The sequence below is a fragment of the Lissotriton vulgaris genome, chromosome 8 (assembly GCF_964263255.1).
Source record: "Lissotriton vulgaris chromosome 8, aLisVul1.2, whole genome shotgun sequence".
Lineage (NCBI taxonomy): Eukaryota > Metazoa > Chordata > Amphibia > Caudata > Salamandridae > Lissotriton > Lissotriton vulgaris.
Window position 1 is genome coordinate 1,517,558,962 of NC_141696.1, and position 144,179 is coordinate 1,517,703,140.

Here is a 144,179-nt window from a genome sequence, read left to right on the forward strand (position 1 = left end):
CTTTCTACCATGCAGATTTTATTGTCGCAGGCACTCTACACAGACGCGTTTCGGTGTGCTGCCTTCGTCAGTGTGGGTAACAACAATACACATTTTTGGCGGATTAAATAAAACATTTTCTCTTTCCATTGACATTGAAATAGACAGAGGACAACCCCACCTATGTCGCTATGGGCGCCATCTTTGAATGTCAAAAGTACAACCTCAAGATGTTCACAGATTGTGCAATAGAGCCCATAGATGGGCAAATCTATACAGAAAGTGGGTATATACAGTAAATCAAATGTTTATGTTCTAAACAAATAAAATAAAGCCGTGGATCGGCTAAGGTCCTCTATCTAGTTATATCAAATAATAATCCGCCAATATCTGCAGGCATTCAACCTATCATAATACTGAATAAATCACCATGCTGTGCGACCCAAATGCTGAATATCAGTTCATCAACGTTGTTTTGTAAACAAGAATTTCAGGATCCCTTGAACACATTATTCAATTCCTTAGCATGTATAAAATTCTAAGCAATGGAAAATCTCAGGGAATTGATCAAAATCCATTCGACAAAGCATAGGGCCCTAATCTGGTGAGCGTACAGATTATTCGAAAATAGTAGACAAGAATATATACATTTGATAAGCAGTTATGCATACCGGTTTCCAAAAGAAACAAATACTTCAGCATACGTCAAGTTCTACATCACATTACAACGATAATAGGGATCCTATGCAGGCAGTCTGATCACCCAGAGTTCTTACTGTAATGCTTCCCTTTTGGTTCTTACAGGTGGGGGAATTTCTTGCAAACTGTATGGCCTTGATGGTACTATGTATTCCCTATTTACCCAAATGGAACGCCATTTCCTCCCCAGGGTTTAAACCCTTGGGATACTTTGTAGAGAGATCTATGATAAACCTAGATTCCAGTCTACGGAGTCGTCTTAGATGATCTCCGCCCCTCACGTTTGGGGGTATGGTGTCTAGACCGAAATATTGTAATAATTTCCGGTCTCGTCCATGAACCTCCGCGAAGTGGCGGGCCACTGGGTAGCTGGGGTCTGCTTTGTCTATGGCTCTCAAATGTTCCATAATCCTTAGTTTCAGTTCTTTAATTGTGCTGCCTATGTAGCGATGGCCACACGGGCAGAGCAAACAGTAAACCGCATATTGCGTGCTACAGGTAATGAACTTCCTAATAGGCATGCTTCTTCCTGTATCTGGTATAGTGTACGAGAGAACCCTCTTACTGCTCACGCAGGCTTTACACCTCCCACAGGGGAAAACCCCTTTTTGATCTTTTAAAGTATTTATCCTGGGGGGGGGGGGGGGTTTCCAGATGACTGTTAACGAGCATGTCTCCCACAGACCTGGCTTTACTGAATGTTACTAATGGATTAGGGGGAAGGTCATCCTTTAGTACAGTGTCCATTTGCAGAATGGGCCAGTTCTTTTTGAACATTCTTCTCAGATCATTCGCCCCGGTGGAGTAGGGGGTGAGCATCCTAAATTTATTGCAATTAGTGGTTTTGTTCTTATCACGGCCGGATCCATCTGATCTGGCAGTGAGTAGACTCCCTCTTGATATCTTTTTGACCCTTCTCAGCGTGTCATGCAATAACTCTTCGCCATATCCCCTTACCTTGAAGCGGGATATACATTCAGAGGCAGCCGCCTTGAAATCCGAATCTCTGGAACAATTCCTACGGAGTCTCAAGAGCTCTCCGTAGGGAATGCTGTTGATAAGTTGTGGTGGGTGGCTACTGCTGGCAAAGAGTGTTGAATTGCCAGCAGTTTCTTTCCTGAATAAGCTCGTGTGTAGCTGTCCATCCTCAACAAACACCTTCAGGTCTAAATACTCCGCTGCCACCGGACTAATAGAACCCGAAAAGTGTAGGTTGCGATTGTTATCATTGAGTGTCTTAATGTACTCAGTAGCTGTTGCAACATTACTGTTCCAGACGATGAAAAGATCATCGATGTAACGATGCCAACACACGATAGTGCCCACCTCCTGCCCAACCCTACAGCTCCTGGGTACCTGCTCCTCCCACCAGCCCACGAAAAGATTCGCGTAGCTGGGAGCGAAGCAGGTACCCATAGCCGTCCCTGACTTTTGTAAGTACAGTTGTTCTTCGAACAGGAATACATTATGGGTTAAGCAGAATTCAACAAATTCCAGTATCATCAGGTTATGTCTGGCGAATCGCATCTGGCGCTGTTCAAGAGCATGTCTTATTGCTTTCAGACCATGTTGGTGTTCAATAATTGTATATAAGCTTGTGATGTCCAGCACCACAAGCAAATATCCTGAATTCCACTGCAGGTCTTGTATTTTCATCAGGAAATCCTTTGTATCCCTGATGTACGATTTCAGGTTCAACACCAAAGGGAAGAGAATGTTGTCTACAAAGCGCGACATGTTCTCTGTCAAGCTGCCAATTGAAGAGATAATGGGGCGTCCAGGTGGACTGTCTTTACTTTTGTGCAGCTTAGGGAGATGGTAAAAGGTGGGAATCATTGGGCAGTTGTTGCGTAGGAATAAGTGTTCATCTTTGCCCAGCATCTGTAGATCGTACCATTTTTTGATGAGAATATCGTACTCTTTGATACTCTGTTGGTACGTGTTCATGGTACACTTGATGTAAAAGTTTTCATCAGAAAGCTGTCTCAATGCCTCGGCCTTATAATAATCCCTACTCATTAAAACAACGTTCCCACCTTTATCAGAAGGTTTCACCACAATGTTATTGTCTTTCTTTAGGTTAATTAATGCCTCATATTGCTGTTCAGTGATGTTGAAATTGTGACTGGTGTGGTGTGACTTGCGGTATTTCATGAGGTCGTTGATCATGGCTTCGCTAAACGCATCCACAGCATCCCACGGAGACTGGGGAACAAATACGGAAGGAGGTTTGAAATTGCTCTCCTCCCTCTCCTGGTCGATCCCTTGCAGGTCTGCCCTTTGTGCAGTATCCAAATATTCTACATCTAGTGTCTCTTCTCTTTCAAGGTCTTCCAGAGCTTCTACTGTTACTAGATCTCTGCTGCTTAGGGCATCCGTAGCTGTTATTCTTGCCCCCTTTTTATTAGAGTCTTGAGTATGGGGACGTAGTTTGAAATATTTGTGGAGTTTTAGTTTTCGTGTAAAGCGAAACAAGTCAATCCTTGTTTGGGTATACTCTAGTTCTTTGTTGGGGCAAAAGGTTAGTCCTAAACTGAGAACTTCAGTTTCTTGATCGGTCAGTTGTTTGGGTGTCAAGTTAACAACCGTTAAGTTGGTTTGTTCTTGTGAGCCAGTTGTATCATGGGTCGCTATTTCTTGGTGCGATTGGTCCAGCGGGAGTTCCTTGTTCCTCCTCTTCCTCCTTTTTCCGCCCCCTGACCTCCTCGTCCTCCTGGTACTCCTGTTCTTGGCTCCTCCGTGTCCGGGGGTTTGTTCTTTCCTCCCCGGAGCCACGTGCTCTTGATCACCTCGTACTCCTCTTGAAAAGGGGTTCTCTTGCTTTTGCCCGGCTGTGTTCCACGACTTTGCCCCCACTGTGATTGCTCAGCTTGTGGAACAAGGAACTCAGTGATGTCATCAGTGATGTCACTGACCATGTCATGAATGATGTAATATGTGACATCATCAGCAGTGGATTGCGGGTGCGCGATATATAGTTAGTGCAACTAACTATATATGGAATTTCAATGGTTTTGTGTGAGTAAAATAAGGTTTTGTAAATGCGAATTCCTAACTATATATGGTCTATAACCTATGGTTTTTTCAGTGAATTTTCAAGGTTTTGTAAATGCTAATTCCTAACTATATATGGTCTATAACCTATGGTTTTTTCAGTGAATTTTCAAGGTTTTGTAAATGCTAATTCCTAACTATATATGGTCTATAACCTATGGTTTTTTCAGTGAATATATATATATACATACATATATAAACATATATCATCTGTATATCTATATAAATACAAACATAAATGCATGCATACATATACTTATATGCATACAGATGCATGTTATTTACATGAAAGTTGAAAAAACACTAATAAAAGCAAAGCTAAAAAGCCACCTCATTACAAACAGAATGGCTTTAACTTAAACGAGGGCGAGATCTATTGCATTTTCAATGCTTGTTTACTTTGGTTCCATCAAGAAGGCATTCAGATGTGTCACACATTTGCCATAAATTCTGAATGTTAGCACTCTAGTTGCACATTAGATCACTGTAGTAAAGCTACTGCTCACCAGGGACGTCTGCTGCTGGTATTCAAAGTGCATGTTTCAGTCTGCATGTCAGAATTTTTTTAATGAAATAGAAGAGGATTTGAGAAGTCACTCAAAATGATCCCTAATTTTTCTTTCTGAAGCACTAATCATACTTTCTATGGCAAAATTAACCCCCTCATGTTGTTCCTTTTTAAATTGAGTGTTTTCAGACTTACCACTTCATTCCAATCAAGATAGCTTCTGGTGTGCCATACTTTTGTCATAAGTAAGACTGTTAGCGCTCTAGTTGTTCTTTAGAACACTCTGGGACATTCTGTCATTGGGCTATACTTGGGGTACATCTGGGTGATATTTGGGCTACATTTAGGCTCTTTTGTCTCTGGTGGCCATCTTGGGAGACTGTATGTCAGAATTTTTTAATGAAATTGAAGAGGGTTTGAGAAGTCACTCAAAATGTGCCCTAATTTTTCTTTCTGCGGCACTAATCATAATTCATATGGCAAAATATACCCCCTCATTTTGTTCCTTTTTAAATTAAATGTTTTAAGAGTTACCACTTTATTCCAATCAAGATGGCTTTCAGGTGTGCCATACCTTTGTAATAAGTAGGACTGTTAGCGCTCTAGTTGTTCTTTAGAACACTCTGGGACATTCTGTCATTGGGCTATACTTGGGCTACATCTGGGTGATATTTGGGCTACATTTGGGCTCTTTTGTCTCTGGTGGCCATTTTGGGAGACTGCATGTCAGAATGTTTTAATGAAATAGAAAAGGATTTGAGAAGTCACTCAAAATGTGCCCTAATTTTTCATTCTGCAGCACTAATCATACTTTGTATGGCAAAATATACCCCCTCATGTTGTTTCTTTTTAAATTAAATGTTTTAAGAGTTACCACTTTATTCCAATCAAGATGGCTTCAGGTGTGCCATACCTTTGTAATAAGTAGGACTGTTAGCGCTCTAGTTGTTCTTTAGAACACTCTAGGAGGCTGCAGTAGAACACAAAGGAATCAACTGACAGTCTCTGTCCTTGTTGGATGTACATGTTTTACTGAGAATGTCAGACTTAATTTTCACATGACTGAGAAAGATAATGTGAATTTACAGAAAATATGCTTTCAGTTTAGCTTATAGATCCCCTTCCAAACCACTGTGGGAAAATCATGAGATATTAGTTTTCTTTCAAACAATATTCATGATATCACAGCAGAAGGTTTTTTCACATGGTAAAATCACCTTAGAACCCACCACAATTCCTAAAACGAGTATGGTACCATCAACAAATGATTTATAATGTAACTAAAGTCCTAAAACCCTCTATTAACTACAATGCTTTTTAATGAGGTGCTATCATGTATATTGGTCCCAAGATGGCTGCCAACACTTCTTGGATGAAGTGCTGACAGCCAATCAGATCAGATGTGCGGTTAGGCTCCGCCCAGATATATATCTTTTTTTGAACCTAAATTACTCAAAATCCACTGGAGCACATATATTGAGACCTAGCAAAGGCACATCGGGCTAACAGTCCCTACAATTTTGCCAAGTTTCGTGCAAATCCATTCAGCCGTTTGAGCTAAAAGTGAGGCCAACCGCCCTATGGAAATTAACATGGGAAAAACGCGTTTTGGACCCCCCTTTTTCCTCGGCCCCCCCTTGATGAAACCCCCCCAAATTGTCAGGGGCTGCTCAGAAACAAAATGTTCCATTTTCCTGAAAATTTCAGCCAATTCCGTCCACAAACGCCAAAGTTATTAGACATAGAATTTTCAAAAATCCCATAGAGAAAAAATCCTAACTATATATACCTACTGGCGACCGCCAGTAGGTAATATATATATATATATATATGTATATTGTGAGAATAAGTGTACCCACTGTGGCATGCACGTTTCCATGCATAAATGGATCCATTTGATAGAGATGCCGTATTAGGAGCACATCGCATATGTTCTAATCCTGCAACAGCGGCAAGTATTATTATTTTAAAAAGTCATACATGCTAATTGCATGCCCACTAATACCACTAAAAACTACATGTTAGGCACGTCAATGGGGACTGACCTATTTTCTTACCCACCCTGACGAAAGCCCAGCACCTCATATAGGCCAGTAGAAAAGGGCTGAAACATGTTTGTGTCATACTGTCATACAGCCATCACATCCTTACACCCTCATAGTCTTTTAATTTTACCTTACAACCCACCCTACTAATCAAGGATTCCTTTGGTGTTGGTGGGGAGTTTTATCTTCAGAGTTACAGTCCCTTACAAAACGTTGTCATAAAAGCTCCCTGAAACAAGGTTGAGCCCACTCTGACCTTTAGGAGTCAGGGTGAACCCAACGATGAAGCATGCCACTACTAGAGTGGGTGAGGGTAATAAATAAAAGTGTTTCTTTTCCCTTTCCACCTCAATAGAGGTGGCATATCCCCATGTTGTATTCTTGATCCTACGCTATCGTTCAAGGAGACGTTAACCGCTGATGATTTAGTGTGGTACCAAAGATGTTCCAAACCTTTACACTGATCTTTACTGTCTCTCAAATTGTCAGTGTACCATTTGGTCGCTGGTGTTTTTCTGATTTGTCTGCTGATCTTGAAAGGGGTGATCATGTAAATGTAAATGTAAATGTAAGTTGATACTTGTATAGCGCACTACTCACCCGCAAGGGTCTCAAGGCGCTTGTACGAATACAGCTGTGGAACCCGTCCTGGCTTTCCCTGTGAGGCGTCCACTCCTGGGCACCCCCAGGGTGAAGGCCAGGCATCCTTAGCGTTGTGGGGGCCGTTGTGGAGATTAAGCAAGCTATTGCCCAGAGTTGCAGAGTGGGACTCCATGATTGGAATAGGCACAGAGGCGAGAATTATCAGGTCCGTGGAATTTTGAGCCCAAGACCCGCCGAGGCGGGGAATTGAACCCTGGTCCCGGGCTAGACCTCTGCATCAGGGTCTGCCGCTCTAACTAAGCTTCTGTGGTGTGTTAAATAGATGCTGTCAAATCTTTGGAATAATCTATGATGGGCAAGGACAATGCATTAAGTAAGCTTTCACTACCTACTTGCTTCCAAGATCAATGTCTAGAAATGGCTAAAGTGAATAAGATAGAAGAATTACTGATACTTGACCATGCCACCATGCCACCATGCCACTGGAGTCAAGCTATCCTGGATGATGAGGGGTGTTACCCCCAAACCGGTCCCAGGATACTTGTTTCTGGTCCAGGCAGGACCTGGCCTGGGAGTTCGGGCTGGACTGTACCTGTGTGGAGCAAGGTCAAGACTGATTTGCATATGGCTGGGTCCAAACTGGAATGGCAGTGGGCAAAAAAACGATGGATTTAGGCCCAGATCTCTGTACGGGGGGGAGGGGTTAATGTTTGACATTGATCAGCATTCCGTCCATTAATTGTTGTTTTTGCAGTTCTGGGTACAGACATTATGAGTACCTTGTCGTGCCCTTTGGCCTCTGTAATGCTCCATTTGCCTTCCAGCAATTTGTCAACAACATTTTTGTAATATACTAGTTGACTACATGATGGTGTATCTGGAAGATACACTCATTTACTCTGGTACCTTGGAGCAACATCAAAATAATTTTCGAGAGGAGCTCTCTCATCTTTTAAAACATCATTTGTATGCAAAGGCATAAAAATGTCTGTTCAAAGTACCCCACATAACCCTTTTAGGGTTTGAGATCTCCAAAGTAGGCATTCGTATGGATGCTTCTAATCTAACAACAGTCGTGGAATGGCCTTCCTCACCCTCAGTAAATGAGGTGCAAAGGTTTGTGGGACTTGCCATCTTCTACAGATATTTTCTACTGTAATCCTCAACAATTATCCAACCCATCATAAAACTGACCAAAAAGGGGGTAAGACAGCCCTCCGAAGAGCAGGGAGAGGCTTTCCAAAACTGAAAGATTAAATGTAACAGAGCAGCCATATTGAGACACACTAACCATGTGGCCATTTATAGCGGAGTCATATACATCCTCTTTTGTCATTGGAGCAGTATTTTCTCAATAAGATGTTAAAAACCAAGTCTCTAATACTGTAGTCAATTATTTCAGGCATCTTCTGGAAGCAGGGAAGGAGTGTAAAATATGTGACAGAAAACTACTGGCTATTGAAGAGGCATTTGCACATTGAAGACATCATTTGGAGGGTCCACATTACAGAATCACTGTATGGACAGATCATAAACTCTGATGTACCTCACCTCCATGAAATGTGCTAATGCAAGACATACTAGAGGGACATTAATCTTCTTATGGTTCAACTACTCAATCGCCTCTCTATCTGATGCCAGACATAGCAAGTCAGATCATCTCTCAAGACAGACAGTAGTTACAGAAGTTCCTGTTTCCTCTCTGACCATTCTTTCTGCTACCATACAGGAATGAAACCAAATCAAATCAGATTTATAGAGCATGGCTAATCACCTGCAAAGGTATCCAGGCACTGAGAGCAAGCTGGGAAGTTCAGTCAATCAGCCAGGTTTTGAGTCCTTTCCTGAATTCCAAAAGACAGGATGAAGTCCACAGATGAAGGGGGAGGTCATTCCAGGATTTCGCCAAGAGGTAGAAATAGGAGCGCCCTCAACTGTTGCTCTGGCTGGAGCGAGGGAGAAGGAGGCAGAGCCCAGAGCTCTGGAGGGTTGGTGGAAGTTCAGGCAGTGGTTGATGTATCCTAGTCCATGCTGGTCCATGAAATGAAGTGGCCACTTGTCTGATATCTGTCAAACGCGCACAACTAGCAGTTGATGGTGTGGCAGAGTTCAGGGGCGATGGTGGCACTGGCTCGATTGAAAATGTGGTGGGGGCAGGAGTCCATGGCTGCTCCAGAGTGGATGGTTTTTATGATACTTAGGGTGTCGCCAGTGGTGAGGGTGGTCCAGTTGAGCAGGGTCGGCTGGGATCTGGGGCATTTGGGTGCGGTGGTTGCATGTGGGGTGAGTGGTTCTAGTGTTGTGAAGCTATCATAGATATCGATGATCTTGCAGTGAAAGAAGGTGGCGAGGTTGTCAAAAAGGTCTTGGGAGAGGGGCTTGCTATAATGAAGTACCTACAGTGTTCATGAATTGTGATGGAGACTTCTGCCAATGATTCTGGTAAAAAAAATTGTTTTTAAAGTCCAAGATTGGCTGTTTCTGAATGAATAATATACTATGTAACAGTTTATGTATCATGCACGGATCTTGTGACCATGAGAAACCAATGTACTAGAATACTGAGAAAATCATTGAATGTATACAGTTGCAAATGCTTCCTTGTGCTTGTTTTCTATCTGTTGTGATGATCCTGTGAATCATGTCCTAATGTAGTGAATCTATGCTACATTTGTTTAGACTCCTACAAAAGAGTGTGATTTTATGTTGTGAAGAGGAGACCCTTCCCCAATTCTTAGAAGGCGAATGTCTGCCAGATTTATATTATGTACGTATAGACAGAACTCTCCCTCTTTGCTGTATTGGACATTGATTGACAATAATAATTAATTGCATTTCCAGCATTTTTGTACTTTGAATAATTCCGAAGTAAAGCCTTTGAACTGAAGGTCCTTTTCTGTTATTCGTATGATTGAAATGCTTCTAGATTGACTATTATGTATTAGTTAAATAGGGTCTGGTGGCGCCCATCTCAAGGGCTGTTTATAAATTCTTCCGGTGCTGACACCCACCCCACATAAAGCCCTGTGTCGGAAACATCACTGCAAATTGTCTCACTCTCTCTCTCTCTCTCTCTCTCTCTCTCTCTCTCTCTCTCTATCTCTCTCTCTCTTCTCTCCCTCTTTCTCTCCCTCTCTCTCTCTCTCTCTCTGAATGATTCACAGCCCATTAGAGTATTGTAACCAAGAGCATTACCAGACTTGAACAGTCAGAAAGAGTCCTGGTCCCTTAAAGTGATCGCTGGTATGACACACCGGCACCCACCGGCTCAAATTAACCACTGCTTGGTCTCAAACTTAGGGGAAGACAGCAGCTACCTAAACCCTATGAATAGCCAGGCTTCCTAGAGTTTCCTGAATTGAAGATGCTGTTTTCAGCTCACATTCAAGGGCTGATGGTAATCGAGAGTTTAAGGCCCTGTGTCCCAAAGACCATCTACCTACCTTTGGTCCCTTGAAGGAACGTGTTGATCAGCTTAGAAAAAGTCAAATGGAATAGAATCTGGACAGTGGCAGTACATGTAAAAAAGAAGAAAACGAGAAAGGTTAATGAGGTCACCTGAACATAACCCAGTGACTTAACTGAGCTGCACATTATACAGTTACTTGCCGAAGAGAAGTAGTTACATGAAAGCAGCAGTAGTGATAAGTGAATAAAAGTGTGTTGAGAGCATCGACCACAATGGATCTCTCTCCACACACAAACACGCACACACACACCACCACCACCACACCACACACATACACAAGCACCCCCTAAAATCCCCCTACATAGGCACAACACAGCTACAAAACACAGATCAGCAAGACGAGCTACCAATAAACATGCATGCCTTCTTAAAAGCCAACCTTCTATTGTTGATAATGCCTGAGGTATAGCGTGCAGACATAGGAGATGTAGAGCTGAAATTAACATAATGTGTTACAGGTTGCAATATAGAAATGCACCCCAAAGGGAATATTTCAGCCTCCTGCTGATTATGGGGAGGGTGCAAAAGGCAGGAAATCGAATGTATGATGTTACATCGCATACATTCACCATGCATGGCTTTACAACACAGTTGTTACAATGACTGCGTTGTTACAATGCGTGCCATTACATCGCAAGTCGTTTCAACGACTTGCTGTAGGTGGCGCGCTGGATTTAGGAATAGCATTAATTACTATTCCTACTCCAGTTTACGCGACAGCAGGGAAGGTGTTGGATTTAAAATCCAAAACATTCCCTGGTGTTGCACGCCCCCTATAGCAAGTCGTTGATACGACTTGTCATATAACAAACGTGTTGTAAAGTTACTGCGTTGTGTTTACAGCATTGTAAACGCTGGTTCCCCAAGAAATCATGTGTCTTTATAATTTAGGAACCGAGGGACTAACTTACAAAGCTCTATTGCAGTCACAAACCAATTGTCACAAAAATGGGCTTTGCGACGATAAAAGAGCTTTTTACAACGTACAAATCCCCTTTTACGAGTTGGAAAATGGTTTTGCAACTGTCTCCGAATACCAAATAGTCAGAGGCAGGAAGGGACACCTCCTTTACTACTTACGATTCAGAAAGGTATGGATGAAACAGGAACATCCTTCCCCAGTTCCTTAGATATTTTTGTAAGAAGCCCTTTTTTTAATTGATTGCTCATTATTTTTTACTCATCAATCAACCAATCACTCAATCAGGATTTATAAAGCGCAGCTAATCACCCAATAGCGTATCCGGGCGCTTGCAGGCCCCGGATTCTTAATCAACAGCCCAGTCTTGAGGGCCATATGGAATTCTGGCAGTGAGTTAATTGTCTGGAGGTGCGTGGGAAGCTGTTCCAGGTCTTTGCTGTGATGTGGGAGAAGGAGCGCCCTCCATTTTGCTTCGGTAGATGCGGGGAGTGTGGGCAAGTGAAAGGAAAACAGAGTGTAGATTTCTCGACAGTTGGTGGAAGTTCAGGCGGTGGTTAATATAGGCTGGTCCTGGGTTGTGTAGAGCCTTGTGTGCGTGGATCAGCAGTTTGAATTAGCATCTCCTCTGTATGGGGAGCCAGAGGTGTTGCCTGAGGTGGGCTGTGATGTGGGTTCGTCGTTGAAGGTCGAGGACAAGTCTGGCTGCAGCGTTCTGTACGGTCTTTTTAGCATATTGATGTAAAACCGTAATAAAAACGAATCAGGGCTGGAAGAGGACCATTGTAAAGCATGTACCCTCCAAACTGCTATTCTATTCAGCAGCATATACTGCACCACAGTTTTCCATAGCGCTGGATCTAAATTCAGCTGCCTGGCGCCAACGCAGGCCTGTGTTGAGGGAATGATTGCTTATGTGCAGGAAGGGACACCTTCCTGCACATAAATAATCATTCTTGCCGATTTGCTGTTTCTATGTGTGCTGCACAATGCAGCACACACAAAAACAGCAAAAACAAGGAGAAATGAATAGTTTCTCCTCGTTTCACCATGTTAAGACCAGGGCTTTTTTAGTCTTAATTTTGGCACTGCTATTTACTCCAACCTTGTAAATAGGGGTCAGCGTCAAAAAGCAATGGGCGTTGGGGCGTAGCGGCCACCACAACACCCATTGCCCGCCCCTTTCATTCTAAGTGGTGCATGAAAGGGGGTCTTATTCACAAGGCAGCGTTAAGGCACGTTAAGTGGCTTCACGCTGCCTTGTAAGTAAGGCCAAGTGTTTATCGCCATAGAACCATCATAAAAAGTGATGTTCCTGTAGCGATAAACTTGTAAATATGCCTTTATGTTCAATAGCCTGGCTTTAGGTATTACACTTTGTTTTGTTGGGTTTCTCTTTTTTTAATTTTTTTTATTTTTTTTTATTTTGAGAGTTCCTGAACACATGTTACACAACAAAATACAATTCATTCCAGATGCAAAATGCAAGATACGAAATCCAGCATAGATAGATAAATAATGGTCGCGGGTGCATCAGTAGCTACCAATAATATATAAAGAAAAAATAAAGAAGAGAAAGGCAAGACTCTAATTAATTAATTAAAAGATAACCATTCTTGATTTTCGTATCTCCACACTCATAGTTCTAGATAAGGGAGAACTATACAAAGTATTGGCCCAGAGGAGGTTTAGCATACAGTACAAAAAAGCCTAAGGCTAAACAGTTGACATCACACTCGACTGACCCCTCATTCTTGCCGCCCTCCAAACGGCCACTGGTGCCCAGAGCCGTAGCCCCATCTCTCTTGTTTTTAAGCCCTTAAGTTCATATAAGGCTCCCTCAATGTTATGGATACAGAGGAGCCTACATAGCTACATTTGAAATGTTGGGGCTTCTATATCTTTCCAGGCGGCTGATATTAATATTCGGAGTACAGCTACTGCTATAAAAACTAAAGCTTCCTCCTCGATCCTTAGATTTAATTTAATATCGCAGCCAATAATCAGTAATCTTGGGGATAGATTTATTTTAACATCTAGCAGCCCCTCTAAAGAGGCCACGATCTCAGTTTTGATTAGCTCCAATTTCTCGCACCCATAAAACATATGTACGATATCCGCTGGTCCTTTACCACATCTAGGGCAATCACTATCCACCCTCTTCCCCCAATCAAACAGCTTGGAGGGCGTGTAATATAAATTAAATAAAGTTTTAAAATGCTGGGCTCTAAGATTGGAGGAGCGCAGAAATCTTTTATCAAATGAAAGGGCTCTATCCAGGTCAGTCTCTAGTCTCTGGGTCCCCCAATTTCGTAACCCAGACTGCCTCAGTCTTAACCATATCATCTGGGGACCCTTCCATAAGTATTTTATAAAGTCCCTTAATTCTACGCCCCCCTCCCTTCAGATAGTCCAGAAGTGCACTCCTTTTTCCAAAATTATGCGGGGTTTTACTGATCTAATTGTATTAACCACCTGAAGATATTTATATTCTTGCCCTTCCTGTAATGAGTATCGCATCCTTAAATCCTCCAGTGTCCTACAAACACCCTTTACCATTATTTGCCCGAGTGTAACAATGCCTTGATGCTCCCAATGTCTCCAGAATCCATACTTACACAAGTTTGGAAAAAGTCCAGAATTCCAGAGAGGAGTATGATGATTATACCTGGGAACTCCCATTACTTTCTGCACTGACGCCCATACCCCCAGTGTGCCTTCGAGCAGTTTATATAGTGTTTTCTTGTAGTACCTTTTTTCCGTTCTCCCCAGGAGTACCCCAAATGCTTCATTACCCAATGCCAGCTGAAATATGGATGGGATATCATCTTGACCCATGCCCTGTCCCGCCCCCCCCCCTGATCAAAGAGTATTGCCATTTCTGTGAGGAGACAGGACCAGTGATAATTCTTGATATTTGGCATTCCTAACCCTCCCCTTTCCTGAGGTAGAGACATAAACTTATTTGATCTTCTGATCTTGCCGTATTGCCAAAGGAATTTCATAAAAATGGCTTTGATTTCCTTTATTAGTTTATCTTCTATTTTGAATGGGATGGATCTGAATTTATACAAAATCTTGGGAAACATAGTCATTTTAATGACATTAGCCCTACCTATTATCGATAAATGTAATGTATCCATCCTTTTTAGATCCTGTTTCATTGATTTCAGGAGCGGTGTAAAATTATCTCTGATTATATTCCCTGGTTGTGAATTAAGTGTTATACTGAGGTACACCACCGAATTAACATACCTAGCATCCAGTTTAGTTATATTCTTGGAGCACAGAACTTGGGTCTTAGCCTCATTTAGTCGGTATCCTGAATGTTTCCCAAACAGACTTGTAATAGTCACTATTTCCCTCATAGCAGACTCCGGATCAGTCGTAATGACGGCTAGGTCATCAGCATATGCGAGCAATTTTGTTTGAAAGCCTTTTGTGACTACAGGTTTTATCGCCGTATTGGTCATTATTTGAGTTATTAATGGGTCAATATACAACGCAAATAGAATAGGGGAACAAGGGCAGCCCTGCCGAGTCCCCCTCGTTATGCTAATTTTTTCTGAACTCCCCCCCATCAACTGAATCCTAGCTGTAGGAGTGGAATACATTGTCTGGATAGCCTGTCGGAACCTTGGTCCGAACCCCCTCTCCTCTAGCACCTTCCACAAAAATGACCACGTTACCCGGTCAAAGGCCTTTTCCGCATCAAGGAGGACCATCGCGGCCCCCTCCCCCCCGGCAGCACAGATATCAAACACGGTAATCGCTCTTCTAATGTGATCCGTCGTACCTCTCCCCGGGATGAACCCGTGCTGCCACGGCGAAACTGGGGCCCCGATGATCCTCCCGATGCGGGTGGCCAAGATCTTAGCATACAGCTTATTGTCAGCGTTTACTAGGGAAATAGGCCTATAGGAGCCTGGATTTTCTTTGGGTTTACCTTTTTTGTGAAACACAACGATGTTGGTACTCATCCATGACTCCGGTATTTTGCCAGTATTCATAATCCCATTAAACAGATCTAGAAGAAGTGGGGATATTTCCTCCCGTAAGCATTTATATATTTCAAGTGGTAGCCCATCCGGGCCCACCACCTTTCCTAATGCCAAACTTTGTAAATCTCCTATTACCTCATCCATGGTGATAACCTGTTCGAGAACGTCCCTCTCTACCTGACCCAGTCTTACACCCTTACTTCCCCAGTTTGTAATTGGTGCATCTGTCACCACCTCCTCCTGGTATAGATCTTGATAATACCTTCTAAAGACCTCCAGAATCTCGGATGGTTCCTCGTATACTCTCCCCTGTTCTTCTATTTGCGTGATTAAATTTTTTGACGTGACCTGTCTAATACGCAGCGCTAATGCCCTCCCAGCCTGTTCCCCTGTTTCGTATAGCCTGGTTCTCTGCGTATGATATTCTGCTGCTGATTTTTTGGCCAGTTGGTTCTGTAATCCCGCTTTAATAGTGTTGATCCTCTCGAGACTTTCCAGTCCTTGCCGCCCCTGACATATATCTCTTCGGTGTTGCCCTTCTGCCTCAGTCAATATATTCAGTAATTGCTCCCTTTCCAGATTAATCCTTTTCCACTGCCTGTTAGTATAGCTGATGGTCTCCCCCCTTAACCCTGCCTTACAACTGTCCCAAACTACACTATGAGAGGCACTGTATCTCTTGGCATCGAAAAAGGCCTGTGACCAGTTTTTAATACATTCTATGTAGACACTGTCGGTTAGTAGTTTTCTATCAAAAGTCCAGGGTCTAGGTCCCTTCGTAGGTCGATTGACATCCATTGTCATTACCAGCGGGTTATGATCGGACATTATCATTGGGAATTTGGAGATTTTAACCTTGTTCAATTCAGTAATTGATACGAAAAAGTAGTCTAGTTTAAAGTATTTGTTAAAGGGGTGTGAGAAGTAGGTGAACCCAGTATCCCCTGCTTCTTTATTACCCCAGACATCTCTCAACTCATGTGACTGCAGAAGCGAGGATATAGCTCTGTATACCCGGGGCTTGCGTCCAGTATATGGGGTGCCATTAGCGAAGTCGGCTGATATGTTGAGATCCCCACATACTACTATTGGGGCTGGCCAATCTATCAATTCCTTCTCTATAAGATCGAAGGTCTCAGGATCGTCCGTATTGGCTCCATATATTGAACATACAGTAAATCCCAGATTCATTTCACATACAGCCCACCTGCCAAGGGCATCTGCCTTACAGCGCTTAACGCCTCCCAAGCCCAACTTCCCGATGATAGCTACCCCCTTTGTGGTAGACGTTTGAGAAGAGCATGACAGAATCTCAAACCCTTTTAACTTAAGCCAGTGCTATTTCTTCCATGGCAAGTGAGTCTCTTGTAACCCAAGGATGTCTATACCTGTTGTTTTAAGATATTCCTCAAATCTACCCCTCTTCTTCCAGTCATTCAACCCATTAATATGTATAGAGCCAATCTTAAGCTTAGGCATACTCCTGGACCAAACATTGCCAACTTCTCAAACGACAGAAAAACATATTAGATACATAATTACAAAACCTCTTTTTTCGCAGATTTACAATTGAATTTGTGTGTGAATTAGTGACACGTGCTCTCTTTTCTTTTGCGTTTACTCCCCCATCCCAACCCTCCCCCCTCCCATTCCCCCCTTGCAGCCCCTACCCCCCCACCACCCTAGCCCCTCGACCGCTCACCCTCTTCTGTGAGGTGCTCAGACTAGGTCTGTGCATGTGATGGGTGCAGCGTCGCAGCGAGGACTCAAAATATACTGCTTACTGGCCTTAATGGCCTTAGCCTCAGAGTTCATGTTTACAATAACAAAACGAAAAATAACAGATGGTAAACACTTAGCAATTCCATTCATTGCCTTGACCTTAAAAACTCCCTTCCATTACCAACGCCTTACACTATGTACAACTTCTAGCATCATGTCCCTTCATGTGTAAATAACTTCAAGTACATCCTGATATCTAGCTATCCACGTACCCAGACCCACAGCGAAAGAAAACAATTCGAACTGAAGTTATATGGAGTCCAAGAATTCCTGCGCCTTGATTCCTGACAAGAAATACAATGTCTTCCCATGGTGGATTATTTTGAGCTGGGCCGGGTTTATAAGGTAGACTTGTGTTTTCTTGTCCTGGAAGGGCTTAATCAGTTGGCGTAACCTCCAACGTCTTTCTACCGTAACATGGCAGAAATCAGGTCTAACAAAAAATGATAGCCCCTCGCTTGTCCTCTTAGCGTCAGGTCTAGCCTTTTCCGCTATGGCCTGGCGCAAAATGAAGTTCCCCAAAAATATCAAAATTGCCCTGGGTTTGTCTCCTTCCCTTGGGTTTCGATTTATCCTGAACGGGGTTCTGTGTGCCCGCTGAATTTCTGACTCCCAGGGCCAGCTAGCCAATTCAGGGAATGCTTGTGCAAACAATTTAACAATAAAGGCTCTCACATACCCTCCCTCCGAGCCTTCCGGGATCCCCAAAACCCTTAGGTTATTTCTCCTGAGCCTATTTTCGAGGTCCTCCAGCTTCCACTGTATGTCCTGGGCTTGAGCTCCATACGATTCCACCTTACTGGTAGCAGCAGCAGATTCAGCCTCAGTGGAGACCACTCTTTCTTCAAGGTTCAACACTCTATCATCCACCGTCGCACAGGCCTTTGAAAGTTTCCTCACAACACTCTTTACCTTCCTCATGGCTGCTTGGGACTTACGATTGTCCTGCCTGTTTTCCTCCTGATGCGCGATTATTTCCTGGTGAATTGCCTCTAATATTGACCGTTGGGTGAACTCATGGTCCTGATCTTGATTAGGGGATCCTTGAAGCAAAGTAGTAGGTGAATGGTCCCAAGTCAACCCCTTCTGATCATTCTTTTTGAAGGAAGTCCCTGGTTTCACAGCCGTTGCGGGGAGGTCCTCCTCCGGGTCACTGTCTGACTCTAGGTTACTTCCATCTATGTCTGAGCTGTGCTCCACCTCATCTTCAGACCAGTCTGCTTCTTCGGCCACAGAGTGGAAGCATTCACTGGGGGTCCTCTCACTCTCAGTGTTGCTAGCTACCGCCGTCTCCTCAGTAGGGATAATGCCATTGGTTGATGTACTGATTAAAGCGGGATTGACCTTGGTTATATCACAGTCTTTAAGAACACTGCCTCCCGTACCCTCCAGGCGTTCCGTTAATGTTACATTTGCTGAGCCAGGGTTAGCAGCATCAATATCTACCTGAATGTCACTCTCATCTGGTGGTACATCTGAGGTTATATCAGAGGCACCCCCAACCGGAGCCATGGTTGAGTCTATGGCAGTGGGATCAGTGGGATCAGACCCACCGATACCTTTTTGGACTATAGGGCCAACTTCATTGCAACCAAGGTCGTTTTGAACCTCCAACATGATCTCACCCCCAGGTGCGCCAGCCTCTAATTCAGTCTCAATTTCAGGAGCTTTCCCCCCTTTCTCCTTACCGCCGCGGGTGAACATCTCTGCTATGCTGATATTTGCGGTATTAGCGGTGGTTTGGCGGGTCCTGACCGCTGGTAGCCTGGTTTCCTTCGCCGGGGGTTGAGATTGAACTGGAGTCAAAGCCTTCATTTTTCCCGCTGGCTCCACAATCCGACCGGAGTTGCCATCAGTTGTTGCAGGGGCGCTCACGATTTCGCCCGCATTCTTTTTCCTATTTGCAGCCTTCCCACCGGCATTAGCTTTTGGGGCCATCCTGCACACTCGCTGCATGGCCCTGGAACAGATCACTTTGCCCCGCTCGGTCCTCTCGGGTCGGCAGCGCCGCTTCTCTCCGCTGCAGAGGACGACCGTGAGCACGCCGGGTCCGCTCTGCCCGCTAACTCCGTGAACTCCGCGAACTGCTTCCGCGTTGCCCGACTCCGACTCCAGGCGAACCGAAACTCCAGCCGTCGCGATCCTCTGAAGCAAGAGAGATGGCAGCGTCAACTGGTAGGTAATCATTTGTTCTCACATAAATTACTGTATGTCCGCTCTGAGGCAGAATAGTTTATGGCTCCATGTCCCCGCTACAGATCGCTGCCGCACAGCCGCGCATCGCGACCGCCATCTTTCCTCCTCGTTTTGTTGGGTTTCTCAATTAAATAAACATGTTGTCTTGTCATGTTTTATTTCCAGACTTAAGGGGGCCATCCTGGCATGGATGAGGCTGAGGGAGTAGCGGAGGCAGCGAATGTTGTGAGCTGATGCCACCGGAGGCAGAACCGGGTGAGGCTGGAGGCTGATGGATTGTGACGTCCTCCTAAAGTGAGAGGTGTAAGGATGCAGTCTGGTGCACACAGTAAGAGACAAAGAGTGAGGGAGTCTGCTTTCAGCAAGCTGGGATGCCCATCAAGGCAGGAGGAGAGGGGTGGATGAATGCCCCCTGCATTGGGATTGCAGATTTTTCTAGGCAGCCTGTGATTTTTCTCCAGTGAACTGGGCAGTGATGGAAGCCCCTGGGAGTTCAGCTGTGTCTTTGGTTTGTTTGTACCTTTGCAGTGCTGTGAAGTGAGGCTTGCATATCAATGAACCCCTATTCTGGTGACAATGGCTGGCGCACCCTTAGTCTTGTCTATGCGTTGACTGGCGCTGGTGCAGCGAGGGTCTCACCCAGAGGCGTAGGCCTATTTACTTGTACCCCTTAACTCTCACATTAGTGCACCGTCAGTCTGCATGTTTCTTAGCCTTATTAGGGATGTGTGGCTCACAGCTGGACAAGAGCATGTGTGGTCTGGATAAGATTGGGGTCCTTCTTGTGATAAGCCAGCGATGCCCACTTTGGTCACAGTGGTGCCTACACTCTCGCTGAAGCCTGACAGCTGTTGGGTGCTGACAGACCCCGCCCATTCTATCTGACTCCTGTGGGATCCCTCCGCCTGGGTGAAACTTAACCTTTCGCTTCCATCTGTGTTGTTGCTGTAGGTCTCTGAGCAACAGGCATGAGCAGGGCCAGACCTTTAGAGACCCCAAGCACTTAAAAGATGTTGGTTTACCCATATATATTCAACTCAAAATATAAACAATAATAAACTGTCAAATAAAATTATATTCTTTTAAATTAAATAAAACATTCGCAGTTTTGCACCATATGGTCCATAGTAAATCCAGCAATGGAACATTTCTGTGGCGTCCCCTTCCCTTGATGCCCTAAGCACCTGTTTATTTTGCTTAATGGCAATCCATTTCACAGCTTGATAAGACAAACACTGTCTGAATGGAGACTTGGGACTCAGAAGCACATGGAATCTGGCTGGCAACAGGGAAAGGATGGACCGCCAGGACCCTCTAACAACCCCTGGTTTGCTCTGGAAAACCATTGTGAGTGAAACACGTCTAAATTTGTATTCTGATCCACCCTCAGTAACATGCATGACCTGTTTTTCTAGGTGAATTGTGCTTTAAATGTGAGTGGGGAGGAGGCTGGAGTGGGATGTGTGTTGAGTGCTGGGTTGGACTCCGGGCCATAATGGCCATAGCAGGGACTGGGCGTTTTCCCGGTGGGCCGGAAGGGTGGGGCCGGTTTTCGAATGGCGGGCAGCTTTTGTTACTGGGGGCTGGTTTTGCAGAAGTGCTGCAATATTGGCCCATTGTAACAAAAGATGCTGCAGTGCTTCTCATTAGCACCCCGCCCCAACCCCGGGTTGGTCCAGCTGATTTGCCAGTGCTGGTTTGTGTTCCCAGTCTGGCCCTGGTCGGACTGTGGTAGAAATTCGGCCCGGGAAGCAAAATAAAAGTGGACCCATTAGCGAACCTGATAGAAAAAGTGAGCCACATTTGAAAGTCAGGCCAGCTTTGAACTAGTAGTGATATGCTTATGGGTATTTTGCAGGGTATGGGCGACTGCATGCAATGTTTGTGGTAATATCAGGGAAATCAAAAGTGAATACATGTCCAACTGGCCATAAAACAGGACCACAAACTGCTGTCCAGGCCGACCCTCACGGGGTGGGGAGAGGGTTTCGTTGAGGTTGGGGAAGGGTAGCCCATTTATTGAACTCTCCCTCGCCCATGGAACCCTGCCAGTAGGATGTGCCAGGGAGCCAAGAAGCCGAACAAGTTAATAAATACGTTTTTATTCTTTACGGGAAAAACTCGATAGGAAGGACTGACCTTTTCCAGATCTCGAAATGACAATGTCAAAAACGTTCCATTCAAAAGTTTCAATCTCAATCAGTTCACGTTTCCACGTATGCTTAAGCATTATGGGGAATATTTACGAGTCCTGGCGCATCTCTGCATATCAGCAGAGATGCGCCAGGACAAATGCGTCACGCAAAACTACCCTTGCGTTACCGCAGATGCGCCGCATTTACAATGCGGTGCGCCGTTGCGCAAGGGTAGGCAGATGCGTGACGCATCTTGTGACGTTAGGGCGGCGCATCGCTGGAATTGACGTAGCATCGTTGCGGAAGTGCCTGCGTGAAATCTTGTAGATTTCACGCAGGCACTTTTGCGAGGCGCACAGGCGCCGGAACGCCCACCCTGCGTGGGAACACCCCCATTCTGGTGCTGGGCTTTATAACGTGACACTTCTCCCAAGATGCGTCACGTTGTAAATGCCTTGCAGGGATGCGCCACGTTTACGCCGCTGTTGCGTCACGCAAGGTGGCATAAACGTGGCGCAAGGGGCTTGTAAATATGCCCCTTTCTTTCTTTCTTTTATTTACTTCAACACTGCGGAATGGACTGACACAAAACTAAGCAACATCCCTGCCACTCTGTCTTCATGCCCAGTGTTTGTGTGATACTGTCCAGCAGTTGTTCCTGCACAGGAGAACAAAACTTCCTATGTGATTCTGAATATTCTGTTAGTCTCCTGTTAGTGTGCAGTGCATTGATAGTGCCCCCTGTAGGAAGCTTGCTCGGTTTATACTATACCAAAGTAAGGTATAGTGTGCACAGAGTCCAGGGAGTCCCCAGAGGTATAGCAGAGGCTAAATTAGGTAAGTACTAACAGCTCTCTTTGTGGTTGTGTGGGCAAGCAGTTAGGCTTATCCAGAGGGTATATCAAGCATTTATTGTATTCACACAATCAAGGACTGATTACACACACTCACAGACAGAATCCAGACCAATTAGGTATGTATAAAAATATATAATGTATATATTATGTATTATTTTAGAACCAAGCAGGACTCGGCACAGGTAGTTAAAATATACTTTCAAATGCATGACTGTTCAAGGAAATGCGGTTGTGGTTGATTGGCAATTGTTACAGGTTTGTATCAGTTTAAAATGCAGTTTGAATTACACAGTAATTACTTTCTGATAACTTTTTAGTTACTTTTAGATTAATTTGAGTACTGGGGTGGTATGCCTAGATATCACACCTTAGAGGATTATAATACAAGATAAGTATGACTTTTTATACTTTTCAATTGAGTTCTCTTTTCTCCATACAATAGTTCAACACTTAAAACATTTTTAGGCCCAAAATCTCATAACATGGGTTCCTATGGGCGAAAAATCGTTATGGGTTTTACAGGTAAGTGCACGACTTATGAGTGTGAGTTTTGGGGGGTTAGGACAAAGGTTCCCCAAGATCTAGATGGGCACTCGAGTTGCACCACCAGCAGCACTGGGGCGGCCGGGTGCTGAGTGAATGGGTCTAATGTTTTCCAATGTGGTTAACCGGGGCCTTTGGTTAGGGACTGCGAACGAGCAATGCGGGAGCATAGCTCTTAAGGTCAGTACTGCAGGGGCCACCGACCAGCACAGGAGCTGCAGCACCAACGACACTAGGACGACAGGGGGCAGAATGCAAAACGGATGTTGGGGACCCTGAGGTTGCTGCAGTGTCGGGCAGGGAGGCGTCCTGAAGGTGACCACTCACTGAAGAAGTAATATGGGTTCTTGGGGTATGCCTGGACACTGTCGGTTGGGCCACCACGGATCGTGGGGCGTCGGTGCAGTAGTGTCTTCTGCCATCAGGTTTTCTTACTAGCTCTGGTCGCAGTCGGGGGGACAATTCAGGATGAGGCTGCAGGGGTTGTCTTGAGGCTTGACGGAGGTTGGGGATCACCAGATCCCAGCTCAGGATTATTGAGGAGACCTCCTTGTTCAGTTGGGCCACTTGAACTTGGGCCGGGGGTGTCAGGTGCAGAGTGGTGGAGAATCGCGGAGTTGTCTGAATCCGGATTCTGGAGGTGAGTCTTTGCTTGAGCAAATCCAGCGCTTACGGTAGACAAAGTTTGTAGGATGGTCACAGGGCAGATCCTCTGGACTCGGGTGGTTGCTGGCTTCTTCACTCACAGAGGTTCGTGCTGTAGTCAGTTTGTAGATGAGACAGGCCGGTAGGGCTGGGGCCAAGGCAGTGGGTGTCCTCTTCTTCCTGGGTCAGTATGGCTCTTCAGTACTTCTTCTTTCTTCCTTGAATCTGAGAAGGCAAGGTTCAGGGTTGCTCCTAAATACTAAATTTAAGGGAGTTAAAGGGGTGTGCAGGTCGGGACCAATGGGTCCCTTCCTTTGGGTGGCTACACCCTCTATTATGCCACCCTCCAGTGGAAGGGGAGCATGAGCTACTCCCTAATTGGCTGAGTCTCCTCATCTCAAGTTGGAGGGGACTGAGATGTGTGCTTCACCTTGCCTCCCCCACCTGAGGGGTGGGGTTGGCAAAGGTGGGCACACCTCTCTTCCTAGCTTGGTTTTTCCACCCAAACTGGGGGCCAGAACCGGTGGGAGCCAATTGCTGGGGGCAACAAAAGGCAGGAACAGCTTCAAATGTGGCAATCCTTTGAACCTTCCCTTTCATACACACAGCCCATCCTGGGGGAGAGGGCATGACACCTCTGCCCAGGATGGGCTTTGTTTTGGGACCAAGAGAATGGAGGATCTCTATCCAGGGGGCCAGAAACCTTTCTAGTGGTGGAAAATGGCAGGCAGTCATTCAGGAACCACACCAGGGCTAGTCGATTTTCAGGGGGGATCACTAACATGTCTTCTGAGTGCATTTTACATTAAATCCCGCACTAAACATTAGGATACTATTTCGTTATTGCCTTGTAAACAAAGTATATAAAACATGTAAAAAAACTATGTTGAACAATAGTTGCATGCATCTCAGAGCTTGTGTGCGTGTTGTTATTATGACACCTTTGATAACCCCTAGACCCGTGAGGTTCCTAAATAAACTCATGGTTAAGTGTAAAACGTCGTATCGGTTACAAGGCTTTTGTCGTGGTTTGAAAACGAATCTGTGAAAACGAACGGAAAGGTTCAATGTGGGTCTGTCTGTACGTAAGTTTTCATGAATGAACGCACTAGGGTTGAGGGAAGTGGGTGGTTGACTGACCTTAAAGCGTAATCGTAGCGTTCTCCGGTGTTCTGGCTTCCTTCCAAACGCCGGCATAGAACGGATCTAGCCGTGTTTTTAAGATTCAAAAAAGAGTTACGGTCATGTGACCATGAATCTAGACGACAGACTACGTTTAGCGGTGAGATGCAAGGTTGTGCATTAGGTCGCGTGTTTATGGCTCGGTTGCACACCTTAATAATAGATTTGAATACATCCTGTTGTGATAAAGTAGAATGTAAAAAAATTGTGGGGAGTGAAAAATTAATAGTAAATTACGAAAGTGAATGGGCCACAGCACGCCCTATAGGGATACGAACTCGTGAGTCGTGTGTGGTCTTCTGTCTACCCTTAACTACTGAGCTATGGGTCTGCTTGGAAATGAGGGGGGTCCTCCTGTGTGTATGTTGGTGGTTTGAATATGGTTGGCTAGTATACATATCAACATACGGTGAAAGTAAACAAACAGTATCATATTATAGTGTATCTGTGCGAGCAGTCACAGTAATTACAATATAGTCCTCGGAGCAATGTTAAAGGTAACATGACAGTTCAATCCTATCATTTAAGCCAAAAGGCTTTTGAGTAGAACGTTTTTGTATCCAGAAGTTTTCTCTTCTTAATAGATATTTTGTGTTGTCTCTTCCTTCTAGTTTATGCACAGTTTCTAGGATGGTAAATTTGAGTTGGGAAATGTTGTGTTGTTCTTCCACAAAGTGGGCTGATAGGGATGACTTCGTGTTTTTTAAGCGAATGTTGGATTTATGTTCAGTTAGTCGTACTTTCATGCGTCGTTCTGTTTTGCCCACGTATAATTTTCCACATGGGCATTTTATTGCGTATATCAAGTTGCTCGTGTCACATGTAGCGTTAACTTTAAGCTTAATTTCATGTCCCTTCATGGGGTGGTTTATCTTGTTCCCCTTGATTACACTGTTGCAATTGCCACAATTTAAACATGCTTTGGTTCCTGAGAATTCGATTGTTGGTACAGGTTTATTTTGGAGGATTTCTCCCAGGTTTCGTGCTCTTGTGAATGCGAATATTGGCGGGAGGTTAAAGATTTGTTTGAAATCTGGTTCTATATTTAACAGTGACCAATGTTTCAGGATTATTTTTTTGTATTTTCTGCTGGAAGTTGAGAATTTCGAAACCACCACAGTACGGGTTTGTTCTGCCTTAGCTCTTGATGATAAGAGTTTAGTCCTTGTTAAATTTTCAATCCTTTCTTTGGATTCTTCTATCATGGATTGGGGGTACCCTCTATTGATGAATTTTTTTTGCTGTCTCCTTGATTCTTTGATCCAACATGTTCAAGTCTGAAGTAATTCTTTTTACCCTTGCCATCTGTGAGAATGGTAAGTTCCTTTTGAGATTTGGTTCGTGAAGGCTTGTGTAGTGCAACATATTATTTCTGTCTGTGGCTTTTACATACAGATCTGTAGAGAATCCTTCCGATGTTACAGAAACTTTGACGTCCAGAAAGTGAACTGAAGTTTCAGATATTTCCCGAGTTAACTGTATGCGTTCATCTGTTTGATTACATTTTATGAGCTCCTCTTGTAACGCCTCTTTCGAGTTTGTCCAAATGATAAATAGGTCATCGATATATCTGATGATCATTTTCAGATTGTCTGTCCGTTCTTTTTTGGCGAAGATGTGTTTATTTTCGTACCATTGCATAAAGATGTTGGCATATACCGGCGCCGCCGAATTGCCCATGGCCATTCCGGTTAGTTGTTGGTACCATTTGTCCTGGTATTTGAAATAACTCTGATACAATGTAAAGAGCATGAGTTCCATCAAGAAGGTCTTAAAGCAAGAATCTAGTTCTGTATTCATTAATGCCTCCTCCATAGCTTCTATCCCCAGCATGTGAGGTATGCTGGTGTATAATGAGCGGACGTCTGCTGTGCAGAGAATGATTTTTTCTTGAGGTTCAAATGTCACTTCTTGTAATTTGAGCAGGAATTGTGTGGTGTCCTTGACATATGTTTTCATGGCTTGCACTGTGGGTTGGAGATACTTATCTAAAAGTTGTCCGATGGGTTCATGTAGACTCCCTCGTGTGGAGAATATGGGTCTCATCGGTGGGTCCATTATATTCTTGTGTATCTTAGGTACCATTCGCAAAGTTGGGCTCCTCGGGTTGGATTTAAGTAGAAAGTTTTTTGTTCTGTCTGTGATGGTACCCTGTTGGTGGGCCCTTTCAATGATGACACGAAGATGTTTCATGAATTCTGCTGTTGGATTGTTCTCCAGTTTCATATATGTGTTGGTGTCTGTGATATGCTCCATCACTTTCGTTTCATACATGGAATTATTCATGATTACAAGTGCTCCACCTTTGTCAGCCTTTGTACAGATAATGTTTTCATTAGCTGCTAGTTTCCGTAATGTATCAAGGTCCTTTTGAGTTGCGTTCTTCTTTTTCGCTTTGAAATGTTTTATCTTTGTTAGATCCTGCTTGACAACATTTTCAAAGAGATCGAGAGTTTTATGACTTACGGGTGCTTGGAAACTACTGGATGCCCGTAGGCCTAATAGTTGGTCTTGTTCTTTCTTTGGTTGTTCTGGAAGCACATTATCGAAGAAGTGTCTTAACCTCAGTTTACGCATAAGCTTGAAGAAACTAACTTTTAGTTCCAAGTTGTCAGTGGTCGTCGTGGGTACGAAAGATGTTCCCTTCTGTAAGAGTCGTAGTTCATAAGGGTTGAGATGGTAATCGCTTATGTTGATCACAAGTTGTTCTATGTCTGATTTTTTTCGTTTTCTTCTCCTTCTCCTTCTCCTTCTCTTTGTTGGTTCCTGTCACGCTCCTCGTGATGGGTGGATCCCTGTCTTTTTCCCTTCCTTTGTCCTCTCCGGGGTCTCCTTTTTGTGATTGGCCCTGTTCTAAAAAAGGATTAGTTTCAGTTGGTGCGCTTGTGGTGGGTTTTTCCGCTGGGGTGGTGTCTTGTGTTTTTCTCGTGGGTTGTGTTTTACGTGGTCTTTGGTTGGTTTCGCTGTCCGTTGATGACGTGTCTGTATTAGAGTTATACGGGAGGTTCCTTCTTTTCTGTGCATATATGTCAGCCCATGTATAGACTTCTCCTAGTCTATAATCAAGGGTGTCCCTCTTGAATTTTCAAATTTTACGTTCGTTAATTTCCCTTGAGTGTTTTTGTATTTGAGTTTGTATGTCTTCTAAAGTTGTTTTTAGTTCATCTTCTGTCATCATTTTGGATAGCTCAGTTGAAACCTCTTCGATTTCTGTGGTTAAATCATCAAAGATTGTGGATAGTTCTTCGATGATTAGTAGGATAAGATCCAGCGAGCATTTGTTTAGTATTTCAAACCATCGTTCTTGGAACTTTTTTGAGTGTTTGCAGAGGGATGGTTTCAGGGCAATCCTTAGGCCTCGGGGTATACGCTGGTTGAGGTAATATTTAATGAGGGTGCTCGCATGGAGCTGTTGGTTGATTTTTCTTTTGGTGAGATATAATAGTTGTCTTATATTTTGCTCCTTAGACCTGCTTGTAGTTTCCTGTGCTAGTTCTTCCCTGATAAGTGAATATATACGGTCTGCTTCGTCTGCTTTAAATGCGAAAGTGGAGGCTCTAGCCTCTGTGCTTTTGGATATTTCTTCATAGTTGCTCATTATGGTTGATTAAGGTGATTTGAAGGCGTGCTATTTGTCCAGTGGACGCTGGAATGGGTAACAATGATAACAGATTTTAGGGCAAATGCACAGCTGTTTTTACATGTGTTTGTCAAACAGTTTGACTGCGTTTGTTGGTGCTCCAAAGGTGGCGTCGAGAGTCCCACGACGTCAGGAATACATGAATTAGATGTGAGGCTAGTGGACCACTAGCTTCATCCCTTTAGGCACACATTTTCCGTCTTTTTGCTAGAAAGAGACTTCCACACTGGTTTTTCAATTAGTTCATTATGTTGTTTTTATTCATTTATATATCACTTTCCTTTTTTGTTTTCAATCATAGGGATTTAGGTTTTGAACACATATTTCACTTCAGGCAATGTCATATGGAAAAATCCAATGCATTTTGGGCATTGCTGGATGCCCTTCATCAGGGAACAGACACTACAAGAATGTGTATAAACAAAACATTAGGATACTATTTCGTTATTGTCTTGTAAACAAAGTATATAAAACATGTAAAAAAAAACTATGTTGAACAATAGTTGCATGCATCTCAGAGCTAGTGTGCGTGTTGTTATTATGACACCTTTGATAACCCCTAGACCTGTGAAGTTCCTAAATAAACTCATGGTTAAGAGTAAAACGTCGTATCGCTTACAAGCCTTTTGTCGTGGTTTGAAAACGAATCTGTGAAAACGAACGGAAAGGTTCAATGTGGGTCTGTCTGTACGTACGTTTTCATGAATGAACGCGCTAGGGTTGAGGGAAGTGGGTGGTTGACTGACCTTAAAGCGTAATCGTAGCGTTCTCCGGTGTTCTGGCTTCCTTCCAAACGCCGGCATAGAACGGATCTAGCCGTGTTTTTAAGATTCAAAAAAGAGTTACGGTCATGTGACCATGAATCTAGACGACAGACTACGTTTAGCGGTGAGATGCAAGGTTGTGCATTAGGTCGCGTGTTTATGGCTCGGTTGCACACCTTAATAATAGATTTGAATACATCCTGTTGTGATAAAGTAGAATGTAAAAAAATTGTGGGGAGTGAAAAATTAATAGTAAATTACGAAAGTGAATGGGCCACAGCACGCCCTATAGGGATACGAACTCGTGAGTGGTCTTCTGTCTACCCTTAACTACTGAGCTATGGGTCTGCTTGGAAATGAGGGGGGTCCTCCTGTGTATATGCTGGTGGTTTGAATATGGTTGGCTAGGATACATATCAACATACGGTGAAAATAAACAAACAGTATCATATTATAGTGTATCTGTGCGAGCAGTCACAGTAATTACAAAATAGTCCTCGGAGCAATGTTAAAGGTAACATGACAGTTCAATCCTATCATTTAAGCCAAAAGGCTTTTGAGTAGAAAGTTTTTGTATCCAGAAGTTTTCTCTTCTTAATAGATATTTTGTGTTGTCTCTTCCTTCTAGTTTATGCACAGTTTCTAGGATGGTAAATTTGAGTTGGGAAACGTTGTGTTGTTCTTCCACAAAGTGGGCTGATAGGGATGACTTCGTATTTTTTAAGCGAATGTTGGATTTATGTTCAGTTAGTCGTACTTTCATGCGTCGTTCTGTTTTGCCCACGTATAATTTTCCACATGGGCATTTTATTGCGTATATCAAGTTGCTCGTGTCACATGTAGCGTTAACTTTAAGCTTAATTTCATGTCCCTTCATGGGGTGGTTTATCTTGTTCCCCTTGATTACACTGTTGCAATTGCCACAATTTAAACATGGTTTGGTTCCTGAGTATTCGATTGTTGGTACAGGTTTAATTTGGAGGATTTCTCCCAGGTTTCGTGCTCTTGTGAATGCGAATATTGGCGGGAGGTTAAAGATTTGTTTGAAATCTGGTTCTATATTTAACAGTGACCAACGTTTCAGGATTATTTTTTTGTATTTTCTGCTGGAAGTTGAGAATTTCGAAACCACCACAGTACGGGTTTGTTCTGCCTTAGCTCTTGATGATAAGAGTTTAGTCCTTGTTAAATTTTCAATCCTTTCTTTGGATTCTTCTATCATGGATTGGGGGTACCCTCTATTGATGAATTTTTTTTGCTGTCTCCTTGATTCTTTGATCCAACATGTTCAAGTCTGAAGTAATTCTTTTTACCCTTGCCATCTGTGAGAATGGTAAGTTCCTTTTGAGATTAGGTTCGTGAAGGCTTGTGTAGTGCAACATATTATTTCTGTCTGTGGCTTTTACATACAGATCTGTAGAGAATCCTTCCGATGTTACAGAAACTTTGACGTCCAGAAAGTTAACTGAAGTTTCAGATATTTCCCAAGTTAACTGTATGCGTTCATCTGTTTGATTACATTTAATGAGCTTCTCTTGTAACGCCTCTTTGGAGTTTGTCCAAATGATAAATAGGTCATCGATATATCTGATGATCATTTTCAGATTGTCTGTCCATTCTTTTTTGGCGAAGATGTGTTTATTTTCGTACCATTGCATAAAGATGTTGGCATATACCAGCGCTAGATCCGTTCTATGCCGGCGTTTGGAAGGAAGCCAGAACACCGGAGAACGCTACGATTACGCTTTAAGGTCAGTCAACCACCCACTTCCCTCAACCCTAGCGCGTTCATTCATGAAAACTTACGTACAGACAGACCCACATTGAACCTTTCCGTTCGTTTTCACAGATTCGTTTTCAAACCTCGACAAAAGGCTTGTAAGCGATACGACATTTTACACTTAACCATGAGTTTATTTAGGAACCTCACGGGTCTAGGGGTTATCAAAGGTGTCATAATAACAACACGCACACAAGCTCTGAGATGCATGCAACTATTGTTCAACATAGTTTTTTTACATGTTTTATATACTTTGTTTACAAGGCAATAACGAAATAGTATCCTAATGTTTTGTTTATACACATTCTTGTAGTGTCTGTTCCCTGACGAAGGGCATCCAGCAATGCCCGAAATGCATTGGATTTTTCCATATGACATTGCCTGAAGTAAAATATGTGTTCAAAACCTAAATCACTATGATTGAAAACAAAAAATGAAAGTAATATATAAATGAATAAAAACAACATAATGAACTAATTGAAAAACCAGTGTGGAAGTCTCTTTCTAGCAAAAAGACAGAAAATGTGTGCCTAAAGGGATGAAGCTAGTGGTCCACTAGCCTCACATCTAATTCATGTATTCCTGGCGTCGTGGGACTCTCGACGCCACCTTTGGAGCACCAACAAACTTAGTCAAACTGTTTGACAAACACATGTAAAAACAGCTGTGCATTTGCCCTAAAATCAGTTAAGAATGGACTTAGACACTGTAGGGGTACAGGGTTCATGCCACTGCACCCTCACCTTAGGGCTAGAGCACCCTGCTAGAGGTGTGACTTACCTAGGCCTCAGGCAATGGATTGCAGTCATGGCACACAGGGGTGTGTGCCATGTCGACTCTTCACTTTTCTCTGTTCCAAAACACACAGTCTGCAGTGGCAGTGTATGTGTGTTAAGGTGCAGGGCCTCTAAGGGTGGAAAAATAGCTGCTGCAGCCTTTAGAGGCCTTCCCTGGTCAAAGTGCCCATGGTACCTTTTACAAGGGGCTTACCTGTGGCCGGGGAGGTGCCAATTGTGGATACAAAGTTTAGGAGGGTGGCTTAGTATATGACGCTCACTCAGGTAAGTGTAGCACCCTGCACTAATCCAGACAACCCTTATGGTAATTTTAGTAGTAGTAGACAATCTTGGAAAACGCTCTAAGTGGTAGCTATGGAGAGCAGCCTTTAGGCTTAGTCCAGAAGGAGTGTAAAACAGCTTCTTTTACCAGCAATTAATCTTATGGCATAGGTTAAGTGAAAACAAAACACACAGTGTAGTTATAAAAAATATGTATTTATTATTAACACTCACTAACACGATACTGTATCTCCTACCCGGAGATATATGTACAATACACACAATATTTGTCAATAGAATAAGCAAGAAGCACAAATATACAGGGGTCCCCAGGGGGATCCCAAACCATATACTAAAATAGTGGATTGCAAACCATGACCAAAGACACTAGTGGACCCAGAGGACTTAGAAGAGTTGGGGACCAAGGAACCACCCAAAAGTGAGTATCTAGGAAACCCACGGAGGTCGTGTGAAGTGTGGGAACACGACTGCGTACTCAATTGAAGTCAATGGGTAAGTCGCGGTTGCAATTTTAAAGAAGAAAGACCCTTGAAGAGCCACCGCACCCGTGGACATTCCAGGAACCATGATACCTACAGCAGGGAAGCCGGGTGCACAGGTTGCAAAGTGGCATCAGAAACTGCAGTAGACCACAATGGAGGACTGCCGGAAGATGCAACTGATGAAGAAGGTGAGAAAATTCTGGTAGAACCCAAAGCTAGATTCAAGGTGAGAGGTACCTGCAAGCAGAGGGGACAAAGTCTATGCCACTCAGGAGTGACCAGGAGGCATGGAAGATGAATTCCCACCAATGTTGGAGATGCTGGAGACGGCGCCCTTGAAGTTGCAGCTGTACGTACCAGGTGACACAGAGGAAGACAAGGAGCCATTCAAGAGCTGTCCCATGTCGTATGTCAGGAACCGAGAGCTTAGTGTCCCGCACAGGCACCAACAAGCCTTGGTAGAGGCAAATAATGTAGTCGTCGAAAAAGTGTTGTGTCGGAACCAGCAAGGTCCAACTGACTCACCATGAGCAGGTAAGTCAGAGCAGGCCCCAAGCAAGCAGGGCGGCCCATTGGAGCCAAAGAAAACCCTCAAGAGGCCCCACAGGCCGGAGGCACAGGAGTGGCAAGAGGACATCAAGCAGCTCATCAAAGGATGAAGGCCCACAAGGCAAGGGATGTGGTGCAGGTGAAGATCTTAGTAGCAGGAGATGCTTGAGGTTGGACTTTCTTGGAGCTCGAAGATCTCTTAAGGATTGAGGAGAGAGTAAACAAGCTTTGGCAAAGGCAAGTTGATGCGGTTCTGAGAAGGGATTCTGGCCTCCAACTTGCTAGTAAGACAGTTCAGGCCTCGAGCGAGATGCAGAACCACCACCTGTATTGCTGAACCTTTCAGAGTCCGTAGGAGCTCAGCAACAGCAGACCGGTCAGCTTTGTTGTGGTGCCTGCAGATGCAGGGAAGTGACTCCTTCACTCCAAGGGAGATTCCTTTGGGTGTCTTGGATGTCCACAGGCCTGGTGAAGAACATGTATGGAACACAGGCACAGACGTTGCAGCAGACTTGCAGGGCGACGAGACCAGGAGCAGCAGAAGTCTTCCCAGTTGCAGTCTCAGTTCTCAAAAGCGAAATCCAGCGATATCCAGAGTGTTCAGACGGTTGAAGTTTAAGTGGTATTGGATTTGTATCTTGTCCCATGACGAATCTAGGGACCCAACCAAAGGTAAGCCCTTAAGTACCCTAAGGAAAGGGTTGGAATGATTCAGGGATCCCTCCCAGAGGAGGGGCTGAGTAGTGGGGAGGATAATCCCATGTCCTTCATCCGGTTTCGTGGTTTGAAAAGAGTATGCAAGGAGTGCACCAAATGTGGCCTTCAAGCTGTCTCATTGGCATTGGCAAGCGCCCCCACCCTGTCACAATACATCAAGTCCTGTCTGGGAGGTGGTCACACCTCCCTGTGACAGGTGACCTGTTATCTTGCCTTCCCCTGCACATGTTTGACTCCGCCGCAGGAGGTCAGAATCGTGTCTCTGGTTGGCAGCAGCCATAGTTTGCTGTCCGGGTCTAGAAGACTGGTACTGGGCGCACTGAGGGCCTCCTGGAGGAGCTTCACAGTGCATGGAATCATATGGTGTGGGGGGTATGATTTCACCATTTACCAAACATGACAGGGTTAGTAAGAGCCAGTTTAGAGATGATCATCGCGTAGTGACGCATGGCCACTCTATGTATCGTAAAGGCTGATGCACTTATAACTGGGGAAAATGGACTCCAAAGGTTGTAGTGGTGTCCTGCTCATGCAGGGGCACCCTCACACTTAGACCCGAGTACCCTGGCTTTAGGATTGAAAGGCCCTACCTTAGGGGTGACTTATAGTTTTTAAGTGCAGTGACCTCAGATGTAAGGAAACGTATATCTGCCGTAAGTGGTGCTAGCACCAGCTTACACAGGCTGCAAATGCAGGCCTGTAGTAACAATTTGAGTGGTCTCTCATGGGTGGCGTATTACATGCTATGGCTCATGGGAGACCTGTGGGATCCTGGCCAATGATGATTAATGGAATCATGGGCTGGAATCTTGTGATGGCCCGGATTCCGTTTTGAGTCAGTTGGCCCAGGCTTTTCTTGTTATAAGCTTCTTATTATACATGCTCTAATAAATATAGTAATTAATTAAATACCCTCGTCCTCATCATTACGAAGGAACGTTATACTGGTGACGATCAGGGCAAACCACCGAAGAGCCTGGAGCGCTGCCGATGAAAAGATATTGTGGCAGATCAAGAGATTTGAAATAAAAAATGTAAATTGATACTTGTATAGCGCACTACTCACCCGCAAGGGTCTCAAGGCGCTTGTACGAATACCGCTGTGAAACCAACCCTGGCTTTCCCTGTGAGGCGTCCATTCCTGGGCACCTCCAAGGTGGAGGCCAGGCATCCTTAGCGTTGTGGGGGCCGTTGTGGAGATGTTATGTTATGTTAAATTTTATTTCTACAGCGCACGTACGCCCGTAGGCTTCATGGCGCTACTGAAGTTTTTGAGAATACAGCGTAACACTTGGGTAGATTGGACAAAAGTATGTTCACCTCAATTTATATTAAAAATAAGCCTGTCTAAAAAGCCAGGTTTTAAAGGCCTGTCTGATGGAGAGAAGATCGTTGCTCTGTCTTAATGACATTGGTAAGGAGTTCCATAAGGAGGCAGCAAGAAAGTGAAAACTACTGCCGCCTAGTCGTTTTTTCTTATATGGAAGGACCATTAGCAGTTCTTGATGGGTCGAGCGAAGGTTCCGTGAAGGGATATATCTGCCAACCAAATTCCTTATGAATTTGGGTCCTTTACCTTGCAAAGCCTTAAAAATAATACAGCCGGCTTTAAATGCAACTCTCTGGGCCACTGGCAGCCAGTGAAGCTTCTCCAATCCTGGTCTGATGGATTGCCATTTCGGTTGTTTACAGATAAGCCTGGCTGCCTGATTCTGAACATATTGTAATCTCTTCAACTGGCCTGCTGGAAGACCAAGATACAGGCTATTTGAAAAATCAAGCCGAGATAGTACTAGCGCAATAGTTACCTGAATCAGAGCAGAATAAGTCAAGAGATGGGAGATTTTCTTTATTTTTCTTAGTTGAAAGAAGCTAGATGAGACTACAATCCCTATATGGCTTTTTAGCGAGAGATCCTCACTGAGGGTCACCCCTAGGCTCTTAACTGTGTGGGATTTAGTGGGTGGAGTTCCCATGTCCGATGGCCAGAAGTGAGGACCCCAACTAATTTCGCTTTTCCCGGGCAAGATGAGTACTGTCTTGCCCAGGTTAAGTTTGAGGTGATTCAGGTTCATCCATCTCTGGATATGGGACATAGTTTCCTGAAATTCCACAACAGCATCAGGGGAGTTCAGTGAGAATACAAGTTGCAAGTCGTCTGCATAGTTAAAAATTTTAACTTTATGATTTTTCAAAGAGTACAATAAAGGGCGTAAATATAAGTTAAAAAGCAATGGGGACAGGGATGATCCCTAGGGGACACCACAGGTAGAAGCAGTTTTTGGTGCTGTAAATGTCCCCAATCTAACAGACTGAGTACGTTCAGAGATAAAAGACTTCAGCCAGCTCAAAGCAGGGCCCCTGAGGCCGGCCTGCTCGACACGGTTGACAAGAATGGAATAGTCAACCGTGTCGAATGCAGCCGACAAATCTAGGAGCACCAATGCCTGGTGAGCGTCTTTATCTGCGTTAGATCTCAGGGTATTCTGGACCGCCAGTATCACTGTCTCGGTCGAATGGCATGGGCGAAAGCCTGCTTGATTCGGTTCTAAATATTCAGTTAATTCAATAAAATTCGAGAGACAGTTAGAGGCATGGGCTTCCAGAATTTTTGATAAATAGGGTAAGAGGGAGATCGGCCTATAATTCGTAAGGTCATGTGGATCAATGCCGGATTTTTTTGTTAAAGGGATTAGGAGGGCATGCTTAAATCTGCTAGGAACCTTACCCTGCGCAAGTGATTTATTTAATAGAGGGAGGATACTTTGAGGGAGGGCAAGTCCTATTTCTTTAAAAATGTGGGGGGGGGGGTGGCAAATATCATCAGGCAATCCGGATTTGACACGTACAAGAAGTTCTGAAAAAGTTTTAGGCTCAATGGGAGAGAAAGTGTCCAAAGTGCGGGAATTACAGAGTATGTCTATTAGTGGAGTTGAAGTAGGTAGGGGAACAGATTATGGTCTGTTTAATGGTGATGATTTTTTCCCTAAAGAAGTCATTTAAAGAGTCACATAATTTTTGGGTAGGGATTATAGTGGGGGCTGTCCTGTCGTCATTGCAAAGATCATTTACTATATCAAATATCTCCTTTGATTTATTCGAGGAGTTCATGATCTTTGCGGAAAAGTAGTCAGTCTTGTGTTGTAGAAGAGTTTTTTTATATGTTTTCTTAGCAGAGCGGTAAATCTCTCTCCATTTCCTTTCTTTTTGTCTGATCTTAAGTTTTAATTTCTTCAATTCTGGAGTGAACCATTTATGGGCATCCTTCCCTCGCGATCTGGGAAAGCTTACCAGGGGAGCATGGAGGTTAGCAGCTTGGCGCAGCCATTGTGAGAGTGCATTTTCGCTGGATTCTATATCCTCATGTTGAGGGGGAAGGGTAGTAGCCAAGGTATTTAGAAATGCGGGTAAGTCCAGGGACTTCCACTTCCGAATTTCTCTGCCTGCTTGTGGCCCAGGTTTAGTGGCCCCATTGATGGTAAATGAAAAATGTATGAAAAAATGGTCTGACCAGCTGCAAGGATGTATAGAAGGCGGGGGTAAAGGCAAGTTATATGACCAAATTTGATCCAGACTATGGCCTTTCTGATGAGTAGGAGAGTGGATGTGTTGTTTCAAGTTCATATCCAATAGTAAGTCCTTAAGTTCTGCCGCTTGGGGGTCCAATGTTACATTATCAAACCAGTAATTCAAATCCCCAAGCAAAAGAACTTTGGAATAGTTGACCACACATGAAGCTAATTGTTCTGCTAAGAGAGAAGGGAAAGTGGCCATATACTGCGGAGGGCGGTATAGTAGGACCAATATTAGCGCCCCACTATCAGTATCTAACTTAATAACAATATTCTCTGTTTCTGGAAGAGACAAAGGTGAAAGTTCTCTGAATTGATGGACTCTACGGATGATAGCAGCTACTCCCCCCCTGTTTTCCCTGGTGGGCGGTTGGCTGAAAGAATATAGTAATCAGAGGGAAGGGATGCAAGTATATCTGGTAATGAGTCAGGAGTAGCCCAAGTTTCTGTCAGAAAAAGCATGACTGGTTTTTCATCGGTCAATAAAAGAAAAATGTCTACCTGATGTTTAATCATCGACCTAGTATTGAGATAGATGCAACGAAGCTGTAATTTCAGTTTAGTAGTTGTACCGTGATCTATACTTAATGGGTTCCTAAGCGGGAAATCCACAGCAGCGGTGGCTTTCGAGATACCGAGCTGAGAGGTACGTTTCAATATGTGTGGAGATAGTGGTAGGCACAGTTTTCCGGTGGGTCTGAGTGCAAATAAATCCAAAGTGGAGTAAGTAAGATTTTGGCCAGGGTCTTTGGCCCCGGGTCCCGGACGCTCGCGGACGGGCGCAGAAGGGCTTACCTTAGGCGCACCTTCGGCGCGCCATCGTCGCGCCCGCTGCGCTCCCGAAGACACATTACGTTTTATGGGAGGGAGCCTCGGGCAACTGGACCGCTGACTCTGGTCCCAGTGTCCTTCAGGCTCCTCCCAATATGGCGCCCGCTCTCCACCGGACCGGCACGAGTAGCCGCGGTGAGAGAGCCACCCTCCACACAAACGGCAAGAGAGCCGCGATGGACCGGGGCGGAAGGGCTCAGCCTAACGGTAAGGACACACTGCGCGATAAATCAGCAATAGGTATTTAATTTAAAAGCTAAGCGCCTGCCTTTGCTCTGCAGAGCGCCGCGATGGTACAAGTATCACAGTGTTAAATTTTTAAAAAGCAAAGAGAAGTAAAATAAAGTAAATTGCATCGGCAAGTTTAAAATAAATTATCGTGCCGCACAGTTGCCACAATGTAACTCCTCATGCGCACTGCATCCCAATGGCACCAGGCTACTGCCACTGACCTGGGAACCACACACCTCAATCGTTTTATGGGAGATTAAGCAAGCTATTGCCCAGAGTTGCAGAGTGGGACTCCATGATTGGAATAGGCACCTGGGCGAGAATTATCAAGTCTGTAGAATTTTGAGCCCAAGACCAGCCGAGGCAGGGAATTGAACCCTGGTCTTGGGCTAGACCGCTGCATCAGGGTCTGCCGCTCTAACCATTGAGCCACACTTCTCCATACGCATTTCATTTATTGCCTACATGAAGAAATGGACCGCGGAGAAGAGGTAGACTTTTCAGATGGATTTTCGGTATATGTGTAGAAAAAAATCAACAATTGAAGTCATCCTTTCCATTAATGGGGTGTCAACCTGAACGTGACGGCTAATTTCGAGACAAACTGTCGTCATAGTCTGAAGGAAGAAGCATGTGTTCTGTTGTGAGTATTAGTCACTTTAATTGAATCAATTTCATCTATTTATCGTGACTTTGTGGTGGCGCTTTTGCCTGCTTTTTTATTTAATTGATGCCGCTGTATGTATATGAGCGCGTGCTGGCTCGAACGTCTACATACGCCAAACCTTATGCTTTGAACATTTCGATAAACGAGTTCTGTGTACACACGCTGAAGACTGTAGTATGGATCCGTTAAGTAAATTAGAGACAAAGTCCAAGTTGTGGTTTCACCATTAGGATTTAATGGTAAGAGTGAATCAACCCACGACCAGTGAAGTAGAACAACAGGTATGCAATGGTCATGACCAACACATAGCATTCTAAGAACATGGAATAGGAACCTAAGCATAACATTCCTTAAAGAGCAAGTATAACAAAACGATATAACACTATAAAGTACATACTACACATCCTTCCCCTAATAAATAAAAAGAATAGCAGATAAAAGAAAACACAGTAATATATCATAAATGCATACATTAAAAAAACAAGATTAATTCAAAACATAATCATGGAGTCTCACAGGAACAGATCTGATTCTGCGACTGAGATCCCTACCATCCCCAGCACCAATGGAATTGGAAACAGGCAGTAAATTGGGAGAGGGAATAAGATGGTTGGAATCTTTCTCCGGTTTGAATCAAACGGTGATATCAGGTTTGCTTTAAAGATGATTATCTTCAGGTAATTTGATAAATTGAAATAAATAACTTACAGTTTCTGAAGTCCCGTTAAAAGAGAACGCATTAATGTAGGCAAAAATATCCAAATTGCCAGGTTCGGTTGAGACGCGATGACTTGAAGGCTCAACAGTTTAACAGCTGATCGGCTTACGTCGGTGGGTTTGATCAAAACGAGGTCCAAAATATTTTCCAATCGTCGCCAATAAATGTAGTATGGATCCGTTAAGTAAATTAGAGACAAAGTCCAAGTTGTGGTTTCACCATTAGGATTTAATGGTAAGAGTGAATCAACCCACGACCAGTGAAGTAGAACAACAGGTATGCAATGGTCATGACCAACACATAGCATTCTAAGAACATGGAATAGGAACCTAAGCATAACATTCCTTAAAGAGCAAGTATAACAAAACGATATAACACTATAAAGTACATACTACAAAGACGCGCTGGCTCGAGGGTCTACACGAGCCAAAGCACTAGCGTTTCAACGTTTCATTTAACTCTATATCCACGCACTGAAGCTCGAGCGTTTCAACCTTTCATTTAACTCTATATACATGCGCTGAAGAGTTTCTATAAAATGGCGTGTGAGCACTTAAAATCAGCTTTTACCTGCGTTTTCAGTGATTCCTGTACAACTCCGCTTTGCTTCTGAATAAAAAAGGACTTGAATAAAAAGAGACTCATTCTGTGAAGGCACATGATTGGACACAGCAATTCATGATTTATTTTTTTGTGAAGGCATCTTATTGGATACAGCTTTTCCTGATCTTTTTACAAAATAAGGTTAAATCTTCACTGAAACAAGCCCTAAGGGCATTAAGATTAACAACATAGCCATCTGCTACAACTTTGCAGTGATCTGTACACCAACTTCAGTTCATTAATATATTTTTTTATTTTTTATTTTTATTTTTATTAGTTTGTACTGGAAGGCGCTTTCTGCACTTCGGGACTCTGTTGCTCGCCCTGTGAGGACCTGTGTTTCCCCGCATTTTCTGCCACCGTTCGCGACACCCGCTCCGCGGGTGCCGCTCACTGCTGCCTGCCCCGTCCTCCCTGGTGTGAGCGGCTCCACAGTCGGTGGTGTATCAACACGCTCCCAGGTAGAGGTTAACGCCTGTGATAGCGTTTGGAGCCTACCGGGGGACTGCGAGGTCCAGCAGCCTCAGCTGTACACAGCTGCTGCCTCTTCCCCCGGCGGCCACGCCCCCAGCCTCCGTGAATAACTTTCCCTGGATCTGGCTGAGTGGGCGCTTTCTGCACTTCGGGACTCTGTTGCTCGCCCTGTGAGGACCTGTGTTTCCCCGCATTTTCTGCCACCGTTCGCGACACCCGCTCCGCGGGTGCCGCTCACTGCTGCCTGCCCCGTCCTCCCTGGTGTGAGCGGCTCCACAGTCGGTGGTGTATCAACGCGCTCCCAGGTAGAGGTTAACGCCTGTGATAGCGTTTGGAGCCTACCGGGGGACTGCGAGGTCCAGCAGCCTCAGCTGTACACAGCTGCTGCCTCTTCCCCCGGCGGCCACGCCCCCAGCCTCCGTGAATAACTTTCCCTGGATCTGGCTGAGTGGGCGCTTTCTGCACTTCGGGACTCTGTTGCTCGCCCTGTGAGGACCTGTGTTTCCCCGCATTTTCTGCCACCGTTCGCGACACCCGCTCCGCGGGTGCCGCTCACTGCTGCCTGCCCCGTCCTCCCTGGTGTGAGCGGCTCCACAGTCGGTGGTGTATCAACGCGCTCCCAGGTAGAGGTTAACGCCTGTGATAGCGTTTGGAACCTACCGGGGGACTGCGAGGTCCAGCAGCCTCAGCTGTACACAGCTGCTGCCTCTTCCCCCGGCGGCCACGCCCCCAGCCTCCGTGAATAACTTTCCCTGGATCTGGCTGAGTGGGCGCTTTCTGCACTTCGGGACTCTGTTGCTCGCCCTGTGAGGACCTGTGTTTCCCCGCATTTTCTGCCACCGTTCGCGACACCCGCTCCGCGGGTGCCGCTCACTGCTGCCTGCCCCGTCCTCCCTGGTGTGAGCGGCTCCACAGTCGGTGGTGTATCAACGCGCTCCCAGGTAGAGGTTAACGCCTGTGATAGCGTTTGGAGCCTACCGGGGGACTGCGAGGTCCAGCAGCCTCAGCTGTACACAGCTGCTGCCTCTTCCCCCGGCGGCCACGCCCCCAGCCTCCGTGAATAACTTTCCCTGGATCTGGCTGAGTGGGCGCTTTCTGCACTTCGGGACTCTGTTGCTCGCCCTGTGAGGACCTGTGTTTCCCCGCATTTTCTGCCACCGTTCGCGACACCCGCTCCGCGGGTGCCGCTCACTGCTGCCTGCCCCGTCCTCCCTGGTGTGAGCGGCTCCACAGTCGGTGGTGTATCAACGCGCTCCCAGGTAGAGGTTAACGCCTGTGATAGCGTTTGGAGCCTACCGGGGGACTGCGAGGTCCAGCAGCCTCAGCTGTACACAGCTGCTGCCTCTTCCCCCGGCGGCCACGCCCCCAACCTCCTACTTCTTTACTGGATCCAGGTCACACCGCGACGCGGGACGCGCGCGGGGCGACTACCGGGGCGAAGACCGGGCAAAGAGCGGGCCGTTTGAGGCCGTTCGAGTACGAGAGAGTCCGGTCCGGCCCACCCCCCTAACTGCTCTATCACGGCGATCTTCATACAGGCACTTAGTACGCTCTGATCCTCTCAAACCCACCCATTGGAAAATGAACACGCGATCTAACAAACAGAAAAAAGCCAAAAAAAATGGGATAGGAGATAAATTGCTTGGTCCAATGGACGATTTTCTCGCCAAAGCAAATACATTTATCGATCAAAGCATAAGCTTAATAGAGGGAAGAGTTTCAACTGAACTCGCCATTGCTCGCCGATCCTCAATGGGACTATTAGCCACTGCAAGAACCCCAGATCCCCAGGCAACGCCAACTCCAACGATTATGTCTGCGAACAGACTCAGTCTGCCAAACAACGTAGATCTTTCTGCCACCCAACTCTCAGTAGCTTTCTCGGATAGTGACCTCGAAAAAACCCCAGACATCTTCCCCGACCCAACCCCTGAAGAAGTAAGGCAAACAAGAGGGAGGAGGGAGGGAGCTATCAAAAAAAGAAATGCTAGCAAAAAACCAGACCACACCGAAAATATTGAAACGGCTGACCTTATAGTCTTGGTAGGCGACACAAATCCTGCAGTATTTCCCCCTCATTCTGTTCCCCCGCCCAGTAATATAGCAATGATACATCAACTACCACACGATCTTCAAGATTTCCCAATTCCGGAACCAAAAAGCCCACGACTACTAGGAAAAGAAAGAGAATCAGCCAGATTAATTAAGGAGATAGCTTCCCTGCTGAACTCTTATATTCGCCCTTTAGAAGCTAGACTCAGCAACATCGAGAGTCTAATCTCAAAAATCTCCAGTCCTCCCAAAATCACACCCTCACATGTCCCTCAAAAGCCTCCTTCAGATTCCTCGATCATAACTCACCCAAACAAGAAATCGGTATTGTTGCCTCCTCCACAGAGCAAAAAACAACTTACAGTAAAAGTTTCAACAGTACCAAATCCTCCCACTGTTCAAAAAATCACTCCCAAGTCCTCGACCATCCCTCCACCACCTACCCCACTTCCGACACCAATAGTAAATACTCCAAGCGTAAATACCCCTTCTTCTAAAACCCCCGCGACGACAAACCCCCTTGCCTCCATAACTCCTGCTATAACAAATACAAAACAAACAAAAACAAAAGGTACCCCGAGAGAGATTACTGACCAAAGACCCTCTGTAAACCTGCCCCCCGCGGCATGTCCATACGTTGTGGTCATGACAGGGGTCCCTGAACTTACTGGGGAGGGGGCTGAACCCAACTGGTCACTGAAGAATAAAGTACAGTATTGGCTGAACACTAATCGCCCTGTTCCCCAACACTGGAAAAGCACAATAGCCTCAGTCTCCCGGACCTCGTGGGTGGGCCACAGAAAAAAAACTATCCGGGGCGACTGTATAGTAATCACCTTCGAGGATCCAACCATAGCAGAATACATCTGCTCCCGGGAGTTTAATACCTCTGGGGGAATTGCCACAAGACCCTTGTCATATTTCTACCCAACACGATATCACAACAATAATTATTCCCGTGATATCGATAGCATTTGGAGGAAACCAATACTGCAGCCATGGGAGATAGACATCGCAGGCCCAAAATTAATGCCGCGATATAATGAGCCCGACCACCCTTGGTGGCCATCAAACCAAATCCACCCGCAAAGAGAAGCACCATGGCAGATCATGGGCCCACATAACAGATCTAGAAATTGGGAGCAGTGGGAGAGACCACTGCAGAATCCATACGGCACCAGCTACAGAGAGCCCACTAATGGGCAAAACTGGCAAGGGATACCATTAATGAATCGTTTCAGCGGCCTGGAAATGGTCGATTGACAAAGAAGCAATCACACGGAGTCAACATTTACAACTAAGGACCCGATTAATCCCCCAATAGAACTTCCCCAAGTGGAAAAACCACCTTCAGACTATGCACCGTTATCCATTATCTTCTGGAATGTGGCAGGCCTCCGAAACAAAATAGAGGACGGCTCGGCCGCTGGTTTCCTGAAGGACTCACAAATCATTTGTCTACAAGAGACTTGGACAATGACACCCTCACATCTTGCAGGCTACAGGACATTTTTTTCCCCCGCCCTTCCCAGCAGCGCAGGTAGACCGAAAGGGGGTCTGGTAACATACCTGGCTAACACAATCTCTGAACTGAAGATTACTAAGGTAGACCTAACTCCACACTTCCAGATTCTCACAATTACAATTGGGAAAAAGCTTTGCTTCACAATAATAAACCTCTACAACAACTTAGAGGATGACCTCTTTCTGAATGTCCTTTCACTAATCCAATCAAAAATAACCGATCACTGGCATGCCAAACAGAAAAAGGAAATACCGCAGATAATCTGGGGAGGAGATTTTAACATACACCCCTGCCCCCTGATTGACACATGTGGGATAAAGGACGAAAATGACAACCCACTGGTACACTTTTCCCACTCAGGAGTGGGGACTGTCATGAACAGAACACTAGCCGATCTGGACCTACAAATTCTGAACCCTATACAACAGCGTCATAGCAAACTAGAACCAACCTATAGAGGAAGGGGTCATGCGACCACTGTAGACTTTGTACTTGTGACAGAAGGCTTAAAAGATCATACCAAAAATTTCAAAATTCTGGAAAATAATCTTAGTGATCATTCTGCCTTAAACCTGAGCTTCTATATCCATCAACCAAGGTCACTGATGGCATCGATAGCAAACACGCTGGCGCAGAACAGACTGGAGCTGGGGAAGAACAATGGTTACACCATAAAATGGGAAAAGGTGGACCCAAATACACTTACAAAACGGCTAGTAGAATCCTCCTACTACAGCTTCATGATCTGCCTTGACCCTTATGCAGAGCCAAAACAAATTTTGGAAAACTTCACCATAATAATAGAGCAAGTCAAAAAACAGCTGACTAAAACATCCAGACAAACCAAAATAAATTCCACAGGTTGGTTTAACCGAGACTGTAGAAAAGCACAAACTAATTTAAGGAAAGCTCTCGGAAAACCAAATAGAGATGCAACAGAGATCCAAGCTCTCCGACGAGTGTACATCTCCTCCAGAAAAGAGAGGAAAAAAGAACTGAAACAATCCCTCTGGAACGCCCTACATATGAGCGCACTCCTGAAAGACAGTAAGACCTTCTGGAAGATTGTTAAATCACCCGCGCTAGCTGACCCCGCCGGTCCAAAAATAGATGTGGCCATCGACGAGGATGCGTGGGTGAATCATTTTTCAGAAATCTTCAAACTGACATCAACCAGCGAAGAAAATCACTCCGATATTCCACCAGTCGCCTATCCAATAACCATGGACCTTGACATGCAGGACCTAGCACTGGCACTGTCTTCAAGTAAAAGCGGGAAAGCTCCTGGCCCTGACGGGGTTCCGGTTGACTTGTTCAAACACCTGCCGGACTTATGGGTGCCAATATTGACAAGAGTATGTCTAGCCACAATGGAACTCGGCCTGTTAGAGTCATGGTCCTCTTCAATAATGGTCCCAATCTTCAAGAAGGGGGACCGTCAGGACACAAAGTGCTATCGGCCGATATCGCTCCTAGATTCTCTGGGAAAAGTAGTTGGAAGAGTCCTCCTTGAAAAATTACAGCAATGGGTAGAAGATAAAACTATCCTCTCGGACTTACAGTTCGGGTTTAGGGAGGGCTTTGGGACAGTTGAACAGGCCCTAAACCTAAGTCTGTTAACATCAAAGTATACCCATGCTAAACCTGGCTCCATCTACATGGTCTATGTGGACTTGTCCTCCGCATTCGACTGCGTTTCGCATGCGAAGCTCTGGTCACTGCTGAACGTAATGGGGGTCGATCCTCCCCTTCTGAACTTTCTGAGGGAATTGTACAGTGAAGCCACGGCGAGAGTAAGATACGGAACAAACGGAGAACTGACAGCGCCATTCAGGGTAGAGCGGGGAGTAAGGCAAGGGTGCGTCCTTGCTCCCTTTCTCTTTTCATTGTATACAAACGGCCTAGAAGAGTCCATGCTGCGAGGGGCGAAGGATCTCCCCAGTGTAAAAGGTCGCTTGATCCCCGCGCTCCTATATGCGGACGACGCAGTCATCCTGGCTCGCACCCCTAACGAACTGCAAAAATCTCTAACCAAATACGCAGACTTCATGGGGGCCTTGGATCTGCGTATCAACATCAAAAAAACGTTCGTTATGGTAGCTGGTGGATCAAGAAAAGCAACCAAGTCGATCTTTCTGAATGGTGAAAAAATTGAAAAGACCCCACAATACCCGTACCTAGGCATCATGATTGACGATGCCTTAAACTGGAAAGCGGCTGTTGAGTCCAGGAGGCTTCTCTTCAAAAGAGCAATCATGGCGCTGATAAAATTCTCTAACAAACTGGGAAAAAGAGCACCAGTAGAACTGCTCCAGATCTACGCTGCAAAATGCCAATCTATTGCATTATATGGAGCTGGGACTTGGGGCCACGTTTCCTCCAGTTCAATACAAAAAGAAGAGAACATCTTCATCAGTTTCCTTCTCTCAATTCCTAGAGGTACCTCCACCTACGCCTCACATTTAGAGTTGGGAGTCGCTCATATTGAAGATTTAATAAAAATCCAACCTCTCCTGCTCTGGAGGCGAGCCTGGCTCTCGGTAAAAAACACTCTGACTAAAAGTATCCTACAGGACGTTGTGGATCTGGACCATGCTCACAAAATTGCATGGCTCTCGTACGTTAGACACTTTTTTACGGATCTGGGCCTATAAAAGTACTTTTATACCCCAGAAACCCTGAGAGAAACCTCCAAAAAAGAACTGAAACGACTTGCGTTGTGCCATTTGGAGTCACTGAGACTGACTACGCAGATCACAAAAAAATCTGTCACCCACGCAATTATGATCCAGCAGTCCTTGAGAATTCAGTTATATTTGACCATGGAGCTAACTGCCTACGAGAAAATGCTCTTAACAAGATTTAGAATGAACCTCTTTTTCAGGTTAGTGACTTTCCCTGATAAAAACAACTGGAATGTACAGATAGACCCATGTCCATGCGACGACCTTTCTCAACAGTCCACCATACACACGGTACTGTTCTGTAAGTTTTACCATCCCCATCGGAAGATATGGTTAATTCCTCTACTTAAAAAATGGGGCCATAGACAATGTCGCCCGGCCATGCTGGCACTCCAAACCTTGGACTCTGAGTGTACTGTCTACCATGTTTTAAACTTCCTAAAGTGTATCATGAGGCATTGCAACAACTTGTAAAACAGTGGATTAATTTTGTATCAATATTGGAAAACGTAACTTTTTTAAATGTCTATTTTAAATTGTACCTTTTAAATGACTCCAATTATTAATTCTGTATTTTGTGATATCTTTTATGGTTTTGCAAATGCTAAAAAACCGAATAAAGATTATTATTATTATTATTATTACTGGAAGACACCCAACATCATTCTCATTTGAAAAAGGTATATATTATATATAATATTGTGGTTTACACAATATGAATAACTTTATTGTATAAGTATTTAAAATGGATGGTATTATTGCACCGTTATCTTTCTTACCTAATCCAGGTGATCCTGTATTAGAATGGAAACAGTGGAAAGATGGTTTTGAGGCATACTTAGAGGCTATTGGAGGAGAAGATTATACTGATAAATGCAAACTTGCTATACTTAAACATTTTTAGGCGCAGAAGGAAGACATGTTTTAAGTCTTCTACCACCTGTTCTTCTTGATGAAGATGATGATGATGATGTAGATATGTATGACATGGCTATTTCTCAATTAGATACGTTATACATCAAAAAAGTTAATGAAGTAGTTGCTAGACATAAATTTGTAAGTAGAGCCCAATTACCCAATGAATCTGTTGATTCGTTGCTAAATGGTCTAAGAATTCTGGCTGCAAAATGTAAGTATGGAGATTTTCCTGCTCAAATGCTACGAGATCAATTAGTACACATGATTGGAGCCACTAAATTACAAGAAAAGTACTAGCTTCGAAAGATCTTACTTTAGAGAAAGCTACTGCCATTAGTCATAAATTTGAAGAGATGAAATTAGGAATTAAAGAATTAGCTGCAAAACCCACTTCTGAAGTACAAGTGGTAAAGAAAAAGATGAGTGATGTTAAACCAGAAGATAAATCATCAAAAGATGGTGATAGTAGTAAAGAGAAAACAAAGTTAGTATTCAAAATGTGAACAGAATCAACTACATTTGTTTCAAATGTAGAATACCTGGTCATTTAGCGAATGACAAATCTTGTACTGCTATTGGACAGATGTGTAGATATTGTAGACATAAAGGTCACTATTCCAGAATGTGTAGGAATAAAAACAAATTATACTACTATTATAAAGAGAGAACTGTGTCCTTTGAGCCAGGTAAACTCGAAAAGTACACCACTAATCACAACACCCAATACAGCGTTGGAAAGGGCAGTTGCAGCAGAAGGACATAGGCTATGCAGACGCCCACCATATACATTTAAAAAGTAAAAGAACCGTGCCAGCAAAGTAGTCCCTTGTGGGCGTGTCTGCGTTGTGCAGTGGGCTTGTGCTGGGGGGGGCGTGACATATGCTGGGGGCGTGTGGTAAGTTCCGCCCTTCGGGCTGGACTGTTCCCATGAGGCACAGGGTCAAGGCTGATTTGCATATGGCCATGTCTGAACTGGGGTGGTGTGGAGTGCAAAAAAACGATGGATTTAGGCTCAGATCTCTGTACTGGGGTGAATGTATGACATTGTTCTGCATTCTGTCCATCAACTGTTGTTTTTGCATTTGTCACCCCGAGTGGGATGGGTATGCTCAGACATGAGTCCCATGCTCTCCATACCTCTGGAGTCAAGCTATTCTGGCTGAAGACGGTTGATAGCCAGAAATCAGTTCTAGGATGCTTGAGTCATGTCCAGGAAAGACATGGCTTGGCAGTTAGGCTTGGAATGTTCCCATGAGGCACAGGGTCAAGGCTGAGGTGGTGTGGAGTGCAATAAAAATGATGGATTTAGCCCCAGATCTCTGTATTGGGGTGAATGTATGACATTGTTCTGCATTCTGTCCATCAACTGTTGTTTTTACATTCCGCCCTTCATGCCATGTCTCATATAGTGTGCTGGGGGTGTGTGCTGGGCGGGGCACGTGTTGTGTCAAATATTTCATTGTTTTTTCTTCCTAGGTTCTGTACATTCCAGCTCCGGGTGTCCACCCTGCTCCCTTTAAATACCCCTGCACCCCATAATCAAAACCCACCCTTACTCCTTAAAATACCCCAACACCCTTAAACACTAACCCATCTTAACCCTATAAATATGCCCTGTACCCCAAAACCCAAAACTATACCTAAATCCTAAAAATACCCCTGTACCCCAATGACCAAACCTACCCCTGAACCCTAAAATACCCCTGTACCTCAAAACCCAAACCTAGCCCTGAACACTTAAAATACCCCTGTACCCCAAAACCCAAACCTACCCCTGAACCCTAAAAATACCCCTGCACCCCAAAACCCAAACCTAGCCCGAACCATAAAAATAACCCTGTACCCCAAAACCCAAACCTACCCCTGAACCCTAAAATACCCCTGTACCCCAAAACCCAAACCTAGCCCTGAACCCTAAAAATACCCCTGTACCCCAAAACCCAAACCTAGCCCTGAACCCTTAAAATACCCCTGTACCCCAAAATCCAAAACTACCCCTGAACCCTAAAAATAGCCCTATACCCCAAAACCCACACCTAGCCCTGAACCCTAAAAATACGCCTGTACCCCAAAACCCATACCTATCCCTAAACGCTAAAACTACCCTTGTACCCCATAACCCAAAACTATATCTAAACCCTTAAAATACTCAAACACCCCAAAACATATACCTCATTACCCCAAAACATATACCCCTATACCCATGCTTACCTTATCCAAACATTTAAAAAAAAAACATGCTTTTACCATTCATGCATTTACAACGAATTTCGTTGTAAATGTATGCGTGGTAAAAGCATATAAAATGTAATGCCATGCGTTATAATGGCATTGCGGAGTCATGGTACTTTCATAATGATAGTATGCGGAGTGATGGTCTGCGGAAAGAAAGTTGCGGAATAATGGGTGTTTACCCTCCCCCGGTAAGTGCATTGGTGGCACGGCGGTTCACATCTCCAGCAACATACTCATATTTTTTCACCACCGATTTGAAAAATGCACAGGTCTCTCTCATTGATGGCCAGCACCGACATACACTTTTAGACACACCTCCCGCCACAAGTTCTAGAATTGCGAACTTTAGAGCTGGAGAGCTACGTTCGAATCTCGGCATCAGGTCAACATCCTGTGATTCCAGGCAAATTGCTTTGTCTCCCCGTGCCTACCACAAATTAATGTGTTCTTCTGTAATGTAAATTGTGCTCATGCCATGTTGTCGAGTTTGCGCTATATAATATTGCAAGGAAAAATAAAGTAGGGAAACTCGAGTTCACAGACTACTGAATGCGCACTCTTAAGTGCATCAGCAGTGCACTGTGAATCAGAGCGTTTCACAGGCCTGTCACAGATAAGAAATGTAATCAAAACGAAATCCTACAAAACAATATACTGCTGGCCGCCGCAGCAATTCATACCCGGACAACGTCGGGACGGGCTGCTAGTGTATAAATAAACCTGCTCATATCAAGGAAGGAATAGAAACAAATTAATAAATAAACCTGCTCATATCAAGGAAATATCTCAAGAACCAGATGAGTTAGACAAAGAACTTATGCTTTGCATTTATGAAGTCAACGATAAAAGAAAAGATTCTCCATTTTGTGTTATCAATATTGATGGCATAGATATAGAAGGGATGGTTGATTCTGTGCTCGCCATACTTTAATTGGTGATCAATATCTCAACAAATTTCCCAATACACAACTATTGCCATGTGACATAAGATTGGTTGGTTATGGTAACCGACCCATTAATGTTTTGGGATATTTTGTTGCAAAAATCAATTTTAAAGGTAAGACCATTTCAGCTAATGTGTATGTAGCTTTAGAAGGATCCTGTTTATTAGGATGGCCACAACAAAGAAATCTGCTCATCACTTTAAATCCAAATCATCCTCAACAAGTATTAGGATCCAGTGATTTTATAGCTCAGGTTGATGATGATAAAATGATTGAGTGTGAGAAATTATTTCCGAATGTCTTCTCATCAGAACTTGGTTTGTTGAAGAATTTTGTTCACAAAATAATTTTGAAACAGAATACTATACCCAAAGTTCACAAAGTTAGGAATGTTCCCTTAGCTATGAGACAAGCTCTAAAAGAAGAATAGGATAGATTATGTAAACAAGACATAATTGAAGAGATTGAATCATCTGAATGGTTATCTAATGTTGTAGTCGTTCACAAGCCTAATGGAAAAAATAGACTATGTGTTGATTTAAGAGATTTAAATGAGTGTGTGTGGATAGATCGGCACCCATTGCTGAATATAAATGAAATGTTTTCAACTTTAAATGGAGCCACAATATTTTCGACATTGGATTTATCCAATGCTTATCACCAAATTGCTTTGCATGAGGATAGCAAGCCTTACACCTCCTTTAAAACTCCTGAAGGAGCTTTTAGATATAAGAGGATGCCTTTTAGTCTGATATCTGCCTCTGCAGTATTTCAGAGAGTTATGCATAAATTGTTTAAAGATGGTAAAAATACTTTATATTTTCTGGATGATATATTGGTTTTTGGAAACAATGAGCAAGAACATGCTGAAACTTTGTGTAAGGTTCTTAATATTTTGCAAAACTTTGGAATGACTTTAACCAAAAAAAAAAGTACATTTGAAATGAACTCTGTAGACTATTTAGGGCATAATATAAGTGGTAAAGGAATATCACCTAAACAGAACTTGGTAAAGGCAATTGAAGAAGCTCCAGAACCTCAATCTAAAGATCAACTCAGATCTTTTCTGGGTTTGGCTGAATATTACTCCTAGTTCATTCCTTTATTTTCAGATAAGATCAAGGAGGATTATGACCTGTCTGTGACTGATGTGGACATGGAGAGAATTATTTCCATTTGTGTGTTATCAAATGGATGCATCAAACAAGACCAATGGAAGAATGCTTGTGTGACTGATTAGAAAATTCAAGAAGTCATCAAATATAACCGAACTCAATGGCCATTAAAAAAGGATTTGGATAAAGAATTATTATCATATTTTTATGTTGCCAATGAATTATCGGTCATAGATGATGTGTTCTTTTGTGATGTACAGTTGGTGGTATCCAAGGATTTGCAGGAACAAGTGCTAGTCATGGCTCATGTAGGACATCCTGACGTGTCTAGTATGAAAAACAGATTACGATCTGAATTTTGGTGGCCAGCCATTGACAGATGTATTGAGTCTAAAGTTAGATCTTGTGTTGAATGTGCCATCAGTGATAAATCACAAAAGGTTATCAAGTATGAGAAAGCTCCGGTTTCTAGACCAGAAAAAGTATGGCAGTTAATATGTCTTGACATTGCTGGCCCAATATGTTTATCCAAAAGTCACATTTATGTAATTGTTCTTATTGATCAATTATCCCAGTGGCCAGAAATTAAATTAGTTCATCACGTTGATTCTCACACAATAATTCAATTTTTAAATGAAGTGTTTGAAAAGGAAGGATTTCCTAAATGCTTGGTTACTGATAATGGTGTGCAGTTACGGTCAGCTGAGATGAAAGATTACTTGGATAAACATGGCATTAATCATTTACGAACATCAGTATATTATCCACAAAGTAATGGAATTGTAGAACGGTGGATAAGAGTTCTGAAGGAAGGTGCACAATTGCCTTTAGCTAATGGGAAGAATTGTTCTCAAGTACTCAAAGATCTAATGTGGAATTACAGAGTTACACCTAGAACATCAGGTGATATGTCTCCATTTGAGAAAATGAGGGTTAGGAAGGCTGTGTGTGATTTGAACCAGTCATGGATGATGGAGATGAGAAACAAAGTTGATCAATCTAAAGTGTCTAATAATTCCAATGGTAATTGTCGGTGGCCATCTAATGAAAAACAAATTTCATCCCAAATACATAAGAGTTCCATGCCTCAGTTTCATATTGGGGAATGGGTTCGAGTGAAGAAGGGAAGATTAATAAAATATGGAGAATCCAAGTTTTCTGCTTCTATGAAAATTGTCAGAGTTGGGCACCAAGTTGTAGAGTTGACGGATGGAAATGTGTGGAGCATGAGCAAGGTTATTAAAGTACCTAAGGTTTATGGCCTAGTTTAGGTACATCCTCTGGATCAAGAGATGTTTTGATTAAACGACAAAACAGTAATGAGTCGATTCACACATCTGCTTCGAGATTTAAATCCAAACCAGCTTGGTGTAAAGATTATGTCATGTCATAATCTATAAAGGTAAACCATGTGGTCATGTTCCATGTTGAACCCATTGTTCTTGATGGTATTACTTAAAATCTGATCTTATACTTATTATATAATTTGTATATCATTTTCATGTGCTATTCAATTGCTTTGCAAATTTGTTATATCTTCAATAACAGTATATTTTGTGTAATTTATTTTTATCAGTTTTGTTTATTTGTAAATGTGTTTACGATAGGGGATGTATGGCATCCTGGCCAATGATGATTAATGGAATCATGGGCTGGAATCTCGTGATGGCCCGGATTCTATTTTGAGTCAGTTGGCCTAGCCTTTTCTTGTTATAAGCTTCTTGTTATACATGCTTTAATAAAAATAGTAATTAATTAAATACCCTTGGCCTCATCATTACGAAGGAACGTTATAAGACCCCTGGTGTACCTATACCCTGGGTACCTTAGTACCGCATATTAGGGACTTACAAGTGTGCACCAGTAGTCAATCTGGAGTGTACCTATTTACTGGCCATGTCCAATTGAGGGTCGAAGTACAGAAATTGGGGTCTTGGTTAGCAGGATCCCAGTCAGACTAGTCAGAAAACATAACAATACCAGAAAAAGGTGGGGGTAACCATGCAGAAGGATCCTACCTTCCTACACAAAGGTACAATCTTGAGAAAGAACACAGGCCCTGGGAACCTGATTGGCAGGGACCCAGGGCACATCAAGTCAGGCTGCATCAGATGTCAGGCACAAAGTGGGGGGTAACAATGCAAAAAGGGGCACTTTCCGTCACCCCCTATCCCATGGACTGTGTCAGTGTCTCTCTGTCCCAGTTCACTCTCTTAGAAGCTCCTGTCAGTGTGAAGTGTCACTCCCAGTGCGTCGATAGTGTCCCCTTGTCCTAGTTTGCTGTGTCAGTTGCTCCCTGTCCCAGTGCACTGTGTCTGTATCTCCGGGTAGTGCACTGCCAGTGTCTCCTCTCTCAGTGCATTGACAGTGTCCCCCTGACCAGTGTGCATTTTATTTTCACACAAAAAATCCAGTTTCGGGATTTTCGTTTGGATAACAAAAAAGAAAACGGTTTGATGCAGGGCTGGTTCCTGCTGACTTTACAATGCACTGGCAGGAACCTCAGTGACGGCAGTTCCTGCCAATGCATTATAAATGACTGCCTGCTTGGCTGTCATTTATAAATATGGCAGGCGGTCACTCCACCATGCGGATGGAGTAATTTACCTTGTCACCCTAGCGGAAAAACGGTCTGTCTGCTTATTTATAAATCTGGGCCAAAGTCAGGCCCTTTGTTTGACAACCTCAACAGATATCTGAATACGTCTATTTTTTTCATTAATTATATAACTTGATAACTGCTGAACATATTTAGGCAAATCCACAAAAATGTTTTTTTATGATCAAAGATCTGTCTTCAGGTCAGGTTTGTTGCAAATTGTTCCAGCTGATTTTTTCCTCTATTTGTGATTAAAAAGGGTGCATTCCCTCTATAAATTTGTACTAGCCAGTTTGTAAATAAAAACAGTGTGGGTTGAATGATTCCAGACTCATGCTGATATTAGAATGACACACAAGGTTCCTGGAAGACAGAGTGGGTAACTAGGTACTAGAAATTGGTTGTCTGGTTGGCAGAGGTATGCACCCTGTCCAAGCAGGAACCACAATCCAGGTCAGGGTAAGTCAAAAAGGGAAAATCCAAAGTTCAGGCCGACCATGATGGAGCGTGAGTTGGATACAGGGACCGACTTTGGCCGGTGGAACAGTACCTTGGATACGTCAAAAGGAAAGAGTAGAGGTAGTAATGGAAGAGTTATTGTCATTAAAGTACTGGTGGAAGATAAACTGACACTGGAGTAGTGGTGGAGGATAAGTTGTCATTAAGGGCAGTGATGGAGGATAAGGTGTCATTTTGGGCAGTGGTGGAGGATAAGGTTTCATTGAGGGTGGTGGTGGAGAGTAAGCTGCCATTGAGGGTGGTGCTGCAGTATACGTTCTTATTGTGGGTGGCCGTAGAGGATTAGTAGACATGGAGGGTGGTGGAGGGTAAGTTGAGAAAAACCAAAGGTGATGATGGACGGAGCGTTGACAATACATACACTCACCCCCAGTCAACTGATCTGGGTTTAATCCATCACCGTTCTTTAGCTCACTCCGCCACCCCAGTTCAGACATGGCCATATGCAAATCAGTCTGACCCTGTGCCTCATGGGAACAGTCCAGCCCGAACAGCCTAGCCATGTCTTCCCTGGACCGGAATCAAGCCTCCCAGGACCGGTTTCTGGCATTACAGCCGTCTTCAGCCGGGCTTGCTTGACTCCAGTGGCAAAGTGAGCAAGGGACTCACGTCTGAGCACACCCTGCCAACTTAGGGCGAACAAAGAAAAACCAAAGGAGGGTAAGTTTTTATTGAGGACAGTGGTGGAGGATAAGGTGTCATTGAGGGCACTACTGGAGGAATAGTTAACATTGAGGGCAGTGATGGAAGATAAATTCTCATTGAGGACAGCGGTGGAGGATAAGTTGTCACTGATGGTAGTGGAGGAAATGAAGAAGAAGAGAGTCCCAGGGACGTGAGCGATAAGAGTTCGGAGAAACATGAGCTTGAGACGGAGTGATTTAAGTGGCAAGAAGGAGATCAATGTATTTATTTAATGCATTTATTTATAAAGATTTATATTGCGCGAACATGACCCAGATGGGTATCAGAGCGCTTCACACTTGGCGGGTAGGAAATAATAAAGTGAAAGACAGGCGTCAATTAAGTATACAAAACAAGAACAATTACAAAAGGGGTATCAAAGAACATCACATTAGCTAGTAAAAAATGGAACTGGGAGAGGAGCAGACAATTAATTATAGGAGTAAAACAACCAACTCTGGGCTTAAATGTGTAAGTCCAATACCTTAAAACAGACGATCCAAACCCATTTAAGGCAAGAATATTTTTACTTCCATTTTGTAAGCAACCGTGGAGGAGATTCCGCGGACTTGCGGTGGGAGAGAGTTCCAGATCTTCGGGGCAGAGCCTGAGAAAACTCTGTGACACGTTTTCTTTTTGCGAAAGATCTGTGGTTTCAAGAGGAAAGAGTTAGCACTTCTTGAAGGTCTACCGCCTCCAGATAGTTCTAGCTTTTGAGCCAGGTACCTGGGCGGGGCGTTTTGACATGGAGGGCTTTGTAATCCCTTGCTGTGGGCTTCTAGCATGACAGAAATCAACTGAAAAACATGGCAGACAAATCAAGGATGATGAGGAACAAGGACATGTGATAGTGATGAGCAGAAGTGACTGAAGGGCATATGTATCAAATACTGTTATTGCGATTCTCAAATAGCGATTTTTAGAGAATCGCTATTTGAGAATCGCAAAACGGAATGTAATAAATAATTCGCAAATATTTAGCGATTCCTTGGCAATCCTTAATTGCGATTAGCAAATTGTGAATCGCAATTAAGGAATACCTTCCCATTCATTCCTATGGGCTAGGAGTCCCGTAGGAATGAATGGGAAGACATTCTCAATTTGTGATTCACAATTAGAGAATTGCAAATTGAATATGCAATTTCAAGGGTGCCTGGGTGTCAAAAGGACATCCTGTTGCACCCCTGAAATATGTATGTGTGCACATGTGGCACACATACATGCCCTAATGGCACTTTGAAAAAAGCAAAAGAGTGCTTTTTTGAAAGAATTAGCAAATTACCACCATCTATCAGTTGGTGGTAATTTGCGATTTCTTATGTCAAATTCGCACAGCTTAGGTGCTTTCTACATCGTATTTAAGGAATCACAATTTGCAATTCCTTGAATGCAATCGCAATATTGAGAATCGCAAATTTTGCGATTCTCTAATTTGCGATGCCCTTTTGGGTTGATACATCCCAAAAGGCCTTCTCGCCATTCGCAAACGGACGATTCTGAGAATCGGCCCATTTGTGAATGGGAAAAGGGCTTAATACATATGCCCCTAAATGTGCAATGTATGAGGGTAGTCTCACTTCCCTGAAGGTGGCGGAACCAGTTTGCAGGGGATTACGTGGTTTGAAAGAGGAGAGGTGGAAAAGGAGTCTTTTGAATGTTTGAGTGTTGGAGACAAAACAAATTGAGATATAGGATGGTAATTGCATGGGTAGGAACACATTGAAGCTAATTTGCTTAGCAGTGCATGATGGTCTTAGATTTACAGCAAAACAGGTAAGAACCAAAGAGTAAGAGGCAGAAGGAGCAGGTGAGACCACAGGACAAGAGGTCTTGTGACATATTCATTTCGGGATTCAAAGACACACACAGCCCTGAGTATAGGGGTCGATTCTACAGGTGAGGGAGAGGAAAATGAGTTCAGTTGAGCAGAATGGGTGTTCATGGAAGGGGGTGCAAGAGGGTGGAGGATGAACATGCAGACAGTTGTTCAATGCTTAAGAGCGTTGGGGAGTCCTAGAAGTCCTGGGTAGCCCTGGGTCGGATGTATTTATTCACATCTCTTTACTCTTTATATTTCTCTGGAACTACTGAACAGATTTACAACAAACCGAGTAAAGAGGATATGTTGGGAAAGCTCACTCTTCAAGTCACTCTTCAAGTCAAACTTTTGTAATTCTGGCCATCACATTGTGTTTTAACAGAGAACAAATATTAATCCCTGTGTTAAATGGACATGCACTTTTAGGATACCCAGTTTTCCTCCCCTTCCTCTGTGCCTTGGAAAATGCACATACAATGTTTAAGGGTCACTCCAATGTACCAGTATATATGCCTGGGAAAGTTTTCTGCAGATTCAACAAATGTGAACAACGTTTTTATCACATCAGAATATGTTCTTTCCGATGGATTAATAAAATAAACCACAACTGCAGGTGGTAGGGTTATCTACTAAAATCAGGCACTAATCAAAGTATGAACCAATCTGCATGTCAAGAGACCTTATGGTTATGATACAAAAGTTACAATGCATAGAAATGTGCTGATTACGGTCTAAACGGGAAATATCATTACCCCACATGTGAAACAACGCATGCCCTTACAACGTGATCATTACAACGACTGCGTTGTCACATCGCATGCCATTACAACGCAAGCCTTTTACAACGACTTGCTGTCAGGGGGCAGAAGGTTTTGTATTTTAAATCCAACAACTTCCCTACTGTTGCCGAGACTAGAGTCGGAATAGTAAATTGTACTATTCCAACATACAGCGCCCCCTACATCATGCTGTTGTAATGGCTTGCCTTGTAATGCTATGCGATGTAACAACACAGTCGTTGTAATGACTGCGTTTTAATGGCATGAGTTCTAAACACATGTGTTATAATATGGCTTATTCGGTCAAAACAGAACTATAAGAAATTATGATTGCCCACGACATCACATATTAAAGGAGCAAGACGAAATATAGGGTGTGAAGATTCTCTGGTAGTTGGGCACGAGGTGTGGTTAATAGCCTACAATGGTGTCCAGGGAGTACTGGACACATGGAGCCTTGAACAACACTGTCTGACCATTCCCATCCTCACACTAGCCCATGGACACAAAATATGGCAATAGGAATCACAGGTTTTGTGATGTCACTTCCTGTGATTTGTTTGGTAATCAAAGAGCAAGTGATGTCCCTTCAGTTCCCCTCTGATTTTAGTTAAATGATGTCAGTGCTAAGCCAATAGGGTTTACAGGTCTTGTTATGTCACTTCCTGTGATTTGTTTGGGGATCAAAGTGCAAGTGATGTCCCTTCAGTTCCCCTCTGATTTTGGTGAGATGACCCACATTCCCTGCTCTAAACACAGCTGCTGTACAGAACATGATGTTCTCACTAATTGAACCTGCACTGCAGGACAATCACCACCGTAGAGGTGCATGGGATTGTGTAAACCCAGCTCACAAAAACACAACGAGACGCCAGTCAAAGCGAAAAATGCTTTTAATCACATTAATGTCTCATTCTCATATTTGATCATTTCTCCTTAAAATGAAGAGGGGAGACAGAGTACAACAGAAGCTGGAAACTGAGCTTTTTTTGCCACAGACCGGTCTGGGCTTCCGGCCCAGGGCGGGCTGTGTCTTTACTCCTAGCTCTTACTAACTGATACGATTCTGTGGCCAGCCTCCTCAAGAATTCAAGAAAGAGGATTGCAATGCAAGAACCGGGCATTCAAAAGACATTCTGGAGTTCTCTAGAGCTACAATCATACTTTCAGTAGCGCCTTAACACCCTCAGTGGTAGCGCTTTACAAGCACTGATTGATTGATACTTTAAAGAATGGGGTACGAAGGGAAACGCTGCTGACATTCATCATAGGTCACAGATTACCCCTACAGGAGCCTGCCAGGTAAAGATTGCTCTTTCTCGCACCCATAGTTAGAAAAGGACAGGATTGTTTCAAACACAGTGCGTGGGCAGCCTGCAGCTCGGGGCGGCTGGTGGCCGGAAGTCCCTGCAGGGCTCAGAACGCCTGTCCGTGCTGTGTGCTTGACACCGGACGTGGGGGTGCCAGGAACGAAGGCCTGGGCCCTGTGGGTTTCAGAGTGAGTCTGGTGCGTGGGACGCCACAGGATCCGGTAAACTCTGCACTAGTTTCGTCCAGCACGACTCTCATTCCGGTAATGCTTTCGAGGTGAAATCCATTGCACAATCATCAGCCAATCAATGCGCAGCTGGATTTGCAAAGGCTTTATTTGCCAAGTGTCCTTTCCAATGCAATATAAGTGTCATTATTTTTTGTAAGTGGCATTGATGAAGGAGCAGATTTAGGTATGGCGGACAGGGGGTACCCCATGATGGGCGAGGGCATTGCCCCCGCCAACCTCAGAGGCCTCTATGAACTGCATCTAGAGTTGTCCACCACGTCATGGAAAACGCAACTGAAACGGCTTATTTTGATCCAAAGTTACATACTGAGCGGCAGATTTACATTTCCTGCCGCGTCCCTGCAAATCAGCATTTACAATGCGGCGCATCATGGCGCAAGGATAAACAGATATGTGTCGCATCTGCTGGAGTTGGTTCGCGGCGACGCAACTCCAGCACTGCTCCAACCTTGCCTATGTCCAACATGGTGCGTCAAGCCTTACGCCTGTAGATTTCGCTCAGGCACTTTTCCTAGGCATTCCTGCAACGGAACGCCCTCCCCCCCAACGCCGGAATGCCCACATGAAACTTGACGCAGGTTTCATGTGGGGCTGGGTTTTACAACGTAACGCATCTCCCTAGCTGTGTCACGTTGTAAATAGGGCGCAACGTGGCGCATGGTTTACACCGCCGCTGTGTCACAGAAGTGACGCAACAGCGGCGCAAATGAGGTGCAAGGGGCTTGTAAATCTGCCCCTGAGATCGTGGCGTGGGGCGTGTTCCTTGCTCAACACAATGGACACTTGAGTGCACAGAGACACATTGTGGCCTACGCTAGGAGCGGTTTGTGTCAGACCGAACGTGCCCATTCTCAGCCTGAAAAAGAGAGTCTGGCTGTAGTGTGGGCTTGTGAAAATCTTCATGTGTTTCTGTACGGAAAGCATTTCACCCTTGTCACTGACCACTAGCATTCCTCAACATCATCGAAAATCCAAAAGCCAAGATGCCTCCTCGAGAGGTGGGGGTTGCGAGTGCAAGAGTATGATTATACTATTGTGCGTAAGACGGGGAAGGATCAAAACCTCACAGATTACTTTTCATGAGAGCCGTTACAGCATCACAGTGCAACGTCAAAAGCAGCTGGAGAGTATATCAATTTCAGGGTAAAGTCCAGCTCCCCTGCAGCTGTGTCAATTGAGAAGATCATTGCTGTAACCAACACAGACAGAGACATGCTCACACTTAAGGATATCATTGCAACGCAATCATGGCGAAAGCATACTCGACCTCTCACAGATTACATTAATTATCATAAATTCAGAAATGGGCAGGAAGAACTTTCGGTTACTCAGGAAGGTGTTAAACTATGAGGTTCAAGAATCTTCATACTTGAGAGGTAAGGCAACAAGTCATTGAAGTGGCACACGAAGGACATCGTAGCATTGTAGCCACCAACAGAGTCCGAGTGTCGTTTCATAGCTATGATGAACAAATCAAGAAGGAACTGAAAGCATATCACCTGTGTAACTGCTTATCTTCCAAGACACAACATTCTCTAAATATGTAGGACCTTCCTAAACAAGCATGGGAAGAAATTGCACTTGATTTCTTTCGACCTTTAAACAATGAACATCATCGAACGTTTTCCATTAGTGGAAGATTTATTATCAGCCAAGTATAACAGAGGCTGGAAAATATGTTCACAGCGTGCGGTGTTCCCTCCATTCTCAAGTCTGACAACGGTCAACCCTTCAATAACAGAGAGTTTAAGGACCTCCCTCAATCTCGGGTCAGCCTTATGTCCAACCCTCTCATGACTATCGGTCAACTTCCCATTCTACGACAGGTGAAAGCACTGCGACCTTGCTGTTCGGGAGAGCCAATGGGACAAGCCTACCACAATGGACCATGCGTGAGCAATAGACCCTGATGAAATTTGTGTTACCGACACTTCTCGCAAAAACAAGATGAAGGCCTATGAAGATTAGCACAGATACGCTCAGGACACGGTTTTCGAACGCTATGCTATCCTACAGGCATTGGACCAGGCATGGCACATACAGGTCTCTGCAAGTGCTGCCCTAACTGGCTAAGCTATATCAAAAGGACTCTCACTTTGTCTCATTTCAACTGTGAATTGCTCATTAGGTCCTGCTTTTTCATTTGCAGTTCACGTATAAAAGGAATTAAAAAAGCACAACTACCCGTAAGATCATAAATAACTTACCTGACCCGACGACAGCCTTAAGGGAGCGATGGCAGATGGACGTGGGCGACATGAAAGACTCTGACTGGCAGGATGCATTGGCATCACCACGCGTAGGGGCAATACCATCCAAAGTCAAACTAGTACAGCTAAAGATATTTCACCGCATGTACTACTCCCGCACCACGCTACATAAAATTGGCCGCGCACCTGACTCACTGTGCTTGCGAAACTGTGGACTCCCAGGTACATTCTATCATATACTATGGGAATGCCCACGGATACAAATATACTGGGGAAAAATCATGAGTGTGATATCACGGGGAGGTTAGAGGTCCTGCCAAACCCAAGGAGATGTCTCCTACATGTGTGGGAACCCACGGACTTGAACCTGCGATTCCAAAACTGGGCTACATTGGGGATGACAATTGCTAAAAGGAATATAGCTAGGAACTGGGGAACAGATGTACTGCCCACATACCAGCACGGGAGAAATTATTTAGATGAGGCAATGGTGGCGGAAAGGGCAGTTTTCACACACATGGGGTACCCCAGGAAATGGACCAAGATCTGGGGGAAATGGAACGAATTTAGGGGATACATATGCGAACCCCCACAAACAGGATCAAGCCCTGACACAAGCCCGGGATGATGGCAATGGAAGGGACAAGGCCCTGTTCGGATATACGACACTATAGCAAGATGGCAGGAGACGAACAGCAAAACTCTGATGCAAATATGGTAGGGTTATCCAGATAACCAATATGGCTCATTGTAAAGGAATCACGGTCAATAGAATAGAACATGATGTAATGGAGAATGTTTTGAATTACTATGCAAAATTAATAAAAAATGTTTTTTTTTTTAAAAAGCACAACTACCAAAAAACAAAGAACAAACCTTACGTGGGGAGAACTGGGGCGTCTTTTGCTGCCTGGTGCCATAGCTTACTGAGCAGTATTACAAGGATTAGACTCCTCACCTGAGTTACAAACATTAAAACACACACTCTCACACACACACACCTCTCAATGCAGCAGGCACATTAACCCAATAGCTGCTGGGCTGCAGCGTTTCGTTTATTGAGCTGTGCAGTTTTGTACGTGCCTTGAACTCCCTGCGCCTCACTTCCACCCACATCCTCTTCAGACAGTCCCTCTCTTGGCAGCTACGTTTTGAGTAGCTACATTTTGAATGTCATCTGACCACACGTGCCGCCTTAGTTTAACTAAAGCCCAGAGTTCCCTTTGTGCCGCCGGCTCATGTTTGGGGTGTTGGTTACAGCTCTTCTCCCCATCAGCTCTTTGTGTAAAATAAAATGCTCTATTTTTATTCTCAATAAAAAAATGCAAGGGCACCTTCTTCTGAACACAAATGCAAGCACTTGCTAACTATGGTAAGAAACCCCAATAATAAAGGTCACAGAGCTGTATGACTTTCAGATGTTTCACAGCCAGCACCCACTCCACCTCCCCCACAGACGAGCAGATAGCCCGTCAGCATCTGCTCCACGCCTCCACAGACGAGCAGATACCCCGTCAGCACCCGCTCCACCTCCCCACAGACAAGCAGATACCCTGTCAGCATCTGCTCCACCCATCCACAGATGAACAGATACCCGTCAGCATCTGCTCCACCCCCCCACAGACGAGCAGATACCCCGTCAGCATCTGCTCCACCCCCCCACAGACGAGCAGATACCCCGTTAGCATCTGCTCCACCCCTCCACAGATGAGCAGATACCCGTCAGCATCTGCTCCACGCCTCCACAGATGAACAGATACCCCGCCAGCACCCGCTCCACCTCCCCCACAGACGAGCAGATACCCCGTCAGCATCTGCTCCACCTCCCCCACAGACGAGCAGATACCCCGTCAGCATCTGCTCCACCCATCCACAGATGAACAGATACCCGTCAGCATCTGCTCCACGCCTCCACAGACGAGCAGATACCCCGTCAGCATCTGCTCCACCCATCCACAGATGAACAGATACCCGTCAGCATCTGCTCCACGCCTCCACAGACGAGCAGATACCCCGTCAGCATCTGCTCCACGCCTCCACAGATGAACAGATACCCGTCAGCATCTGCTCCACCCCCCCACAGACGAGCAGATACCCTGTCAGCATATGCTCCACCCATCCACAGATGAACAGATACCCGTCAGCATCTGCTCCACCCCTCCACAGATGAACAGATACCCCGCCAGCACCCGCTCCACCTCCCCCACAGACGAGCAGATACCCTGTCAGCATATGCTCCACCCATCCACAGATGAACAGATACCCGTCAGCATCTGCTCCACCCCTCCACAGATGAACAGATACCCGTCAGCATCTGCTCCACGCCTCCACAGATGAACAGATACCCCGCCAGCACCCGCTCCACCTCCCCCACAGACGAGCAGATACCCTGTCAGCATATGCTCCACCCATCCACAGATGAACAGATACCCGTCAGCATCTGCTCCACCCCTCCACAGATGAACAGATACCCGTCAGCATCTGCTCCACCCCTCCACAGATGAACAGATACCCCGCCAGCACCCGCTCCACCTCCCCCACAGACGAGCAGATACCCTGTCAGCATATGCTCCACCCATCCACAGATAAACAGATACCCGTCAGCATCTGCTCCACCCCTCCACAGATGAACAGATACCCGTCAGCATCTGCTCCACCCCTCCACAGATGAACAGATACCCCGCCAGCACCCGCTCCACCTCCCCCACAGACGAGCAGATACCCTGTCAGCATATGCTCCACCCATCCACAGATGAACAGATACCCGTCAGCATCTGCTCCACCCCTCCACAGATGAACAGATACCCGTCAGCATCTGCTCCACGCCTCCACAGATGAACAGATACCCCGCCAGCACCCGCTCCACCTCCCCACAGACAATCAGATACCCTGTCAGCATATGCTCCACCCATCCACAGATGAACAGATACCCGTCAGCATCTGCTCCACCCCTCCACAGATGAACAGATACCCGTCAGCATCTGCTCCACGCCTCCACAGATGAACAGATACCCCGCCAGCACCCGCTCCACCTCCCCACAGACAATCATATACCCTGTCAGCATATGCTCCACCCATCCACAGATGAACAGATACCCGTCAGCATCTGCTCCACCCCTCCACAGATGAACAGATACCCCGTCAGCATCTGCTGGTGATTTGTGATAGCCCTTACTTGGTCCTTGGCTCCTCGCTGCTACTTTGCGGGCTTCTGCAGTGAGGATTACTCCAGCGCCTCGCCGGACCCGATCCGCGGGTCCCGCAGCGCTTTTGTGACTTTTGAAGCTGCTGGGAACCCTTCTGTGAGGAGCGCGGGGCAGGTGAGAACGTCGGCGGGGCTGCGAGCACACAGGCAGGGACTCCAGTGTCCAGGAGTCCCTGCGCGCCCAATCTGCCACACCTGGGCTGCTCTCCCCACTGGCCACGCCCCCCGCCAACGGAGTGAAAAGCGGATCTTGCCTACGGCCCACCGGGACCCTTCTGGTGATTTGTGATAGCCCTTACTTGGTCCTTGGCTCCTCGCTGCTACTTTGCGGGCTTCTGCAGTGAGGATTACTCCAGCGCCTCGCCGGACCCGCTTCGCGGGTCCCGCAGCGCTTTTGTGACTTTTGAAGCTGCTGGCTGCTGGGAACCCTTCTGTGAGGAGCGCGGGGCAGGTGAGAACGTCGGCGGGGCTGCGAGCACACAGGCAGGGACTCCAGTGTCCAGGAGTCCCTGCGCGCCCAATCTGCCACACCTGGGCTGCTCTCCCCGCTGGCCACGCCCACCCGCCTATCACCCTATGAGCCTGCTGTATTTGTGTTTTAAGGAGACTAGAGCTTCCGCTTCGCGGGAGCGAGCGGGAGCGCGCCGGGAGAAGCCCGGGACAAGGGCGGGACCGTCTAAGACCGTCATAGGCCGGACTAGGCTGGGCTGGGCATACCCTCTTTAGCTTGTCACTTGAACATTGGGCTCCTTTTTTGTTAAATTTCTCTTTAGTTCTGCACCCATCACGGTTAGTTATGCCTTCTCCGGCTAGGGAGGGCACTCCCATGAAGCCGGGAGGGGTAAAAAATAGGACTTTAGATAATTATTTCCCCCGGGCTGCGGGAGAAGGGGATAAGGAAAGCACCCTGATTAAGCTCAGGGCAGAGCGCAGACGCTCAATAGAAAATCTGAAAAATAGGCCCCTCGGAGATAACTCTATGTCACTTAGTGAGGAGTCAACCTCACTGGATGATGTTCCACTTTTGCTGAGGGACTGTACCAACAACCCGACTGACCCAACCATTAACTTAACCCCCTCTATCAGCCAAAGTAGTGTGACTATTGATTTAATTTCCCAGCCCCCACCGGCTACTAAAGCCAGGAAAGCTAAACCCAAGTTAACCTCTGTGCAAGGGGTACATGGGCCCCCACCGAATAAACACAGGAGGAAGTCGAGGGAATTCAAGGAAAAATTAAAACAAAAATCCCCCACTCTGATTTCGGGAGGGCAATAAAAACCCCCCCACCCCCTGAGAGGTCAGTGGAAGAGGTACATTCAACACCCCCTGAAAAGGTTACCACTGTGACCGACTTGACAGATGCCACGGCAAACAACGCTACCACTGTCACCCTTTCTGTCGTCCCGATAGGAAATCTTGAATTTTTGCTCAGGTCCCTACTTTTACCAATTAGCGAGAGTATTAAAAAGGTTGAGATCAGACTAACCATTTTGGAGGCCACATTAAATAGCATGAAACCCTCGGTTGGCCTCCAGGGCAGATCTCCTGAGACTATTCCCCCTCCCATGGTCCCTCAGAATCCCCCTAATAGGGCAGTTAGTTTAGCCCCCCCCCCAGGTCACCACTGTTGCGCCCCCTCCACAACCTCCCATGATTAACTTAGTCCCAGCCCATCCTCCTAATCCTAATAGGCTATCCTCTCCTGCAGGTCCAGCTCCCTCTATACCAACCATTGGTAGTACTGCTCTCCCACTCCCAATGAAGCCTCCCCCTAGGCCACGTAGGCCCAATCTCCCCCCAGAGGCAAACGACTTTATGGTAGTCATGGCTGGTGTTCACCCATTTGAAGCGGGCGAAGCTGAGAATTTCTGCTCATTGAAAAGTAAGGTAATCAATGTAAATGTAAATGTAAATGTGGCGCATTTGTATAGCGCGAACAGTGACCCGGAGGCATCCCAGCGCTTGTACTCCTACCACAAGGGAACCCCTCCTGGCTTTTCCTTGTGGGGTGTCCACTCCTGGGCATCCCATGGTGAAACCAGGCATCCCTTGTGTATCAGGGGGCCTTTGTGGAGACTTAGCAAGCTATTGCCCAGAGTTGCAGCGTGGGACCCATGCTTAGAATCGGCACTGAGGCGAGAATATCCGGTCAGAGGAATTTAAGCCCGAAACCCGCTGAGGCGGGAATCGAACCCTGGTCCCTGGCCAGCGTTCTGCATCAAGGTCTGCCGCTCTAAGCATTGAGCCACACTTCTCCACCAAGTGGTTGAATGTGAACAGACCACTCCCGGTACATCTCAATAATGAAATCATTATGGTGAGAAGGGTGCCTTGGGTGGGCAAAACAAACAAATCCATAATAGGGGATTGCATACTGGTGAGTTTTAGAGATGTTGAGACTGTTATGCACATATGCCGAGGGAAGAACAGATCATTGGAATCAACAATTCAGACCCTCCATGTGTCTTTCTTTTTCCCCCCTACCCCAATGCACCCCAATCAAACCGTTGACAACTGGACGAGGGTCGCCCGGAGGGGCAGACATTATGATTTTAACGTGCGGCCAGTTTTTCCTCGCCCGGAGTTACCCTTCCACAGTTTCAATCAATTTAGTTGCCTGAACGGACTTGAGGGGGTTGATTGACACACGGGCAGATATACCAACAGAATGGGAACTGTATCTCCAGGAGATGAAAAAACAGGGGACTTTATATTGGAACTGGAGCAGCAAAGCCCCCTGGTACAACAATCTTCACCTTCTGGGGTTAGGAGGATTGAGGCAGACGTGCCCATGATTACAGCCATTGAACTTACAGGGGGAAGAAACGGGCTGGAAACGGGTCGGGTGGAGACTGTGGAACAAACTGAGCTTTATGGGGGAATAGAGCAGGTCAACGAGGCACTGAGATTTATCTCCTGGAATATAGCAGGTTTGGCAGCTAAATTTAACAACAAAGAGTGGCGTAATTATATTAGCAACTTTCATGTAATTAACCTACAGGAGACATGGGCCCTTGATAACAGTAACTTCCATATGCAGGGGTATAAATGTTTTTTTGTCCCAGCGCAAAAAATGAGACCGGGGAGAGCCATGGGAGGACTATCCATTTATGTAGATCTAAACCTTCCGGGCAGCTGGTCCACCCCAGACTGGAACTCCCATACCATACAAGCAGTTCGGTTTATCGGGAAGGGGCTAAGACTCACTGTTTTCAATATTTACAACAATGGGGCAGGGGGAGGCCATACCTCATTTGTAGGAGAGTTGGAAGACAGACTGGGTCAGGAAATTAAAGCTCAGAAAAAGGGGCAGGTACCTGCTCTGCTGGTCATGGGAGACTTTAACTGTCACCTATGCTCGGCACTGGTCCCAATAGATGCAGAATGGTCTCATTGCCCTGTAGAGAATGGCCCGCATTTCTCCCACACGCCGGATGGGTTAGCTTTTAGTAAACTACGGCATAATTACGATCTAGAGCACACTGTCAACATGATAGGTGTGCAGAGGGACGGTACCCTCCCACCTACATTTAAGGGCAGAGGATGCTCATCCATCATTGATTATATCTTGGTTTCCAGATTTTTAACAAATAGAGTCATTAGTGTAGGGATTGAATGGAGCAGCTTTAGTGATCACAACCCCCTTGTTCTGGGGTTGTTGTATCAGGTGGGCTCAAAAAGTAGATTCCAAGGTACAATTACGGAGAAGGTAATAGACCAGGGTAGGAGACTAAGGTGGTCCAAAATAGACTCTGAAACCTTTTATAAATCCCTGATGGACTCTGGCAAACCCGCCATTGATGACTGTTTAGATATGGATGTTCAAGGCCCGAGGTTACTTGAAGCATTTGGCCAGATTGCTGACCTTATAGATGGTCTATTAAAAACCAGCACGCCCACAAGGAACCATTGTAACCCACGGTGGTTTGATAGAGATTGCTCAAAGGCTTTGAGGGAGCTCAAAAGCAGCCTCAAAAACAAACCAAGGGACCCCCTACAAATCAAATCATGGTGTGTAGGAATAAATACAAGAGGGAGATTAAGAGGAGGAAATTAGCTCTACAGGGAGAAGCGTGGGCAGACCTAAGAGAAGCTGGGAAAAAAAGGGACATGTCCGGGTTCTGGAGAATTATTAATCAACCTACTTTCCAGGAAAATAACACCCCGGAAATAGGATCCAATATCCTCCCAGAACAGTGGGTTTCTCATTACAAGGGACTGTACAACTACGAGTCAGGAGGCAGCGAAGAGCTTTCTGAGATCTCACACCAGGGCTTTACAGTAGTGTTCACCATCAAGGAGATCACAGCTGGAATAGAGGGATTGACAAAAAATAAAGCCCCTGGCCCTGACGGAATCCCCCCTGATTTGTTTCTGAGCTGTGTAGAACTCTGGGCTCCCATAATGACCAGGGTCATAAATACCGCCATCATTTGTGGCCTGCCACCGTCCTGGTCTAAGGCCATAATCGTCCCTATTTTTAAGAAGGGCAATAGGGATGACCCTAAGTGCTATCGCCCGATTTCCCTGATCGATGTATCTGCCAAACTTCTGGGAAGGGCGATCCTTAATAGACTGTCCGAGTGGACCGAAGAAAATAACACCTTCTCGGACACTCAATATGGATTCAGGACGGGGAGGTCCACCAGCGACCAATGCCTGAACCTCTATATGCTGACAGCCAAATACACCACGGCCAGCAATGAAGCCATCTATATGGGGTTCATGGATTTGGCAGCGGCATTCGACCATGTTAATAGGGAGAAACTTTGGGTCATGATGTCCCTCATGGGGATAGAGGCTTGGCTAATTAATATCTTAAGGGAACTTCACAGCGATACCTCTGCTAAGGTTCGTTTCAACAGGGAGGGGGGGCTGACCGATTCATTTCCCTGTAAGAGTGGGGTTCGGCAAGGTTGTATCCTTGCCCCTTTTCTATTCTCCCTTTATATAAATAATTTGGAGCAGTTTTTGTTAAATCTTAAGACAGATTGCCCAAGGGTGGGGACGCGTCATATTCCCGTTCTGCTTTACCCAGATGACGCGGTCCTGCTCGCACGCACGCCTAGGAGCTTACAGATTCTGATTGACGGATTTGTTAAATTTATGGGCTCCCTAGACCTTTTTGTCAATCTGGGCAAATCATATGTGCTGTTGGCTGGTAACAAACCCTGCACCAAATTTATGTACACGATAGGAAACCACAAAATAGAAGAGGTTAAAACATTTTCCTATCTAGGTGTACTTTTTGATGGGGCTTTACAATTTAATTCCCTAGTTGAGGAGCGCTGTAGCAAAATGATCGCTACCAACGGGGCAATAGCAAGCTATGGTAGGAGGGTAGGTAGATGGAGCCCTGAACAGGTGATGAACCTGTATAGCTCCATATGCTGCTCCAAAGTGATCTATGGGGCAGAGGTATGGGGCTTTGTTAACACTGTAAAAATCCAGCGGGAGGAAAATAAATACCTAAAAACCATCCTGAGGGTACCCTCAAGCACTGCGGGCTTTATAGCACACAGGGAACTAGGGAGGCCCTACCTAGAAGATCTGGTAAAACTCAGGCCAATAGTGGCCTGGTTAAAAATTTGGGTCAACCCTGAAGCGTCTCTAAGCAGAGACATTTTAAATGATTGCTTAGAAAGGGATAAATGCATGAGAATACCATGGCTCAATTATGTAAAGAGTACCTTAGAGGCCCTTGGCTATAGGAACCTCTTCACCAACCCTGTTGCAATTGTAGCGCAGCATAAGATGTTAATAAAAAAAGCTTTTTTAGAGCAAAAAGCACAACAGAGAGATGAGGCTGAAGGGCTCAAAAAGACAGTGAGGGCTCACAACCTGGTCAAGAGCGTCGAGGGTATGGAGCCATACTTGTATCTCATGCACAACGCTCAGGATAGATTTTTGATGTGCCGCTTTAGATTAAATTGACTTCCTTATTTACTGGCATCACCAGCAGGGTTCTCAACAACAATTGAGCAGAAGGGATCCTGCGGCTGCGACAATAGGTCTCCGCAGGATTCCCTTCACTTCGTACTACTCTGCCCTTTCTTTACCATGCCTAGGCGCAGATTTCTAGTGAAAATTTTAAAAGAAGCCAATCTGGAACATGCTAAGGAGGCCCTAATTTACCTACAGAAAGCATCTGACCCATTAACATTATGTTGCATAATGAATTTTATCAAAGTGGCGGTCCGTTTAAGGGTAACCAGAGGAGAAGAATGATGTTTAAAAATTGTTATTAATCTTTTTTAAAGTGTCATAATCCCTTTCCCTTTTGTAGTATGTGAACAATAATTATTATATTCGGGATCTTGAAAATGATTTAATGAACTTTTTACTTATGTATATATGTATGTGCTTTTATGGTGATTTTTAATCATCGAATAAAGAATCCTTGAATTGAATTGAATTGACAGTCCCTCCCTTGGCAGCTACGTTTTGAGTAGCTACATTTTGAATGTCATCTGACCACACGTGCCGCCTTAGTTTAACTAAAGCCCAGAGTTCCCTTTGTGCCGCCGGCTCATGTTTGGGGTGTTGGTTACAGCTCTTCTCCCCATCAGCTCTTTGTGTAAAATAAAATGCTCTATTTTTATTCTCAATAACAAATGCAAGGGCACCTTCTTCTGAATACTAATGCAAGCACTTGCTAACTATGGTAAGAAACCCCAATAATAAAGGTCACAGAGCTGTATGACTTTCAGATGTTTCACAGCCAGCACCCACTCCACCTCCCCCACAGACGAGCAGATACCCCGTCAGCATCTGCTCCACCCATCCACAGATGAACAGATACCCGTCAGCATCTGCTCCACGCCTCCACAGACGAGCAGATACCCCGTCAGCACCCGCTCCACCTCCCCACAGACAAGCAGATACCCTGTCAGCATCTGCTCCACCCATCCACAGATGAACAGATACCCGTCAGCATCTGCTCCACCCCCCCACAGACGAGCAGATACCCCGTCAGCATCTGCTCCACCCCCCCACAGACGAGCAGATACCCCGTTAGCATCTGCTCCACCCCTCCACAGATGAGCAGATACCCGTCAGCATCTGCTCCACGCCTCCACAGATGAACAGATACCCCGCCAGCACCCGCTCCACCTCCCCCACAGACGAGCAGATACCCCGTCAGCATCTGCTCCACCTCCCCCACAGACGAGCAGGTACCCCGTCAGCATCTGCTCCACCCCTCCACAGATGAACAGATACCCCGTCAGCATCTGCTCCACCCCTCCACAGATGAACAGATACCCCGCCAGCACCCGCTCCACCTCCCCACAGACAAGCAGATACCCTGTCAGCATCTGCTCCACCCATCCACAGATGAACAGATACCCGTCAGCATCTGCTCCACCCCTCCACAGATGAACAGATACCCCGTCAGCATCTGCTCCACCCCCCCACAGATGAACCGATACCCCGTCAGCATCTGCTCCACCCCCCCACAGATGAACCGATACCCCGTCAGCATCTGCTCCACCCCTCCACAGATGAACAGATGCCCCGTCAGCATCTGCTCCACCCCTACACAGATGAACAGATACCCCGTCAGCATCTGCTCCACCCCTCCACAGATGAACAGATACCCCATCAGCATCTGCTCCACCCCTCCACAAATGAACAGATACCCCGTCAGCATCTGCTACACCCCTCCAGAGATGAACAGATGCCCTGTCAGCATCTGTTCCACCCCTCCACAGATGAACAGATACCCCGTCAGCATCTGCTCCACCCGTCCAGAGATCAACAGATGCCCCGTCAGCATCTGCTCCACCCCTCCACAGAAGAACAGATACCCCGTCAGCATCTGCTCCACCCCTCCACAGATGAACAGATGCCCCGTCAGCATCTGCTCCACCCCTACACAGATGAACAGATACCCCGTCAGCATCTGCTCTACCCCTCCACAGATGAACAGATACCCCATCAGCATCTGCTCCACCCCTCCAGAGATGAACAGATGCCCAGTCAGCATCTGCTCCACCCCTCCACAGATGAACAGATACTCCGTCAGCATCTGCTCCACCCCTCCACAGATGAACAGATGCCCCGTCAGCATCTGCTCCACCCCTCCACAGATGAACAGATACCACGTCAGCATCTGCTCCACCCCTCCACAGATGAACCGATACCCTGTCAGCATCTGCTCCACCCCTCCACAGATGAACAGATGCCCCGTCAGCATCTGCTCCACCCCTCCACAGATGAACAGATACCCCGTCAGCATCTGTGCCACCCCTCCACAGATGAACAGATACCTTGTCATCATGTGCTCCACCCCTCCACAAATGAACAGATACCCAGTCAGCATCTGCTCCACCCCTCCACAGATGAACAGATGCCCCATCAGCATCTGTTCTACCCCTCCACAGATGAACAGATACCCCGTCAGCATCTGCTCCACCCCTCCACAGATGAACAGATACCCCATCAGCATCTGCTCCACCCCAACACAGATGAACAGATACCCAGTCAGCATCTGTTCCACCCCTCCACCCCTCCACAGATGAACAGATACTCAGTAAGCATCCACTCCATCTACCCAACTGTACACAGATACCCAGTCAGCATCCGCTCCATCTCCCCAACTGTACACAGATACCCAGTCCGCATCCATTCCACTCCTCCACAGATGAACAGATACCCCGTCAGCATCCCCTCCACCTCCATCACCTTCACACAGATACCGGGTCACCATCCACTCCACCTCCCCACAGACGAACATGTACCCATTAAGCATCCGCTCTACTCCCCCACCTTTGCACAGATACCCAGTCACCATCCACTCCACCTCCCCCACAGATGAACAGATGCCCAGTCAGCATCCGCTCCACCTCCCCACCTGACAGAGGAGCCGCAGTTGTGGAGGTTCCTAGAATGCACACAGCTCCCCACAGGTCAGATCTCTAGATATGGCTGATAGTGTGGCAGAGGTAATGAGCTCTGCCATGGTAGATATATGCAAGACTGCAGTCACTTTAAGTGTGCAGTACAAGCGTAATACATAGATGTGTTGTCTGTTTAGTCTGCCCTGCTGCTGTTGCTTCCTCCTGACTTTCCTCAGGGCTCAGAAGTTGTTGTATGAAGCCCTCTGCTGCAGACTGGAAGAGCCTCTCACCTGGGTATAAGTCCTCTCGTACTCCTGGGCTCCTGGCTGCTGCTCTTTCTCTCTTTATCTCCAAAATGGCAATAACCTGCCTGAAGGTTTGAAACTAACTTTTAAGGCGACTCCACCGCTAATCCACTTACCTGCTCATTCTCTTTTCTTATCCCTTTATATCATGGCTGTTGCTTCCCTGTTCTCTTCCATACATTCCCAATCCATTATGTCTTTTGTCATGTAGTGTTTGGTGTAATTTCCTTTTTCCTGTGCTTTTACTATTTTAAGGCCTAAATCTTGTTGGAGGGTGCTTGGCCTGGATTCCTGACTCTTAGTTTTCTCCAACCCTCCAAAGATTTCATGAGCAAGTTTTTTTTTTTATACCTTTGCCATTTTCCTCCTGAGAAGGTGGTAGCTTCTTGAGGGCAGCTGCCTACCACATATTCCAGTGTGTGGCAACATTTTGCCCTCTAGAAACAGTTGCCCCAGCCTCGCACAGCGGAAGACCCAAATCTGGATTACCAGACCCATCCAGCCCTGAACACAAAGTCTCAAACCTCCCATTTGATCAATACTCTTGTAAAGCAGATTAGTGGCCATTTCTAACATGGACAGTTCCCTATTGACTGAGAATAAGAGATGAAGCCATTTGCTTTTTTTGATGATCCATTCACAGGGAGTAATGAAAGTTAAGAGGATGGTCCTAACCATTCCCTCAAATACATATCACAGTGTGCCATCTCACAATGTGGGAAGTTTGACAGGTAAATAGATGGATGTCTAAGCAGATATTTTCAATACGCACAGCAGGATGTCTATATTTTGGAACAAGAGACTATTGGTGTAATGACTTGAATCACAATCCTACACACAATAATCTAATAAGTGACCTATTATGGCTAGAAATATAGGGTCAAGCAAAGAATTGTAGGATGTGATTCATGAGAACGTTTTTTTGTGGTTTAAAAAGCATTGTTGTTGATTTATGATTAAGATACACTGCCAGTACCCCAAAACAGAGACATTCAGCACAGTAACAATTTGCTGAAACAAGTTGGAATGTGCTACAAATAGCTGCTTTAAGGATCTCATTGAGGTTTGATATTTGATGCACTTTTAGAGGATTCAGCCTATTGGAAGGCCATCTATGTTCTTAAGTAGGTGTTCTACCATATACAGGAAACCTGATGGATACTAAGCATACATTAGGCTGAATAAGGTGGGCAGCATATTGAAACATAGGTATCCACATGATGTGTTTTCCCATTTACACAATGACATGCAAGAATGATTCAGTTGGGCTCCTCCCCCTCCACCTGGGATGACTCTTGGTGGACCGCAATGCTCGGACCACCCCCCACATCCACAGACCATGCACGAAACCTCTGCATCATCCTAGACTCCTCGCTCTCAATGAACCACCAAATGAAAGCCGGTTTATCCTGCGTCAACACACTCCGCCTCCTTTGTAAGATCTTCAAGTGGATCCCCACTGGGTCCAGGTAAACAGTCAACCATGGGCTCGTCAGTAGCAGACACGACTACGGCAATGCACTCGACACCGGCACCACCCAGAAACTCCAAAACTGCAGAACATTCAGTATGCCTCCGCCAGACTCATCCAGAACATCCCACGCTGCAACCACATGAAAAACCTACACTGGTTACCTGTCAATAAAAGAATAACCTTCAAGCTCAACACGCATGCCGACAAAGCCCTCAACAATGGCGGACCTGCATACCTCCACTGCCGCCTCTCCTTTTACACTCCACTCCCACCAGACATCTTTACCCTGACAAACTGGCCCTGGCCACCATCTCATGGATCCGCAGGACCACGGCTGGAGAAACATCCTTCTCCTACCTTGCTGCGATGACCTGGAATACCCTGCCTCTGCATCTCGAGCACTCACCATTGCTACCGCAATTTAGGAAGGACCTCAAGACCTTGCTCTTCAACTGAATCGCAGAACTACCCCCTCCTCCGCCACTTAGCGCCTTGAGACCCTCAGGGGTGAGTAGTCACGCTTTATAAGATCACTGATTGATTGAGTTGGGGTTTAGTCATTAAAATTAGTTGAAGGACTTTTTGTACTATAAGTTACAAGTCTGAGCTTTACAATTAATAGAGGTAAGATTTGAAATGTTTGATTATTCACAGGTCTTTGGGTGAGTCCTGATGAGGCCTTGAAAGTTGAAAAAAGCTGAAACGTATTAACAAGTCTAAGAGGCAGCGCCACAGAATCTAAACAGAAACTAAAACATTTTTGGTTTTAAGTATAAGCAGTACAAATTAAATGTTTGGATTTTAAAGAACATATGCCTCCAAATAGGAGAAAGCACAAAAATGGAGCAGATCATTGAGTTACTTCTCCAAATACTTATCATTTAAATCTATTTCAAAGTTTTAAATTAAAAATAAGTGTTAAATGATTTTATGTGCAACGAAGTATAAATTATATCAATAAATTTCGGACGTGTTAATGAACCTCAACAATTCCACTCGTCATAAATTTACATAGCAATCTGAATGATTGAACATATGTTAAAATGTTGAACTGGTAACAGAATTCAGAGCGTGGTTGCAAATTAAAGGCAACCGCAATTTCTTTATTTAAAACTGGACAACATTTGAGGAGAACTTTCCTCATTACTTACTTACATCCTCTTCTCTTTAAGGTCTACCTGGGATCTCCTATGCTGTAACATTAACATATGGATCGAAGAATGACTTGACCACCAGGGTAACTCTGTAGTTGTGCACCAGATACTTTCTTCAATGTGTGTACAGATCTCAGACAAAGATAGGATGGGCACTTCCCATGACATTTGTGTTTCCCACCCTTATATTTAAGTCATTGGGACATACTGTGTATATATAATATACATGCAGATGTGCAGAGTGTAATATGCTATTTATCAACATTGTTGAGTGTGGGGAGGGGCCATGAGACAACAGATGAAGCCTCAAGGGATTCAGGATGCCCCTCCCCCAACAACATTAATATGCAGCATCTTATGCTCTGAGCATCTGCATACACGATTTGTACCATGAAATAAGTTCATGTGTACTTGTTTTTACAAAATGTATCCAACCAACATCAGGCTGCCTGTAGTAAGGAAAAATGACACTGAAGCGACCTTGTGACTACTGCGGGAGTTGTTTACATCTCTTAAGTCATTGTTGCATGGAATCCAGGAGGAAGTAAAACGTGTTTTTCTCATGTCAGTTTTGCTTGTAGTAATTAATGTCTGAATGTGTGTTTCTTAGTACTGTTACTCTGAATATTGTGTGTTATGGAGCCACAGTTATTTTCGCTCTTATGGCATAAAACCTTTTAAGACTTCTATATGTAGATGTGAGATGTGAACCAAACAATTTGTTTGTCCCTACATTTCCCCTGGTCCTTGGAATCATGCATGTAGCCGAGGTGTCTCCAGAGAGAGGGAAGCAGACAGGGATCTCAACAACCACCCCATGGCTACAGTTCACAAAGATGGACTACTTACAGAGATCCGTCCAGGCCCCCCTGAGGCTCTGCGGGGATATTTGTATACACAGGGCCTCATTTATGAGAAATGACGCATCGCTGCATGAAAGCAGCGATGCGTCACTTCTCAGTGCGCACTCCTTGCGACATTCCTGATGCATCATATTTAATGTATGACGCATCATGTCGCAAGGAGTTACAGATACGTCAGTATTTCTGACGTATCTGTAAGCACAAAAGTGACGCATTGATGGAGTGTGTCACAAAAGTGATGCAACTCCAGCAATGCGTCCTTTCACATGGGGCAAGCCCCATGTGAAACAGCCTGCGCCAGTCTTACGCCTGCTGTGAGGCAGGCGCACGATTTTGACGCAACGGCGTCCCAAAAGTGACGCAGTGAAATCTCATAGATTTCACTGCGTCACTTCTACGACCCTTCCTTGCATCAATACGCCCCCCTTGCATACATTATACCTGGCAGAGGTATAATGTGGCGCAGGGGTTTACAAAGTGACGCATCTACCTAGATGCGTCACTTTGTAAATATGGCGCAACAAGGAGCATTTTTTACGCCACTGGTGCGTCACAAATAGTGACGCACCGGTGGTGTAAAAGTGACGCACTGCCTCATAAATGAGGCCCATAGGATTTACAACTTTATTCTGATAGGTCAAAGACAACCATATTAATGTGTTTTACAGTTCTTGATTTGACGCTAAACTGGACAATAACAAAAGAAAGGAAATTATTGTAAAACTAAATAAAACATTAGCACAGGCATTTTAGTAGTGTAAACTGACAGAACACACCTAGCACCTTGTTAGTAGCTAACACTGGTCTGCACTAGGGTTCCTGCTACTAAGCTAGACATGCAAAGTATCAAGTTCACTTGACCTCTTCTTGGGTCAGCACTAGCACAGCACAGCTTTGTAGAGATGATATGCAGTCACTCATGGCTACTACTTATAGAAATGTGAGAACAGACTTTGTCACCTCCCTTACCAGACGTCAGGCCACAGCATAAGAAGGTTGCACTTCATGAGGTAGTGAGAAAGCCAGGGCACCGAGTGTGAATGCGATAATGCTCAGTTGTCGGCTTTCACGTGATACTGCCGAATAGGAGCAATGGTAAACATTATGGGCCCGATGTAGGTCACCAAATACCGGTCGGTAACAGCCGATTTCGGCCGTTACCGACCAGTATTTGGTGATTGAGATGTAGGGGGCCTAAATCTTACCAAATCGGTAAATTTACCGAATCGTTAAATTTACCGATTCTGTAAAATACCGATTCTGTAAATTTACCGAATCGGTAAATCAATATGTAGGTGGCACTGCAAACAGTGCCACAGGCCCCTAAATTCGTTATTTACCATGTAATACTATTGCATGGTAAATAACGAATTCCTGTGTACATGCACATCTGTGCATGTACACCTGTGCCATGTGGCACACAGACATGCCCTAAGGGCATGTATGTGTGTCACATGGCACACAAGCCAGAATCAGGGGTGCAACAGGGTGTCAAAGTGACACCCTGTCCCCATTGTCAATTCGGTAATTTTACTGAATCGGTATTTACCGATTCGGTAATTGCCATAGGTTCCTTTGGGCCTCAAGGCCCATAGGAATCAATGGCAATTACCGAATCAGTAAATACTGATTCGGTAAAATTACCGAATCATTCCCATTCGGTAAAAATTACCGAATAATTACCTACATCTTATTTACCGAATCTAAAATACCGAATCGGTAAAAGTCTGTATTTTAGAGTCGGTAAATAAGATTTACCTTCATCTGGCCCTATGTGTTCAATTCAAAACCATCATGAAAGGTTTCACAACATGAATTCATTACAACATAACCTTTTAGTTACTCCACCAGAGAGCAGTGATCAGAGATCAGTACTCATGAATGGCGATGATTCACAACACGTAAAAGGTCATTTAAGGTCCTAATAGTGGGGCAATTAATGAATAAAGTGCTTAGTGCCAGTGAGTCCTATAATACCTGAGGCAATTGATGCTTGTAATGTCTATTACCATTGGTGCACGTCACTGCCTGGTCAATTGATGCATGAACTGTTTGGGATCTACGGGCCCGATTCACAGAATGAACTTAAGACTCAATCCTAAACTTACTACTATTTTGGTATTCACAGAATGCACTTACTACTTATGGCATTCACAGAATGAACTTACTACTTTTGGTATTCACAGAAGTTAGGATTTTGTCTTAAGTTTGTCTTAAGACAAACTTAAGACAAACTTAAGACAGACTTAAGACAGACTTAAGACAAAATCCTAACTTCTGTGAATACCAAAAGTAGTAAGTTCATTCGGTGAATGTCAAAAGTAGTAAGTGCATTCTGTGAATACCAAAATAGTAGTAAGTTTAGGATTGAGTCTTAAGTTCATTCTGTGAATCGCGCCCACAGTTGCTGCCTAGTCAATTGATGCATGTACTCTCTGGGACCATTGATGCTTGTCACTGCCTGGTCAATTGATGCATGTACTGTCTAGGATCACTGTGGCTGCCTGGTCAATTGATGCAGGTACTGTCTGGGACCATTGATGCTTGTCATCGCCTGGTCAATTGATGCATGTACTGTCTAGGATCACTGTGGCTGCCTGGTCAATTGATGCAGGTACTGTCTGGGACCATTGATGCTTGTCACTGCCTGGTCAATTGATGCATGTACTGTCTAGGATCACTGTGGCTGCCTGGTCAATTGATGCAGGAACTGTCTGAGACCAATGATGCTTGTCACAGCCTGGTCCATTGATGCATGTACTGTCTAGGATCACTGTGGCTGCCTGGTCAATTAATGCAGGTATTGTCTGGGACCATTAATGCTTGTCATCGCCTGGTCAATTGATGCATCTACTCTCTAGGACCATTGATGCGTGTCACTGCTTGGCTAATGATGCATATACTGTCTGGGATCACTGTTGCTGCCTAGTCAATTGATGCATGTACTCTCTAGGACCATTGTTGCTTGTCACCGCCTGGTCAATTGATGCATGTACTGTCTAGGATCACTGTTGCTGCCTAGTCAATTGATGCATGTACTCTCCGGGACTATTGATGCTTGTCAACGCCTAGTCAATTGATGCATGTACTGTCTAGGTATACTGTGGCTGCCTGGTCAATTGATGCATGTACTGTCTGGGACCATTGATGCTTGTCACCACCTGGCCAATGATGCATATACTGTATGGGATCACTGTTGCTGCCTGGTCAATTGATGGATGCATGTGTAGGAGAGTAGGGCCTGCAATCCTATGATCACCCAGATTTTTTGCTTTTGTTTCACTGGTTTACGACTTTCTCTGGCTGTGGGCCTGCCAATCAGACCCACAGCCTGGCTGTTCTCTTTCTAAATTACGACATGTACCCTAGGTGCATTTACCAATTGGTACTGGGCCACCTTATCAGACCCTGTAACTCAGGGCATAGGTGTACCCAGGGCTGCCAGGGGCTGCAGCATGTATTATGCCACCCCTGGCTGGCCTCTTAAATTTGACACAACTGGCTGCATGACAGCTGGGGCAAAGTCGTGTAAACACGCTTTGCTGTAGGTGTAGTATACCTATACCTAACCCTAAAATGGACACACAGATTCCTATCAGTCACTCCTATGGCAGGCCTTGACAATCCTGAAGGCAGAGTGCTTGGAATCGTGTGAGATGGTGCTCTGGCATGAGCTGAGCCTGTCTGCAGCTTGCGGAACCAAGTCCAAATAGCTGTTCCATGATATCGCATACCATATACTCTTAAGTGCATTATAATCCTCGCGGTTAAATGCTAACTTTGGTATTGCTTTATCAAAACATGTCAAGTAAGGTGTCATACGAATTGGAATACTAACCCCTCGCCAATTCTGGCGACGGGGTTAGCATTCCACCCTTCTAGAGGGACACGACATGTATGTAACTGTGAACCCCGGTTAAAGTTAACTGAAGCCTCAGCTCCACAAAATGGATGCTGCCACCACAGACACGAGTCTGACCCCCTGCAGCTGGGAGTCCTTCCAGCGAGGGGAGCCTGGACAAAGGGTTTCCTGTCAGGGGCGGTGCTAGCACCGTCCCAGACATGGTTTTGTGTATCCTGGGTAGGCAGGGCTTTTCAGGAAGGTGACTGCTGAGTGGCACCCCGGTGCTCACTGCGCATAGGCCGGTCTGAACCAGTTCCAGGGGCACACCAGCCCCTGGCCTGGGGAAGTCCGGCATGGCTGAGGGGTGTAACCACCCCCCACCTAGTCCCACCCATAGGCAGGACCTAGTCACCGGGTCAGCCCCCTTTTTTAGTATAAAGATGGGAGCGGGCCCCCTGTTCAAATTAGATCATCTTTGGAATCAAGACACGACTTTCTTCGAAAGGACTTCAAGATTTCTTCCTCAAGATTCTCCCTTGTGGCTAAGGAGTAGTCACCCTGCATCAAGCGGGCACCATCCTAAAGAACACTGCGGTCTGCTGCAAGTCCTTCATCACGAATCCGACGACCCAGCTCGACGAGACCCAGCTCCCCTGGCACCTCTGATCTCTACTCACCTCTACAGCAAACCTGAGAACCGTGAGTGCGACGAGACCTCGAGGGACCGACGATCGCCAAGACTGCACGACATCTTTACTGCAAGCCCACCGTGTCCTCCACTGGTGAGTGCTTTGGGGTCCGAGAAGCCCCAACCCTGCGCAGCTCCAGCACCCAAGATCAGCCTCCCTGCATCTCCACGATCGGCGTGGGGCCCTTCTGCTGTTTGCTGTGCACCGCGTTGTTTGGCTACTAGCCGGCTGGCTTGTGGCCTTCTGAACGACGCCCGACGACATCACTGCTGCTGGTCTGGTTGCTCCAGACTGGCCCTTGCTTCCTTCTTGAAGAGAGGCACCCCGGACCCTCCTGGTCCACTCCAGACGCCATTTTAGGTCCACCGCGTGGGCTTGAATTTGCCAAGGTTTTGTTGCCCAATCCTGGGTCCAGCGACGCCGACAGCTTCTATCTTCGTGGGACAGCTCGATCCTCCTTCCTGGTCGCCGACAACGCCTCCTGGTCCGTGTGATCTCTGAGCACAGCGTCACCCACTCACCTTGTCGAGGTGGCTACCATCCGGTGCCCTCCTGGGGACCACTGACTACTGGCTAGTAGTCTCGAACTTGGTCCCCTCTGCTTTCAGGTGTCATCTTCCATCGATCCAGGCTTGGATCCACCGAACTTTCTTCACTGGTCGCCTGCCAGCAACTTCTTTCTTCCAGGCTCCTGGTCCGTCAACGAGGATTCCCGACGTCTTTTGAGTCCTATGCAGCTGCAGCCCCTGGGCTAGGTAACTTCGGCATTTCGGTGCCCCAGCATAGCCTCACTATCCAAGGGTCAGAATCTACTTTCGTTTTCTCCCTACCAGGTCGGGTTCGCCCGAGAACACTAACTTTGTCATTACAAGCTACCATAGACTTTGTCCCGCATCTCGCGTGAGAGTGCACACACTGCACCCGAGTCCCCTGGGTCTCCTAGAAGTAATCTAACGATTCTATAGTCAAGTCCTAGCGATTCCAAAGCCTATTAGTACTGTACTTACCTGCTAGTAATTTCGCATTCCACTTTTCAAGTATATGGTTTTCCGTGCCCCTCGGGCATTTGTATATACTGTGCTAACTTAAGTATTTTTGTAAGAGTTTTGGTTTGTGCTTAGTACCCTGTCCTCATAAAGAGTACAGGGCTGTTGTGATCTTTAATAAATAACTGTTTATTTTCATAACGCTTGTGTGGTGTCCTTTCACTTGGTCTTCAAGGGGTATATGTGTGGTATAACAGCTGGCTTAACACGCCCTCTCGAGTCTTTAGCCTTAGACTGCTCGTATCCACGCTACTAGGATAGCTGGTCTATAAGGTTGACTTACAACCAATCATCAATAAGGGTTGCTGGACTGATACATAGTGTTCACTAGAATAGTGAGCACTGCATATCAGGCCACCTTCTCACATTGGTGAGCAGCGGTTGGGATTTGAGCTTGCTGTTGTTTTACCACACGTATTCTAAGAATATCTTGTTGAAAGATCACATAAGTACTGTTAGTACATATAACTAAGCTTAGAATACTCTGAGTTCTACTGAACCAGCGGCTGCAGCTCCTCAAGGCCTAGCACACCTTGGCTGCAACTCTTAGCAAGGGATCAGTAGGTAAACACATAGTGTAGGTAGGTGCATCACTTACACCACACTAGAAACAGTATGTCGGACAAAGGAGGAAACTCTGAGTCTCCCCTTGTGTCAGCTGACCCTCCACAGGTCATCCCTTCAAGATATACTGTGCTGAGCTTCAAGGAGTTAAGACAGGTGTGTCACTCCAGGAAGATCAAGCAGGGGTCTAACCCCACAACTTCCTTTCTGATTGGTCTCTTGGAGACTTATGATGCCAGAAAAGCTGAGACCCTTCTTAGCTCTTCTAATCCAGAAGGAGGTATGCCTCCCCTTGAGGGAACCAGAGGTGACCCTGACCTCATCCACCTCTCAACTGAGAATGAAGATGTAGAGGATGATGAGGATGAGGATCCCTCTGGGGATGAGGCAGATAAGGGACAGGTAGAAGTCGTTAGACTAAGCAGGTCCAACTTAAGCAAACATGACAGTGGTACTGGGGGACCCCTGGGGCCACTATCAGGTCAGCTTAACATTGGGAATGGACGAGCCAGATCTCTGTCAAGAGGCTCTGGCAGATCCCTTCAAACCAATGGCTCTCACAACTCTTCTCAAAGAGGGATGACATCCCCTCAGAGGAGAGTGTATGAAGCTAAAGAAAGGGCAGCCAATCTGAGGATTGAAAGGGAAGAACTTGCCCTGGCCAAAGAAAGGCTTGCCTTTGCTAGAGAGCAACAGTTAAGTGGGGTAGTCCCCACTGGTGGCAGCATTGTACCTAGCAATAGGGAAAGGAGTTTTGACACAAAACACCTGGGTAAGATAGTGCCCCCCTTTAAACAAGGGGATGACATCCACAAATGGATTACTGCTTTGGAGAGGGCCTGCACTGTGCAAGGTGTTCCCCCAAGTCAGTGGGCAGCTATCTTGTGGCTCTCCTTTGAAGGAAAAGGTAGAGACAAGCTCCTCACTACAAGAGTAGAGGATGCTAATGATTACCAAGTCTTGAAAAATGCACTGGTTGAAGGGTTTGGCCTAACCACTGAGCAGTACAGGATGCTGTTCAGGGATACCCAGAAAACTCAGTCTCAAGATTGGTCTGACTTTGTAGATTGTGCCACTAAGGCTTTTGAGGGCTGGTTGCTGGGCAGTAAGGTTACTGATTATAAAGGATTGTATAATTTGATGATGAGAGAACAAATTTTAAACAATTGTCAGAACCAGTTGTTGCATCAGCATCTTGTTGACTCAGATCTGACCTCTCCCCAAGAATTGGGAAAGAAGGCAGACAGATGGGTTAGAACAAGAGTTAAACAGAACCAGGGCCAGAATCAAGGGGGTCAGAAGAAAGCAGACCAGAAGGGTAAAGATTCTAAGGGGGAACAAAATGACCAGAAGTCTTCAACAGGTCCCCAACAACCCAAAGAGGGTGGGGGTCAGGCTCCCCAAAAGAAGAAAGAAGGCCAATCTAAAAGGTGGTGCCAATACTGTAAAAGTAAAACTCACTGGTTTAGTGAGTGCACCAAGAAAGGAGGAGGGCAGACTCCTGCCACTGCAGCCCCTAAGGCACCTGTGCCCCCTAGTACAGCCAGCAGTGGTAGTGCACCTCCCAAGGGTTTAGTAGGGTTAACCCTGGGTTCTGAGGGGTGTGACAACTTAGTTGGTACACTCACTCAGACTGTCCTTGTCAGTACAGGGGATATGGATATATCCCCTGACATAAGTCCCAATAGTTTGGGCAAATACAGACAGACACCTTTCATAAATGGAAGAATGGCTCAGGCCTATAGGGACACTTGTGCCAGTGTCACCATGGTGACACCAAACTTTGTGGACCCTGGACAGATCATGCCAGGTACAGATTTCCTGGTGACCAATGCAAGCAATGTCACTACCAGTCACAGTATGGCAATTGTAGCTTTCTCCTGGGGAGGGGTAACTGGCCAAAAGAAGGTTGTAGTTAGTTCAGACCTCCCAGTGGATTGTTTGTTGGGCAATGATTTGGAGTCATCACAATGGTCAGAAGTGGAGCAGAGGACTCACATGGAAATGTTAGGCTTGCCAGCACATGTGTTTGCTGTGACCAGGTCACAGGTCAGGAAATGCCCCACTGAACAGGTGCTGGATCCTGGAACAATGGACCAGACACCTTCCAAGAAAAAGAGCAGCAGGGTTAAGGCTGTGCCTTCCCCCTTGCCCCAGGTTGAGGATCAAGTCTCAGAGGAGGCTGACCTACAGGAATTGAGGGAAACTGAGCCCAGAGAGTTTGAACTTGATCAAGTTGAATTCTTGGGTTCAGGGGGACCCTCAAGGGAAGACCTGGGGAAGGACCAGTTAAGCTGCCCTTCTCTTGAACCCCTCAGACAGCAGGCTGCTGCTGAGGCTGCTGGGAACGCCACAGGTACCCACAAGGTATACTGGGAAGATGGACTCCTGTACACTGAGTCAAGAGACCCCAAGCCTGGCATGACCAGGAGGCTGGTTGTACCCTTGTCTCAGAGAGGTTTCCTACTTACCTTGGCCCATGAGATTCCCTTAGCAGGTCACTTAGGCCAGACAAAGACTTGGGACAGGCTTGTCTCACACTTTCACTGGCCTCACATGAATGAGGATACCAAGGAGTTTTGTCGCTCCTGTGTCACTTGCCAAGCCAGTGGTAAGTCAGGTGGCACAACAAAGGCCCCCCTTATACCAATGCCTGTGGTGGGGGTGCCCTTTGAAAGAGTGGGGATTGACATTGTTGGTCCAATGGAACCCCAGACAGCATCAGGGCACAAGTTTATACTGGTGGTAGTGGATCATGCCACCAGGTATCCTGAAGCTATTCCACTTAGGACCACCACAGCACCTGTGGTGGCAAGGGCCCTAGTTGGAGTGTTCTCCAGAGTGGGCTTCCCTAAGGAGGTTGTCTCTGACAGAGGTGCAAACTTCATGTCAAGCTACTTAACTGCTATGTGGAAGGAGTGTGGTGTCAATTACAAATTCACTACACCCTATCATCCACAATGCAATGGGCTTGTTGAAAGGTTCAACAGGACCCTAAAAGGGATGATTCATGGACTACCTGAAAAGCTCAGGCGTAGATGGGATGTCCTGATTCCCTGCCTTCTGTTTGCGTACAGAGAGGTCCCACAAAAGGGGGTTGGCTACAGCCCTTTTGAACTTTTGTATGGGCATCCTGTGAGAGGCCCCCTGTGTTTGGTGAAGGAAGGATGGGAGAGACCTCTCAAAAAGCCTGCAACCAGCATAGTGGACTATGTACTTGGTCTCCGCTCCAGGATGGCTGAGTATATGGAGAAGGCATCAGAAAACGTTAAGGCCAGTCAAGAACTTCAAAAAGCTTGGCATGACCAAAAGGCTGTCCTGACTGTTTATCAGCCTGGACAGAAGGTGTGGGTGTTGGAGCCAGTGGCCCCAGCAGCACTCAAAGACAAATGGTCTGGGCCCCACACAATTCTTGAGCAAAAGGGAGAGGTCACCTACCTGGTGGACCTTGGAACTCCCAGGAGCCCCCACAGGGTGCTCCATGTCAACAGGCTCAAAGCATATGTCGACAGGAAGGACATGAGTTTGCTCATGGCCATAGATGAGGGACAGGAGGAAGAGAGTGACCCTCTCCCAGACCTGCTCACTCAGAATCCTGATGATGGGTCAGTAGATGGTGTTGTCTTTTGTGGCAGCCTCTCTGAGCATCAACAGAAAGACTGTAAACAGGTTCTTCAGTCTTTCAGACATATGTTTTCTCTGACACCCAGTCAGACCAATTGGTGTACCCATGAGGTTGACACTGGTGACAGTCTGCCAGTTAAGAGTAAAATCTACAGGCAGCCTGATCATGTTAGAGACTGCATAAAAACTGAAGTGCAGAAAATGTTGGAGTTGGGAGTCATTGAACCCTCAGATAGCCCTTGGGCTAGTCCAGTAGTTCTAGTGCCAAAGCCTCACACCCAGGGTGGTAAGAGAGAGATGAGGTTTTGCGTAGACTACAGGGGTCTCAATGCAGTCACTAAGACTGATGCCCACCCAATACCAAGGGCAGATGAGCTGATAGATAGATTGGCTTCTGCCAACTACTTAAGCACATTTGACTTAACAGCTGGGTATTGGCAAATCAGGTTAGCTGAGGATGCCAAGCCCAAGACAGCATTTTCAACCCCTGGTGGGCATTATCAATTTGTGGTAATGCCCTTTGGTCTGAAAAATGCACCTGCCACCTTCCAAAGGTTGGTGAATCAAGTCGTTACTGGGCTGGATGACTTCTGTGCAGCATATCTAGATGATATTGCTGTCTTTAGCTCCACCTGGGAGGATCACCTGGTCCACCTGAGGAAAGTGTTAGAGGCTCTGCAATCAGCAGGCCTCACTATCAAGGCCACCAAGTGCCAGATAGGGCAGACACAGGTTGTGTACCTGGGCCACCTTGTAGGTGGAGGCCAGGTTCAGCCACTGGAGAGCAAGATACAGTCAATCAGGGACTGGGCTCCTCCAACCACCCAGACTCAGGTTCGAGCTTTCTTGGGCCTGACTGGTTACTATAGGAAGTTTGTCAGGAACTATGGTTCAATTGTGACACCATTAAATGAACTGACAAGTAAGAAAATGCCAAAAAAGGTTCAGTGGACAGCAGGCTGTCAAAAAGCATTCGATGACCTAAAGCAGGCCATGTGCACAGCACCTATCCTTAAGAGTCCAGACTACTCCAAACCATTCATTGTCCAAACAGATGCTTCTGAGTTGGGTGTGGGAGCTGTTCTTTCTCAACTGAATTTTGATGGTCAAGATCAGCCCATTGCTTTTATAAGCAGAAGGCTGACCCCCAGAGAGAAGAATTGGTCAGCTATTGAGAGGGAGGCCTTTGCTGTGGTTTGGGCCCTGAAGAAGCTGAGGCCATACTTGTTTGGCACTCACTTCAAGATTCAGACCGACCATAAGCCCCTCTTGTGGCTAAATCAGATGAAGGGTGAAAACCCCAAACTGCTTAGGTGGTCCATTTCCCTACAGGGGATGGACTTTACAGTGGAACATAGACCTGGTACTGATCATGGCAATGCCGATGGGCTCTCCAGATATTTCCACTTAGAACAAGAAGACTCACCTGGTCAAGGTTAGCTTATTGTCCCAAAGTTTGGGGGGGGGGGTCATGTAGGAGAGTAGGGTCTGCAATCCTATGATCACCCAGATTTTTTGCTTTTGTTTCACTGGTTTACGACTTTCTCTGGCTGTGGGCCTGCCAATCAGACCCACAGCCTGGCTGTTCTCTTTCTAAATTACGACATGTACCCTAGGTGCATTTACCAATTGGTACTGGGCCACCTTATCAGACCCTGTAACTCAGGGCATAGGTGTACCCAGGGCTGCCAGGGGCTGCAGCATGTATTATGCCACCCCTGGCTGGCCTCTTAAATTTGACACAACTGGCTGCATGACAGCTGGGGCAAAGTCGTGTAAACACGCTTTGCTGTGGGTGTAGTATACCTATACCTAACCCTAAAATGGACACACAGATTCCTATCAGTCACTCCTATGGCAGGCCTTGACAATCCTGAAGGCAGAGTGCTTGGAATCGTGTGAGATGGTGCTCTGGCATGAGCTGAGCCTGTCTGCAGCTTGCGGAACCAAGTCCAAATAGCTGTTCCATGATATCGCATACCATATACTCTTAAGTGCATTATAATCCTCGCGGTTAAATGCTAACTTTGGTATTGCTTTATCAAAACATGTCGAGTAAGGTGTCATACGAATTGGAATACTAACCCCTCGCCAATTCTGGCGACGGGGTTAGCATTCCACCCTTCTAGAGGGACACGACATGTATGTAACTGTGAACCCCGGTTAAAGTTAACTGAAGCCTCAGCTCCACAAAATGGATGCTGCCACCACAGACACGAGTCTGACCCCCTGCAGCTGGGAGTCCTTCCAGCGAGGGGAGCCTGGACAAAGGGTTTCCTGTCAGGGGCGGTGCTAGCACCGTCCCAGACATGGTTTTGTGTATCCTGGGTAGGCAGGGCTTTTCAGGAAGGTGACTGCTGAGTGGCACCCCGGTGCTCACTACGCATAGGCCGGTCTGAACCAGTTCCAGGGGCACACCAGCCCCTGGCCTGGGGAAGTCCGGCATGGCTGAGGGGTGTAACCACCCCCCACCTAGTCCCACCCATAGGCAGGACCTAGTCACCGGGTCAGCCCCCTTTTTTAGTATAAAGATGGGAGTGGGCCCCCTGTTCAAATTAGATCATCTTTGGAATCAAGACACGACTTTCTTCGAAAGGACTTCAAGATTTCTTCCTCAAGATTCTCCCTTGTGGCTAAGGAGTAGTCACCCTGCATCAAGCGGGCACCATCCTAAAGAACACTGCGGTCTGCTGCAAGTCCTTCATCACGAATCCGACGACCCAGCTCGACGAGACCCGGCTCCCCTGGCACCTCTGACCTCTACTCACCTCTACAGCAAAGCTGAGAACCGTGAGTGCGACGAGACCTCGAGGGACCGACGATCGCCAAGACTGCACGACATCTTTACTGCAAGCCCACCGTGTCCTCCACTGGTGAGTGCTTTGGGGTCCGAGAAGCCCCAACCCTGCGCAGCTCCAGCACCCAAGATCAGCCTCCCTGCATCTCCACGATCGGCGTGGGGCCCTTCTGCTGTTTGCTGTGCACCGTGTTGTTTGGCTACTAGCCGGCTGGCTTGTGGCCTTCTGAACGACGCCCGACGACATCACTGCTGCTGGTCTGGTTGCTCCAGACTGGCCCTTGCTTCCTTCTTGAAGAGAGGCACCCCGGACCCTCCTGGTCCACTCCAGACGCCATTTTAGGTCCACCGCGTGGGCTTGAATTTGCCAAGGTTTTGTTGCCCAATCCTGGGTCCAGCGACGCCGACAGCTTCTATCTTCGTGGGACAGCTCGATCCTCCTTCCTGGTCGCCGACAACGCCTCCTGGTCCGTGTGATCTCTGAGCACAGCGTCACCCACTCACCTTGTCGAGGTGGCTACCATCCGGTGCCCTCCTGGGGCCCACTGACTACTGGCTAGTAGTCTCGAACTTGGTCCCCTCTGCTTTCAGGTGTCATCTTCCATCGATCCAGGCTTGGATCCACCGAACTTTCTTCACTGGTCGCCTGCCAGCAACTTCTTTCTTCCAGGCTCCTGGTCCGTCAACGAGGATCCCCGACGTCTTTTGAGTCCTATGCAGCTGCAGCCCCTGGGCTAGGTAACTTCGGCATTTCGGTGCCCCAGCATAGCCTCACTATCCAAGGGTCAGAATCTACTTTCGTTTTCTCCCTACCAGGTCGGGTTCGCCCGAGAACACTAACTTTGTCATTACTAGCTACCATAGACTTTGTCCCGCATCTCGCGTGAGAGTGCACACACTGCACCCGAGTCCCCTGGGTCTCCTAGAAGTAATCTAACGATTCTATAGTCAAGTCCTAGCGATTCCAAAGCCTATTAGTACTGTACTTACCTGCTAGTAATTTCGCATTCCACTTTTCAAGTATATGGTTTTCCGTGCCCCTCGGGCATTTGTATATACTGTGCTAACTTAAGTATTTTTGTAAGAGTTTTGGTTTGTGCTTAGTACCCTGTCCTCATAAAGAGTACAGGGCTGTTGTGATCTTTAATAAATAACTGTTTATTTTCATAACGCTTGTGTGGTGTCCTTTCACTTGGTGTTCAAGGGGTATATGTGTGGTATAACAGCTGGCTTAACACGCCCTCTCGAGTCTTTAGCCTTAGACTGCTCGTATCCACGCTACTAGGATAGCTGGTCTATAAGGTTGACTTACAACCAATCATCAATAAGGGTTGCTGGACTGATACATAGTGTTCACTAGAATAGTGAGCACTGCATATCAGGCCACCTTCTCACAGCATGTACTGTCTGGGGCCATTGATGCTTGTCACCGCCTGGCCAATGATGCATATCCTGTCTGGGATTACTGTTGCTGCCTGGTCAATTGATGCATGTACTGTCTGGGACCATTGATGCTTGTCACCGCCTGGTCAATTGATGCATGTACTGTCTAGGATCACTGTTGCTGCCTAGTCAATTGATGCAGGTACTGTCTGGGACCATTGATGCTTGTCACCGCCTGGTCAATTGATGCATGTACTGTCTAGGATCACTGTTGCTGCCTAGTCAATTGATGCATGTACTCTCTGGGACTATTGATGCTTGCCACCGCCTGGACAACTAATGCATATACTGTCTGGGATCACTGTTGCTGCCTGGTCAATTGATGCATGTACTGTCTGGGACCATTGATGCTTGTCACCACCTGGTCAATTGATGCATGTACTGTCTAGGATCACTGTTGCTGCCTAGTCAATTGATGCATGTACTCTCTGGGACTATTGATGCTTGTCACCGCCTGGTCAATTGATGCATATCCTGTCTGGGATTACTGTTGCTGCCTGGTCAATTGATGCATGTACTGTCTGGGACCATTGATGCTTGTCACCGCCTGGTCAATTGATGCATGTACTGTCTAGGATCACTGTTGCTGCCTAGTCAATTGATGCAGGTACTGTCTGGGACCATTGATGCTTGTCACCGCCTGGTCAATTGATGCATGTACTGTCTAGGATCACTGTTGCTGCCTAGTCAATTGATGCATGTACTCTCTGGGACTATTGATGCTTGCCACCGCCTGGACAATTAATGCATATACTGTCTGGGATCACTGTTGCTGCCTGGTCAATTGATGCATGTACTGTCTGGGACCATTGATGCTTGTCACCGCCTGGTCAATTGATGCATGTACTGTCTAGGATCACTGTTGCTGCCTAGTCAATTGATGCATGTACTCTCTGGGACTATTGATGCTTGTCACTGCCTGGTCAATTGATGCATGTACTCTCTGGGACTATTGATGCTTGTCACCGCCTGGTCAATTGATGCATGTACTGTCTGGGATCACTGTTTCTGCCTAGTCAATTGATGCATGTACTCTCTGGGACTATTGATGCTTGTCACTGCCTGGTCAATTGATGCATGTACTGTCTAGGATCACTGTTGCTGCCTAGTCAATTGATGCATGTACTCTCTGGGACTATTGATGCTTGTCACTGTCTGGTCAATTGATGCATGGACTCTCTGGGACCATTGATGCTTGTTACTGCCTGGTCAATTGATGCATGTACTATCTGGTATCACTGTTGCTGACTGGTCAATTGATGCATGTAATGTCTGGGACCATTGAAGCATGTCACTGCCTGATCAATTGATGCATGTTGCTATCAGTTGACAATAAATTTCATGGGGGGAAGAAGAAGCAACGGGTGTCTGGACCCCACTCAGCTTCCAGGTATAAACAGCAAAGAATCAAAAGGGAGTAGGATCGCATGCTCTTTATTTGAAACAATTGACCTGGACCATATCTAACCTAGGGGGCTCTGTGCTGCCTAGCGTGGGAAACAAAGGAATCCCTGACAATATTGGTCCTGACGAAAGGCGCTAACCCGGTGAGGGTTCAGGTGGGCTGAAACATGATCAGGGAGATTATCTCCTGTTGGAGGAAAAAAGACCTGATGATGATGCTACCAACTACTAGCATATACCATTGACTGAAAATAGCTGTTGAGAGTCCCACAGAATTCTCCTACAGAGATCACTCCCGAGCATATGATCCCACTCCCTTTTGATTTTTTTTGCTATCCGTTGACACCCACACATAACTGTCTGAGAAAATTGCTGCTCATTACTGTCTGGAGTGATGAACGCATGGTCCATATTCCTTCGAGTTTATCTGAAAGAAATCCTCACAGGCTTAAGGAAGATGCAATGTAAGTGAACATAAGTAATGGGTATGCAAGTGTACATGTTTAGCCAACACTCTTCATGAAATCCAGAATGTCGAGGTCTTCACAGATGCCTTGTTTCTTGAGAGATGTTTGGGCAGGGTCAAGCCTGTTGTGTCTCCAAATGCGTGTTACATTTTGGTGGTATGTCACTTTCGCGCTTATGGAAATATGTTCTGTAGGGTTAAGTCAGGAAACCCCAGGTATCGATTGATTTCCATTTCAATTCTACATTTAAAGAGTGTATTAATCTGCATTGTCTGTGGGGGCAACCAGGGTATACTGATATTTCTGAATGCAAACTGATATTGCCTCCCTGTGATTGGGTGCTTTACCACTGTTAATCCTTTCACTGCTAGGCCTATCCCCCCTCCCCCTGTGCTAAGCCTACTTTTGGCTATTTGGGGCAGTTCGTGCTTAGGCCCCGGTAACTTTTTGACCACATAAGGTATCTATGCCAAATTTGCGTCCTTTTCTTCCACCATCACAAGGATTTTAAAGGTACCCAGGGTTTGTTGATTCCCCTGGAGGGGACCCAGAAATTAGCCAAAATACATCTAAATTTTGGTTTTGGGGGAAAAATAGGAGAAAAGTGCTGCAGAAGAAAGCGTCTGTTTTTTTCCCTGCAAATGGGATCAGCAAAGGGTTTATGGTGCTGAAATTACCGTCTTCCCAGCTTTAATGGACTGACAGACCTTTGTCAGCAAGCCAAAACATGTTACACAGTTTTTGCATTTTACTGGTACCTAGCCTATTTTTGTCATTTTTTGTGCTTTCAACCTCCTTCCAGTTAGTTGTAGAAAAGGGTATGAAAGCAATAATGGATCCTGGAAAGCTATACATTCCCGAAAAGTAGACAACATTTTGAATTCAGTAAGGGGTATTTTGTGTAGATCCTTCACGTTTTTTTTAATAGAAACTAACAGCTAAAAATAAGAAAAATTGAAAATGAGTTAATCAATATACATTTGTGCCAACGTTTTCACCTGTAACTTCTTTCAAGTATGACAGATTTTTGATATACAGTATACAGTTACATCCGCTGGACCCTGCTGGTTGTGAGGATATAAAGGACTTGTAGGTTCACCACGAACCAGAGGAACCCAGAGCGAATAACTGAGCAAAGGGACTAAGGGGAACGCTAGGTGGTAGAACATTTGTGCCGGCACAGTGATCCCACAAATAAATGGTGGAAAAAGTGATTTTTTTCAGCTAAATTTGTGGTTTGTAGGGAATTCTGGGTAGGAAAACGTTGGGGGATCCATGCAAGCCGTTCCTCACTGGACTCCCCAGGGTGTCTAGTTTTCAGAAATGTGTGGGTTTGGTAGGTTTCCCTAGATGGCCGCAAGTTGGGGTCAAAAACCCAGGTGCCCCACCCTGCAAAACTAGGTTGTTTTATGATAGGTACTTTTGAAGTCCCCACAGTACGACTTGGGCCATTTACTTTTGCGCCACTATGTCTACCCACATAAGTGAGGTACCATTTTTATCGAGAGATCCGGGGGAACACTGGGTGGTAGGAAATTTGTGGTGGCCCGTTGATCCCACAACTTTCCACGCTGACAAGAGAGGAAAATGTGATTTGTTTAAGCTAAATGTAAGGTTTTCAGGGGATTATGGGTAGAAAAATGTTGGGAGATCCACACCTTCCGGGACTCCTGTGGTTGTCTAGTTTTCAGAAATGTCTGGGTTTAGTAAGTTTCCCTATATGGCCACCTAGCCCAGGACCAAAAACGCAGGGGACCCCCTTCAAAAACCAGGTTGTTTTATAATAGGTTGTTTTATGATAGATAGGTGAGCACCAGCTGCTCCCCCCTCCCACCTCCCTTAAAGGCCGGTCACTGCGCGGTGAGGAGAGCGACCCTTGACCCCACCAGGTAGGTCGCTCCCCCTCCGCACAGCACTGGCTGTGTCTCCCTGCCCCAGCTGCCGCTGCTGAAAAAGTCGAGGCCCTCCACCACCCGCAGGCTACCACCTGCGCCTCATCCCTGGTGGCCAGTGGTAGGCCGTAGGTAGGTTTGTTCATCCTCCGCTTTATTGTTTTTATTGTATTGCCTGTATTTTCATTATTGTGTCTGTGACTGCTGTTGTCTATCTTCCACGCTGCCTGTACGTGGTCCGTGCCCCTTTTTCTTCCCTCTGTTCCCCTCGCTGTCCCCGTGCTCTCTCTGCCCAGTCTTTCCTTCTGTACCCCTCGCTGCCCCCGTGTCTCTGCCCGGTTTTCCCTTCTGTTCCCCTCACCGCCCCTGTGCCTCTCTGCCCATTCTGCTTTCCGTTCTAAGCTGCCCCTGTATTTCTGTATTCTGTATTTTGCCTCTGTGCCACTTCTTGTTTCCGGTATTTCTGTGCCCTTTTTGCCTTCTGTGCCTCTTGCTTTTCCTCGTTTTTGTGCCCTTTTACCTTCAGTTCCACTCGTTTTTGTGCTCGTTGGCCTTCTTTGCCACTCGTTTTTCCCTAATTTTTGTGCCCCTTTTGCCTTCTGTTCCACTCGTTTTTTGTGCCCTTCTGCCCTCTGTTCCACTCGTTTTTGTGCCCTCTGTGCCACTCGTTTTTTCCTCGTTTTTGTGCCCCTTTTGCCTTCTGTTTCACTCAATTTTGTGCTCTTTGGCCTTCAGTGCCACTCGTTTTTCCCTCATTTTTGTCCCCCTTTTGCCTTCTGTTCCACTTGTTTTTTGTGCCCTTCTGCCCTCTGTTCCACTCGTTTTTTGTGCCCTCCTGCCCTCTGTGACATTCATTTTCCCCTCGTTTTTGTGCCCCTTTTTCCTTCTGTTCCACTTGTTTTTTGTGCCCTACTGCCCTCTGTGCCACTCGTTTTTCCCTCGTTTTAGTGCCCCTTCTGCCTTATGTTCCATTAGTTTTTTGTGCCCTTTTGCCTTCTGTGCCACTCGTTTTACCCTCGATTTTGTGCCCCTTTTCCTTCTGTTACCTTTGTTGTCCCTCACTGCCCTTGCCGCTACGTCCCCTGTGGCCCCGCCCCCCTGACTGCCCACTGCCCATTCGCTGCCCCTGCCTCCCAGCTGCTCCTCCCTCCCACCTCCCCATATATGCCAGTCACTGCGCAGCCCGCTGCTGGTGCGCCTAAGGCGATCCCGTCTGTGCCCGTCCGCACCTGGACCGTGCCCAGCACCAGAACCCCTGGCCCCGCACCCGCCACGACGACCGCCGCCACTACGACGCCAGCACTCTGTCTCCGGACGGAGCCACACCTGCTTCAAGGCCACCCCAAAACGCACACACAGCCCCTTCACCTGCTGGAACTGCAGCTACACCATCCTCAGAGCTGACGAACCACCCACCAAGAAAGACCCCAACCACCTCCGATGCATCCTACTGAACACCCGCTCCGCACGCAAGCATGCCGTCGAGCTCTGGGACCTGCACGACACAACATCCCCAGACGTCGCCTTCCTGACAGAGATCTGGTTTAACCCCTCCCATGCTGGTGACGAACCACAGCCGTCACGCCCCGCGGTGGGCGTGTGCTGATGACGGCTGGGGTTCGTCACGGCCCCGCCCTGTTCTTTTGTTTACCGCACAGCGGTAAAATCGCGGCCGCAGCGAAGGGGTTAACGACTCCTCCACACCCGACATCGCCATCGCCATCCCAGATGGCTACAAGATCACCTGCAGATACCGCACCAACAGAGTTGGAGGAGGAATCGCCATTGTTCACAAGAACAGCATCAGGGTCTCGACTAGCACCGACGACGCACTCAGCACCGCCGAACACATGCATTTCCAGATCCACACAGACCCTAATTCCACCCTCAGAGGCACCCTCCTCTACCAACCCCCCCGGACCCCGCCCTCAGTTCAGCGACTCCATCGCCGACTTGATCAGCACGCACTTCCTGAGCTCCACCGACTACATCCTCCTCGGAGACCTGAACTTTCACCTTGAGAACAACAACGACAACAACTCCACAACCCTGATCGATAACCTCCCAACCTCAGACGGAAGCAACTCGTCACAACACCCACCCACTCCACCGACCACACGCTCGACCCCGTCTTCTCCTCAAGCCCATACGTCTCCATCAGCCACACCACCGAACTCCTCTGGACCGGCCACCGCTGTATCCACTTTGCCTTCCAGAAACCCACCACACACTACCGCACCCAACAGATCCCCCACCACTGCTGGAGCAAAATCACCAAAGACCAACTACACGCAAACCTCGCTCTCAGCCCATCCACCGAACCCTCCACCACCGACAGAGCTGCCCACAGCCTCAGACGCTGGATCGAGGACTGCGCCAACACCCTCGCCCGACTGAAGAAACCCCCTCACTGAGACACTAGCAAGAGGGCCAGCTGGTTCACCCCAGAACTCCTAGCCTGCAAGCAAGCCTGCCGGAAACTAGAGAAGAAATGGCACAGTGAACAAGCTCCCGACAGGCAAGCAGCACACAAGGACGCCATCCGCAACCACCACCACCTAATCAGGGCAGCAAAGAGGACCTCCTTCAAAGACCACCTTGACAACAACGCACAGAATAGCAAGGAGCTCTTCAACATCGTGAAGGAACTCTCCAACCCCAGCTCCAACACCAACGACATCCCGCCGTCGCAAGCCCTGTGCGACTCCCTCGCCACCTTCTTGCACCGCAAGATAGCAGACATCCACGACAGCTTCAACACCCAACAGGCAGCAACAAAACAGACTCTCCGTACACCACCGACCACAGCCCCCTACTAGCCTGGGCCAGCGTGAGCATCATTGACACCATCAAGACCATGCGCTCAATCCACTCCGGCTCTCCGTCAGACTCATTCCCGCACCATGTCTTCAACAGAGCAAGCAGCTCCATCGCCCCCACCTGCGCAACATCATCAATCTCTCCCTCAAGATTGCGACCTTCCCAGAGATCTGGAAACAGGCCGAGTTCAACGCCCTACTCCAAAAACCTAAGGCAGACCCAAGAGACCTCAAGAACTTCCGGCCCATCTCTCTGCTCCCCTTCCCGGCCAAGGTCATCGAGAAAACCGTCAACAGACAGCTAACCCGATACCTCGAAGAAAACAGAATCCTGGACCCTTCCCAGTCAGGGTTCCGCAGCAACCACAGACCGAGGCTGCCCTCATCGCCCCCACCGACGACATCAGGACCCTGCTGGACAATGGCGCGACCGCAGCACTCATTCTCCCAGACCTCTCTGCTGCCTTCGACACTGTCTGCCACCGCACACTACGTGCACGCCTCCACACCACAGGGACCCGAGACAAGGCTCTGGATTGGACCACCTCCTTCCTCTCCGGCAGAACCCAGAGCGTCCGCCTCCCCCGATTCCATTCCAAAGCCTCCGAGATCATCTGCGGCGTGCCCCAGGGATCCAAGCAGGTCAACGCCGTCTCCTCCTCCTGCTTCAACACCCTCCGCATGTTCCGCAAGATCTACAGATGGATTCCGACAGACACAAGAAAGACGGTCACCCAGGCCCTCGTCAGCAGCAGACTCGACTATGGAAACGCCCTCTACGCGGGAGCCCCAACCAAGCTCATCAAACGACTACAAAGCATCGAAAACGCCTCGGCACGACTGATCCTCAACGTACCACACCACGGCCACATCACCCCACGTGAGAAACCTGCACTGGCTCCCCGTCGACAAGAGGATATCCTTCAAGCTCCTGACCCATGCACAAAAGGCACTCCACAAGACTGGCCCAGCCTACCTCAACAGATGGCTCTACATCCCCAACCGCCAACTAACCCACCGCCGACCTCTCACTCGCGACCGTCCCGCGCATCCGAAGAACAACCACCGGTGGGAGATCCTTCTCCCACCTCGCCGCCAAGATATGTAACACCCTCCCACTGAGCCTACGACAGACCCAAGACCTGCTGATCTTCAGGAGGATACTCAAGGCCTGCCTGTTGGATCAGTAGCGCCCCCACCCCAGCGCCTTGAGACCCTTGCGGGTGTGTAGTGCGCTTTATAAATGATTGATTGATTGATTGTTTGATTTTTGGTCCCGGTTTGCAGACATCTAGGGGAACCTACCCAACCCAGACATTTATGAAAACTGGACACCTGTTGTAGTCCAGAGAGGTGTGCGCTGATCCCCCAACATTTTCCTTTCCAGAATCCTCTGCAAACCTCAAACCGCTGCAGGGAAAGTCCCTAACGTATTGTGGAGACATCAAAAATTACCTATCACAAAACGACCTGGTTTTGCAAAGGGGCTTACCTAGGTTTTTGGCCCCGCGCTCGACGACCATCTTGGGAAACCTTCCAAACCCAGACATCTTTGAAAATAGGATACATGGGGGAGTCCAGGGACTCATGGCTTGTGTGGACCCCCTAACGTATTCCTACCCAGAAAGCCCTGCAAACATCAAATGTAGCTGAAAAAAATCAAATTGTTCTCACATTTCTGTGTGGGAAAGTTGTGGGATCACTGGGCTGACACAAATTTCCTACCACCCAGCATTTCCCCAGGTCTCCCGATAAAAATGGTATCTCAGTTGTGTGGGTGGGCCAAGTGCACGCGGCAGGGAAAGGCCCTAAAAGTATTGTGGAGACATCAAAAATTACCTATCACAAAACGACCTGGTTTTGCAAAGGGGCTTACCTAGATTTTTGGCCCCGCGCTCGACGACCATCTTGGGAAAACGTCCAAACCCAGACATCTTTGAAAATTAGATACATGGGGGAGTCCAGGGAGGCATGGCTTGTGTGGACCTCCTAACGCTTTCCTACCCAGAATGCCCTGCAAACATCAAATGTAGCTGAAAAAAATCAAATTGTTCTCACATTTCTGTGTGGGAAAGTTGTGGGATCACTGGGCTGACACAAATTTCCTACCACCCAGCATTACCCCAGGTCTCCCGATAAAAATGGTATCTCAGTTGTGTGGGAGGGCCAAGTGCACGCGGCAGGGAAAGGCCCTAAACGTATTGTGGAGACATCAAAAATTACCTATCACAAAAAGACCTGGTTTTGCAAAGGGGCTTACCTAGGTTTTTGGCCCCGCGCTCGACGACCATCTTGGGAAACCTTCCAAACCCAGACATCTTTGAAAATTAGATACATGGGGGAGTCCAGGGAGGCATGGCTTGTGTGGACCTCCTAACATTTTCCTACCCAGAATGCCCTGCAAACATCAAATGTAGCTGAAAAAAATCAAATTGTTCTCACATTTCTGTGTGGGAAAGTTGTGGGATCACTGGGCTGACACAAATTTCCTACCACCCAGCATTACCCCAGGTCTCCCGATAAAAATGGTATCTCAGTTGTGTGGGAGGGCCAAGTGCACGCGGCAGGGAAAGGCCCTAAACGTATTGTGGAGACATCAAAAATTACCTATCACAAAACGACCTGGTTTTGCAAAGGGGCTTACCTAGGTTTTTGGCCCCTCGCTCGACGACCATCTTGGGAAACCTTCCAAACCCAGACATCTTTGAAAATTAGATACATGGGGGAGTCCAGGGAGGCATGGCTTGTGTGGACCCCCTAACGTTTTCCTACCCAGAATGCCCTGCAAACATCAAATGTAGCGGAAAAAAATCGAATTGTTCTCACATTTCTGTGTGGGAAAGTTGTGGGATCACTGGGCTGACACACATTTCCTACCACCCAGCGTTCCCCCAGGTGTCCCGATAAAAATGGTACCTCACTTGTGTGGGTGGCCCAAGTGCCCGCAGCAGGGAAGGGCCCAAAATGTGTTGTGGAGACATCAAAATTACCCATCACAAAACTGCCTGGTTTTGCAAAGGGGGTCACCTGGGTTGTTGGCCCCGTGCTCTGCGTCCATCTGGACAAACCTACCAAACCCACAGGTAATGGCTGCTTCTATTTTGTCAATTAATTTGTGTACATTAGATAGGCAGAGATCTACGCTGCGTACATTAGTCTGTGTATGCCTAAAATTTGCCCATAAAGTTACAGAAGCAGTAGTAGCAACTCTTTACTCGTCTCAACTCACTCCTGTAAGGGGAAAGGGGGTTGTTCGTCTTTGAAAGCGTGAAAATCTCTGCCTGGAGATGCTGAATTGCAACGAGGTGGATATTTTGGTCCAAGCTTCTTCAGAAGTCGATGTATGCCAGGATCTCCCCTCATAGATGCCCCTTCATGGATCGGACAACTCAGTGATAACCCAAGGCTGTATGTAACTTGCTCCCTAGAGTAGATGCAGCTTGTATTAATGTTCTTCGTGATCGATGAGCCAAACGGACTTGTCGACCTCAACAAACTCGGTTTTACTTCCTGCTGAGTCACTGCCAAGTCAGTCGCCGCCTTCACCTCTGCTTCCTGTTCACAGAACCTCAGCGGTGGAAAACAAAGAGCATTGTGGCCTAGTTATCATCTGATAAAAATGTAGGGGCATATTATCAAAAACGGCAATAATAGTATCACCGCTGTAGCGGCAGGAAACTGCCGCTAAAGCGGCGATAATAGGCTTGATAGTATGCCCTTGACAATTCCCATAGAAGCCCAACTTGACACCAGAACATGGGCTTCTATGGGAATTCACATGGGCATATTATCAAGCCCCTTATCGCCGCTTTAGCTGCAGTTTCCTGCCGCTACAGCGGTGATAATATTGTCGCTATTCTTGATAATATGCCCTGCAGTGTCTCAAATTTCATGTCCGAAATATCGCTGCATTCTTCTTTCATAATAGAATCTACACCAAAGCAGCAATATTCCTGGAAACAATATTCAGGTCAGACGATGTTTTTGTTTCCATGCTGGGTCTTCCCTGGCTCGTTGGAATTTCCCTAAAAATGCTTCTTTCAGTGTGTACTATCTGATCTTGCAGTATTTAGATCCATCACATCATGTTTTCTCCTCATTCCCCTGTCCATTCTCTTTGTCCCAGGCCTTCTCTTCTGGATATCGACCTTCACTCAGAAATGCGAGATTCTTTCTTTAGCATTGAGCTCTGAATAGACTTCTCTGTCTTTTTCTCTCTCTCTCGCTCTCTCTCCCAAAGTCTCTGTTTCCCTGTGTCTAGCTGTATTTGTCGTCTTTCAAAATTGAAAACAGCAAGATGTCTATTTCATTATTTTTTAGCTCAAATATTTGAACATAAATACATTTTTTATCCCTGCTTGACATTACATTTCACTTCTACTAGTGTAGTGTAGTTCCTATTTTCCCTATAGGCCCTGCGCATTGGAATAACATAAACAGCAGTTTTGACGTAGAAGTGCGGTCTTCCAGGTCTCTACTGACTATGCTAAACTTAATTGGGTTTGTTACCAACTAGCTCAGAGGTCACTGGAAACTTTCTTGACTGAATAGGAAGTGATCAGCTTCCCTGGTACAGACAATAAGGGATTCAGTTTTCCAACAACCGCATAAACATGACAACTTTGCTCCTTAGAATAAGAGTCAATCTCTAGAGTCATGTGAAACAATAGACAGTTATTTTACTCAGTCAGTTGTGCAGATTACTTTCCCCAATATGCAGAGAAAAGAGAGACGGGCGTTTTCAATAAAAAGGTATTATTTATTGAACAGTCTTTCTTCTCATGCAAAAGAAATGAATTGCCACAATTGCAAGACTAGTTATTATAAAAAGTGCGTACAGTAAAATGAGGATTGCGAAATAATACTGTAAAAGCATTGATATGGTTTCTTAGCCATACAATTATTATTATTATTATTATTATGCAATTTGTATCGCGCAAACTAAACCCAAAGGTGTCAAGGCGCCTATCAAAAAAGATCAGAATTTACAGAGCACCACTACAGGTATGCGCCTACAAAGAGGTGGGTCTTTAAGGCAGATCTAAAAGCTTGGAGAGTGGGGAGAGACCTTACTTCAAGAGGGAGAGCATTCCACCATTTTGGGGCCAGATTGGAAAAAGCCTTACCCCCCCATCTGGTCTTCCGAACACGAGGCACAGAAAGAAGAAGTTTGTATGAGGAACGGAGGTTCCTACCAGGATTGTACTGAGACAGAATAGATCCAATGCCCGTAGGGCTGGTTTTAGCTAAAGCCTTATAGACCATACACATGGACTTAAAAAGGATACGGTCCCCGATGGGAAGCCAATGAAGCTGCTTCCGGGCATCGGTGGCAGAGGCACGTCGTGGTAGATCGAGAACAAATCTGGCTGCTGCGTTCTGGACCACCTGCAGGCGCTGTAGCTGACTTTTATTCAGTCCAGCATACAGCGCATTGCAATAGTCCAGACGAGAGCCCAGGAGGGCGACGGCCAATTGCTTTCTTGCCTGAAGGGAAAGATAGTGCCTGATTTTTCTTAGTATATGGATGATCCCCCAACAGGTCGATACAGTCCTGTTGACCTGTTGGCACATGCTAAGGGTGGAATCGATCATAACCCCCAGATTTTTAGCTGAGGAGGTGGGATCGGGGCAGGCACCCAGTGAGTCCGGCCACCACTCAGCAGACCAGATCTCTTCCTTTCCTCCAAACACCATCACCTCAGTCTTCTCCCCGTTCAGTTTCAATGAATTGTGAATCATCCATTGGCCGACTGCCTCCATGCAAGATCTAAAGTTGGCGGCAGTCGACGTAACTGACTGGGAGAGAGAGACGAGGATCTGGGTGTCATCCGCATAGGAGACTACCTCCATCCTGAAAGATCTAATAAGTCTGGCAAGGGGGGTCACATAGATGTTAAAAAGGGTAGGACTAAGCGCTGACCCTTGAGGGACCCCACATTGCACAGACAGGGATGGAGATAGAAACGGACCCAGCATCACCCTTTGCTCTCTATGATCGAGAAAAGAGGAAAGGAGTCCCAGGGCCGCCCCCCGGACCCCAATCTCCCTCAGTCGAGATGTTAATACCGAGGGAGATAGGGTATCGAAGGCAGCCGTGAGGTCTAGGAGGATCAGGAGGGAGGTCTGTCCCCCATCAACCCGTGTGCGGATGTTATCGAGCACTATGGTGAGGGCAGACTCGGTGCTATGTTCCCTCCTGAATCCATGCTGGGAAAGATCCAAACAGCCCGAACTCGCCACGAATGCAGCAAGATGTTTATTTAGATGGACTTCTAGCATCTTTGCGGGAGCCGGGAGCAGTGAGATGGGTCGAAAGTTTTTTAATACCCCAGGGTCAAGAGAGGGCTTCTTGAGCAGAGGTTTTACCACAGCATTTTTCCACTGCTGAGGAAAAATGCCCTCCTTCATCGCCCTATTCATGATGACAACCAAAGGGGGAAGGAGGGATTCTCTGCACTCCTTAAGGATCTTTAGCGGACAGACATCTAGCGGAGAACCAGATTTAGTTTTGTTAAGCAGGATCTCAAGATCTTGGCAAAAGAGAAGGGGAAAGGATTCCAGACCCACGGGCCGAGATGGTTCTACACAATTAGACTCTAAGACAGCGGGCACCGAAGGTACAGCGGTAGAGGATCTTTGTGACTCCAAGGCAATGTAAATGTCCGAAATTTTGGACTGAAAGAAGGAGGCTATCTTGTTGCAAAGCTCCTGAGAAGCAGCCACAGGATCTGGGGTCTGGAGAGAAATGGTTAAAATGAATAAAATATATACATTCATATATACATTTGACTAATGTACTCAACTGGTGCTTCTAACTACGCCTACCCCAGTGTACCTGACCCAAGCCTAATACTTGGAAGGGAGTAAGTAAGTAGCAGTTTAAGTTATGTTGGTTTTGCCAAGGTTTGCTTCAAGAATTCTCTATAAGGGTTTAGTCAACACCATACCCCTGAAATAGAATGCTGGAGGTCTTGTATCTCCTTCCAGGACTCGATATCCCCCCATCGCAGTCCGGATTCAGAGCCAATCACAGCACCGAGACCCCCCTCATCGCAGCCACTGACGACATCCGAGCCCTGCTCGACAACGGTGAAACAGCGGCACTCATCCTCCTAGACCTCTCCGCTGCATTCGATACTGTTTGCCACCGCACCCTAGTACAACGACTCAACAACACCGGCATCCAGGGGAAGGCCCTGAACTGGATCACCTCATTCCTCTCCGGAAGAACACAAGCTTCAGAAGAGACTCCAGCGCATCCAGAATGCCTCCGCCCGACTCATCCTGGACGTCCCCCGACGCAGCCACATCTCGAGCCACCTGAGAGACCTACACTGGCTCCCTGTCAACAAGAGGATCACGTTCAGACTCCTCACCCACGCACACAAATCCCTCCACGACCTGGGCCCTAGATACCTCAACGACCGCCTGACCTTCTACATGCCCACCCGCCAGCTGCGATCGGCGAACCTCGCCCTCGCCGTCGTGCCTCGCATCAAGAGAGCCACCGCCGGATGAAGATCCTTCTCCTACCTAGCGGCTAAGACATGGAACTGCCTGCCAGTCCACCTGCGACTGACCCAAGACCACCTCGCCTTCAGGAAACAGCTCAAGACCTGGCTGTTCGAGCAATAGCAGACCCCCCTCCCCATGCGCCTTGAGACCCTTCCGGGTGAGTAGTGCGCGATATAAATGCCATGATTGATTGATTGATTGATATCCCAGTCACTCACAAGAGTAGGCTGGAAACGCCGGAGCTGGATTTTCTCGGCAAGAGAAAAGACAGCGTCTCTCTCAGCGCGTCAAGGAGGAGGAGGGGCAGCGTCCGTGGGCAACTTGCATCTGCTGGGCTCTGTTAAGGACAGCTGTTCTGCTCCTGTGTTCACCACACCATCGCCATCATCGATGTCGTTGAGGCAGCGTTTGCTTAAGGCAACGTTGGTAATATTTATACCTGAAAGGTGCTTTGTTTGACGTAAGTTTTTGGACATAAGACGTCAATAAAGATGTCACTAGGAAGTGATTGTCTCGCAGTGCTCATTAGAGTTCTATTACTAATCAAAATATAGCAAGCGGGGCTTTCCCAGGTTGCTGAGTTTTTATCTTGTTGAAGAACTCGGAGTGTAATCTAGGAATCTTAGATAGTGGCTTCTGCTGTGTCATTTGCTCTAATGTGCTGCAGAGGAAGAGATTTTGAAATATGGCTCTGATCGTGTTAGGCCAGAGACGAGTTTCTGAAATATCGCTCTTGATCGTTTATGCCATTATAGGGGTATAAATGGATTATAGCCGTATAGGGGCATAAGGTCACAGTATTGATCGGGGTCCTAGATTAGAACACAACACTAGAATGAAGTGAGGTAGTGCATCCCAAAGGTGTTTCAGGCGTTTCATTTTCCCCAGGGTCTTGTTTACCCCTAGCAGCACATGCAGTATGTTTACTTCCAGCACCACTGACACTACACACTGGTCAGGCTTAGCAAGGTATGTGATCGTATCAGACCCTAGAATGCATCCAGGTTATAAGTCAAGAGGTTCAAGGTCATCACAGACTGGGTATATGTAACATGTGCAGCCTTATTCGGTTTCAGGTGAAGAGTAGCACATTTGCAAGTGTCCAGCTCTAGTTAGGAGGCGACAGGGTGTAGACACCCCCCATCCAGCTCATGTGTAATTGGAACCATAGCTTGGGTGCATCACTATACCTGTGCACTTTATTCCATGATTAGCATGGAGGGGTGCAAGAGGCCACCAGGACGAACCCTTGGTACACACTGAAGGTTGATGGAACCGGCTGCAATCTGTAAGTGCCCATCTGTTGCAGTTGACGGCAATTGAAGAGGTAAGACACAATCCACCATTCTTTGATGCCATTGTATCCAATGCACAGGGAGAGGCTGTTCATGTGCATATGGTAGTCAAAGCTGTCAGTAGCCCCTGAGGTGTATCAGATTCAGTGGCGGGAGTCTCTGTTAACACCTTAACCGCGGCGGCAATTCCGCCACGGTGCGGGCGTTCTGATGAGTGGGCGGGGCTGCATCGTCCAACAGACGTGCGCAGCACTACATAGGTAGTGCAACAAAAGGGTTTTTAGTACTTTGGAAGGCTTCCCATGAGGGTTGCATGGTTATTTCAGGTTGAAAAGTGACTTTTTATCCGGACTATTAGTCACTTTTGAACATGCATTTGGCTGTTTCTTCGTGGATTTGAACGGCTACTGTTTTTGTGACTAAGAGAAAGAGGAGGTGAGTGATGGGTCTGGAGTTTGCATGGTCATCTGAGTCCAGGCTGGCTTTTCTCACCAGGTCGGAGCTCTGTCATTTTCTGTGCATTGGAAGTTACATCCTTGGCCTGGCGCTCATGGCTCCTTGTCTCTCCCTCACCCGATGCCATTAGCATACCTGCCAACTTGAACAAAAATCTCACTGTGTGAAGAAGGGTCGGGCCATGGAGGGTCGAGGCCTCCTGCAGAGAAGTAGCTAGGAGGCACTTTTGGCCTCACCCTGCCCCCAAGCCCCCTCCCCTCGCCCCCGAAATAGCTTGCTGACCCTGGTGCTGATGTCTTGGGGTGTTTTTACACGCCTTAATGGACGTCGGCATCTCAAACCTTCGGAAAACGAGCTGGAAATCCTCTATTTACAGTGGTTTTCAGCTCATTGTGCTGCCACAGTGTGATATCGACTCCTTACTGGGTGACTGTGTGATGGGAGCCGAGATCGTGTGTCAGAAGGTGGCAAAGTGTGAGTTGGCAGGTCTGCATTAGTCATGTGCCTGCCAACCACACATTTACAAAGCCGGAGATCTCTCTCTCTCTCTCACTCTCTCTCTCTCTCTCTCTCTCTCTGATGGTGATTTGCCCTCACCAAGGCTTAGCCTGTCGTGCCTGGAGTCACTAGTGTGGCTACACATCAAGATGTCATGCTGCACAGTATGGTGCTGTCTCTGACCATATATGGTCCCCTGTAGGTTCTAGGGAGAATTGCTGGTCCCACATGTATTAGAACTGGGATTTCTGACTGGCTAAGGCTTACGCCAAAGCCAGGCAGAAACCACCATTCTAGTCAGGGCAAGGGAGTCACACGCCAAGATAACCCCTGCTCACCTCCTTGGTAGCTTGGCACGAGCAGACAGGCTTATCCCGGTGGCAATGTGTAAAGCATTTGCGCACGCACACAACAGCAACAACATCCTAGGCACACCACAAAAGGAACTCCACACAAGGTTATATAAAAATAACTTTTGTATTGTCAAAACACATCAGATAGTAATCACACAATATACATTGTGCCAACTGGCACGGGCAATATTCACAAGGGATTATTTACACCAGGACAGGGCCATGTGGGCCACTGTCAGAATCAGCACTTAGTAGAACTAGCACTTAGAATAACTGTCACACCAAATAACAATTATAGATCACAACCAGTGTTCCCAGGAAGCTGCGCGGCTGGGCGCCCGTGCACATCAGTGCCCCTGAGCGCGCACTGCTATGTGTGTGGCGCGCACACACATCTCCGAGAGAATTCGCGCCACAGAAGCAGCGCGAAAAACCGGCAAATTCCTTTTGTTTTCTAGAGTGTGGCTGTGAATCTCATTGTGTGCTTTTGTTTAAGGCTTTTGTGTTAATTGCAAAGCCCATCATGAGCTGCGATTAGCATGAATGCTTTAAACAAAAGCACACAATATGCCCTTCAGCCACACTCTGGAGAACAAAAGAAATGCAGCACCAAACACAGCGTGTGCTTTTAGAATCACCTAAAAGCAAACGCTGTGTTTGTAGTCTTGCAACATTTCTTGTCTTAATAGAGCTGGGCTGTGTGAAGTGTGATTCTGTGTCTAAGTTTTCATGTTAATTGCAGCTCATGGACACTGCCTTTAACATGAAAACGTTAAGAAAGGTGCACAATCACCCCACAGCTGCACTCTATTAAGATAATAAATGCAGGAAGCCTACAAACACGGCATCTAACTGGCACAGTACAATCCAATCTGTTATGAGAACTTCCCCCGGCAGGATATTAGTTCACTCCCCGTAAATCTCAGCCACCATGGGAGTCCAGGGCTTCCAGGATTACATCGAGAAGCAGTGAGAACTGACCTCCCCTCAACGACCACCATCCCTACTTTCTGTACCTCTTAACACTTGTAATCCTGGCCTCCCAATTATGTCCCCTATGCCACCCCGATCTGTATTCTGGCCCTTCAGCTATACCTGCTGCTCACAGAGACACCCCTTCAGTGTCTGACACTGCTCCCCCCCCCTCTCTGCCTGCCAGGGCCTCTCGGGCCGGGGCCGCCATGATGAGTGCCGAAGTGTTGGCAGTAGCCACCTCCCTCCTGCTGACAGGGCTGCCTGCAGTCACGGCCTGCGCTGCAGCCAGCCCGGTGATGATAAACATAGGAAGTTAATGAGCGAGAGTTCCTGCTAGGAGGGCAGAGGCCACAGCTCAGCCTTTCACACCCACCCTCCCATCTCTGCCTATCGAGCCAGGCCCTCACGCCCCTCCCGGCCCTCTCATGGCCATCTTGCCTGCCACCTGTTGATGGTTGATCAAACCCCCTGGGCACGACCAGTGTTGTTTCCATGGGATTATCACATTCACAAGTGTCCTCAAACTGTACCTCACGGCTTGTCACACACCGCCTAAATATGTCACTCCTTTAGCCCGCTGACATTTCCATTTTCATGTTCCGACAGTACAAAAAGAATATTGTATCGAGTTTAACTCCTCATTGTCAGTTTGTACTATACAGGCCATCCCTCCCTTCAGCCCCTCTTTTGTCCTTCAAAAATGCACCCTAATTATGATCACCCTCATGTCTTCTGCAAAGCAGTGTTTTAACTTACGTGAAACTCACTGTAAACATTCAGATATCTAAAAGATGTTTGTAAATATGTTGTATATTTGTAATGTACAAAGTGCTCTGATCTAATCAGATAGTTACGTAGCCACAGTTCATTGTTTTTTTGCTGTGTTAATCTAATTGGTGTAATGGAGGTAAAACAATACTCCAAACACCTAGAATGTTTTTAGTTAACACACTGAAGTCCCTCCTTTATGACCTGAATGGAGGCGATCACCTTATGGATACTGGCCTGCTCTATACTACACTTTGCTTGTTTTAAGGTATATCTTGCGGTAATCTACCTTTCAACACAAACTAAAAGGCTGATAATGGATAACAAAACGATTGAAACCAAATGCCTGAACCATATTTACTGTGATTTTTGCCCAATGGTATTGAAAATGAATGAGAAAAATATATAAAAAGTACTTCACGAAACCCCATCCCCTCGATCCTCCGTCAGGCCATTTGCATACTGTCCTCACAACTTTGTAGAAACCTTTGCAAAGCTGATCTACCGCCATCTTTTAATTAGTCAACATAGCAGCATTACCCCTAACCATGTTTCTTTTAACTGGACTGGTTAACACTATCACCTTGTAGAAAGCAGCTGTTGTAATTCTTTCTCTTTAGTTCAGTCAAAGGCGCACCTCTTGCCTCACAGTTGTCTGTCTCCTCAAACTTTTATTAGTTATCCTTTTTATCGTTACTTTTGTATAACCTCCTCGTCTTACTTCTCGAATCATCCCATACTTTTCTGCAATGTCTTCAGTTCACGGTCATAATTGGCTGTCTCATTCCAGATTCCTCCTTCTGACATTTGGCTGTCACCATGCATTCTCTTTTCTCTGCACTGTCTATTTTTCTCACAACTCCAACCTCCCTACTGGCCATTCCTATATTTTGAATGCACAGACTAGCACTTTAATGTAATAGTTCTGAAAAGTACTTATTTTTTCAGTCAGTCAAAAATAGTGATTATTTATGGGTTTCGGAGAGGCGTGCTACTCGCCAGAAAAGCGATTCAACACCCATCGGGGGTAACAAGTGCTATATGAATGCAAATCTTTCCTCCCCATTTATCCCTCCGCTATCCTTCTCACTCCAAGTAACTGACTAATATCCACCACTGAAATTATTTCATATTTCATCATATTAATTCACCACTAATCCTTTGTAGGCTTCCTGAATAGCGTGCGTCAACAAGCGCTATATAAATACAAACCTTTGTCCTCCTCTATCCTTCTGCTATCATTCCAAATCCAAATAACTGACTAACCTATCCACCACTTAAAATGTACTTGCATGTTTCACTATACTAATTCAACACTAATACTCTATGGGTTCTGGAGTAGCGTGCTACTCACTGAAAAAGCGCTTCGACGCTTCGTCAGGGGTAGTAAGCGCCATTTAAACACAATTACAATACAATAAAGCGGGAGCACAACTTTAGCAGCCTCTTGATGGATTGGACAAGTTTATCAGTCACATAACAGGACTATGGTAGAGCAATGTATATTGGGCTCTTCCTGAGGACGAGTTATTTAGTTTGTAGTTTTATAAAGCGTTACAGGTTGCTTTTTGGATGCTTCATAGCATTGGACATCGAGGTGATAGAACAGTGTGCTCTAGCAGGAATTTAGAAGGTTAGATTCTGATCTGGTAGGGTAAGAATTTATCCTGCTATTCTTAATTTGTTCTCCATATTCCGCCATGACTTAGTGAGTTTGAGAAGTTTGCTTTTCATGTTTTTTTCCGAAATGTATGTTGTTAGACTTGGTTCCCATGTTTAGATACAGGAAGAGAATGTCCTCCTTCATCATGACAAATATATGGTTATGCATGAAGTAACGTTTTCCTGATTCTCAGGTGTGTTTTTCAGCCTGAAGTAAATTTAAATGTTGTAGTACATTTTGAAGTTCATTTAATATTGCTCAAAAAGCTGAGCCAGGAGGTGCATGTAGTTGTTGAACAATAGGAACGTTTCCAGTGTGCCAAGTAAATCATGAGGATAACTTCGATCCAGACAAATCCATATGTTTTGGTTGTGGTCCGAGAAAAACTTTTGTGTTCATGCTAGTCCAGTCATGGTCATGCATTGTTTTAGCCTTTCTGCTAGGCAGCTGATGGGTCAAGGACTAACTGACAGATTTCTTGTCTTTGTTCTTGCAAAGTGGGAGATTGTCCTTGGTGTAGCGCAAGTTAGAGTCCGTGTCCCTTAAAGATGTCAATCCTTGCTGGTGAATATAGCGCATATATATTCGTATTCACGTTTTTCAAGTTGTCTTGTAAAATCTCCGGACTTTCAGCACAATTCTTGTACTGAGCTGTAGAAGAGTAAGAACATTTATATTTTGAAAAAGAGCATATGGAATTGATTCAGTGTTTGTCCACTTGCTCCATGAAATCAACCACCAGGCAGATGATGGAAGACTCCCTTAAGGTTGTGCAGGAGCAAAATATGCAGTGGCACCATGCAACTATTGGCAAAGCCAAGATGTTTGGCTTGCATAATTATGCGTGACACACAGGATGGTGTCTTTGGTCCATGCAGCGGACACTAGCATTAAAATGCGTTAGTCGAAAGCCTGATGCGGCCCTACCCTAACCCAGACCTGAAACTGCATTTGTTAAAGTTTTCGTGTTAATCGCAGCGCCCATCATGAGCTGAAATTAACATGAAAACTTGAACAAATGCATACAATCAACCCACAGCCCAGCTCTATAAAGAAAAGAAATGCAGCAACATAGCTGCCAAGGTTACAAATTGACATGTGGGACGGTTTCAAACCTGCCTTAACAACATTCACTTGAATCTGTTCGTGAGAAAATGCACCGTCTTTTCACTTTTTTAAGCAAGTTTGGAGTGATATTTGGCGCTGCACCCACACGCGCGGTCTGGTTACTGGCGCACATAGCCCTGGTTGTAGCGCACATAGACTTTACACTGCCGCACACAGAGGAAAAATATTAGAGGGAACATTGATCACAACCAGTAACCACTGATAACAGGTAGGTACACACTACGCAATACTAATAACCATAGGCATAGATCATGCATGGAAACATAACCTCTCTAGTACAAACTAGACTAGGCAAAACAACCTCCTAAACATGAAAACACAGTTGGAGGTATCACAGGCATAATAGCATTGCACATTACGCCTAGCTCACATTTAGGCCTAACCATTATAAATACAGTAGGCCATCTCCTCCCTAGTCTAAACACATTAGACCCTACCCCTAAGCATAACTCACATTTAGGGGCGTAACTCACAAAGTAGCATAAACCTACGTAGATAAACTAACCTCATAATCATAACCCACAGTTTAGGGGTATAAAACACAGGGTGCGTAAAACATACTAAATGCATTACATTTCCTAGCATTACATCACTCTAGCACATAAATCATATCAGGCAATTATCATCACAAACCTAAGAGGTAATCACATTGCTCATCAATCACCTTAGGGCCTTGCGCCCTATCCACATACCAGCCCCATGGCCAACTGGCCATCTCAAGAAGGGGCTCGAATGCCCTGTGTCCAGAATGTCAGGGCTCGCTGCCAATGCAGCGCCAGTCAAGGGTGCACCACTGGCGCAAACCTAAACGTTGCAGCTGCCCACTACTTGCTGGGCAGCTGAGGACAACAACAAGGGCCTAAATCCTGCTGCTGGCACTAAGTGCTGCGCAGCTGTGACAGGCCAAGTTAGGGGTGAAGGGAGTGCGACTCACTCCGGGATCCACAAAGAACAAGTCCCCCTAAAAGAAAAGCCTAAACGGTGCAGCTGCCCACTAATTGCTGCGCAACTGGGAATCAGCAAAACTGCGACAGGGCCCTCACTAGCCCTAGGACAAAGTCTGCGCACAAATGTGCAAAGGGTTGGAGCCCTCTGGCTCTAGAAATAAACACATGCCCTCTGGAGCACTCTGGCTCCTCAAATCATGCTGCCCATCACATACGAACTGGCACCACGGTGCCTGGGGGACCCTCCACTGAGGCCCCTCGCTCTAAGTAGCCCCTCGCTAGAGCCACGCGGGCTCTGGAAGTCACTAATAACGTTGGGGCAGCCCACTGCCATTCGGGCCGCCCTGAATGCACCTCTGCCATCGTGGAGGACACGGGCTCCTAAAATCATCATGCCCCCACAGAGCCTTGTGGGCTCTAAATACAACGCCACGTGGGAGCAGCCCTCTGCCAGGCGGGGCTGCTCGCAAGGAACTCCGTCCCGTGCCTCCAGGGCACTGTGCTGCTCCCCCGGAGTTTCCCCCCGCAGCCCTTCAACACTCGCCGGGCGTTCTTTGGTGGAGAAGCTCCTTTGGGCTGCTGTCTCCTCTTCAACCAGCAGCAGCGCTTCTTTTGTAGCGCGCGGGCGGGGCTCTCTCGCTCCGGAGAGCCTTCTGGTTCGACTCCTTTTTGTAAGCGGTGGGGGCAGGCACCGGCAATGTGCCTCGGCCCCCTCCGCTGCTGTTGCCATACTTGCGGGGCTCTCCCAGGCTACGGGAGCCCCGCTGGTGCACTCACTTCTCGCCCCATATCGCTTCCCGTCCGGCAGCGCCCACGCCCACGCCCACGTCACAGGCCAGCTTGCCTGACTTCCGGGCAGCCGCGGCTGGGCCGCGTTGGGCACAATGAGGGGTAGGCTCCTCCGTAATAAAAAAAAACACACTGGCATGTGGGGTGGGCACCCGTGGTAATAAATGACGCAATAGGCGGGGTGGCACCCGTGCTAGCAACAAGAAGGCAGGAGCGCTTCCCTCCGAGGGAAAATTACAGCGCTCTGCCATAAATCAAGATAAGGCGCTCACCAGGCGCTGGGGCCACAGACTACGAGGCCCCCAACGAAATACCCCCTAGAGCAAACAATTCTCCCAGCGACAATCAGGGAACCCCAGGAAAAGGTTTCCAGGGCAAGGAGAAAATATCCCAGCCATCCTCAGGCCAGGCAGGAACGTCCAAAAGATGCCCTCCAGTATCCAGGGGCTGGGCAGGGCCCAGGGAGGCAAGCCTTCCCCTGGGCCCCAGCAGCAGCACGGCCCTAGTAGATTCAAGTCAGGAAACAAGAACACTGACATGGGGTCACAGCCCCTCATTTATACAGCAAATCCTTTGTCTAGCAGGGTGCAGGCAATATGGGAACCAGCTACACATGGTTTTGGGGAACTCCTTTCACTGACCAGGCTAGGGACATCAGACGCACTACAGGGGGTGGAGCCAGCATTGTGTGGGGAAAGCCCAGCCCTATTCAGGTCCCAGGTGCAGCCCCTCCCTCACATCAGCATGCTAATCTCAACACTCACCACTGGGGCAGACCCATCCTGACTCCTGGAGCCAGGCTCACCAGCCAGCTCCAGCCAATCACATGCCAGACACAAATTGCACTAAAATGCCAACTTCTTGAAGTGGCACTTCCACACTAGACACAATCATGCCGCATACATCATTGCGCAGCATTCAATCTCACGAGTTCGCACATACCAAACTCGACCCTGTACTCCCCACACATCAGGAACTACCATGGTCACACATATTCCCCATGCATTCCTATGGGAGGGCAGGTCACTCTCACCACACACACAGAGAGCGCACGCAGTTTACACTGGACCACAGTGAAAAAGTGCCCAGAGACCTAAAAATCACCAACACCAGGTTACAGAAACAGGCTAGGCAAAAGCAAAAAGTTTCGGGGTGAACCTGCCAAAAAGGGCCGGGTCCAACAGCATGTGTAGGCATGTTTTTCTTTATGTTATACATGTTAGGATGTATTACAGGCCTCAATGCATGGTGCCATAACCCGTGGTTGTGCATCAAGTAATGCTGAGTGTGTGTGTTTCAACTAGCAGAGCTTGAAATCAGGCCTCACAATTAACATGAATGATCTTGATTTCTATTCTGCAGGCTAATAAAGAAGTCCTGCGCCTGGATACCCTCTCCGATGATTAGTGCACTATAAAAATCAATATAAGATTACATAAACCTGCCTCATGTTTTCTGGTGATGTTGCTTCAGCTAGAAAGGGGATTTCCCATTCTCTGCTGAAGGTTTCCCTGGCTGCGGCTGCTGCAAAGGGCTCTGCAGATCTTTGCTGGAGAAGCTCAAAAGTAACAATGAGCTGATGTGTTTGTGCTTCTAGACTAGTACTGCTGACAAAGCATCGATGTCAGCTCTGTGCTGCTCACACGGGGTCCAAGGAGAGTTATGAGAGAACAGACCCCACCTGCTGCATAGAGAGACTGTGAATGACAAGGTACCAAACCTCACCAAAGAAGGGGAGGTAGACAGAAGGAACAGGTGTTGGGGACCCCACCTGCTCCATAGGAAGACTGTGGAAGTCAAGATACCAAACCTTGCCGAATGAGGGAGAGAGAAGGAACAGATGCTTGGGACCCCCACCTGTTCCATAGAAGCACTGTGGAAGTCGAGGTACCAAACCTCACCAAAGAAGGGACACGGAGAGAGAAGGACCAGATGCTGGGAGGGAGGGATGCTCTCAGGATGGACACTGATATGAAGGCCTCCTGGTCTACAGGGGCACCACATGACTCTGCAAGTGAACATAATATCAGACCACAAGCCAACCAGAACATGTTAGAATAACTGGCAAGGGATATGTGATGAACACTGTTTGGTGCTGTTTTGAGTATTCACCTTTATACTGTGTATAATTGTCAAAGTATTCGTCATTGTGATGAGAATTCTTTCTCATTTGAAGTACAGAAGAATAGCGTCTAATAAATATGTATTCTTCTAGGAGTGTGCTGATTTTTTTAGTTCTGAACAGAGCCCTTCAGCTATCACGTGTCAGAGCAAAATATTCTCTGGCAGATGTGTAGGGTTCCAAACACCCTTCTGCTCCTGTAGGTACAATATAGAGGAAGAGTTGAAAACACAGATCTTTTTCCCTTCTCTCCTTAAAGGTGCCAGAGAAATCCACCTGGTTGTGGCCTCCAAGGTACTGGGATTCTCTCGACCTGCACCTGTGCCCACTGGCACCATTGCAAATTCCCACTCCAATCACTGGACATCCCACCAGAAGGCTGTAGAGCAGGGCACAGTTCTGACATGATCAGGGCTGGACATATCATTAGATTATAAGTGAGGAAGAGGGAGGTGCCACAGAGAGCCTGGGTTGCAACAGTGATGAGTGGAAACATAGGCAGTGGGGTGCTGTGAGCACTCTGTCTAGGATTCAACCACCTTTCTTCAATTTCAAAAGAGCTAACCTACACCCATATAGGTCATACTTATGTCCTTAAGTAAACAATCCACCAGTCTGGTAAAAATTCGAATCTAGCTTATTTTCGTTTTTTTTTTTTTCAGAACAAAGTTTTATTCAAGTACTGACATATTACAGAATATAGAAACACCGTCCCGCTTCATAACGCAGGGCCAATGAGCATACGCATGCAAAGGATATACATTCAGTACAAGCCATTATGTGGTATATACCCAACCCCTAAACTCCCTACTTCCCCCCCAGTTATTTTCGTTTTTTGTAGATGTAAAGTTTTAATTTGGACATTTTCATATCTTGAGAAGTTTTATTGAACCAAAAGGTAACATTCTTTTCAAGCTGTGAAAAGGAAATGCATTGCATAAGGAGTTAAAAGTTATGCACTGGCATTTAAAAATAGTTCTTTCCAACCCAGGAAACTAAAGTAGGGCAATGGAAAGAGGCGTGAAATGACAGAGCTTGTGCTTGCAAGATGTGAGACCTGCAACATAGGCGTGGTCCGACAGAGCAAAGGCATGATCAGGGAAACATATGATCAGAGAATCCGCAAGTTGGACATAGTGTGACAAGCATTGGCATTGCCAATAGGCCTGGCTTATAAATAAAAGTGCCTTATGTTTCAGTGTATGTTAGCCGCTCAACAAATCATCAAACCTGCACTGTGTCACTCATCTTTACAATCATACATCCATTCATCCAACCAATGACTTATTCTTGCATTCACCCTCTGACACAACCACAATACAGCACACAAACTCAACAACATATGCAAGATAAATTAAAAGAATACTAGTCAAAAAAAGAAAACATCCTGAAGTCTAAACAGGGTGGGCATGTGCTTACAATAACTAAAATAAACATAGCAGCAGGTGTTCATCTTCCAGAGGTATTTACATAGTATTTTGTTATTTAAAGTTCCAACAGGGCCACCACATTTAGAGCGAACATGTTGGCCATCTTGGAATGGCAAAACAATGATACAATGGAAAACAGCATTCCATAGTGGTAGAGACAGGGGCAGATAGAGCAGACGGCACAAACAGGAAGAGCAGTTACAGAGTCGGAGGCAGCTAAAAAGTTTAACGGCTGAGGCAGACACCAACATGAGTCAGAAAGGCAAGGCGAGGTCAAGGTCCCACTAAAACAGCAGAGAGACACCTGGGCACCTGTTGTGTTCTAGCGTTTCCTCGTCCGTGACGCAACGGGAGTGGTACGTCAGGACACGTGACATCATTTAATAAAAAGGGTCTCCGCACCGACATACGCCAGTTGGTGACGCCAGGCAGACCAGTTAAGCACACCACTGTGTCCGTGCCATTATTGAAAGTTCCCACGTGCCAGGCCTAGAGCCTAGAGGGTCACCCCCACCCCACAACACAACAGCTGGCGACGAGGGTGGGATCGCCCTCGCTGCGTGGTGTATCCTCAGTATCAGGGCGGCCTCGAGCTCTGACATCGGCTGGCGGCGCTCGTGCCCTGGAGGCCTGCTGTGAAGCCATATCGACGGCAGATGCCCGAGGTGAGCCGCTGTGCTCCCGCGACCTGCCACGACCTCGCTGTGCTTCCGCTGTGCTCCCAGGCACCCACAGCCCCGAGCTGAGCTCCCAGCCTAACCACGAGGCTTGGAGAGGTGCGGAGAGAGGAAGCGCCAAGCCCCCAGGCTTTGGACACGTCCCCAGACATCGCGAATGCCACAGGGAGCCGCGAAGCACTCTCCCAAGCCTAGGAAGCGCGCAGCCATGTGGGAGCACGTGTCCCAAGGCCCAGAAGCAGCCCCAGACTGCCGAGGGGACAAAGAAACACCCAGGGATCCTCACCAGCTCGCAGAAACACAGGGAAAACCCACAATACCACAGTTTAAAAGGTGTGCCACAAGAGGCCATAGGGCATCAGAGTGAGGGGACCCCAGCAGCCAACAAGCATTGGCACAACCAATTGCGGGGTCCGACCAAGAGGACAGCGGGATCGCCACACGACTGCAGCCACGCACAGTTGAACCGCGCATTTCCTCAGGGAACATGGCCACCATACCCCCTATCGAGCCATTTGTTGTGGAAGGCTCTCCATCGTCCTTGGCCCCGAAGTGGAAGGACTGGGTAGATCGCTTACTAATATTCTTCGAAGCCACCAAAGTGCACAAGGATCAAAAACGCACCATGGTCCTTCATTTGGGAGGGAAAGATCTCCACAACATAGCTAAAACCCTAGTGGAAGTTCCACCAAAGAATCACCACTCACTCATAACGCCCTGAACGCGCACTTTGAGCCCATGGCTAACCAGGACTATGAGCGGTTCATATTCCGGCAGGCAAGACAACTACCGGAGGAGTCGCTAGACACGTATCATGCCCGGTTAAAGAACTTAGCCTCAACGTGTGGATTCGCGGATACCACCGAGGAGATACGTGGCAAGATAATCCAAGGCTGCGCTTCTGCCAAGCTCAGGGAGCGCATTCTCGAAGAATCCGGCAAACTGCTAGCGGACATCTTAACCCTAGGGCGCACCAAAGAACTATCAAAGGCCCGCGCGGCCCATATGGAAGATGTCCTCCATGCGCTAGTAATGGCTGAGCCGGTCAACAAATTGACCGTCAGATCTCCGACGAAATGGACCAAGAAAGGTACGGGAGCCACTATGGGGACGTCGCCGAAGACATGCGGCTACTGCGGAGGGCCACCACATCCCGCAACAGAGTGCCCTGCCAAAGGAAAAAGGTGCTCAGGGTGTGGGCGCTTTAACCACTTCGAAAAGGTCTGCCTATCTAAGAAGTTTCGCAAGCCGCGACAGGATGTGAACACTGTACCGGAGGGGGACCCCAGCCAAAGTGACATGGACGATGATGAGGAGGAAGAGAGGATGGTGCACAAGGTGCACATGATTGGCAACACCACTCGAAGAGCCCGGCGGCTACCGCAGTGCGGCATCCGGGTGGGTGTGCAAGAAGTCATGGCCGTAGTGGACACTGGAGCGACCATAAATCTCATGGCCTCTGCCCTCCACCAAACGCTAGATCCACCTCCAGTGCTGAGCCCCTCTGCCATTACCGTATTCGCATATAGACAAGACACCCCGCTAAGAATTTGAGGAAAGTTTAAGACATCCATCTCGCATGTCGACAGGTCCATTATCACCAACGTGTTTGTACCCGAAGATGGACAAGGAATGCTCTTAGGCTGCCGAGCAGCGGAAGACCTCGGGGTGGTCACATTCGCCTTTGAGGTGCATCAGGAATCAATCCAGCAGCTGATAATGGAATTTTCGGACGTATTTAAAGGCATCGGAAGGTTCACTGGGAAGGAGATGTATCTCCACATTGATCCGACCGTGCAACCTGTAGCCCTGAGACATCGCCGAATTGCATTCCATCTCAGGCCGTTGGTCGAAGAGGAACTCAGAAAGCTGGAGGCGGCCGGAATAATAGAAAAAGTGTCTGGCCCCACCCAATGGGTTACGCCCATCGTGGTCACGAGAAAACCCAAACAGCCGGGAGCAGTGCGAATCTGCGTAGACATGCAACTCCCCAACGCAGCCATCAAGCGGGAGCAACACATAACACCCACTATTGATGATCTTATAGGGGAAATGGCCAGAGCCAGCTGGTTCTCCAAACTGGATCTGCGGTCTGGCTACCATCAGCTGGTGCTCGACAAAGAGTCCCGCAACATCACGACCTTCTCCACACACCTGGGGCTCTGCCGATACACCCGTCTCAGTTTCGGAGTATCCAGCGTGGCCGAAGTATTCCAAAGCGTCATACAAGAACTCATCGCAGACATACCAGGTGTAATGAATGCCAGTGATGACATCATGGTGCACGCCAGAACCATCCCGGAGCACAACAGTCGACTGACCCAGGTACTTCGGAGATTGAGGGAAGTTGGCCTCATGCTACATCGGGAGAAGTGTGAATTCCTAAAACGGAGGCTGCAGTTCTTCGGATACAACTTTTCCATCGATGGTGTCAATTCTGATCCGGACAAGGTCAAAGATATAAAGGAGGCAGCGGCTCCCACCACCGTCACCGAAGTCCGGAGCTTCCTGGGCATGGTAAATTACTGTGGAAGCGTCATCCGAGATCTAGCCAACCTAACACTACCGTTAAGGGAACTCACGAAAGACGCAACGCCCTGGAAGTGGGGCCCGGAGCAATCCAAAGCCTTTCGGGAGATAAAAGATGCACTCTCCGAAGCCACCACATTGGCATTTTTTGATCCCAGAAAGCTAACGCTTGTGGCTGTGGATGCTGGACACATGATGCATAAACAACACATTCAGAGGTGTAAGAACAAGGCACATGACGCATAAAAACACATTCAGAGGTGCAGGTAAGGAAAACACAATTGCGCAGAAATCCCCTTAGTCACCACCTGTGACGGTCCCTAAGCCAACTGGCCGCTCTTGGGCTAGGATGCCCTGTGTCCCAAAGTCAGGGTCCTAAACGTGGCAGCTGCCCACTAAGTGCTGGGCAGCTGTGAAGACAACACTGGGGCCACCATTGGAGCCTTGCAGGCTCTGCACAAATGACTGGGCCCCCTTGAGCCTCTCTGGGCTCTCTGCAAACAACTGTGGCACTTTGGAGCCTCTCGTGGGCTCTGAAGAATGGTGCCCGGTGTGGGGGGAGCGGCCTGCTGCCTGCCGGGGTCACTCTACCACCTCCAAATGCACCCCAGAACCTCGCAGGCTCTAAAGATATAATGCGACCTTGATAGAGTCCGCCCCTTTGGGGACTCACAAATGTACCGGTTCTTCCTGAGCCTCTCGGGACTCTGCCACGCACTTTGCCCCCTGGGCCCTCCTGGTCTCTCTGCCAGAAAGGTGCGGCTTGAGCCTCTCTTAGGCTCGAAAACAAAGAATGCGGCCCGAGCCTCTCCGGGCTCAAAATGAAGAATGCCCCCGCACTGGAGGTGAGGGGCGGGCACCGGCAATGTGCCCCGACGCCCCCCCCCCTCTCTTTCAGCCACTCACCGGGTCTAGGGCGACTGGGGCTGGAGAACTCCCGCTCCTCCCCCGATACGGGCCAGAAAGTCAGGGGCTCACCCTTCACTCGGGAGCCCCGGGAAGGACAGGGCAGGCGGCTTCTTCTCCTCGCGCCAGAGCTCTTCCGGCAGGCCGCGCAGGGATTGGCCAGCGAGCTGCTTCCTGGTGTCCCAAGGTCCCGCCCCGGCCTGCCTGACTTCATGTTTGGCCGGGCCGCGATGGGGACAATTTCGCGGGGCAATGCCGGGTGGGCACCGGCTGTAAAGATCAATAAAGCGCTCCGAAAGCGCTAGTGAAAAAATAAAGCGCAAGGTCCCTGGCAGAGTGGGCACCTGCCAGGGGACTTTAAAATCAGCCAAAAAGCGTCGTGGGCAGCCGCGAAAGGGAAAATGCCGGGTGGGCACCGGCCTCAACAAACAAAGCGCTCCCAAGCGCTATAAAGGCAAATACAGCGCTCCCAGCGCTAGAGGGGAAAGTAAAGAGCTCCCAGCGCTATCGGGGTCAAGAGGGTCCAGAGAAAGCGCTCCCGAGCGCTAGTTGCAAGGTCCAGACCCAACAAAGTTCTTTTAGGTAGGCAGGGGGCAAGGCTGGGCCCAGAGCCAGCTCACTGGGCCTCCAGGCAGGGAGGCAGTCCAAGTGGAGGTCCTCCTGCCCAGCAACAGAAGCAGTTCCCTCAGACAGGATCCTGGAAGAGAACAGTTTGTGTGGGGACACAGCCCCATTTTTATACAGGTAATCCTTTGTTCTGGCACAGGGTGAGGGGGCAAACCAGTCGCAGCTGGTTGGTGAGCACTCTTGATGTGCTCAGCCCCTCACTCTATTCACTGGCAGGGCTAGGGACATTAGACGCACCACAGGGGGCATTGCCAGCATTGTGTGGGGAAAGCTCAGCCCTATTCAGGACCCAGGTGCACCACTCCCTCACATCACACATGCTAATCTCACACTCACCACCGGGGCAGACCCATCCAGACTCCTGGAGCCACGCTCACCAGCCAGCTCCAGCCAATCACACGCCAGACACATTTTACACCAATATGCCAACTTCTAGAAGTGGCACTTGCTCACTAGACACAATCATGCCCCATACATCATTGCGCAGCATTCAATCACACGAGTCCGCACCTACCAAACTCGAGCCTGCACACCTCATGCATCAGGAACTACCAAGGACACACGCATTCCCCATGCATTCCTATGGGAGGGCAGGCCAACCTTACTCCATGCACTCAGGGTGCGCACGCACTTGCCACTGGGACAAAGTGAAAGTGCGCACAAACCAAAAATTACTACCACTGGGTCACAAACACAAAGCAAAAAGTTTAGGGGTGAACCTGCCAGAAGGGCCAAGTCCAACACAGATCGAGAAGGAGGCGATAGCCATCCACTGGGGGTGTCGGCACTTCCATCTGTATGTCTACGGAAAGCCCTTTGTGGTTGCCACAGACCACAAGCCACTAGTGGCTCTGTTTTCAGGGACCTCCACGAAGCCTCCACCCCGCATCGAGAAATGGATGTTACAACTACAAGATTACAACTGTAGAGTGGAGTATCAACCGGGATCTCGAAACCCGGCCGACTACTTGTCCCGACTTCCTCGGGCAGCCACCCCAGGAGAAATGGAGGATGCAGTAGACACGGAAGAATATGTGAGATGCATCACTGCCAGGTCGTGGCCCATGCTAATGTCTCTAGAGAGCATTGCGGAAGCCACCCGGAAGGATGAGTGCCTACAAAGGGCCCGGATGGCACTTCAAAGCGGAAACTGGCATAAGGCCAAGGAGGAATGGAAAATCTTGACTCCTGAGGTCCAAAGAATTATGGACAGCCTTTATCATGTACGAGAAGAGCTCAATGAAGATAACACTGGATGTCTGTTGCGAAGTCACCGGCTGTTGATACCGTCGCCCTGACTGCTCAAGTGGTGCAACTGGCTCATGTGGGCGACTAAGGAATAGTCAAGACGAAATCCAGACTGCGAACCAAGGTATGGTTCCGCTTAATGGACGACCTCGTGGAGGCCACGGTGAGATCCTGCGCGGCTTGTCAGGTGACGGGAGAAGGACCTCGAGCGGCACCGATAATTGTGGAGCCCCGGCCGCACTCTCCATGGGAGTGCATCAGCCTTGACTTTGGCAGCCTTCCGGACGGCAGGCACACCATGGTAGCCATCGACGACCACTCCAAGTACCCGGAGGTGGAAATAATGTCTACCACGAGCGCCACGGAAGTCATTCCAAACGGGCTGATGCGTGAGTTAAGGACAGACAATGGTCCTCCCTTTCAAGGACAAGAACTGGCCAACTATCTCAACGCGCTGGGCATCCAACATCGCCGAATAACCCCAAGATGGCCACACGCCAACGGCGAAGTAGAAAGGTTCATGCGGACAATTAATAAAGTCATCCGCATCGCCCACGATAAGGGGCAGTCATTGGAGCTGGCCATATTCACAATCTTGAGGAGCTATCGGCAGACCCCCCACACCACCACGGGGTCGCCCCTGGACATCTTCTCATGGGATGGGTAGTCGCCAATTCCATTCCCCATCCTCCCCAGTGGCGTCCTGATCCCTCGAACGAATGTCAAGTTGAAGCCAGATGAAGGAAAGCATATGCTTAAGTCAGCCAGCGGAGAAGGACCAGAGCACCACAGATTGCACGAGGAGATGTAGTCCTACTCAAAAATCGTGCCACTGGCGGAAAGTTCAGGTTGCCCTATGAAACAAGGCCATGGACTGTGATCAACGTGAAAGGAACCCGAGTCATTCCCGCCAGGGGCAGAGAGACTGTGACTCGCAATGTATCGCACTTCAAGAAATATCACCCTGAAGAAGGCGCTGTCGCCTCCCCAGAGGCTCAAGAGCTCCAGATATCACCCAGTCCAAAACGAGACAGTTCACCAACACTGCGGGACACGGTGTACTCAAGGGAAGACCTGGATATGGCTGCCGGCGAAAGTCCCAGACCGGATGAAGCTGAGAGCCCTGGTGCAGAACACAGTGTGGGTGATCCTGAGCCCACTATCCGTGAGGTGCTGTCCCCGGCTGGGGCTGGCGTCACTCCGGCCCGAGGGGCCTCCCAACCGGCTAAGAAGAAACCCGGTGCCATCCTGTCACCTCAGAGATCATTTCACGTAAGACTGTTCTTTTATATGTCTGTGCTATTGTATGCTGCTCGCGTTTCGAAGTAGAACTGAAAATATTGGGACTGCCTTTCTGAAAGAAGTGTTCGGGGGCCCAGTTGCTTGTTTTTTTTTGGTTGGGGAGAAATGTTGTGTTCTAGCATTTCCACGTCCGTGACGCAATGGGCGTGGTACGCCAGGACACGTGACGTCATTGAATAAAGGGTCTCCGCCCGACGTACGCCAGTTGGTGACGCCAGGCAGACCAGTTAAGCACACCACTGTGTCCGTGCCATTATTGAAAGTTCCCACGTGCCGGGCCTAAAGCCTAGAGGGTCACCCCACCCCACAACACAACAGCACCTACTCAAAGGGGTTGCATTGCTGCCTCCATTAAGTAGGACCTGGGAGAGTGGGTGGTTTGGGGGGGGGGGCGTGCTCAGCAAGAGCGGGAAAGTCTGGCGGGAGCGACAAGGTGGGAAAACATGATTGGTGGTGGGGCAAAAACTTTCAGTAGCAAACAAGATGGAAAACGGAGCAATGAGAGGAGCAAGAGATGCAAAAAGGGGCAATGAAACAGAGACGGTGCAAATAGAACAGACAGTAAAAACAAGAAGAGCAGTTAGAGTCGGGCAGAACGAGCATCTAACCAGAAAAACAGCAGGAGACAGACACTAGTCCTAATGTCGCTGCTAAGCTACCTGTTTTTTTTCTTTCATGGACCTGAACCTTTCAGTTTAAATTGCAAACATTGCTGTCTCTCTGTTATGCTATTGCAATGTGGGTGACCCCCAACTCCTTTTTGCTTGGACTTGTTAAAGTTCTATTAGGTAACCTCATCTTTCAGGAAGTGGTATTGCACCAACATAATTTAGGGGATCTGCTCTGAAAAATGGTTATAGCCCTATATGATGCTGCCACGGCCAAAATTAAAATGAATGGCCCTACATCTACATCCATAGTACTAAAATAAGGTAAACGTTAGGGATACCCTGTGTCCCCCTTCTTTTGTTATTCGCCATAGATCTGAATGAATGAAAGAACTTTTATAAAGCGCGATAGCTACCCTGAGGCATCCCAGCTCTGTGGACAGATGCAGACAAAGGAAGGGATCAGCGGGTATAGGTGTTAGTTAAACAGTAAGGTTTTTAGGAGTTTGCGGAAGGGTGGGTGATGGGGCTCCGACTGCAAGCTGATGGGGAGAGCGTTCCAGAGCTTGGCAGAGTTGTAGGAAAAGGAGCGCCCACCGCTCCTGGCTCTTTTTATTCTTGGCAGTAGGGCGAGGGAGGAGGATGTTGAGAGGAGGTGCCTGTTGGGCTGATAGGGGGTTATTAGGTGCTGGCTGATTAGAGAGCCCGTCTTCCAAAACATCTTGTGCGCGATGCACATGGCTTTACATTGTATTCTTTCCCTGATCAGTAGCCAGTGAAGGCTCCTCGGCGCAGGAACTGTTGGTTGGGGGTCTGGAGAAGCGTGCGGGCTGCACATTTTTGGATTTTTTGAAGCTTGCAGATGGTGGATTGTGGGGCCCCTAGGTACAGGGCATTCCCATAATCCAGGCGGGATAGGATAAGACCTTGTACCATGATTCTCCTCGCTTGAAATGGGAGAAGTGGGAGTATCTTAAATAGCATCCTCGACAGTCCAAAGCAAGCGGGTGAGAGTTTTGCCGCTTGGTGGTTAAAGCTGAGGGAGTGGTCCAGCCAGATACTGAGGCTTTTGATCTGCTATTTGGGTACTGGAGCGGGGCCAAGGCACTTTGACCAGAGTTGCTCCAAGCTGAGGGGCGGGGATTTTCCGAGAAACATAATCTCGGTTTTGTCCCCGTGGAGTTTTAGGCAGGAGAGTTCCATCCATTTTGCTACCTCCATGAGACAGCTTGCAAGATTACTTGGTGATTTCTCTGGATGGTTTAATGCCACCACAAGCTGAGTGTCATCGGCGTAGGTGATGATTTTTATGCCAAATGGAAGGACAGTCTCTGCCAGGGAACTCATGTAAATATTGAACAATGTGGGGCTTGGGGCAGAGCCCTGGGGCACACCACAGCGGAGGGTCATCCGTTTGGATACAGCATCGCCTTCAAAGACATGGTAGGATCGTTCACCTAAGAAGGATTGTAGCCAGGCGATGGCATTGCCTGATATACCCAGGTTCCTTAGTCTCTGGATCAGTATATCATGGTTTACAGTGTTGAACGCGGCACTGAGGTCAAAAAGAATGATTGCCTCAGACCCTCCCTGATCTAAGATCCTCCTTGCCTCCTCAGTTACAGCAATGAGAGCTCTTTCCGTCCCGTGCTGGGGACAGAAGCCAGTCTGTGAGGGATGGAGTAGATTGTTGCTTTCTAGAAATTCTACCAACACTGAGTTGATATGTTTCTCTAAGATCTTACTGAGCCAGGGGAGTAGGGAAATTGGCCGGTAGTTGCTCAGGTTGTTCTGGTCAAGATTAGGCTTTTTTAAGAGAACCTTTACCATGGCACGTTTCCATGCTGGGGGAACCACTCCAGTGGAGATGGAGGCGTTCAGCAGATCTATTACTTCATTGGCTAAACAAGTCTCACGGGATATCAAGGGTTTGCCAGCTTATGATGATACTTGCCTTAAAACAGCAGCTTCTCTAAATTTTCCAGCTCCTCATTTAATATAGATAATATAGATGTAATATAGAAGAAGTGTCACCACTCAAAATACATTGCCTTCCCTCTTGTGTTGGGAACTCCTGTTTATTTTGGCAGTCCAAATATTGGAAGTATTTAGGTATTTGCTTCAGTTCTGACCTCACAGATGGGTATCATTTAACAACCATATAAAACAATTGATAAAATTAGAGATTTGTTAACTGAGGGGTCTCCAAAACAAATCTTGTGGTGGGCCGGGATGTAATTCTTGAAATTATTGGTTACCCTGTTAGTAAATTTTCTGTTGAGTCTGCTTCCTGTATGCCTTTCCCACTCATTCTTCTCTACTTTAGATAAAATTACTTCTGAATTCTTGTGGAATGACAAGAAACCTGAAATTGTATAGATTTCTGTGTGGGTAGTTGTAGACTTCCTAATTGGTTTGCGTGTCGGATGGCCTTTTTGGCTGCTCAATGCGCTCGATGGCTCTTCAAGAATTCTCTTACCCACCGAGCGTAGCAGCTTCTTGAACTACATTTATACGCTCCTTGGACTTTGGTGGCTTCTTTTTCTGTGACCACTTTAACTCTAGCCCTTTCATGCCACACCATTTTGGATACATTGAAGACCTTAAAAATGAAGTGCAAACGCCTCTATAGTGACGTCTTTAAATCTAGTCATATGTCGTTGTGGAATAATAAAAAACACAGAAACTCTATCCTCTGCCACAATTGGCCCTATTTAGGTAACTAAGGGCATCGATTAGATTAGGGGACGCTGCTCTGCACTGCCACTACCGCCTACACCTGAGGGGACTCCAAGGCCCATAGTACCTTGTTCTCCTAGGAGGGAGGAGCACTTTTCCTAGCGCTACAATAAGCACCAAAGCTCACCGCAGCTCGGGACGCTGATCCGCACTGCCACTGCCGCTATCACCTGAGTGGACTCCAAGCCCTAGAGTACCTTGCTCTCCCAGGAGGGACACTCACAGCAGCGCGGGACGCACGCGGGCCATGCCCGGGCCAAGGGCGGGCCCGTCCTTGCCAGGAAGAGGCAGGGGAGGGCCACTTCTCTTGGCTCTCCGCCCAAGGACAAGATTACTGTAAGTTTTGATGTCAATTTTCCTGGTAGTATTTTCCTGGCTCTTTACTCTGTTTCTTATCCTGGTATCAATACCCTGGACTCTTGCCTATTGGACTCATATTGTGACATTGCTGTAGCTTTTTCTTGGTCTTAATCTTTTGTTTTCTTAGGTTTCCGATATGCTTAATGGCTGTAGATACTGATCCTAAAGATAGAATTGATTTTATTAATTTGAGTTTCTTTTTATAGTATTATTTATTGCCCTTTCATATTTTGAAACTCTTTACTGTTTGTAACATAAACATCCACATTAATGGGTAAAAGGAAATCGGCTGTAAATGGGGGGGGGGATGGGGACTGGTGATCATTGCCTGAAGGCCACTAGATGTAAACTTGCCCACAAACCAGTGGCAACGAATGGTGTCTTAGATCGTATTGACCACCTTGTAGTGGAATGTGAGGAAATGTTGTCCCCTGCTACTCTCCCAGATACTCTAGGCACTCTATACCCCTGTGTGGACGTCTCAAATTCTAACAATGCATCCTCCTCTGTCACTCCACTCCCGGATCCCAACCCTTCCCCTATTTCCTCTAGTATCCGTACGAGACGTTTACCGGCTATATTTGCATGCGGAATACTCATAGTAATAGAAACCCTTTGCTAAGCACCCAAGCTAATCTTAATGATAGTGCCATTACAGTAGTAGCTAAAGCACCAGAGAATAGGAGACCATCCACTGACACTTCTAACTCTACAGATAAAACTATAAGTACCACAGATACGACTGATAATATTGACTCAATAATTGACTCCAATATTGCATTGTCAAATAGGTTTCTCCCATTATAGAATATGGCCCATAATATACAAAATAGAGTAACCGATTTTGGAAGTATTTCATCTGTAGGGAGTGCTTTGAGTGGAAGAACAAGTGATCATAGGGATAAGGACTTTAGATGTATAGTCTGAAGGGGATCAGGATTTTGCTTCAACTGAGTTAGGTCTAAGGCCTGAAGTTACTACACTTAAGACACTTATAACAGTACTTATTGACCAAGTTTAGCTCCTCCAAGAGAGAAACATTCCTTTATCATCACAATCTAAGTCAGAAACAGTATGTGCCCAGAAACACCTCACATATAGGATATGAAGACAAAGATTCTTTGATTAACAATGCTACACATTGGATCAGTAAAGTGAGAGGGTGCAGATCAGCAATCAGAGAGGATATTCTATGGGTTAAAAGGCAAGCTAATCCCATTTCAAAATTGTAGTGTATTGAGCTATTGTTTAAAGATGAGAATATTGCCCACAATCTTGTTGCCCTAGAGGCTAAATGTTGCTCACCAACGCCGACCAGTATTCAAATAAAATATAGGCCTCAAACCTCTTTTTGGTCACAAATCAACAGAGCGAATAACACTCTAATGGGGTCTGACTCTACACTTGCTACCGTTGATTGACTACCCAATGAAAATGCCGGGCCTATATAGAATCATAAGCTAACTGCAGCAAAAGGTTCAGGTGAAGGTTACTATGACCAATCACAGACAGATATTGGTGTCCCCAAAGACGGCTTCTGCCTACCACAGGAGTTAACCCTAGACTCGCACTCAAGTTGCAACTCAGAAGGGAGTAGCCTTTTGCACTTATCAACAGGAGGCATCCCAATGGTGCTTAAGATGGTTTCCTGGAATATAGCTGGTGTGAGGTCCAAAATGGCACTTGCACACTGGGTACAATACATAGAACAATATGATATATGTATTCTACAGGAAACCTGGTCGACTACTCCAGTCTTTATACCTGGGTATGTAACCTTTTGTCGCACGGCACTTACCAAAACGCATGGGCTGCCTGTTGGGGGGCAAGTGATCTGGGTTAAAATAGATCTCCAACTAACCCTACATGTGATCGATACTCATAGCCCGGATATTCTAGCCATCTACATCATGGGCCAAAATGGTGTTGGTCTAGATCTTTTTAATGTCTATGCCCGAGGTTCTAAAGCTGGCAGCAGGTCTCCTACCTTGCAATTGCTAGAAGATTGTCTAGAAGGGAGGGAGTTGACTGACCCATTGATAGTAGCAGGTGACTTTTAATGTGACATACATACCGCTGGACGTAAAAGATTTAACAGACTGTGGTAAAATCAATGAGTTATGGTGTGTACCGGAGCTTGACTTACCACCTATCAAAAAATTGACATGCACAGCGTTGCAGCGTTATGCACTAATGCTTGAATACGGGCTTAGGGCAGCAAACGGATGGACAAGGTAAGATAGGAAGGGGCAAATACTTTTAATGGGACAGCTAGTATGAGTTGTATCGACTATTTTTTATTAGATGTCAAGCTATGGCCTCGGGTACTTGATATGGTGGTTGGAGTGACGCCTGCTTGTGATCATAACCCTCTTGAGCTCACAATGTCATCATTGTGGTAATTGGCCCAAACAGGTCCAAGTATACAACTTACGTCTGGGGAAATCTATCCCTCGAATAACAACAGGTGAATAAAATGGGAGCGAGTCCTTATTGATGCGGTGACATTGGAAAAATACAGATTGAACTATTTGATAGTTGCAGCGAATTGGGAAATTTACTTGAGCAACAGGATGAGCTTCATAAGATCATGGAGTGCCATTCAGCATTTTTTAAACAACAGATGTCTTATTTTATCATGCTCCATCGGCGTAAGGGCAAGCCCAAAACTAATAAAGCTGGCTTTAGTTGGTTTAAAAAAGAATGTAGGGCCTTAAGATTGGAATTAGCAACTGCTATTAGGGCAAATATTTTGGCAGAAGTAAGGAGAAACTATAAGGCAGCATTAACCAAGGCGAAAAAGGCTTGGGAGGAAGACCTTTGGCTTCAGAGGAAAGACTCTCAGCAATTCTGGCTTCTTGTTACAAGGGAGTGGATAAAAAAAACAACTCCACCCTCCAAAAATATTTCCATATCCACTTGGTATGACCATTTTTCGGCTGTATATATTGGTTCAAGGGATATGATTGATGAAGTCCTCTCCATTGACCATAGCAGCCATCGAACCTCAAGTCTATTCTTCTTAGCAGATATTTCACTCAGTATGAATCTATTGTAAAGGATAAGGCTCCGGGGCCTGATGGCATCCCTGGAGACGTCTTCTTAAGTGATATTTCTAATTGGTCCAAATACTTTTTGGCTCTGTCAAATGGCATTGCTGCAGGGGCTCCTATTCCACCTTTGTGGAAAGGAGCCGAGGTGATCCCAGTTTTTAAGAAAAGTGATTGTTCATTAGCAACCAATTATAGGCCTATCAGTCTGATCGATAGTGCACAGAAAGTTTTTTCTCGGACAACCTTAGTTAAAATTACAGTTTGGATGGAGGAGGAAGACATTCTGTCCCCTTTCGCGGCAGCGTTCAGAAAAAGGATTAGTACGATCAACCAGGTCTTTTGTTTTAGTCTATTGGCCTGTAAAACCGCGTGTATTGAAAAGGCGGGCTTATATATTGCTTTCATAGATTTGAAGTCTGCTTTCGATCTAATCCCCAGATATACGTTGTGGTGCGTTTTACAGGAACTGGGCCTTCACCAGAACTCCTGGGGTTGGTTGTCCGACTCCATGAGGGCAACTACGCCAGGGTCCTCTGTGGTGATCAGGGGCAGTTGTCGGACCCAACTAGTGTGGTAAGGGAAGTCAGGCAGGGGTGTGTGCTGGCTCCCACTTTATTATCACTATTAACGGTGTTGTCCGATATTTATCAGATGTGCTAGCGGATGCCCCATCACTGGGGGGAGTAAAGGTAACTACTCTCCTTTTTGCGGATGACACATTGATTATGTTTAAAATGGCCAGTGGTTTACAACTGCTCTTCAATAGTTATAAGGCCTTTTGTGATCAAAGAGGCCTTGAGGTTAATACCTTGAAAACAAAACTTTTGCCAATAAACCCTCATAGAACATTCAGGGGAAAAATACTACTGCGGGGGATAGGGCTTGAGAGAGTGGCTACCTTTGAATATCTGGGTGTTACCCTATCTGAGAAAATGTTATGGAAAGATCACATCTCGAAGCGGAACCTCCAGCAGAGACAGACCATTGAGGCGCTGATTCTGGAACACAAAACTTCCCAAACCAGGCCGATAGCTGCCCCTTGCAGACTTTTGAGCAAAAGGTAGTGAGCACTGCCCTTTACGGGGCAGAACTCTGGGGATTCGAAAATAACGAACATCTACTTATTACTGAAAAAAAAATTCTTAAGATCTTTATGTTTACTCCCCCAGAGCACACTGCTTCATCCTTTGTGACTTAATATGGGTAGACGCACAACTGTGGACAAAGCTAGACTGCATCCTTTACTATTCTGGCTGAGTCTTAGGCAAACCTCTGAGCTTTTCTATTATATGGCAGAACTTGATGAGGTTTAAAAACTTGATCACTTTAAAAAGATTAGGTGGTTTAATGAAGTCAGATCACTATTAACAGCGATAGGCCTGGGAAGTTCTTGGGTTAGTAGAGACGTAATTCAAGTGCCTAGCAAAGAAGTGGTTACATCTCAGTACTGTGGTTGGGTAGCACAATCCTTTGTGGTACAATTATCAGTGGGTCGCCTTACGATGGAATTCATGGAATTCAAAATACAAAGCACTTTTGAGGCCTACCTGGATCTTATCACTAGAAAACCGTATATATACAGTTCCGATAAGGCTGTCTCCCCGTGAATCCCTTCACAGCTACTTGATGCCAGCCCTTGTCCACTACCCAGCATTGTACGTGCTGTGCTGCAATGGTTAAAACAATTGGCCACATTTTCTTTGCTTGTCCACTTTATAACTATCCAAGACATCAGTGGCTATCCACAGTTTGCAGGTTGTTAGGAACCCGTTGCCACCAGGAAGCACTCTGCATCCTTAAATCAGATTGTAGGCCTTTTGTAGCATGTGGTGTTGCAAAGTTTGTGGGTAAAATGTGGATTATCCGAAGGTTTGTGTGTAAAACGCGATAATCTGCTCTCTGTAATTACCATAAAAGAGTTATGCTATGCTTTGTAACACCCCTGTATTGCTACTATTTGTAAATCGATCAAATTCTGATAATCTTCCAATCCCTTTCTTAAATATGTGGCACATGGTTTTATGATATTAATAGATGTTATTCTTTTAGAACATGTTTTATTCCATCAGCGGTAATTAATATCCTTTTAACATATATGTACTGCTTAAGGATGTTTTAGGACTAGCCCATCTAGAGAGGCAAGATGGCCGCGGGTGGGTTGTGGTGAGCAGTCGCACCAAAACCTCTCTCCCATCTGGACACAACAACATGAAGTAGCTGGGCGCTATAACGATAGCGCTAGACCCCCCGGATGGCTGTTGACTTTGCTCGCATGAAACTCGGATTTGGAACTGGGGAGTGCATTCTACTCATAACTGCACAGACAACTACTAGCCGGCTTAGAGACAGGGTGGCGGCTGAATTCGGCAGACTTACAAGGAAATTGAGAGCATTCACAAGTAGCCTACTGAAGCAAGTTGAGAACATATCAGTATCAGGAATTAAGGACTTGAGCGACTCGCTGCGCACAAAAATGCCACCAAGATCTGCAAAAGCTGACAAGATGAAAGGCAGAGACGGGATTGAGATTAGTAATTCAACCCCTACTGAATCGGAGACACCCGTTGCGCTGAAGACACAGTTACCGGCGAAGAACCCAGGCGCTATTAAGAAAGTGACTGCGCCTCCTACAAAAAAGAAAATGGACCTAAAAGGGAAACCGCTGGGCGGAGAGGAGAGCGCCACGGCGAAAGGGCGCATCAAAGTAATCGAAAAGCCAGCGATTTTGAAAACAAAAAGTAAAGGAACCCCTCTTAGGCAGCCCACCTTACCGGAATCGTTTACCCGTCCAGCTAACTCAGAGACGGCGGTATTGCCAGTAGGAGTCCCCGGCGATGCAGAATCAGAACCTGGGGTCGGTCAACAGAGCGTCCTCGAGGACGTAGCAGCAGCAGCAACAACGGGAGCCGGGGACGTGATAGACGCCGAGTCAGCTGTTACTAAGCAACCGATCTCTGCGAACCTTGAGCAGAACGCCAGCAGGAGCACAGAGGAGAAAGCAGACGGGAATGCGGGACAGAGGGCTGAAATGGGCGCCGAAAGGAAAGGAGAGAAGGAGACTCCACAGAGGACGGTGTGTGAAGAAGGGATTATTGAGGATAAGGAAAGCGGTAAGGGGGAGCCAAGGGGGCAAGAAAATGCAGATATGCTGCAGGCAATCATGCAGGTGGAAGCGGGATTATTGGCTAAATACCCGAACCCCACATGGGGGAGTTCTGTAAGTTTGGTGGCAGAAAAGATAGAAGCCAGTCATCCCAGGGAGAAGGAAGATGTATGCTCATTGGAGGGGGAGCATTTCTTCTCAGTAAATGAGGATTCCGACTCTGTACAACAGGAGGGAGAGATAACAGATGAAGAGGAGGAAGAGGAGGCGGAGAAGGAGGAGGATGAAGAGGAAGAGGATTCGTGGACAGCCTCTACCTCCTCTGGAACTGACATAGGCAAAGACTCTACACAAAAAAGGAAACAGATAAGGCGTTGCAGGCACGTAAGATCGCCCACGAGGGGTGCTGAGAGGAAACTGGATTGGGACTATTCGGCAACATCGCAGACATACCAGGAAGAGCAAGAAACAGCCCCAAGACAAGATGATGCATTAGGAATGGTATTCAGCATGTTGAAACAAATACAAACTGAAGCGAGATCTACAAGTCGTAAAACAAGACAGGACTTTAAGAAGATCCAAACGACGCTCCGGAAAACAAACAAACTATATGAAGGCCTGGCGGGGAGAGTTGTTGAGGTGGAGGAAAGAACAGGCAAGATGGAGGATGATTTCCGCAGCTTTAGCGAATTTAAAACACAACAGGAAAAGAAGGCGGACGATTTTCTCTGGAAGATGGAGGATTTCGAAAATCGCCAAAGACGCAATAATGTTCGCATTTTGGGGGTGGCAGAAGGGCTTGAAGGGCAGGACCCTAGGGGATTTGTGGTCAAACTACTAAAGGGTGCTTTTCCTGAGTCCCAGTGGCAGTGGGAGGCAGAGATTCAGAGGGCGCATAGGTTCCCCTTTGTCCAGCGTAAGGCATACGGAGCCGAAGGAGGCTCTAAAGCGCCACTCCCCAAAGCAATATTAGTGTATGTTGGAAACTTTTTGCTCCGAGAGGAAATTATTCAGAAAGCCAGACCTGACAGTAAAAGAACTGTGGAGGGTGTTACCTTCTTTACTAGACCAGACTTCTGTCATGTGACAGTTGAGAGGAGGTGGAGGCTTAGGAAAATGATCTCGCCGTTTCAGGCCTTAGGATCAGAGGCATATTTGCTATTCACAGCTAGGCTGAAAGTGATCACAAAGGGCAGAGTCAGGATGTTTATGTCGGAAGTGAAAGCACAGGAGTTTATTCAGGAGTTGGGAAGTGAGAAGAAATAAGAGATTGATCTCCGTCTTGATGGCTGAGGATTTTTTTTTCAAATTAACATTAGGGTCATTGAGGGGAGGTTTTATGCGGTAGAAAGGGGGGGGACACTGGAGAAGATGGGAGAGGGGTGCGACTAACACAACCAGGAAGTGGCCACACATAGGTCATTGCTGACCTATTTGCCTGTAGGGAGGGGGGTAGGGAGGGAATGACAGGGGAGGGGGAGGAGAGGGGGTGGGAGATCAAAAATCAGTGGAATTGTATAGTTTGGTTATGTCTTTTAGCACACATTGATCATATATATAGTTTGTTGTCTATATTTTTGAGTAGAAAAGGGAGGAGAAAGATTGGAAAGGGGGGAAGGATGACTAAAGAAACAGCTGGGATACGAAGAATTGTTTTTTTCTACAATGCACAATGTCATGTAAGTTAGTCTCTATAAATGTATGTGGTTTGTGGTTTAAATGATCCAAGGAAAAGGGCGAATGTAGCAGCCTATATTAGAACTTTACAAGTGGACTTAGTACGCTTACAGGAAACGCATATAGAGGAAAAGCAGATATATTTAATGAATCAATTGGGCTTTGATGTACTCGCAGCTAGTAGGCAAGGATCTAGGACAAGAGGAGTGGCAATCCTGGGGAGAAGAAGAGATGTGATAGTTAAAAGAAAGAAAGAGGACAAATGGGGGAGATGGGCCATGGCGGAATTAAGTTTTAAAGGTCTCAGGGTAACATTAGTAACCATATATGGTTCTACGGAGGATGATCCGGAGATATGGCAATTTATAGATACAGAATTAGCACAGTGGCCCGAACCAGTAATATGTTGTGGCGATTTTAATCTGCATGACCCTACAAGTTCGTTTATGAATACAGGAGCGGTGTACAATGGTAGAAAGAGAAAGGTAAATAGGGCTATTGCCAACATGGTCAACAATAATCTTTTGGTAGATCCTTGGGTGATGCAACATCCACTGTTAGATAGCAGTACTTTTTTTTCGGCACCACATCAGGTGTTGGTAAGATTAGACTATTTTTTAGTCTCAAGGTCTTTGGTTTCGGAGACACTGATTGAAAAGCAACCAAGGATTATTTCCGATCACAGTCCACTAATATTGACAGTGAAGGTTCCGCAATTACAGAGTAAGAGGTCAACATGGACTTTTGAGAGGAGTCTTCTTCAAGATGCCGAATATAGGAAGCACATGGAGGGGTGGATTAGGTTCTTCTGGGAGATTAATCATGGTACTGCTTCTATAGGACAAACTTGGGATTGCTTTAAAGCTGGTGTTAGAGGAGAAACATTGTGCTATGTATTGACAAGACGCAAGAAAGAGAGGTTAAAGATTGAAGCTATCCGGCAAAAGTTGAATATAGAGGAAGGAAAATTAGCTGCTGCAGTAGAATCTAAATCCAGCTTGGAACACGTATTACTAACATTGGTAGCATTGAAGGCAGAAGCAGTAGAAAGCTTCTCTAGAAAGCTTGCTGAAAAATACTTGGCTAAAAAAGAAGAGACCTATGAGTGCAGTGAGAAAGTGGGTCATATCCTTGCGGTTAAAGTTAGACAGCAGAGGGCAGCTGCAGAGATAAAAGAGATATTGGATCCACTGGGTGTTACTGTTACAGACCCTGATAGGATAAGAGATGTCTTTAGAGTATTCTACGAAAAATTGTATACACGGGATGACACAGAGGGAATAGTGGAAGTTAGCAATTATCTTAAAGACATTCGCCCCTCATCTGTCTCAAAGGAAGAAGAAGAAATGTTAGAATCTACCCTAGGCCTGGAGGAATTCATCGATGCATTAAGTAGTTTACCATCAGGAAAGGCATCTGGACCTGACCAAATTCTGGTCGAGTTTTATAAAGTATTTCGTGATTGTTTGTTGATTTATATGTTTGAGGTTATGTTATATGTACAACAAGGGGGGCAGTCACCGGATTCATGGCGAGGGGCAGATATAATTGTCATTGCTAAAAAAGGGAAGCCCTTAACTCTCCCTGGATCGTACAGGCCAATCACACTGATGAATTCAGATGTTAAGGTATTTTCAAAGATGTTGGCAAAGAGACTAGCAGGCTGTATTGAACACTTGGAGAGCCCATCATAGCACGGCTTTATACCCGGGAAGGGTACTACACAGCATATTAGGACAGCGATTACTATGATTGATGCGGCAGAGGTCACAGGCGACCCTATTTCAGCACTCTTTTTAGACGCCGAGAAGGCTTTTGATAGGGTCGCCTGGGAATATTTATGGGAAGTTATGAAGTGGTCTGGTATCGGGCCAGGATACATACGGGCCATACAAGCCCTATACAGAGACCCGGTTGCAAAAATTTGAGTAAATGGAGGGCACTCAGATCTAGTACATATACAAAGATGGACTCGCCAGGGCAGCCCGTCTTCCCCACTGCTTTTCGCCCTATATATAGAGCCATTACTTCGCAAACTAGAGGGAAACCCTGATATTCAGCCTATGTCACTAAATGGCTGCACTGTGAAAACTCTCTCCTACGCTGATGACGTGGCTATACTGACTCCGAATCCGGATATAGCCATGGTGGGAGTAGAAGCAGAGGCGCATGGCTTTGGGCTGGTCTCAGGATACAGCCTAAATAAAACAAAAACTCAGATAATCATGAATAGGTTTGCAACTAGTCTGGATAACAGGGTGGTCAATAACGCAATATACTTAGGGATTGATATATCTGCAAATTCGGAGGAGATAGTCGAGCGTAATATGGAACCACTGTTAGCGAAGGTAAAAAATGACCTGGAAAGGATAAATAACTTGCACCTTTCTTTGGTCGGATGCACGAATGTGTTGAAAATGATGGTCCTGCCTAAATTTTTGTATTTATTCAGGTCAATACCCTTAATGTTCGAGAATAAATGGTTCAATAGGTTGGAGAGTGTAGCTAACAGATTTATTTGGGCCCAAGGAAAAACTCATAGGGCTTATAAATTCCTCACTTTGCCAAGGGATAGAGGGGGTTGGGGTGCACCAGATTTTAGATTGTATTATTTGGCTGCTGCTCTCCAGTATATGCAGAGACTAATAGGAGGAGGTGGGGGGTCATCGAAGACCATTAATATGTCAATCGAAGCTTACACAGTGGTATTAGGCCAAAATACAGAAAATTGGTTCCTGTACTTTACGGACTTGGGCTATCTTAGAAGGCAGACATATAAGACTCTTAGGGCGGCACTTAAAATCTGGAGCTCCTTTTTGAAAAAGACAGGCATGGGAAGATTCAATAGGTATACCAAAGTCTATAAAAATAAATCCTTCCCTGAGGAAATTTTTGCTGATTCCGTAATGGCGGACTGGGAAGACAAAGGGATACATCAAATTGGGGATTTAATAAATTCAGAGGCGATTGTACAATTTGAGGATCTGGTAAATGTATATAAAATAAATAGAAGGGACTTATTTAAATACCTTCAGATTAGGAGTTTTTTTTAGAAACAAACAAGGGGGGCTGTTGGGTTTTCAACCAAATGAACTGATGGAAGGGATAACTACGGGGGAGGAACACTCCATTAGGACAATATATGCTGCATTGGCAAAAAATAGACCAGATGACCTGGATAAGCATAGGGTCAAATGGGGGGAGAGGATAGAGGCTACTCCTGAATCATTTAACGAATCCCTGGAACTAGGTCGGTCCATGCTCTGTTCTGCCCCCTTGCAATCCCAACACTACAAAACACTATTCTCATTGTATCACACTCCAGCCAGGATTGCGAAATGGGGGGTATCGAGGGTATTACCTGCCCGAGATGTAACTCTACTGAGGCAGATATTGTCCACATGTTTGCTACATGTCCTCAGTTATATACATTAATTAAGGATATTGAGCGTTTTTTAGTCAACTCACTAAGGATAAAGATAACTCTTACAGTAAGTCTAATTATGCTGGGAGTTGACGCAGGAAACGTTCAAATGGATCCAGGTGATGCAATGTTTTTGTTTATGGTAGCTGCTGTCTTTAGATTAATGTTAGCCAGAGTATGGCTAGATAAGAATCCCCCATCTATGCAAACATGGTTATCAAATATTATTGCTATGCATAATTTAGAGAAATATATATATGCAAGAAAAGGCAGGGTGGGGAGAGCTCGAGGTATAAAAATATGGGGACCCTTGGAGAAATGGAGAACAGGAATAGGCTGATGTGATTTGTTGATGATTCACGAATTTGTTTTTTAAAATGTTATAATATGATACTTTGATGCTTTGGCTTCCTTCTCGGGAGCTTATTTTGTTTTGATTTAAGATTCCCTTTTATATTGTGAGATGAACAAATGTAAGAGGAAAATTTGTATTCTTTTAAAATGTGTGCTTTTTGAAGTTTAAAATAAAAATATATTTTATAAATAAAAGGATTTTTTATTTAATGTGTAATGTTAGATTAATGTATTGCAAGCATTCGCACTTTAATGGTCGTAATGACCGAATAACTTTATAATGATGATGATTAGATTAGTGATCTCTTTTCTGCTAAAGATTCACTGCCATTTGCATCTCTTCAACATAAGTTCTCCTGATCTGATATGGGCTTATAAAATTTCCTTAAAATGAAATATAAAATCTACAAATTGGGCCTTCTTCAGCCACCATTTTTTCTGATCCAAAATCTTCGATTTCGGCATGCTTCATCTTAAATGTTTAATTTATTGTGTTCTTCTTTACACAATTTCCCTCTGCCCGTACAGTCTAAATAGTTTGCTTACTTCCACACTTCACACAGATAACCCCCACTCTGCAGAAAATTGGAATAAAATATGCAACCTTATCCTACAAGACAAACTTATTCCCTCATTAGCACAAACAAAACTCTTTTCATAACACTTCCTTTATTGGACCCCGGATCAGCTATTTAATTCACATCTTCTGGAAGAGGATACCTGTTGGTCCCGCAAATTGATTGAGACAACCCTGGACATATGCTCTTTGAATATAAGCCGGTATCCCCTTTCTGGAACGCAATCAAAACCCAACTGTGCGAACTTTTCAGTGTCAATTTTGTTCTGGATTTCTCTTTTATACTATGTGGCCCCTATGCAGACGCGAATCGAATGCCAATTTCGGAACTAGATATGGTGCTTCTGATTTGATTTTTAATTTGATTTGATTTTTAAATTTGTAGAGCGCTCGAATGCCCGGAGGCGTCTTGGCACTACCTGGACCTTTTAGTGACAACTGCAATTAAGGTTATCCTCATTCTTTGGAAAGCAGCTTACCACATTTCCTATCACCCCCGGCGGGCCTGGGTTACCTATCATACCAGTACCTACTGTGCTCAAACAAAGATTGTGGTCAATCTCAAATTATCACAAAACTTTGAAAATCACTGGATTCTTTTATTTAAAAAACGGATATCAATACATAGACTGTTCTGCCATATGTCTCTTGCTAATAGCCCAGTTCAGATGAGTCTTTTGGTTGCTCTTAGCTTTTCTTGTCCTGTCCTAGAACTGTTTTTAATTCTTCAGAGTGGTGTTTCTTCTCCTTTTTGTGTAGTTTCTGATATAATCATATTTCTACCTCTTCATTTATTTCGCCAAAGTGAACCCTGTCACATGAACAAGCTACTACAGCCATCGGTCTTCTGTAGACTATTCCATTATTATGTATGACTGTTTTGTTACTGTATCTGACCCAACCGACTACTGTGTATTTTGTGCAATCTATGTATATTTCACTTCTGTACCAATTTTATATGATTTGTGTACCACTCTGTTCACACTCTTCAATAAAACATTGGTTAAAGCAAAACGTTTTTGCAACTTAAAAGGTTAAAACAAGGTAAAAACATCAAAAGAAATCATTAAGGCAAATTAACAACAACGTTACATGGCAATGAAAACACAATGAATCATATAAATTGCTGTATATTGTCACAGAGGCCTGCAAACACCATCACACTCACCTATGGTAGGAAAATGTAATTTTGGTTTTCCCCCCGTTCTCATCGTGCCCAACTTTTGTGAAATTTAATTTGGTCTTATCCCTAGGCAATCCTAGAAAATGCAGAGTACCTCAAGGTTCAATCCTTTGTCCATCTCTAGTCAATCTTTAATGGAACAAATTAGTTAATTACACCAAATAAAAGTAATTCACCAACATGCTGATAAACAACTTTATCTGAAAATTTCGAATCTGTTGGAAAAAAGAATCCAGGAAATCGGAATGAACTCATTCTCTCTAACATTTAATCCAGAAAAGCATCATTCCTCCTTTATTCCAAGTGTTGGGATGGAATGTAAGTAACAGCTGAGCACGCAAGGAATCTAAGTATGGTTAGAAGCCTGTTGTGCTGGGTTTGGCATGAAGCAAAGGGATTCTGAGAAGGAAGATTGAGAGATGATGAGAGAAGCCTGAGCCAAGTGGTTGTGCCTTCACTCCTTTATGTACAATAAACGTAGCTGATTTCAGGTTGTTCCTTTGAGGTAATTTGAAGATTACTTTACGGAGATGGAGACGAGTTGCCAAAGAGTGCACAAATGTGACTATAAAGACTGTTTCGTGGTGGCCTACTGTGGGTTGGTTGCACGAGAACTCGTCCTGGCTATTTAGTCACAGGAAAGTAAACAGAGGTCTCAGGAAGCTACTCTGCTGGTGTGGTTCTACACCGCTTTGAGTGCGCGTCTGATTTTAACCCGTTTAGTGCTTCTGTTGGCCGTTGGACGTCGCGCGAGCTACCTCCCTGGTGCTGCGCACGTCCAGCGGCCGACGCGGCCCCACCCGTTCCTTTGAACGTTCAGCACTGGCGCTGAACATTTGAAGCAGTTAAGGCATTAAAGGAGCTATTAGAGTTGTTGTTGTCTCACCTGCAGGCGTGGGGGAGCAAGGACACACTTGTATCAAGAGTGAGGACGCAGCGGGGTGCTCGTCTGCGTTTGTCGTGTCATGCAACAGGACCTTGTGTAACGGCCATTTTGGATTGGTTGCATTGCTGACTAGAAGCAGAAGGGAAAAGCTTACATGGTTCATGCAACCATTAATGTAGGCTTTA